A 101,960-nucleotide genomic window follows, 5' to 3' on the forward strand; every position below is an offset into this window, starting at 1 on the left:
ACTACCTTACTTGAAAATGAAATTCTAACGAACACAATTGCCCAACTTTCAATAGATATATTTCAGAAACCCCCTGTTTCCACACACTCATTCCACCTCACAGTGGTGGTTGATGACCCAAAGAATATTTCTGGCACAGTCCCAAGGCAATCTGATGGAAGATTTCAAAATAAAAGCCTTCTCAAATATGTTACAGTAACAACTCAACTGCCCAACTTTAAAATGAAATGATAAGGAACAAAGTTGCCCAACTTTAAAATGAAATATTTAAGAAACCCCCTGTTTCCACACACTCATTCCACCTCACAGTGGTATTTGAAGACCCAAACAATATATTTGTGGCACAGTAACAAGGCAATCTGATGGAAGATTTCAAAATAACAGCCATCTTTAATATGCTAGAGTAACAACACAGCTGCCTTTCTATACAATGAAATGATAAGGAAAATAATGCCGATTTCGAAATTGAAATATTTAAGAAACCCCCTGTTTCCACAAACTCATTCCACCTCACAGTGGTAGTTGAATAGTCATACAATATTTCTGGCACAGTCCCAAGGCAATCTGATGGAAGATTTCAAAATAAAAGCCTTCTCAAATATGCTACAGTAACAACTCAACTGCCTAACTTTACAATGATATACTAATGAACAAAATGCCCAACTTTACATTGAAATATTTAAGAAACCCCCTGTTTCCACGAACTCATTCAACCTCACAGTGTTAGTTGAAGAGCCAAACAATACTTCTGGCACAGTCCCAAGGCAATCTGATGGAAGATTTCAAAATAAAGCCTTCTCAAATATGCTACAGTAACAACTCAACTACCTTACTTTACAATCAAATTCTAAGGAACAAAATGCCCATCTTGAAATTGAAATATTTAAGAAACCCCTTGTTTCCACACACTTATTCAACCTCACAGTGGTAGTTGAAGACCCAAAGAATATTTCTGGCACCGTCCCAAGCCAATCTGATGGAATTTGTCAAAGAAAAAGCCTTCTCAAATATGCTACAGTAACAACTCAACTGCCTAACTTGACAATGAAATACTAAGGAAAAAATGCCCAACTTTACATTGAAATATTTCAGAAACCGCCAGTTTCCAAACACTCATTCCACCTCACAGTGGTAGTTGAAGACCCAAAGAATATTTCTGGCACCGTCCCAAGCCAATCTGATGGAATTTGTCAAAGAAAAAGCCTTCTCAAATATGCTACAGTAACAACTCAACTGCCTAACTTGACAATGAAATACTAAGGAAAAAAATGCCCAACTTTACATTGAAATATTTCAGAAACCGCCAGTTTCCAAACACTCATTCCACCTCACAGTGGTAGTTGAAGACCCAAAGAATATTTCTGGCACCGTCCCAAGCCAATCTGATGGAATTTGTCAAAGAAAAAACCTTCTCAAATATGCTACAGTAACAACTCAACTGCCTAACTTGACAATGAAATACTAAGGAAAAAATGCCCAACTTTACATTGAAATATTTCAGAAACCGCCAGTTTCCAAACACTCATTCCACCTCACAGTGGTAGTTGAAGACCCAAAGAATATTTCTGGCACCGTCCCAAGCCAATCTGATGGAATTTGTCAAAGAAAAAGCCTTCTCAAATATGCTACAGTAACAACTCAACTGCCTAACTTGACAATGAAATACTAAGGAAAAAATGCCCAACTTTACATTGAAATATTTCAGAAACCGCCAGTTTCCAAACACTCATTCCACCTCACAGTGGTAGCTGAAGACCCAAAGAATATTTCTGGCACCGTCCCAAGCCAATCTGATGGAATTTGTCAAAGAAAAAGCCTTCTCAAATATGCTACAGTAACAACTCAACTGCCTAACTTGACAATGAAATACTAAGGAAAAAATGCCCAACTTTACATTGAAATATTTCAGAAACCGCCAGTTTCCACACACTCATTCCACCTCACAATGATAGTTGAATCCCCAAACAATACATCTGGCACAGTCCCAAGCCAATCTGATGGAAGATTTCAAAATAAAGCCTTCTCAAATATGTTACGGTAAAAACTCAACTGCCTTACTTTACAATGAAATGATGGGGAACAAAATGCCCAATTTTCAATTGAAATATTTTAGACACCCCCTGTTTCCACACACTCATTCCACCTCACATTGGTAGTTGACGAGCCAAAAAATATTTCTGGCACAGTCCCAAGGCAAGTCTGATGGAAAAATTCAAAATTTAAGGCTGTCTCAAATATGCCACAGTAACAACTCAACTACCTTACTTGAAAATGAAATTCTAAGGAACAAATTTTCCCAACTTTAAATTGAAATATCTAAGAAACCCCTTGTTTCCACACACTCATTCCACCTCACAGTGGTAGTTGAAGACCCAAACAATATTTCTGGCACAGTCCCAAGGCAATCTGATGGAAGGTTTCAAAATAAAAGCCTTCTCAAATATGTTACAGTAACAACTCAACTGCCCAACTTTAAAATGAAATGATAAGGAACAAAGTTGCCCAACTTTAAAATGAAATATTTAAGAAACCCCCTGTTTCCACACACTCATTCCACCTCACAGTGGTATTTGAAGACCCAAACAATATATTTGTGGCACAGTAACAAGGCAATCTGATGGAAGATTTCAAAATAACAGCCATCTTTAATATGCTAGAGTAACAACACAGCTGCCTTTCTATACAATGAAATGATAAGGAAAATAATGCCGATTTCGAAATTGAAATATTTAAGAAACCCCCTGTTTCCACAAACTCATTCCACCTCACAGTGGTAGTTGAATAGTCATACAATATTTCTGGCACAGTCCCAAGGCAATCTGATGGAAGATTTCAAAATAAAAGCCTTCTCAAATATGCTACAGTAACAACTCAACTGCCTATCTTTACAATGACATGATAAGGAAAAAAATGCTTAACTTTAAATTGAAATATTTAAGAAACCCCCTGTTTCCACGAACTCATTCAACCTCACAGTGTTAGTTGAAGAGCCAAACAATACTTCTGGCACAGTCCCAAGGCAATCTGATGGAAGATTTCAAAATAAAGCCTTCTCAAATATGCTACAGTAACAACTCAACTACCTTACTTTACAATCAAATTCTAAGGAACAAAATGCCCATCTTGAAATTGAAATATTTAAGAAACCCCTTGTTTCCACACACTTATTCAACCTCACAGTGGTAGTTGAAGACCCAAACAATATTTCTGGCACCGTCCCAAGCCAATCTGATGAAAGATTTCAAAATAAAAGCCTTGTTTGATATGCTACAGTAACAACTCAACTGCCTAACTTTACAATGAAATACTGAGGAACAAAATGCCCAACTTTAAGTTGAAATTTTTAAGACACCCCCTGTTTCCACACACTCATTCCACCTCACAGTGGTAGTTGAAGACCCAAACAATATTTCTGGCACAGTCCCAAGGCAATCTGATGGAAAAAAAAAAAAAAGCCTTGTTTCAAATGCTACAATAACAACTCAACTGCAGAACTTTAAAATGAAATACTAATGAACAAAATGCCCAACTTTAAATTGAAGTATTTAAGACACCCCCTGTTTCCACAGACTCATTCCACCTCACAGTGGCTGTTGAAGAGCCAAACAACATTTCTGGCACAGTCCCAAGGCAATCTGATGAAAGATTTAAAAAAAAAAGCTATCTCAAATATGCTACAGTAACAACTCAACTGCCTAACTTTTCAATGAAATACTAATGAACAAAATGCCCAACTTTAAATTGAAATATTTAAGAAACCCCCTGTTTTCACAAACTCATTCCACCTCACAGTGGTAGTTGACGACCTCCCACAGTATATTTGGCCCAGTAACAAATCAATCTTATGTAAGATTTCAAAACAACAGCCGTCTCAAATATGCTACAGTAACAACTCTACTGCCTAACTTTAAAATAAAATAATAAGCAAAAAAAAAAAAAGCCCAACTTTAAATTGAAATATCTAAGAACCCCCCCTGATTCCACACACTCATTCCACCTTACAGTGGTAGTTGAAGACCCAAACAATATTTCTGGAACAGTAACAAGGCAATCTGATGGAAGATTTCAAAATGAAAGTCTTCTCAAATATGCTACAGTAACAACTCAACTGCATAACTTTACAATGATATGATAAGGACCAAATTTGTCCAACTTTACATTGAAATATTTAAGAAACCCCCTGTTACCACAGACTCATTTCGCCTTAGAGTTTTTGTTGGAGACCCCACTATATATCTGGTGCAGTAACAAGGCAATCTGATGGAAAATTTCAAAAGAAAAGTCTTCTCAAATATGCCAAATTCTTTATGCATTTGCCTGTCTTTAAAATGAAAATATTATGAAAATAACTGGCCAAATTTAATTTGAAATATTTGAGAAATCCCTTAAACCACAGACTTATTCCACCACCAGAAGGTCTGATGGTCTTGTGCTGACAGGTTCATGTCGTAATATGTCAGCGGTTCTCGGCCTGTCACCCATGTACACCGATTATATTCAGCTCCACAAAATAAATTCAGTGGATTTCTCCATACTTTACATTCGGACACACTTTGCCGATTGAAATATTTAAGAAACCCCCTGTATCCACTGAGTCATTCTACACAATATTTCTGGCGCAGTAACAAGGCAAGCTGATGTAAGATTTCAAAAGAAAAGCCTTCTCAAATATGCCATATTCATTGTGCATCTGCCTGTCTTTTAAATGAAATAATTGAGAAAATAACTGACCAAATTTAAATTGAAATATTCTAGAAACCTCTTTAACCACGGACTTATTCCACCTTAAAGTGACTGTTGGAAACCCCGCTATATTTCTGGTGCACATACAAGATAAGCTGATGTAAGATTTCGAAAGAAAAGCCTTCTCAAATATGCCTAATCATTTTGCATCTGCCTGTCTTTAACATGAAATAATTAAGAAAATAAATGGCCTAGTTTAAATTGAAATATTTAAGAAAACCCCTGTTACAACAGACTCATTTCACCTTAGAGTGATAGTTGGTAGACCCCACAACATATCTGGTGCAGTAACAAGGCAAGCTGATGTAAGATTTCAAAAGAAAAGCCTTCTCAAATATGCCATATTCATTGTGCATCTGCCTGTCTTTTAAATGAAATAATTGAGAAAATAACTGACCAAATTTAAATTGAAATATTCTAGAAACCTCTTTAACCACGGACTTATTCCACCTTAAAGTGACTGTTGGAAACCCCGCTATATTTCTGGTGCACATACAAGATAAGCTGATGTAAGATTTCGAAAGAAAAGCCTTCTCAAATATGCCTAATCATTTTGCATCTGCCTAGCTTTAAAATGAAACAATTAAGAAAATAACTGGCCAAGGTTAAACTGAAGTATTTGACAAACCCCCTGTTACCACAGACTCATTCCACCTTGAAGTGATAGTTGGTAGACCCCACAACATATCTGGCGCAGTAACAAGGCAATCTGACGTAAGATTTCAAAAGAAAATCCTTCTCAAATATGCCATATTCATTGTGCATCTGCCTGTCTTTTAAATGAAATAATTGAGAAAATAACTGACCAAATTTAAATTGAAATATTCTAGAAACCTCTTTAACCACGGACTTATTCCACCTTAAAGTGACTGTTGGAAACCCCGCTATATTTCTGGTGCACATACAAGATAAGCTGATGTAAGATTTCGAAAGAAAAGCCTTCTCAAATATGCCTAATCATTTTGCATCTGCCTGTCTTTAACATGAAATAATTAAGAAAATAAATGGCCTAGTTTAAATTGAAATATTTAAGAAAACCCCTGTTACAACAGACTCATTTCACCTTAGAGTGATAGTTGGTAGACCCCACAACATATCTGGTGCAGTAACAAGGCAAGCTGATGTAAGATTTCAAAAGAAAAGCCTTCTAAAATATGCTATATTCATTATGCATCTGCCTATCTTGTAAATCACATTATTAAGAAAATAACTGGCCAAATTTAATTTGAAATATTTAAGAAACCCCCTGTTACCACAGACCAAATCTACCTTAAAGTGATAGTTCGAGACCCCACAATATTTCTGGCGCAGTAACAAGGCAAGCTGATGTAAGATTTCAAAATGAAAGCCTTCTCAAATATGCTATATTCCTTGTGCATCTGCCTAACGTGAAAATAACTGTCCAACTTTAAATTGAAATATTTAAGAAACCCCCTGTTACCACAGACTCATTCCACCATAGAGTGATAGTTGGTAGACCCCACTATATATCTGCCACAGTAACAAGGCAATCTGACATAAGATTTCAAAATAAAAGCCTTCTCAAATATGTTTTCTATTAAAGACAGAAACCCATGTTATCAATAGACATTTTTGTTTCAGAATTTTTTTTTTTTTTTTTAAATTGGATCTTCACATAGCATCCACCGAAACATTTTGCTTTTTTCTTCACATACCAAAAAAGCTATCAAAGCCTGACATATTCAATGGAATCAATAAGTCCTTTCATCCTTGGTAGCAGGCAAAAAAGTCTTCTTATCTAGGTACAAAGTGAACAACAGAACAATAACAAACTGTTCTCATTCCTCAACCCACCCACGTTACCTGAACCTACACTATGTGCAAAGTTAAATGGATTATTCAGCTTTGCAAAAAGGAGATTAATGGGTGCCAAATCTTCTCAAATCTATCCAATTTGTCTTTGAGAATGAATCTAATTCTTTTTAAATGAAGTGTGTCCATCAATTCGGTCAACCATAATTCGATAGTAGGCACTTCTTTCTTCTTCCAAAATAAAACAAGGAGTTTCTTGGCAGTGATAATACGACATAATACGATAATACATAATACGACAGAAGGTTCTGTTGAGCAACTTTTAAATTTTTGTTGGTGAAATTTTTTGGTTCTTTCACTTCTCCCATGATAATCAATAGTGGATCGGGTTTATCTCCACCCCCAAAATCTTTGAAAAAATTTTAAAAATTCCAATCCAAAAATTCTGCAGCCTGGGGCACAGGGCATAGCTGTGTGTCAAAGTCACTTCTGTTAGGTTGCATTTATCACAGTCTGGAGAAATGTCAGGAATATTTTGTGTAGCTTCAACTTTGAGTAGTGCAGTCTGTGCAATATTTTAAATTGTTTTAGACAATGATGTGCGTTTATAGAACATGTACGCACGTATTTCAAACTTTTGTTCCAGGTATCCTCCGATAGCTGTTAGCTGGTAAATATGCTTTCTATGCTCCTAACCTGCAGATATTTTAAAAAGTCTTGGTGCAGTAGGTCATACCTGTGCTTTAGCTGTTAGAATTATGCAAAGACCCCTTCCAAGTACAAACCTCCAACCTTACACATTCCCAAGTCTCTCCATACAAGACAGGCACCATCCAAATTGGAAGGAGCAAAAAAAGGATTAGCTGCTATAGGGAGTAAGAACGACATGGCCCTCAGCTTAGAATATTTAGTGATTTGTTTCCATATACGTATGGTATTATGAATAACTGGATTGCTATGGTAACTGTGTTTACTTAATGTTATAGGTGGCAGGATAATTGCACTGTTGGTGAAAGGTAAGCAATCCTCCCTTTCCATCTCTAACCCACTGGGTAGCACTGCTGTATCATCAAGCCAGTATGCAATGGAACAAACATTGGCAGCCCAATAATAATGCAAAAAAATGGGCAAAGCTGAGTCTTAGGTTTACAAAAGTGTGTTTTGCCAATTCTATGCATTTTATATCCCCACACAAATTCGAGAACAATAGAATCAAACATCTGAAGAATGCTTTAGATATAAATACAGGAATATTCTGGAAGAGATACAGTAACTGTGGGAGGAAAATCATCTTAAAAGCATTTGTTCTTCCTATAAGAGAAATAGGGAGTGTCCTCCAGAATTGAATATTATATTTTGAAGCTTTCCTATTAGCTTGGGAGACTCTGCTTTGGGAAGGCAGCTGGCCCAGATGGTGTGTGTCCAAGGCTGCTCAAAGACTGTGCTGCGCAACTGTGTCAGCCTCTCCACAGGATCTTCAACCTGAGTCTACTGCTGGGGGGCTGCTCTGTGGAAAACATCCTGTATTGTACCAGTACCAAAAATAAAATGTCCGGCCTAACTAAATGACTACAGACCAATTGCCCTTTCTGCACACATCATGAAAACTCTGGAGCAGCTGATTCTACGCCTACTGAGGCTTGAGATCAAAGACAGACTCGATTCCCTGCAGTTTGCATACAAAGAACACATTGGAGTGGATGATGCCATACTCTACATGCTTCACCATGCCCTGTCTCATCTGGAGGAGCCTGGGATTTATGTGAGAATCATGTTCTTTGATTTTTCAAATGCATTTAACTCCATCCAACCCATCATACTCAAAGACAAGCTCACAGAGAGGAGAGTGGATCCTTCCTGTGTTTCTTGGATCACAGATTACCTGACAGGAAGGCCACAGTTTGTCAGGCTAGGGAACTGTGTTTCTGGTACATTAATGAGCAGTACAGGGGCTCCACAAGGGACAGTCCTGGCTCCATTCCTGTTCACACTGTATACATCAGACTTCAAATACAGCACTGAGTCCTGCCACATTCAGAAATACTCGGATGACACTGCTATCGTGGCATGTATCAGAAATGGACAAGAAGCCGAATACAGGGATCTGGTAAGTGCCTTTAGTGACTGGAGTCACAAAAACTGCCTCCTACTCAACACCTCAAAGACAAAGGAAATGATCATAGATTTCCACAGATCCAAACCCCCTCTTCAGCCAGTGAACACTTGTGGCGTGGACCAGAGCCATTGAGAGAGAGAGTTACGACACGCTTTGATCTCGCCGCCGCGCGGTCACGTGGTTCACGTAGTTCGAAATAGTTCCAAACATATCAGAGCTGTCAGTCTGTTTGAATAATTTCGAGCGGGAGAGACCGCAGCAACGAGAGATTTCAGTAAATATTAGCTTTTAATCCAAAGTGATTGTTATTTTGATTATCATATACTCATATTTATTGTATAAAATTACAACTTTAAGTAATAGATGCCATTTTAGCGATCAAAATACAGGATTGTTGAATTTGCCAATGATAAATTTTGGGGGGAAATAGGGATTACAATGACAGTAGCAACTATTTTTGTGGCTGTTAATATATAAGGGGCAATTTTCAGTGACTATATATGCACAATTTGTACTTATGATGAATTTGACCACATGTATAATAGTATTTTTTATGTGATATAGAGACAAGATTAAACATTTTGTCTGTTAACTTTTTGAGGAAACAGCAAATACATTCGTTGTCATAACTATATTGTTGCTGCTAATACAGTATATAAGAAGAAATTTTCTGTTATATGAACAGTTCATAATGTGCATTAATCATAATTATGCCTTCATGTATACTATTGGGGTTTGCTATAAGACAGGATTATTCATTTAGCTGCTTTTAAATTTTGGAGGTAAAATGGGATTCCTACTTCAATGTTGAAAATAGTGAAAGCACACACAAAAAACATCAACCTTTAATGAAACTTGGATAACATTTATTGCCTATTTATCACCTATCTAAAGTTTAAACCTCACTAAAACCATAACTAAGCCACATACACGCACAGTCCCACCTGAGCATTGCCTCTGTATCCACCTTTTTTTTTTTTTTACCTTAGCTTCACCCTTTTCTTCCATCTTTTTGAAATCCAATGGTAGTAAGCATTTATTTACTTTATTTTTACAATTACTTTTTTATGTTATTATTACACTGTAAATATATGGCTGTTGAATTTACAGTACGTCCCTGGCAAAAAGCTGCCAATAATGCCCTGGTAAACTGCTGTTTGTTACTGTAAGGCAAGTTTATTTGTATAGCACATTTCAGCAACAAGGTAATTTAAAGTGCTTCACACAGGATACTAAAATACAACGACAAAGGGATAAAGAAACACAAAATAAATCACAGTAATTTACAGCAATTTATTTTACAGTTTAATACTGTATTTATATTACAATGGTTTACTGTAGTTTTTTTTACAGGCAAAACATTGAACAATAATCCAGTTTACAGTATGTTCTTGTATCAAATTTAAGTTACAGAGTTTACCTTTCAACTCAAGTTGCCTGGTAAGCACTGTTAAATGTTCCCTTGATGGAATGTTGTTGTAGGAAATTTTGCAATGAAGTTTTAATATTAGCTTTACAAAGTTTACCTGTACATAGAGAGAATAGTACAAAGACAACTTTAAATCCTAAATGCATCAGCACTGCATTCTAAAGTCACTTTACCAGTAAAATAAAAACAGAGTCAAAGCTGCAGTAAAGACATTTATTAATACGTCATAGTTTTTCATTACATGTTAAAGTTTTTCAAACATGAGCTGTAACAGCAATAAAAATAGGATCTATTTATTACAAACTTGTTTTGACTTTAAAGATAACATCCACCTGCAGACTGGAGATTAAAAAAAACTACTGGCTGTGTAGTCAGGTGATAGGAACCCAGGTGTAGGAAGGCAGGTAGCCTGCTGGAAACCCCAGAGAAGAAGTACTGGTCATGTGACACCATCCCATCCAGTCTGCTAAAACTCGAACACTGAGGCGACTGTAAAAAAGAGAGAAGCAAAGTTAGTTTATACTTTTCATACAACAGTATTTATTTATTTATTTATTTATTTTTACCAAGAAATAAAATTTGTTTGTTTTATACTTTCTTGAATATTTTACTTTTTACAAAACATTTTCATTTCAGACGATGTGTGTTTTGGTTGTAATTGTTTCAATAAATAACCATATATTGTTTATCTGTACACATTCTTCTCAATTATTTGTTCTAAAATTATCCAAATATTTACAGAACAAACAGAGTCAGAGGTTGGGGTGGAATAATCATTCATTAATTGTAACTGAGGTAAAAAGTTAAATTAATCATGATTTTGATTTTTGCCATAATAACCCAGCCCTTACATAGAACCTCTGCTACATCTCCAAAACCACTCAATGACCTAACAATGCACTTAATAAGTGAATATACTTTAAAAACTGCCTGTATTACAGCCTTTCATTTATAGCAGCAACACAAAAAAACGCCCTTTCTGTCACTGGATCTGCCGTTCTTCAGGACAAGAATGACTCTGCAGCAGAGAGGGGAGACACTAACAGATCATCAGCATTCAGTCAAAGAATCAGAGTAAACTGCAGGAAGCTGTCCAACTTTGTAGGAGTGTTGGTGATGAAGATTATTGAGCAATATGTTTTGTTAAGTGGACAATGAGGTGGAGCTGGTAGTTGAGCAAATAAGTGCCATTCAGGCTGCGTTTGCTGCTGTTGTCTTTTAGAAATTTTATCTCAGTATTGGCTACAGTAAGTTTGTAATTATCAGCATATCCTGCATCCCTAGTCAAAACTAAGAGTATAATTATAATATAGATTAGAGTATAATTATAATATAGATTAGGCTTCATGTTCTAATGTGAGCCTTATTTCATTATATTTTATTACTTTACCATCAGGTAATTAAATCTGGACCACAGGCCACAGTTTGGACACCCCTGGTAAAATTTAATGATACCCAGGTAAACAGGGAAATATTTCTAAAACTGTAAGATATTTGATATGATCTGTAAGAGAGAACATGTATTCAGTATAATAAAACTGGGTCTATACTGTCACAATTGTTCCTCAGCTAAACAAAAAATCTAATAACTAAACTTTGTATGCTAAAGAGCACAGACGTCTGAAATTATTTTGAGGTTAAAGTGGACAAACTGACATCTGATTGTGCTAACTACGAACTAACTTATGTGCTGCTCATATTAGCTTACTGCATTTGGAAGTTAACTACGTATTATTTTTAGATTAACATTAACTAAAGCTGTCTTTATATATAATATCTATGTTGCCTAGGCTAACAAGATGTCAGCTCATGAGACAAAATGTAAAAATAAACCGTAATTTTGTGTACTTACTCGGTGAGTTGGCCTGAGGTACGCTGAAAACACGGGCTCTCGGCTGGAACTATTTGCTGTTTGGAACTATCGGGCTCCCCATGAGCCACGTGACTTCCGCATTCCTCAGTTTCTATTGGAGTATATGGGAGTGTCATAACTCTCTCTCTCAATGGCTCTGGCGTGGACATCGAGGTGGTGGCATCGTATAAATATTTAGGTGTACACCTGGATAATAAGTTGGACTGGTCTAAAAACGTAGACTTCATCTACAAAAAGGGGCAGAGCCGTCTCTTTTGCCTGAGAAGACTCCGATTAATAGACATCTGCAGTAAGATGCTGCAGATGTTTTATCAGTCTGTGGTGGCAAGTGTTCTGTTTTATGCTACAGTCTGCTGGGGAGGCAGTGTAAAACACAAGGATGCAAGGCGTCTGAACAAACTAGTGAAAAAAGCTTGCTCTGTGGTTGGAATCAAGTTAAACTCATTGGAGGATGTGGTAGAGAGATGCACGATGAAGAAGGTGGAGGCCATTCTGGGGAACATGGATCATCCACTTCATATCACCCTAAATGACCAAAGAAACAACAGTGGTGGACGGCTCCTCTCTCTTTGCTGCAGGACAGAAAGATATAGAACATCTTTCATACCATCAGCAATAAGACTATATAATTCTACAATAAACAGATGAGACTCCAGACAAATGAATTTCCCTTCCCTGTAATCCTCTCTTCTGTTATCCTAAAGGGAACCTGTTGGAGCCACTCAGGATCCACAAGATGAATGGGCATGAGCTCACTCTTAGCCCAATTCACTCTGTACCCAGAAAATGATCCAAACTGATTAATCACAGACAAAATTGAAGTAACAGAAATTTGTGGTTGAGATATGAAAAGGAGGATATCATCAGCATACAACATATTTCATTAACTGTGTATTTTGTGTTATATCCATGGATTTCAGGATGTAATTGGATTCTTTTGGCAAGAGGTTCTATTGCTAGCACAAAGAGTAGCGGGCTTAAAGCACAGCCTTGCCTTGTTCCCCTAAACAATTTAAAATTAGGAGAACAAGTCTGGTTGGTAAGTATTTTAGCCAAGGGATTTTTATATAATAATCTTATCCAAGAGATGAAATTATTGCCAGGTTGAAATTTATGAAGGACCACAAATAAATATGGCCATTTGACCTGGTCAAAGGCCTAAATAGACGTCGTAGGTTAAAATATGAAAGTCTTTGAGGTCTGTCTGGTTTGGATGCACCAGCTTTCCTATCATAGTACTAAGTCTTTTAGCCAAAGTCTTTGTGAGGATATTTTGATCTGTATTAAGCAAGGATACAGGTCTATAGGAGCCGTCTTCGTCTGGGTCCTCTCCTTTTTTTGGAATTAGAGTTAAAGTTGACTCACTTAGCATCTGGGGAAGCTCTCCACCTACAAACCCATGCCCATACATCCTGTTTAAATAAGGTACTAATAATTCGTTAAACTTCTTATAAAATTCATTACTAAAGCCATCTGGCCCTGGGCTCTTGCCATTTTTTAGTGATTTTGTTGTTTCTGTTATTTCCCCACAAGTCAATTCAGAGCCTAAGTAGTCACGATCTGTTTGAAATTTTATTAAATTTGGTTGAAGAAGGGCACTGTGCATTTTCTGCGTCAAGCTTGTGTATCTGGGCTTCTAAATCCAACTGTTCTGCCTTAGCATGCTTCCATTTCAATACTTGGAATGAAATAATAGACCCTAAGCTTTCAAAGTCTCCCACAATATTGACAGTGTAGTCTCAGGTTTTTCATTCGTTTCAAAAAACAAATTTATATGCCTTTCAATATAGTCACAGAATCCAACATCAGTTAAAAGTTGTGGATTAAACCTCCAACTTCCCTGATTAGGGGGTATATTACATAAATTTAAAGAGAATATAATGGGAGAGTGATCAGAGATAATGATATTATGATATCTGGCATTTCCAGAGTATGGCAACCGTTTTCCATCTACAAGAAAATAGTCTATTCTGGAATAACTATTATGGACGAGTGAATGAAAAGAATAGTCCCTGCCTGTTGGATTGAAAATCCTCCATAAATCACATAGATATATATTCCCAATGTACAAACTAAGAAATTGACTTGCATTGGAGGGGGCCATTGAATGCACAGATGATTTGTCCAGATGGTAATCTAGAACACAGTTAAAATCGCCCCCAGAAATCAAATTAGTGGTGGCCATGTCCGGAATTAGCCCAAACACCTTCCTATAGAACGCAGGATCATCCTGATTAGGCCCATAAATATTTAACAGTGTTATGGGTATAAAGTGCAACTCTCCTACCACCAAAACATATCATCCCTCCTTATCAGCAACGGTAAGTTGATGTCTCAAGGGAACCCCTTTCTTAATAATGATCGCTACACCTCTAGTTTTAAAAGGGAAAGATGAGTGAGAAACTTGGCTATTCCATTTACATGTGAGTCTCAGATGTGAGTCTCTCTTTAAATGGGTTTCCTGCATAAATATAATCTCTACCTTCAAAGACTTTAAATGTGCCAGCACCTTGCCCCTTTTAACAGGTTTCAAAAGACATTTTTATATTAAAGACAGAAACCCAGGTTATCAAAAGACATGTTTCTATTAAAGACAGAAACCCAGGTGATCAAAAGGGCTGTGGCGGGCTTTATCCCTGTCTGTGGTGCTGACAGGTATGGGGACACAGCAGCCTATTTTTCACTATGTGCGTGAAAAATACACAGATGTTTTTTACTTACCACTGTTTGTAGGGGAGTGACATTCTCCTGTCCTTCAGTGATTCTGTCATACAGCTCCCCATGGGACTTCAGCGCTTGTATTACTGAGGACTCCATCAATACCTTTGCCAAGTGTACACCGTCTCTCTGGCCACTCCTGCAGCTGGCTCCATCATAGGTATGGCAAATGAGCTTCATCTCAGGACTGTAGCTTGCTATGGTCCTCATCACCACAGCTTCAGCGTCTCTGTCAAGGCTAATGTCAAAGAAATCAAGCTCACACATTATGACGCTGTCATTCACATAACAGACTAGAACTGTCAATGATATGTCTGTGGTATCATCCACCTCGACTGTGCTGCATTTATTTCTTTGCCAAGTTCTTCCTGAATAACACGAGCAGTGCTTTCTATGCTGTCATGTTGAATGGTCTTTGACGTACCAGTAAATGTTGTAGCTGATACTACATGCTCCACCACTGTTGTGTCAACTTCAGCAAAAGCCTGTACAAGCTTCGAGACTTTGAATGCCTCTCCATGGCCTGAGCAGGGTTTGCAAGATCCACGGATCCTGCTGTGCTCCATGGGTTGGTCAAGGAGCTGGTAGACCGGTCAAATAGAAGGCAAGGCCAACAGCAAAGCCGGTTTAGCTTGGCGCTCCCCGTTAGCCACTCATTTCTAGCATAGTTGCCCTCACAAAACAACAGAGCTTTTCCCTCGGCTCTCCCCTGAGTTAGCTTAAGCTTTGGAGTCGGCCTACCATCCAGTTGGATTTTCAGTTGAACTTCAAAAGGAAGTTTGGTAAAGTCCTTTTTCATCAGAAACTCCAGATCCCTGTCTCCATAGTTCCAAACATATCAGCTGTCAGTCTGAATGATTTCAAGGGGAGAGACAGCAGCAACAAGAGATTTCAGTAAATATTAGCTTTCATACCATGTCTTGGTGAATACTCAATACTGATTGGCTCTGGAAATTCCATTAGTGTCAATTAACTATGGACACCTTTCGAACTTCTCAAGTAGTCTCGGTCAAAAAATCTTTTCACTGTTCCAAATTAATACGCAGCAGCCTTTAGCTGTTACTCTGTTAGGAGTAACTAAAGCAACCCGAGACAGTCATACTTTCTGAGCAGGGAGTACAGCACTGCCAGTCTAAGGAGCCTGCAGACCAGCATTGACTATCACTTTACTGACATAAATAAATTGACAGACTCCTATGGGGCACTGTTTGTAAAAAGTTTGTTGTAATTTTTAAACACATATATTTTCCACATTTTGCTCATTTTCTGCACATTTAGACTTTTTTCATATATAAGAGGCATAACTGATAGGAAAATAATCATTTTCAGGTGAGAAAATTGTTGGTAAAACTAACGTCAAACAAATCTAAATCTAAATGTTAAATATAAATCTAAATTTTAAATCTAAATCTAAATGTTAAATCTAAATCTAAATAATAAATCTAAATCTAAATGTTAAATATAAATCTAAATGTTAAATATAAATCTAAATTTTAAATCTAAATCTAAATGTTAAATATAAATCTAAATGTTAAATCTAAACCTAAATGTTAAATCTAAATCTAAATGTGAAATCCAAATGTTAAATCTAAATGTTAAATCTAAATCTTAACTTTAAATCTAAATCTAAATCTAAATGTCTCACCGTTTGTAAAGCTAAATATTTAGGAAAAATGCAAATCATGTCATTCCACGCCCCTTGAACATTGCTCCAACAGGCACAAAGCCACACCTCTACCACTGACCGGCGAGCAGACACAAACATGGCTGCTTCCCTCCCGATAGGGGACATCGAACGGGCGGTGAGAGGTGTGCAGGCTGCTCTTCAAACTGCGGTCAAGCCAGCCGCTCCCCTGATTTCCGTGGTCAACTCAGCCACTCCAGAATCTAAAGTGCCCACGTATTAGGAGCTTTACGGTAAATGCTCCGCTTGACAGGCTGAGAGGGGGTGAGAGGCAGGCTGTGGGATTGTTTTCCCTCTGCCAAAATGTGACATATAAAGAAGTCTTACCTTAACATTGGCAGTATTTTAGAGCCAATGTCTTAACACATTAACACACTAGATATGTTGGAATATGGTTGCTGTCAATATGTGAAAACACTGAGATTTACATGTGACTGAATTCTGGATTTAGCTCGTTAGAAAGTTTTCACCTGTTTCCTGGCTTGGTTTAATTTGGGGCGAGGCCAAGATGTGGCCCACAGTGTGGAATGACCCCGCCCCTCTAACACTACAATATAAACTCACAGAGCAGTTCATCTCAGTCCAGTCTGTTGTTAGCTGTTGTCACTGCCTTTATTGAAAGTTAACAGTCAGTTAAATTTAATTATTTTTTTTAATACATTGTGAGGTAAATTTGCCAAATCTATCAGCCACAGTGGTCTATGGATCATTTAAAGCATCATAGCTGAGATTTGAGCCAGAAAACTGACTTTGTCTCTTCTTCAAAGGTCAACAAAAGGCATGCTAAGGGTGTGAGTGCTTTCCTCAATTCAGATTGTGCCATTTTTTGTTAATTTGAGAGGACATTATTTCTCCTGAGTGCATGGCTTCAGATCTGCAAAAGACACACCCACACCATCCTGGAGCAGATTTTACTGCCTCATTTTTCATGATTTTGAGGCTTAATTTTATGAACTTAGATACGTTTTATTTGACTGAAATTTGACCTGGGGAGTCCTAACACAGTGACCTGTCAAACAACAAACCTAAATGCAGATTTATTTTCACTTTACAGGGTCTTCAATGAAGTTCCAGCAGTGTTCTTGCCAAGCTATATTTGCCAAGCTCACAGTAGCATGCGCACAAGACCGTTCTATTTGCTTTCAAAATAAAAGCTTCAAAGGCCAGAGCTGCCTTGTGCGCTCTTATTCTGTAAAATGATGGAGGAAGTCCAAACGATACTCCTGTACGCTTGACCGGTCCTCTTCACACATCCCTTAATTTCCTTTTTTTAGATTTGACTGCATGAGAAATAACTTGTGTGGCATGAGAGCACGTGCAAGGTGGGAATTGCGTGTGTCTCACGCTCATTGCATGAGAGTTGGCAGCTATGCGATTGAGGATATCCGTTTTTCCCTGGACGAGGTTTTCTGGTAAAGAGTGCATTTTTAGAAGATTTTAATCTTTTCCATAGCCCTGTAAAAAAATGGAGGGAAAGTAAATAATCCTGGTGAAAAACACATTTATTTAGGTCTGAGTGGCTTTATTTTTAACTCTTTAGAAAGGGTTAGCATAAATGGGACTTTTGAACAATGCTAAAAGTGGCTAAAATATACAGCCAGGCTCTCTGTATATACAGCCAGGAAGCTCTCTCTAAACAGCCAGGTTCTCTCTATATACAGCCAAGCTCTCTCTATATACAGCCAGGCCCTCTCTTTATACAGCCAGGCTCTCTATATATACAGTCAGGCTCTCTCTATATCCAGCCAATTTCTCTTTATCCAGCCAAGCTCTCGCTATATCCATCCAGGAAGCCAAGCTCTCTCTATATACAGCCAGGCTCTCTCTATATACAGCCAGGCCCCCCTCTATATACAGCCAGGAAGCTCTCCATATACAGCCAGGCTCTCTCTATATATAGCCAAGCCCTCTCTATATACAGCCAGGAAGCTCTCTCGATATACAGCCAGGCTCTCTCTTTATACAGCCTGGCCCTCACTATATACAGCCAGGCTCTCTCCATATACAGCAAGGCTCTCTCTACATAAAGCCAGGAAGCTCTCTATATACAGCCAGGCTCTCTCTATAAACAGCCAGGCCCCCCTCTATATACAGCCAGGAAGCTCTCCATATACAGCCAGGCTCTCTCTATATATAGCCTGGCCCTCACTATATACAGCCAGGCTCCCTCAATATACAGCTAGGCTCTCTCTATATACAGCCAGACTCCCTCCATATACAGCCAGGCTCTCTCAATATACAGCCAAGTTCTCTCTATAAACAGCCAGGCCCTCTACACTGAAAAAAATAAAGGAGAAGTAAAATTAACTTAATGGAATCAGTGAAATCAACAATAAAAAATCAAGTTAGTGTCTTTATACAAATATATCTAGTATTGAAGTCAAAAATATTTATTCAAAATACAAGACGTGATTTTTTTTTTTTTTTTTTTTTTTTTTTGGAACACAAATAATTTAAGTAATGTGAGCAAGTTTTTTTAAGGTTATCTACACAACAAAAATGATCTTGTTATCTTTAGTGTGTTTCCTTCAGGTATTTAAAAACACCAATAGGCAGTGGGCCAAGGCTGCCTATCTGCTTTAGTTTTTGAAAATAATGATCTGCACCGAGGGAGGAGCCAGATTTCTCAAATTATAAAGATTATTTTACTATTAATCAGATTCAGTTTGTTGTCACTCGAAATATTTGCACATTTTTTTACTATCTTAACCTAAAGTTTGTTATTTTTTCAGGCAAATGCCGCTGTGTACTGTAATGTTTGGCCAATAGCAGGCTACGAATCATACGGCATGGGCGCTATTGGCCAATCAGAGACCGAGTTACATTGAGAAGTGGTGTTCAACACTGGAGGACGGTGTCAGTACACCTATACCTGCAGAATCAGTGACCTAAAAGTTGTGCTGCTTCACTCAAAAAAACTAACATGGATGTCTGTTACATGGCCATGGTAAAAGGTGTGTCCCTCCCCCCTCCCTGGCAAAGTCGAGGAGCAGTCATCTTAAGATGAAACATCACGTGCGGAACAAGTTAAGCTTAATCCTTTCTCATCCATCAAACAGAAAAAAATAAGGGTGCTGAAATGTTATCAACAGTTAGTTATTGTCTTCGTCTGCATTTTGGATGATTTTTTTTGTTACTGAATGTTTTATTAGAGTTTATTGAATTGCTGAATATATAAACACTGTGTCAAAAACATTTTATTTTCTGAATAATTACTATTATGTTCATTTTCATATGATAAAAAGGTAATCTCTCAACCTAAGCATTAAATGAAGTAACTCATAATCATACTGTGGTGATCCAGGAAGCAGTCGCCAGGAGACGGGACTTCTGGGATTTTTTGTGCAAAAGAATTTGCTCATCTACTTTTCTATAATGTTCATGTTTCATTGCAAAGTTATAACTATGTATGTTTTGTTTATTGGTTCATGTTTTTAGGGGAAAATACTTTTCCAAGTATGACACCAAGAGTGAGGGGGTTAATGCTGCAGACTACCCTGTCTGTACGTGCCTGTATTTGTGTTTTAAATAAAGTGATAACCAGTGATAGCTGGTATAGCTGCAGGGGTCTGCATATCCCTATACAGCTTGAAATGTACTGCGGTCTCTTCCCTGATGCCAAGTCATTTCAAAGAAAAACAGAATTATAGATGCAGTAGGTAACTTTTTGTTAACATATGCTAATTTTTTTCTTTTCTATCTAGATCAAATGTTCGTACATCTATAGAGAGCTCTTAATGGTAGGAGTAAAATGGCACTGTTGCGAGATCTCTGTGTTTCCATATGCCTGAGTAATCAGCAGTCAAAAATTCTCCACCGCTCCAGGTATCACCGACCAATCAGATTCACCTCTGACTTCTCTACCCTGATTGGTTGAGGGGCAGGGCTTACTCCCTCGCCCTGATTCATCGAGGAGCTTTCCCTGCGTGAACGCGCTTGGAGGAGTAAACACCGCCGATAGCTGAAAATGGCTAACAGTAGCTACTCAAGGAACTGAGACAATATTCTAGTTTTTTCTTTTGCTAACACAGCTATCAGCATACCAGTAACAATGCGACTAACACACTGCAAACACTTGGTGAGAAGAGGACTGAGCAGGAAATAAAACGAGAGTAAATATCGGCGCAGCATGCTATCTGAGGAAGCCTGGGAGCTGAGAAGTTTCATTTCAGATCCAGGGCTGACTACTCTTCTCCTGGACAGGCAACTGGCCTTTTTTTATTATGCCATTTTGTCTCACAGCGAGAATTATAACTATTTGTATAAATATCACCTGCTGTATGATTTAGCTTTCTTGAGGCCTACTAGCCCGTGGCGTAGCGTAGCCTTGTTGACCGTGGAAATGTCACTGCTGTTGAGGGCTCATTACCCCAAGTTAGGGGGATTTATTGGGGAAATTCAGGACTTTCTGGACAGAAATTACACCCATTATGAAGCATTTTTCCAGAGCCCAGGAACACTTCTTCGTGAAAACTGGGACTTATTGTGTACACATTACACCGAGCAAAGTGGCGACATTGCTGGGGGGCTGCATTTAAACATAGCAGTGCTGCCCAGAGAGGCTTCTGGTAGAGTTTACAGGTCCTAGTTAACATTTTCTAATTGTTTTGCATTTGTAGGATGATTTACTCAGATCATATTTTAGTTTTACAGTCATTTTACCAGCTAATCAGAGAAGGTAAAATTCTCTTATGTAGCTTGCTTAGCACAGACGTGGTTTAAAGTCATGTGGAAACAACACTTACCAGAAAGAGGAGCCGGTTTTGTTTCCCTTTCCCTATCATGATTTTGTGCTATAGAATAAATAACAACAAATGTATGGCATCGTATTTGTTGTGTGTATGGTGATGTAGAACCCAGGATGTGGAAGCGGAGAAGCAGTTTTAACAGTTTTATTGGCACAGGTCAATAATCAGGGAATGTGAGTCCAAGAGTCCGGGGGGAAGAGAGTGCTGGAGCTGGCTGCAGTGAGCGGGGAGTGAGGCACTGGAAAAGAAAGGAGGAGGCACGTTAGAAACAGTTCACAAAACACAAGCACTGGAAATTACTCAAAGGTCCAATAGTAAATTCTGAAGACTTCTCTGAGGGTATCTCGAGAGAGCGTGTGAGCCTGGAGCAAGGTTTACCGCGAGGGAAGGTAGTCAAAACTCAGGCGCTGGTGGAGAGCTGCAGCTGATCTTAAGTAGTCCCTCTTGATGAGAACTCGCTGCAGGTGTGACCTCTCCACAGCAGCCGGGGGGGAGGGGAGAATGCCTCAGGGAACACAAAGTCAAGTTAGCAGCCAGCAGTAGTGACTCCGGAAACCGGAAGTTAACAAAATAATACAAAATGTACAACGTGAAACACCACAGTATTAGATATTGGTTTAGAGACACAATAGATTTTAATTTGCATAACGATTAAACTGTTGTCTTCATAGTATGCGTTCACTGGAGGTTAGAAGCCCCTTTGTTTTATTTACAGATCCATTGAGTTCACTCTTACTCCCAGGAAGTGATCAGAAAACACCTGTGACCCTGAATAGAAAAGAGGGCAGCTTCATCTATGTAAAAAATATGTCAGAGTGGTCAATACAACAGCAAGGCCATTGAAATACAGCACAGATAATCTACAGCCACACTGTTGAATTTACAGGCATTGGACTGTGGATCAGTGTATCCTGATTTCTTCTGTGCCTTTCATTTTTGTTTAATCAGGTCAGGTGGTGATCTTCAGAAGGAGCAATGGTGGAATGAACTTCCAGCTGTGAAACTGTATTAAACCATGGATGAAGACTAAACTCCTAGAGCTGTACTCCTACCTGCAGACCATGTCCCAGTCTGCTGCAGTGAAGATCTCATAGGACAAGCAGTCACTGTTTATTTCAACCATCTTAGACAGCTAGCTGAGAACCATATCTTATGCACAAAAATGCTGTTTATTTTACCTAATAAAATACTTTTGGACCACATTTTCTCATCTTTTATGCAGCATAGTACTTGGTGATGTATTAAACAAAGTGACAGTGATTTCTTACATAAAAGGATGATTTATTAGAAGAGTGGCTTGAAATGTATACATGGCACATTTATGATTTAATTTTACTCTAAAGTAAAAACGTTATAACTGCATATCTATGGGTAGTTTACAAGTCTAAGAGAACAAAGTAAAAGTATATCAAGTGTTGAAATTGCTCAAAGTAAAACTAAGGTAATAAGCAGAATCAAATTTTAAACTGGAAAAATATAATGTATACAGTTAAAAAAAAAATCGAATTAAACATGAAAACCTGGAACCTAAAAAGTGAAACATATGTAAATGTCCACAGGGTAATAAGTGTATTAAAAACAAACATGAATGATGATGACTGTGAACCCCTGGATGGTGATGAAGAGCTCAGTCACCCCTGCAGCTGCTCCAGGGTGAGGCCTCTAATTCTAACCTGGGGAAGTAAAATAAACAGCCTCATTACAAATTTTTATTAGAGGGGTCAACTACATTAGTTTACAACGTGGAAAGTATGTATTCAAAAGACACACTCACTCTTCTGCCATTATTTGAGCTTGTAAAGATCTCTGTGTATCGGACAGTAGGCTGTTGGTCCTCCATGTCCACGTCCAGCCACGGCCACTTCTCCCTCGGCTCCACAGCTTCGGTCGGGCCGGCCCGGCTCCCGCTACACCTCGCCTTCCAGCTGTGGATGGTCCTGACTTTTAGCCACCGCTGGAGTTGAGGCTTTCGTCTTTTTCATACTGAAAATAAAAGTGTGTTTCTTTATTCGGTGCTTGCTAGCGTTTGTAAACCTCTACTGTGTTAGTTCATTGCTAACTAGCCAGCTAGCTGCTAGCATCGTCCTTGTTTGGCTGGTATAAGCTATCTGAGCATCGTTTCTGACAAATATTCAAATGTGAAATAGCAGGATGTAAATCCTGCTATTTCACATTGAGCTAATATTTGAATTTTATTTAGACATCACAAGCTTTCTTACCTTAGAATCAGATATGGCCATATTCATCGCTCCATCTGTTGACAACTGTCCGACGACATGTTGGTTAAAACGAGATTGTGCGCAAGCTTGTGGGAGGGGCTAACAGGAGTGTGGGGAGTGAACTGAGAGAGAAACAGGTCGGGAGGAGCTGTGCTGGTTTTCAAATCTCAAACTAGCTGGCTGTGTGCCAAAATCTTACCAACAGCACCTTAAATACAATTTTCCCAGCCTGTGTCTGTGAATGAGGTGATGGGCCCATTAGTCTCCACTGTGTGCATACAACACTCCACATTGAAAAACTGTGGTAATTATTACCTCTGCCAAGGAGGTTATGTGATCGGGTGGGTTTGTTAGTTTGTTTGTTAGCAACATAACTCAAAAACTTATGGACAGATTTTCATGAAATTTACAGGAAATGTCAGAAATGGCATAAGGAAGAACTGATTGGATTTTGGGACTGATCCAGATCACCGTCTGGATCCAGAAATTTTTTAAAGGATTCTTTACTATTGGGAGATAGGGCTAATGGTGGAGGTATGCGCTGTTACTACTTTACACCAGGAGATGGTGGACATGAGTAACTTCAATCCCAGCAGCATTTTTGGCGTGTTTCTATTCAAAGTTTTGGAGTTTATAGAGTTTGAAAGATGCACACCTGGTCAAGGAGACAAGTCGGAGTGTGACAGAGAGAAAGAGAGAATTGTAGCGAGAATACTCACAGTGCTGGGAGGAATAGAGGAATATTCATCCTCTGCCATGAATTCCAGTTGTCCGGTGAGACCATGGGTGAGACTGTCAGTGCATCTGTTGGCACTGGCAGGCAATGCTTCCACCATGACAGTCCACCCGTTGCGAAGCCAATGCTTTACCTCATCATGTTTCCACCCCACTGGGGAGGGAGAAATCAGTGAATGCCATGGTGGGGGGCACATGGGGATGGATCCAGGAATTTATTAAAGGATTCTTCACTATTGGGAGATAGGGCTAATGATGGAGGTCTGCGCTCTCTGAGTGCTTTTCTAGTTAATACAAAGACTAGCTTTGTTTGATCTACATAATAAAATCAAGTTGGTTATACTTGCAAACTTCATTTACTACGTTGAAAAAATTGAGAGGCATCTGGCTGCAGCCCCCGGGCAAACCTCTACGCTGGGGCGTTCAGTTGGAGACCTCTACGCTGGGGCGAAACCTCTACGCTTCAGCGAAACCTCTACTCTGGGGCGTGACGTATATTGCCCGAGCCTGTGGACCTCTCCGCTGGGGCATGACGTATATTGCCCGAGCCGGCGAACCTCTACGCTGGGGCGTGACGTATATTACCCGCGACGAAATTTCAGCTCTATCCGCTTGCCGACAGGCTGACCCTAAACCTAACCAGTCGGATTTTAATGCCTAAACCTAACCAGTTGGATTTAAACGCCTAAACCGAACCAGTTGGGGTTTAATAGCGTAGATCCATATGCTGGGGCATAGGGGTAGGGGTGTGTTGCTGCATGACCAAATATAGCCCCGTACGGGGCTTGCCCCAGCATACGGGGCTATACTAATGTGTCATAAGCACAGCGTTGTAGTCATGCTAACAAGAGCTAGGTCATGCTAACAACAGCTAACACGCTGCACGCCCAAGCGTAGGTTTGGGCAATGACGTCATGCCCCACTGTAGAGGTCTCAAGCCGAACGCCCCAGCGTAGAGGTTTGCTCAAGGGCTGCAGCCAGACCCTCTTGAAAAAATTAAGTAAGTTATACAAAGACTATTTTTGTTTGATCTACATAATAAAATCAAGTTCACTTTACTTGGATTTTATTTTTCATGTAAAAAAATAAGTAAGTAGTTTAAACAAAAAAACAATCTTGCTTGTTCAACATAAATAAATAATGCAAAAAGTTTAAATTTTTTAAAGTAGATCAAGTAGAAAATTTTTATCAGTGCAGCCAGATTCCCAAGGCACACCTAGACTTGTCTCAAGACACACTAGTGTACCTTGCCACATTATCTGAGAACCACTGACTTAGAGTACAACAACACTACAGTATTACAATTTTCTACAGTATTTTAATTTTTTAATTAATAAATGTAATTAATTTAATAATTTAATTTTTAAATATTTTATTTATCAACATTTTTATTTTGTTTTATCTTTAATTATTTTAATTAATTAATTTAATAATACATTTAATTTAATTGATCATTTAAGTTGATTTTAATTTAAAAATATTTTAATATTTAATTACTTTTTTACAATATTACAGAGAATACGTACAAGTTGAGAATAATTTAAATCACCTGTATTTTATAAAATATTAAATTAAACAAAGATCAGTCTTTTTGAATCTACTTGAAAGTGTAGGTAAATTTCACTTTGATCTTTTTGTTCTTGAACTAAAACAGAGGAGTAGTTTTTTACAAAGATTTATCTGGATAATCAACAAAATAAATTGATGCAAGAGGTTGCCAGGTTTCCCTAAGTAAATTGGGCTGAATATTTTTATCAGTGTACCAGAGTTACTCTGGTTCAAACGGACTTATTTCATGAACTTCATTTGATCTTGATTGTGATTATCAATTACAGTGTAAATAGTTTGATTGAGTAATATGATTATTTTGTTTTGGCATCAATAGTTCTCACCATTCATGCTAATAAAGCATTTTTTAATCCTTTCTACTTAGTAAAAATAAGAGTACTGATATGGATTCAAAGTACCCAAAAACACACAGAGTAATTGTGCTCCTGTCTGTTCACCATCTACGTCATGAGGTTCTGAGATCAGAGCCAGTCCTTCAATCATTTCCATGGTGACAGAGATCAGAGCCACTATTAGCATTGTTCAAAAGTCCCATTTATGCTAACCCTTTCTAAAGAGTGAAAATAAAGCCATTCAAACCCAAATAAATGTGTTTTTAAATCACCACGGTTACTTTACTTTCCCTTCATTTTTTACCGGGATATGGAAAAGATTAAAATCTTCTGAAAATGTACTATTTACAGGAAAAACTGTCTGGGGAAAAATGGATATCCACACTTGTCTGAGCTCATAATTTAAAAAAAAACTGCTCATAATAAAGCTTTTCTATGGAAGCAGATTAGGGGCCATTTTTGATGGAGAAAATAATTTTGGGCAAGTCGAGATTAAAGTCGAAATGAAGAGAATAAAGTTGAAATTTCAAGAATAAAGCCCCAGGGGGGGCGCCTAAGCTCTTGGGGGGGGGGGGCTGTATGTGCTCTGAGGCTGCAAAAGGGGGGGGCTCCAAGGAAAAATGAAATGGAAACACTGCTGTAGAGAGTCAACTGATCTGAGCACACCCACTGCCATTTCAGATATTGGGGGAAGAGTTTCCATCACGCTTTTGGTGGGTTGTTTAGATGTGTTTTAGATGTATTTATATGTGTTTAGGGGTTGTGCGGTGATCTCTGTTGGGATTCCTTAGTGAATGTTTATGGTGAATTATTGTTGTTTCTTTAGTAAACCCTTTTGCACCGTGTGTGTAGTCGTCCAATAAGGTAGTCTCTTCCTGACAGTGGACAGATGCAGTGTAGATGGAGCAGAGTTAAAATTCTAAACTCTGTGTGCCTTCTTCCTCTGCATTTGTCTTTTAACACCACAGTTACTGTAAAACACCTTATTTTGCCCCTGGCTCTATTCTGGAGTTGATGATGTAAACACAGATGAAAATGTTAATGCCCTTCTGTTAAAGAAAGAAAAATCTACAAGGGTCACTGTAAGAACTTGAAACTGACTGAAGTAATAGTAAGTACAAATGTACTGAAAATTAACTTGTGAAAATCATTTAACAAAAAAACTAATGAAACTGGCCTGGGCAAAAATGATGGTACCCTTAATGTAATATTTTGTTGCACAACCTTTTCATGCAATCAAGCAATTTCTGTAACCCTCAATTAGACTTCTGCACCTGTTGACAGGTATTTTGGATGCTGTACCTCTGCCCATCTTTACCTCTGAGGCACTCTGCCTCTCTAAAATGCTCCTTTTATACCCTCCCGTGTTGCCAATCAATCTACCTAATTGCAAAATGCTCCTCCACCTATTTTTCATAGTACCATGTAATTTTCCAGCCTTTTGTTGCCCTGTCCCTAATTTTTTGGGATGTGTCAAATTCAAAATGAGAAATGAAATAGAAAAATGTATCTGTTTTAACATTTGATATGTTGTTTATGTTCTATTGTAAATACAAAATAGGTTATGAATTTCAAATTTTGCATTCTGTTTTTATTTGACAGTATATTTTCCACAGCATACCAACGTTTCTGGAATTTGGGCTGTACTTAGGTCTCTCTGTGGGCTCTAATAGTTCCCCACTACACAACAAAGCATCAGCATAAGGCATTTCTGTGAACTACTTTAACAAAAATGGCAAACCTATTCTTGTCAGTTTAATAAGCAACAAACATGGACCCCAATCACTGTCATTTGCAGTTCATAACAATCAAGTGGTTAATTTATGAATGAAAAAAAAAGTTAAATTTAGCTGCAAAGCAATTTTGGTCAAAACTCTTTTATTTTTCTCTCATATGAATAACGTTCCTTGATATATTTCTGAAAGCTCTGAAAATGATTAGGTATTGCTGATTTCAATGATATAGCTCCTTCTGTATTAGTATTCATTGAAGCACAAGTGAAACTCAATGTCACACCCTCATTTTCCCAATGGTATGCTGGATATTATATATTTTGTGTACATGAAGATCCATGCAGCAAGACATTTCTAGACATTTTGGAGCAACCAGTGTGGGGGTGAGATGCCCAACTGGGAAAAGTAGTTCCACCACCATGGTTTCTCCTGCTGCTCGATCCCTCCGTTGCGTACATCTTGGTTACTGTGGCGTTCAAACTGGTGATATGGGTCGAATCTATCCCATGTGTCTAATGCTGGGAAGAGGTGGTCACCAATATCAGGCTCCAAAGGAACCTAAAGGACAGGAATGGGGGAAAATGCTTATTTTTAGTGCAGGGATTCAAGAAAAATTTAAAATGAAACAAGTTCTTGCTTTAAGTTGTTTCCAGGGTCTGCATGATTAAGTTAAAAAAATATATATATACATTTTGCATAATGAAAATTCAGAAAAACAGCAGCAACAGCCAACCGCATCCGACTGTTGCCAAATTTGAGCACTTCAAAACAGAAGAAACTGGTTAACTGTCAAGGCAAGCAGCTACAAGGCAGAGGTGTCAAAAGTATTCACATTGATTACAAGAAGAAGTATAGTTACTAGGGTTTAACAAGACTTCTGTAGAAGTTGAAGTATCAACTCAAGCTTTTTACTCAAGTAAAAGTATAAAAGTACTGGTTTCAAAACTACTTAAAGTATGAAAGTAAAAGTAATGTAAGAGGGAAAAAAATGCCATTAAGGACAAAAGCTTAGACCATGCCATAGGGGCTTAAAGCGCACTACCCCACCTTCCCAAAAAAATATTTTTCTAAAGGCTATAATGACTATAATGTTATATTAAAATGTTAATGTTGAAAAATTTGGGATGCACCTGTTTCAGCCGTATTTATGCCCATTGAAAACGAACACATCTTAGTACAATGCAAATTCATTCAAGAACTATATATGTGTTTTAACGGATTTTGTTGGGGTGCCAGTCAGAGTCATGTCTGAGAATTTAAAAACAAATAAAACTTTTTTTTTTTTTTTTACCCACAAAAAAAAATAACTCACAAATCAGCAGCAGTGAAAATACAATGCAGTGCAGTCAAGCAATGTCAGCAAAACAATTCAGCAACACAATATAATCAAGCAAACCCAGGCAGATTTGTCAAATTATATTTCATTTAAGAGCAAGAAGGAAAAGGCACAAAAAATAAACTAAATCAAACAATGTGTGTGTAGATGCGTGTGTGTCAGTTCACTGTTCACAGTTCAGTTCATCAAAAGTAAGAGTCCGTTACGTTTTTTCCAAATTAAAAACAACACAGTTCAGTCCAGTTCTATACAATAGAATTCCACCATCCACAACAGAAATCCAGTCTGGGTATTACAGACCCCAAAGCTCTCCACAACCCAGGAAAACCAAAACACAAGCGTCTCTTCGCCACTCACAGCACCAGAAAGAACACAAAACAATCACTTGGGCACTCACGTTACCACTGCTTGTTGCTAGTCAGTCAGTCAGTCAGACTTAGGTTGCCACTCCAGCAAACCGGACCAGAGAAGATGAGGCGCTCCACCAGATGACCCTACATAGGAAACAACACACACTAATCCTTCTTCGTCCGACGTGGACCCAGGACTAAAAGTTACACGCACAATAATAAATGCGACACAGCATGAAACAATGGAGACGCAGACTTCACTCAATGCAACTATGGCTAGTTAGCCGGCGTGTTCCTCTCTCAGCCCAACCAGAGCAGCCTCAGGCAGACATGTTGAAATACTTCTGGAGGGAAAAGTGGGTGAGTGGTGATTGGTGGTGGATGGATCATGGGTGTGGAGGACTGAACACGTGATAGACTGTGCACAGGATGGTGGGGGCTGTGTGATGATGAACATGGATACAGGAACGCTACAGTGTACTACTGAGCATTAACGTGTGTTTCATGGAGTGGAAGATATGATGACTAGTTGCCTATAAGTACTGTGAGCCGAAATGAAAACAAGCTGAAATGAAATAGCAGTAATGAGACTATTTTTAAAATGTAAGGAGTAGAAAGTACAGATAATTGTGTGAAAATGTAAGGAGTAGAATTAAAAAGTCAGCTGAAAAATAATTACTCCAGTAAAGTATAGATACCCAAAATTTCACTCAAGTAAGGTAACGAAGTACTTTGTTACTTGACACCTCTGCTAAAAGGAATGGACTTCAGTCTGAATATCCAAAAGAAATCATGGACAGACAAAAAAACAACTCTTCCCAGTCCTCAAACAAATGATCAAAGAAGGATAAAAGGCAATCATTTCAGTGGAAAAACTTTTTTGATGGACAGTTATACTACAGTAAGGACTCCCTGGTTGTACTAGCCTCTAGAGCTGGACAATTAATCGAAAATAATTGAAACCGACATTTAGAGCCTATAACCGACATAAACCTGCTGTGTCAATGATTTCAATTTTTTCCCTTGTAATTCTCTCTCTACTAATATACCACCCCCTTGAAAAAAAAAAATTTGGTGGAGTGCAGATGATTGAGTGGTTTAAGGCGCTACCCATGAATGCAGGCGACCTAGGTTCAAATCCGGTCTGTGGCCCTTTAACGCATGTCTCTCCCCACTCTATTCCCTGTTTCCGAGTCTATCCACTGTCCTTGCTCTGTCAAATAAAGGCATGAAAAGGCCCAAAAACAATTCTTAAAAAAAAAAAGAAAAATTGGCTGTGTTGTCATGTGATCGACATGTAGCTTACTGTAAATGTAAGAGAAGAAGTACCAGTCATGCGCTCATCCCATCCAATCTACTAAAACTCAAACACAGAGCTGACTGTGCAATGTGAGCAGCAAAGTTATCTTCTTCTTGTTATACAAAAGTATAAAAACAATTTATTTTGTGAACAAGAAATACAAGTTATTTTCTACTTTTCTTGGAAAATTAGACTTTTAACAAAAAATTTTCAGAACAAACAGAGTAGGAGGTGGGGGTGGAATAATCATTCATTAATCATAATCGAGGTCAAGGGTTCAATTAATCATGATTTTGATTTTTGCCATAATCATCCAGCCCTACTTGCACCCCTTCTCATTGACACACACACACCCTCTCTCCTGCATACATGCTTCCCAACACTTTCTCCTTTCACTACAGCCCCCACAGCCGCCTTCCTTCTCCAGCATCTTCTTTTCATCCCACCATGGTTCACCATAACTAATATGGGCTATCATACATATCAATGCGACTGATTTATGTTTCTGTGTCGCGTCGACGGTGCAGCTACGCCTAGCCCTCTGCATTGACGCGGATCCCTACGCCATAGCCTGATGTACACCTCTAAAAAATCCTAACTACGCGTCGCAGCAACGTGGACTGCCACCTGTGGCCACCACTCTAGTCCACTTGCCAGGCTGCACCAATCCAGAATTGTCAGTGTCCACAAAATGTGGCGGGATGTATCTGTTCTCTGGGATGCTCGCCTCATCTGTGTAGGTGAGGTAGTTGTGTAGGACCAGGCAGGCTTTGACAACATACACAGCTTTGTCAGGCTGGAACTCTATTGGTCTCCTAAGAATTCTCCACCGCGCAGCCATGATGCCGAATGTGTTTTCAATCACCCGCCTGGCACTGGAGTGGCAGTAGTTGTAGACCTGTTTGTCCATGCTCATGCCCACTCCTGCTGAGGATAGCACAATATTACTGACCACATCACTATACCACAGATATTACAAACCCTTTTGAAGCCATAATGAACTGTGTTATATGCACACAGATACTAATAACAACAATGGGTAGCACTTTATAATGAGTACACACTATTAAGCATTAGTTAAGCGTCAATAAATACTGAATTCATCATTTATAAGGCATGTTTCTGACATGAATTTTCATTAGTACGTGGTTTACACTCACAGTTATAAATGTTTCACTCATTATTGGTAAGTGCATTAGTTATGATTAGTAAATGCTGAATTCCTCATTTAAAAGCATGTTTCTGACAAATACTCATCAGTATTACATCAGTAACAAACCAGTTATTTAGGATTAGTCAGTGGTTTGTTAGATCATATAGAAAGTGTATGTAAATGATGAACAAACTATGGAGATGTACATTTCTACATGCACTTACACATCCATGAAGTGTGAAAGTACAATAATTACCACGTTATAGATGAGCTTATTAATGAAGAATAAAACATTTATAAACCACATACCAATGAGAATTTATGTCAGAAACATACTTCATAAATGATGATTTTTTTCTTTTTTTAATTTTTTTTTTTTTTTTTTTTTTTTTACTGTGGATTTGTAAACAGGTATAACATGGACTCATAGATCAAACAAGTTCTAAATTATTTAGATAGGTTGAAATTACCTTGCATCGCACGTTACCATCAGCACAATGGAGTTAATCCCTTTGTAGTTAAAGTAGTCGCTCCCTGCATGTGTTGGTGCTTTCATGATGACGTGTTTGCCATCGAGACTTCCAATGCAGTTTGGGAAGTGCCACAACTGCCAGTAATCTGCTGCCATGGCTTCCCACTGGCTGGTTGAAGGACATGGCAAAAACTCTGGCTGAAGCGCTGTCCACAATGCTTTGCAGACCTCAGACATGATGGAGGACATAGTGCTTGACACCAGTTTGTAGCTAGCTGTCATAGCTTGCTGGCTTTCACCCGAGGCTAAAATTCTTAACGTCACCACCAGTCTCTGGGCAACATCAACTGGCATACTGTGCGTTGGCTGGTGCAAAATCAACAGCTGTATACGGCAAAGAAGATCGTCAAATCAGCCCGTTGACATTCGGAAGTAGCGAAAGTGCATTTCTTCATCCAGGGTCCTCAGTGGGTGAACCAGTGTGGTAAATTCACCCATTCTCAGCCACGACTCGTTTAGTGGTCGTACAGACCACCTCAGCAAACGTCTTCCCTGTCACCTGCGCTTCCACATTTGCAACAAAAGAATTTGTCTGTCGATATTGATGAGCTCCAACTCCAAACACAACCACTCCATCTAGGTTGCCATTGTTTACTGTGACCGGAAGATAAACGAGGATTCGGATGTGACCCCTCTGAAACCGCACATACACACAGCCACACCCCCTAGCGGCATGGTGGTGAATTGCAGAGCGACGCATTCACTCAACGCATGTCCGTGATTGCAGCAGTCTTAGCTGGGTCTGCTTTGAGGCCTCTACTTGTGAAGATGTGACCCACATAGCCAGTGTGATCCAGGCGAAACTTGCTCTTTGCTAGATTCAGTCTGGGGTTGACCTCTCTTGCTCGTTCAAGCACTTTCTTTTAGTTTGCATCATGTTCAGCAACATCACAGCCTCCGATGATGATGTCATCAACGATCACTGAACATGCATAACCTGCAAACAGCTGCTCCATTAAACGCTGAGATACTTCACTTGCAGAGTTTATGCAGGGCATGCAGAGAAATCTGTAGCATCTGAAGGGTGTGCTGAATGCTGTTAGCATTTAAGATTTCTTGTCAAGCTGTATTTGCCAGAAAGAGTTCTTAGCATCCAAAACAGAAAACACAGTCACACCTGCCATCTGTGCTGTGACTTCCTCCACATTTTGCATGGGATAGTGGGGTCATTTGAGAGCTGTGTTGAGATCTTTTGGGTCGATGCACAGTCTTATCTCTTCTGTGTCTTTTTGTGTGCAGAGACCATGGATGAGACCCAATAAGTAGGCTCTGTGACTGGTGTTATGAAACCTATGTTTTGCATTTGGTCAAGTTCAGCTTTAACTTTCTCTTGCATCGCGACTGGCATGCAGTGAGCTGGGTGGACTGCAGGCTGGATGTTGGGATCCAATGTCATGGAGTATGTGATGGGTAGTTCTCCAAGCTCCTTACTGAACAAGTCACTGTACTGTGTGTGGATTTGCTTTGCAAAGTCTGTGTTGGTGTCCATGGTGAGCTGGTGCTCATCTGGCCTCATTGTTACAACTCCCATGTTAACACAAGCACGAAATCCTAGTAGTGGTTGCACTTCTCTGTCCACGGTAAAGAAGGGTAAGGCATAGTGATGCTCCTTTAAGTTGCAGGACAGTGTGACAATGCCCTCGATTTCAATTTAACTGCTTCCATAAGCAATAAGGTTTGTGGCTTTCTGTTGCTTTACAGGTTGCTCTCCATTTACCACTTTATTAAATGTCTTCTGTGACATCACATTGCATTTTGCACCTGTATCCACTCGCATTTCAGTGGGCTTGTTGTTGATGTGAACTGTTACAAATCCTTCATCTTTATCGTCACTTTGAGGATTTATGCTATCAATGTTCTTATCGATGTCAATACCATCCACATAAAATGTTTCTTCGCTGCATGTAACAGGCTCTTCTACTGCTACTTTATGTACTGAGTGTCGTGTAGTCCTTTTATTAAAGCTGGACTGGCTACATGGTTCAGACTTGCAGCATTTCTTGAAATGATTCAATTTCTTGCAGTTGTGACACTGTTGTCTGATTGCTGGACACTTTTCCTGCTTAGCTGCATGGCTGCTCCCACAGTTATTGCAGTTAGAGATAGTTCTGGGCTGGGAGAGTGGTTGTGATTTAGGCTGATGCTTTCTGTGTGAAACTGACTTTACACTGTCAACACTGGCAGGTTGGATGGCTAATGTCTTGCTGCTTTCCTCTGTCATTTCATGGATGCGGCAGAAAAATATGGCTTTATAAAGATTCAGGTCACTGTCTCTTGAATGTGTCTTTCTCAAAGAATCACTGGTAATGCCACACACTACTCGGTCACAGATCAGCTCATCAGTCAAATCTTCAAAATGGCAGCTCTTGGCTTTAATCCTTAAGTCACTGATGAATGGCTCAATGCTCTCACCTTGTCTCTGATTTCTTGAATGAAATGTGTGCCTCTACATTGTTTTATGGTTTTGGGGGTTGTAGATTTCCCGAAATTTCTTCTTCAGACACTCTGGGTCCTCTCTGGACTCTGCAGGGCTGATTATTGCTCCATCTATGCCTGGTGCACACACTTCAGCTGCATAAACAAACGAGTGTTCCTGCTCTATGGCTTCTGGTCCTGCTGGATTGAGGAGGATATATGCCTTGGTTCTTGCAGGCTTATCGAAGTGTGCTGCAGCAATAAAGATGTCATACTCCCTCTCGAATATCTGCCAGCTCTCGGTGACATTCCCATCAAATACAACAGGGTCTGGACTGCGAAATCCCTATGCCATTTCATCAACACGACGTAGCTCCAGTTAGCTTTAGCTTTAGCTCTTATAACACAGAGAGTCTGGTGGAATGCAGAGAAGATACTCACAGCCGAGGAGTCCGTTCAGATTCTGACACCATGTAAATGGTTGGTTGAAACTATTAATAGCTGCCTGAGTATGAGTCGGAATAATAAGGCATTATAAAGTTCTCACTGGAGCATTTATTTTAACTATGACCGGATGAACACACTGTGCATCATGACAGTCATCTAACATGAAGAAGATCTAGTGCCGCGCTCTGCTGGCACAAACAGGAAACAGCACATACAAAGTACGGTGGCTCTTATAGGAAAAACATAATAATCATTTAGCAAAAGATCTACATGCACTATCTAATCAAAGGTCATAAAGACCCCTTCCTTGAAAAGGTTCCCAAGAGAAGATATACCCTGAGATTTCCAGTATTTAAAACCTGAATTTTGTCAAATTCGCCCATTGCCATAATTTCTATGGTCTTAGTAATAGGTTCGTTTCCTTTAGTTGTTGGTGCAAGCTGTTTCTAGATCTAGGGGTACCATTAAACCAGCTGCACAGCTACACTAAGTTAGCAGATGGAATTTTTGCTTTCCCTCATCAAACTCATCAAAAACACAATCCAACAACTCCAAAATGCTCTCGAGGACAAGTTGTGACCTGTACATTCACCAGGCTATGAAATAATCATGGAACATTACGAGACGGAGATGTTTTAAAGTTAAATGCAAAGCCGGAACTACACTCCAGACATTTCTGCTGCACTGTATCACTCCGCCCAGTGGTTCACTCAAGAAATAGTTCTGAGTATTTGCTTCATGTGTTGGAATGTTACATAATTATATGTTATTATTTCATAGCGTGGTGAATGTGCAGGTCAAACTTGTCTATGAGAGCGTTTTGGAGTTGTTGGATTGTGTTTTTGATGAGTTTGATGAGGGAAAGCAAAAATTCTGTGTAGCTGGTTTAACGGTACCCCCAGATCTAGAAACAGCTTGCACCGACAACTAAAGGAAACAAACGTATTACTAAGACTATAGGAATTATGGCAATGGGCGAATTTGCCAAAATGTTGAAGTATCCCTTTAACCATATTGAAAGCTATTGGATTGCTGCAACTATTTTTAACTGATTTAATGATATCTAGAAAGAGCAGATTTAAGAGGGGGGATTCTGAGAGGGAGGTCTCAATGTCCAGTCATATTGAGGAAGTACTATTTTGACCCATTCAATTATATATTGCAAAAGAGCACTTAATTGATTTTCTAAGGTCTGGTAACTCCAGACCTCCCATATTGACTGGGAGTTGTAAAGTAGATATTTTTATGAGAGGTCTTTGTTTATGCCATATAAATGAGCTAAACCATCCATTTAACTTACGGCAGACAATTTCCCAAGTCCCTCCGATCCGAGTCCCAAGCAAGCGTCAAGTCATTTGGTCCAAGTCTCAAGCAAGTCGCAAGTTTTTCCTGTTGTGGGCAAGTCAAGTAAAGTCGAGTCACAAGGTTATGTCAGGTCAAGTCAAGTCGAGTCACAGGTTATGTCAGGTCAAGTCCCTCACCATTGTTCCCCAGCCCACCCAAAAAGCACTCAGGTTTATATCTTGAAGAGAGAAACCTTATCTTCCTAAGGTCAATGTCAAAAAAGAGCATGCAGACTATTCCGACAATTCCAACACACGCACACACACTTTTACTAATGTTAGCTTAGCTAGCCTACATATTGGCCACAGGTCGGGCAGTTAAGGTAATGTTGGCTACCTGGCTAATGTTTGCAGGTTTCACTTACTTGGCTTCATTCGTCCTCAAGTGGCGGATAAAGTTGGACGTGGTGCCCTCTTTTTCGCTAATTGTAGCATTGCAAGTCGTGCATTTGGCTTGTCTACGTTTTCCATCAGAATGGAAGTCTTTTATAAGCAAAGTGAATAACTCTGGGCACTGAAGTTGAACTAGCAGCAGGCGCAGCAGTTGCCATTGTTACACCCACTTGACAGTGCCCACTGATCATCACTGTAACAGAAGCAGATGTGTTGTAGGAACCTATGTGTGTACCGTGTCAGGTGTGGGACAATAATAGGTGACGGACCGAGTGTACTGTGAATGGAGCGTCAATAAAGTGAACCTAAGAGGTAAGAGCTTCGTATGTCTCTTGTCTGGCTCTTCATACAATGCCTGAGCACGACATGTTACAATCACAGTGCATGCGTGCTGCCAGCCTGCCAGTGCTTCTCGCTTACATGAAAAAAAGGGAGCCAGCCTGAACCCGCTAGAGAGTGCGGCGTGCACACAGACCGCTCTGGTCATACTAGAATGATATCCACATGAAAAAACAAACAATGAAAAAAAAAACATGCTACAATTTTTCCGACTCATGTTGTCTCAAGTTTAGTCGAATCTGGAGTCATTGTCTCCCAAGTCCGAGTCGAGTCTCGAGTTTTTACCTCCCAAGTCCGAGTCAAGTTGCAAGTCGTCAAATTAGCGACTCAGGTCGACTCGAGCCCGAGTCCCTATGACTCGAGTCCAATTGTCTGACTTACGGGTTGTTTTATGAGTGAATAAGATGGGGACTATTCTCATTGAATAGAGCAAATGAAGGAGAACATTCATTTTCAAAAGTGATATTCTACCCAGCCAAGATATAGAGAGGGCTTTCCAGCATTCAAGTTCCTGTTTTATTTTGTCAAAAAAAGGAGTAAAATTAGTTTAGAACATCTGGTTGAACTCTGGCATAATGAATATTCCCAGATATGTAAATCCTTTGAGGGTCCATCTGAAAGGGAATGGGTGAGGAGCAGAGGTGTCAAGTAACGAAGTACAAATACTTTGTTACCTTACTTAAGAAGAAATGTGGGTATCTATACTTTACTGGAGTAATTATTTTTCAGCCGACTTTTTACTTCTACTCCTTACATTTTCACACAATTATCTGTACTTTCTACTCCTTACATTTTAAAAATAGCCTCATTACTCCTATTTCATTTCAGCTTGTTTTCATTTCGGCTTACAGTACTTATAGGCAACTAGTCATCGTATCTTCCACTCCATGACACACACGTTAATGCTCAGTAGTACACTGTAGCGTTCCTGTATCCATGTTCATCATCACACAGCCCCCACCATCCTGTGCACATTCTATAACGTATTCAGTCCTCCAGACCCAATCACCACTCACCCAATCACCGCTCACCCAGTTTTCCCCGCACTGTCCGAACTCTTCCTCCAGGAAGTATTTCAACATGTCTGCCTGAGGCTGCTCTGGTTGAGCTGAGAGTGAGGAAGACACCGGCTAACTAGCCATAGTCGTGTTGAGTGAAGTCCGTATCTCCTTTGTTTCATGCTGTGTCGCATTTATTATTGTGCGTGTAACTTTCAGTCCTGGGTCCACGTCGGACGAAGAAGGATTTCCTTGTGTGTTGTTTCCTATGTGGAGTCATCTGGTGGAGCGCCTCGTCCTCTCTGGTCCGGTTTGCTGGAGTGGCAACCTAAGTCTGACTGACTGACTGACTAGTGACAAAGCAGCGGTAACGTGAGTGCCCAAGTGATTGTTTTGTGTTCTTTCTGGTGCTGTGAATGGCGAAGAGATGCTGGTGTTTTGGTTTACCTGGGTTGTGGAGAGTTTTGGGGTCCAATTTCTGTTGTGGATGGTGGAATTCTATTGTACTGAACTGGACTGAACTGTGTTGTTTTTAATTTGGAAAAACCAGAACGGACTCTTATTTTTGATTAACTGAACTGAACTGAGAACAGTGAACTGACAGTGAACTGTGGTCTAAGCTTTTGTCCTTAATGGCATTTTTACCCCCTTACATTACTTTTACTTTCATACTTTAAGTAGTTTTTAAACCAGTACTTTTATACTTTTACTTGAGTAAAAAGCTTGAGTTGATACTTCAACTTCTACAGAAGTCTTTTTGAACCCTAGTAACTATACTTCTACTTAAGTAATCAATGTGAATACTTTTGACACCTCTGGTGAGGAGAACCAGGTACCTGGAGCCGACAACCCAGGGCATGGCGATAGACTTAGAAAAATGAATTTTATACCCTGAAAAGGCACTGAATGGAATGGTTAGTCATAAATATTAATACGTCATCCACATATAATGAAATTTTGTGCTGCCTTTGTCCAACAGCCAATGGATGAGAGGGTCACATCGGATTGCTTCAGCCAATGGTTCAATTGTGATTGCAAATAACAGAGGGGACAGTGGGCAACCCTGCCTACTCCCTCGTTGTATCTCAAAATTGCCCGACCTTACCCCATTTGTTATGACAGCTGCCATAGGATGACTATAAAGAATTTTGACCCATTTAATGGAATTGTTGCCCAGGTCATATTTCTCTAGAGTGAAGAACAGAGAAGGCCACTCGACCCAGTCGAAGGCCTTCTCTGCATCCAGAGAGACCACAAGACCATCAATTTTTTGCTGTTGACATAGTTGGATCACATTTAATAATCTTCTGATGTTATTGCTGGAGTTGCGTCCTTTAATGAATCCCATTTGATCTTCTTTGATTAAGCAAGATAGGTAATTTTCCAAACAGGTTGCCAGAACCTTGGACAGAACTTTGAAATAGACATTAAGTAATGAGATGGGTCTGTAAGATGTGCAGTTCTCAGGGCATTTATCCTTTTTTAGGTATCAGAGAAATACTTGCCTCCCTAATGTTGGAGGTAGAAGACCAGCGTAAAATGAATGGGTTAACATACTTAAAAATGGTTCAATCAATAAATCACTAAATTCTTCATAGAATTCACTACAAAGTCCATCAGGGCCTGGTGTTTTCCCATTTTGAAGTGATCTGATGGCTTCTTGTACTTCCTGCTTGGAAATCAGAGCGTTGGGGTGAGATTTCTTATTAGTTAGTTTAGGCATATCAATTTTAGAAAAAAATGTTTCCATGGATGTTTGTACATCTCCATTTTGCTCAGAGCTATATAAGGTACTACAAATCATAGAGAGCTTTATTTATCATTTCTGGGTCAGTCATGCGATTACCTGTACTATCCAAAACTGATGCAATTGTCTGAGAGGTTTTCCGATTCTTTGTTAGTGTCAAGGTTTGTATCCTCATCCAGCAGACGAAATAAGAGCAAATAAAAGCGACAACTTCAGCAACAGAAAAATTTCAGGCTGACAGTGCACCTTATGGTAATGTAAAATGCATCAGATCAGACAGTGGAACTGAGTTCATGAGTAGTGCCTTCTAATCTCTCTTAAGAGATAAAGGTATAAGACATGAGACATCATTACCATATTCCCCACACCAAAATTGCACAGCAGAAAGACAGTGGAGAACCCTCTTTAAAATGGGAAGGTGTATGTCAATAGAAAAGGGGTTACCAAAGATGTTGTGGCCTTATGCTGTTCAACATACAGCTCACATTCAAAACAGATGTTATAATGACAGAAGCAATAGTACCCCATACTGAATGATAACAAAGAGAAAACCAAATCTCTCAAAAATGTGGGTATTTGGATCAGACTGTTATGCATATAAACATGACCAAAAAGAAACTGGATCCCAGATGTGAGAAGGGAATATTTATGGGATACAGTAAAAACAGTCCAGCATACCTAGTTTACAAACCACAAACAGGAAAGGTATCAAAACACATACTGGTAAAATTTATTTAAAAAAAAAAACTGTGTTGAACAACAGACACAAACTAATGAGTGTGACTCAGATATCCAAACAAATGAAAACAGAAAACCTGAAAGTGAAAACCATAACGATGTGTCACAGGACAAAGAAAATACAGAAAGTCAGGTTAGATGCGAAAATATGGATAGTTCAAAAACAGATGATACAGGCATTTCAGAATGGCAAGAGAATGCAGATGAGGACAGAAAAGATGGTGAAAGTCAGGGCTATCTAAAGAGAGAAAGAAAAGCTCCCAAATATTTGGAAGATTACACATCAAACTGTAGAGACGATCTAACCCACCTGAGTGTTGACTATTGTTACAGGGCAGTGTGTGGAGTTCCACAGACTTATAGTGAAGCCATGAAATCACCAGTAGCAGGTGGATGGAAACAAGCCATGGAAGATGTGATCAACTCATTCAAAGAAAATGGCACGTTTAAATGAACAACAGTACCAAAAGGCAGAAATACAGTAGGAGGAAAGTTGGTTTATGCCTTCAAAGAAAATGCAGAAAATGGAAAAGTCCTTAAAGCTAGATATGTAGCAAAAGGATACAACCAGACAGAGGGCATAGAATATCATGAAACATTTGCTCCTACAGCAAACACTACCTCTGTTCGAGCTCTGATGCAAATAGCTGTCTAAGATAATTTCATCATACATCAAATGGATGATAAAGGAAGAGATCTTCTTAGAACAACCAGAAGGTTTTGAAGTAAAATCCAACACTGGAGAAAAACAAGTGTATAAATTAGGGCTGTCAAAGTTAACGTGTTAATATCGCGTTAACTCAAATTACTTTTATCACCACTATTTTTTTTGCCGCACGATTAACACATGCATGTTCTCTGTGACCCTTGACCCATTCCATAGTTTGTCACATCAGGAAGTGGCACTGTTGATACAGTGCAAGTAAGCAGAAATGGATAAAGGACAGAGACTTTTGAATGGCAGGTTCAGCTTTCAGGTCATGCCAGATAAGACTGAAGTTATTTTCTCTAACTGTTGACATGAACTGAGTTACCAGGAGTTCGTAGAGTCTTAAACACCCCATACTACTTGCTGGCCGAGCACACCACTAATGCAGAGAGCCGCCCCCCTCACCATGCTGGATTGTTTACGCTCAGACGACTCTGCAAGCAGGGATGGACTCGCTATCTGGCATACCGGGCATTTCCTGGTGGGTCGATGCACTTTTGGGCCAGCATAATTTATTCATTTATTGATATCTTATATGAACCGGCACTACAGCTGAGCTGTCCATTGACTGGCCCAATCACGTCTCATAAAGGTCCGTTTACCCCCTGTCCCATGCCCACTCAGCTCCTGCTTGAAAGTGAAAGTATTTGGACTAAATAAAACTTACCAAAACGATTGATTGGAGCTGTAAATAAACACCAAATTAAAAAAAAAAAAAAAAAAAAAACAATCAAGATGCTACAAAAGTGTCAAAGACTCTGCAGTCCCTATAGGAGAAGGTCTGATGCTGGTGAATATACAGCTACATCATGAGGAGGAGGAGGAGGAGGAGACAGCAGGAAAGGCTGGTGTGTGACAGGGGGGCAGAGGTGTTACAGGTGAGTCTCAGAGTGAATAAACTCTGTAGAGTATCATAATATAAGCTAAAAAGCATTGTTAGACTGTGGGTCCCCTTTATTTATGAAGAAAAAAATGTTTGAGTAATCTGTAGTGTAATTCTCTAACTGTATTTCATCTCTCTTTTTGTATTATCTGTTGTGAGTCCTCTTGGTGTAAAGGGATGATTGTGAGCCTTTATTTCCCCCATGTGAGACCAAAATTCTCTGCTTTAGTTTGAAGGATCCAGGAATGATCTTTAAGGGATTTTAACTTCACTGACCATGCTCTTAGTGTACATGTGTGATGATAAGATCTGTTATTCTGTGTTAAGCTGCTGAGAACAACAGAGGAGTTAACTTCTACAAGTCTGTGATATTATTCAGTAATGTTACATAAAGGTCAGTATCTCCATCTGTTGTGGTTTGGTGGGCTTGAGTTTACCATGTTATGCTCTCAGAAGATTTTTGGAGCATTCAGTAACTTTGAGCTTAGACTAGAGAATTTTCTGGACATTATCTGTTGTTGTTTTGGGTTGTTAACATGAAAAAACATTTGCATAAAAAAGTATTTTTGTTCACTTGTGTTGATGAGGGTATTTAAATCTTGAGAAATAGTCCTGTAAGGTGTATTTAGAACAGACAAAAAAGTGCAATTAGTTTGCGATTAATCTCGAGTCTTAAATTTAATCTATTGACAGCCCTAGTTTAAATTAAAGAAATACACAGCTTGTAAATGTTGAATTAGTGCCCCTGCTGCAGAAGGCCAATGTTCAAAGCAAAGCATGCCCAAAGGGAGCCAAAGGTGAGCCAAATCAGAGCCACAACAGGAATAAACAGAACCAACACCGGAGTGAGGAGGAGCCAGAACGTGGAAGAACCAGACAAAGTAGAACCAAAACAAGCTTTGGCCTAGATTAACCAAAACGTGGAAGAAGCAGACAAGGTAAACCAAAACAGCAATGGTCAGTGTAGGCGATGGCTGACCCAATTACCAGCACCTCTAAAAGAAAATGTATTTATATTAACCACAACTAAAGAATCAAACTAACATTAAATTGTGTTATTAGTGCTAAATAAATTACATTTAGGCACAGATACAGTGCTTCACAAATTTATTAGACCACCCTAACCCTAACCAAAGTAAGGTTTATGCCACAGCTGTCCTAAATTAACAGCATTGGTAATTACTAAAATCATTTTTTATGTTTCTGCAATGGTTAATACACCAATATGAGGAAGCGCTTTAACCCAAATCATATTTTTAATGTTAAAATAGAATTATTATTGTTATCCATTAATTTTCAAATTTACTGATTTACAAAAAACTGAAAAAATAGTAAAGCACATTATTATTTCTTGATTAATATGTCAAATTATAGTTATTTACTTGCATTCCTGAACAGAAAAATTAGTTTTAGTGGTTGAATGTTATGCTTGATTAACTAATTTCTGACTTCTCAGAGAAGCCCAGTGAGCTGGCTCAAATTTGGGTGAATTCAGTTTGAAATTCATCTTTCCTGTTCAAAATGGTAAAATGTGGAGAGCTCACTGAAAATGAAAGAGTCCACATTAAAGCACTTAATGATGCTAGATTGTCTCTGAGACAAATATGACAGGGGGTCTAATAAATTTGTTAAGCACTGTATGTTGAAAAAATGCTGAAAAGGTTTGGGATGTCACATTGCAAACCTATATCCACACCAAGTGAACAAAACCAGGAAAGCACCATAAATGATGAAGATACCACAAGTGAGATCACTAATCCCAGTGAGTATTGTGAGGTTGTAGGCAGTTTGATTTATGCCATGACTTGCACCAGACCAGATATTAGTTGGGTTGTTAGCAAACTATCACAAACACTGGCTAAACCAAAAGCAGAGAACTTGGTGGCATGTATTAAGGTACCTTAAAGGAACCATGGACTATGAACTTTGTTTTAAGAGAAGTGAAGAGGATCTGAATCTGATAGCATTCAGCGATTCAGACTGGGCATTGTCTGCAGCACAACAGGTTATTGTTTTAGCCTGACAGAGCAAGGACCAGTGATTTCATGGAAATCACAGAAACAGCCCACGGTGTGTGTGTGTCTGTGTGTGTCTGTGTGTGTGGGGGGGGGGGGTAAGTTTTGTGTCCTCATCCACAGATTATTTATTTAACATTTATTTTGGTAAGCACTATGAGAGATGTACATTCAGTTTTATTTTGAAATGTATATGACTTCCTGTCATAATGTTTTGATTTGCGACCCACTTTACGTCACCTTACGTTTCACGCTGAACTGCTGAAGTGGGAAAACCACGTTGTTGTTACCCATAGCCACTGAAGATGTACCAGTGACTATGATGTGAAGATATAAAAAGTCTTTTTTAATGACATGGCTGACGAAGCAGCAAACACAACAGTTAGGCTTGCCAAGAATTTGCCTGGTTTGTCTCCATGCTCAAACAGATTTTGTTATGCAAAATTTATCTTGTCTGTGGCAGTTTGTGTTAACAATGAGTTTAATGAGCAACAAATGGCCGTAATCTCCTTTTGTTTAGACTCTGTTGGTAATATACTCCTTCTCTGCTGTAACAAGCTTTCTTTCTAAAGTCTGTTGTTGCTCCCTAATTTTCCGTTTCTTGCTGGCTGTGTAGGATGTTATCACACCCCTAGCAAAGGCCTTGGAGGTTTCCCAGAGCAAAGATGGATTATTAGCTGTGGGGGAATTGATAGCAAGAAAGGATTTAAATTTTGATGTGAAATAATCTATACACTTTTTATCTTTTAAGATCCAAGGATTGAGCCTCCAGTGCATTGACTGGGTCCTAGCTGTTTTTGTTTCAAAATCCAAGTACACTGGAGCATGGTCAGATATGGTAATATTTCCCATCTTTGACGAGATAATAGAATTTGGCATAGTCTTTGGGATAAAGAAGTAGTCAATTCTTGAATTAGTCCATGGGCAAGACAAGATATCGGTACCACTCAAGGTGACAAAGGTTTGTAATAATTTTTGAAAAGGTCCATGTCTCTAGTTTATATTTTGGTATGATAACCTTTCCTGAGTGGCAGCTGAGTCATAGTTATCAGCTGATGAAGTCATCCATCCCCTACTGAAAATTGCCATTTTGATGCTGGTGCATATTCTGCTTTAGGCTCATGTTAAGGACATTTGTCAGTGTTTTGTGATATTGTGTTTGGTATCATTTTAAAGGGGACACTCTGAGTTTTCATTTAAGCCCAATTCTAATTCTTTCTGACAAATAATAAGATCACAGAAGCTTTTCAAACAGTCATTGACGCAATTTTTTTTCACAATTTCGTCTAAATTGTTTTCTATCTTTTAGGTCTGTGACAACTAGGAACATCATGGACACAAAACTCAGACACTGGCATATTCACATGGATGTAAGGATTCAGGAAATGCATCATACACCCATATTATTTCATTGTGAGCTGTTATTGTGAGCTGTAAATTAGACCAATACCAGGCAGAATTCTCTCAAATATATGCTCCTAGTCCAGGTAGATGGTGATTGGTATGTGAGACAGCTGAGAGAAATCAGTGTCATTTGTACCAATATACTTTGGTTTGGGTAATTTTGTATTTAAAAAAAAAAAAAATATATATATATATATTCCTTGTTTCATAAAAAAAACTGAAAATAAAAAATATATTAATAAACAGAGTGTTATTCTAATTAAACATAAAGAATATATCACTAAGTCCCACAGTGGTTCTGTAAGTAAAGTCGTACTTTATTGATCCCGGAGGGAAATTCATAGTTTACACTCTGTTGTTTTTTTTTTTACATGTTACACATACATAGAGCGATGGCCTTGCTGCTCTTGTTAAGCGCTGCCACGAGCTGTTGGGGGGTTCGGTGCCTTGCTCAAGGGCACTTCGACAGAGCTCGGGACATGATGGAACCTCTCCAGCTACCTGAGGACACATTACTCTCAGTTTTTCTGTTAGAACGTTTATTTTCTGATTGTTTCTTGTCAGAGAAGTGTGTCTGACTGCTAGCAGTAGCAGCTGAGGGAATCAGAATCAGTTTAAATGATCAGGTGTGTGAACACAAACAAGGGATGTGACTCTGGTTTACACTGTTCTCAGTGTTCAACATCTGAATAGACAAACAGAAGGACAATATGGAATAATTACTGACTATTTAAGTTGTCATTTTACCATCAGTATATATTTTTATTATAAGAGTTAAGATAATTACTCTAATTAATTGTTCAAGCCAGTTTTTTGATTGTTCATTTTACTGGAAAACGGTGCTCTGTCTGAGAGAGTGGCGGAGTGAAAACACCACCAACATGTCCACATCAGTACAGTATGAATAACTTTATTTTTCTCAATTTCAGACTTACTAGTTTGCATTTTTTTTTAACAATCTGCAGAGCATTTAACATGAACACTCCCAGCGTAATCCAAGGGCCTGATTTACTAAGATCCCACATAAAGAATACTAAATTGGGTGTACATACCTATGTTACCAATGTACACTGTTCTCAGTGGTCAACATCTGAATTTACTTTACTTACAGAACCACTGTGGGACTTAGTGATATATTCTTTATGTTTAATTAGAATAACACTCTGTTTATTAATATATTTTTTATTTTCAGTTTTTCTTTTATGAAACAAGGAATATATATATATATACATTTTTTTTTTTTTTTTTAATACAAAATTACCCAAACCAAAGTATATTGGTACAAATGACACTGATTTCTCTCAGCTGTCTCACATACCAATCACCATCTACCTGGACTAGGAGCATATATTTGAGAGAATTCTGCCTGGTATTGGTCTTATTTACGGCTCACAATAACAGCTCACAATGAAATAATATTGGTGTATGATGCATTTCCTGAATCCTTACATCCATGTGAATATTCCAGTGTCTGAGTTTTGTGTCCATGATGTTCCTAGTTGTCACGGACCTAAAAGATAGAAAACAATTTAGGTGAAAATTGTGGAAAAAAAAATTGTATCAATGACTGTTTGAAAAGCTTCTGGGACCTCATTATTTGTCAGAAAGAATTAGAATTGGGCTTAAATGAAAGCTCAGAGTGTCTCCTTTAAAATGATACCAAACACAATATCACAAAACACTGACAAATGTCCTTAACATGAGCCTAAAGCAGAACATGCACCAGCATCAAAATGGCAATTTTCAGTAGGGGATGGATGACTTCATCAGCTGATAACTATGACTCAGCTGCCACTCAGGAAAGGTTATCATACCAAAATATAAACTAGAGACATGGACCTTTTCAAAAATTATTACAAACCTTTGTCACCTTGAGTGGTACCGATATCTGAAATTTTGGGGTCTGGCCCATGGACTAAATAGCTTTTGTGTGGGTTGGAGAAAAAAAGACAATTTCTTATCAGCAGGGTGGAGCGCTCTCCACGCATCTATGAAACCCAGTTCTTCACACAACCCAGCAATGGCTTTCGTTCTTGATGAAGCAGAAAGAGTACTGGGAAATCTATCTATTAAAGGATTCATAGGACAGTTTAGGTAGCCACCTATAATGACATTCTCTATTGTGCAACTAGCCAGTTTATACATTACATCAGTAAGAAAGTCATGGGGATGGCCTAGAGGACAGTATACATTTAAGATAGAAAATTCTTTACCATAAATAGAAGCTTTTACAAGCACATATTGTCCGTTATTATCCTTAATGCAGTCAATCAGTTTAAATGGCAGATTCCTTCTTATTAAGATAGCCACTCCTCTTCTCTTAGTGGTGAAAGAGGAGAAATATACATGTTTGAACCCACATTGTTGCAATTTTAAGTGTTCTACACCATTTAAATGGGTCTCTTGCAAGAGTGCAATATCAGCATTATGTCTTTCAATGCCAAAAGCACTTTCTGTCTTTTAACAGGTGAGTGGCTCCCCTTAATGTTCCAAGCACACAATCTTACTGTATGACAACCATAGCATCAGATCACTGTAGTTAAATCTCCCTAAATATGAAACTGCATTTGATATTGTGCCTTTAAAAGTTAAAACTGAGCACCATGGAACAAACAAACGAAGATTCAGATAACAAATAAAGACAGACGCACAAACAGCGCTTTTTAAAGGGGCTTCCCCATTTCCCAAACAGGGGATTAGAACATCTCATGTTAACATTCCTTCCTCTGCCTCATCTTTAAGGAGGTAAACCATGGTAAATATAAAGAACAGAAAATTGAGGCACATCTTCTCTATTCCCTTACAAAACACTTCCTTCCTCCTTGTGCAAGCTGTGGCTGCAGCACCAAAGTAAAGGAGCATTTTCACTTATAAGCTGTGACTATGTATTACTCACACACAGCAGAGTCCCGCGGTCAGTCCGCTAAAATGAGAGAGAGAAACAAACTAGGCACAGGTGTGTTGGATTAAGATCTGTGATGAGGGCAGCATCATGACCCTGGCGTGTAGTGTCCTCACAGGCGGTCCACATAAGCCATGGCTGGATCAGGAGAGTTGAATACCTTCACAGTCCCGTTATGAGTGATCCTTAATGTTGCAGGATAAATCAGAGAGTCCTGGGCGCTGACCTCCCTCAGCCGCTTCTTGACCTCATCTAATTTTTTACGTTTGTGTATGATTGTAGTGGAGAAATCCTGGAAGAACATAATCTTAGATCCTTCATAAATTAGAGGCTGTTCACTGGTGCCGGTGTCATTGCATCTAGATGCCTCCAGTACCCTCTCTTTGTCCCCGTTATGAAATCTGATGAGGATGGGTCGGGGTTGCTGGTTCGGGCCGGGTTTGGGTGCTAGTGTGCAGAGAGCCCTCTCAATCTCTATCTGTCCAGCCTTAGCCTCCATCTTCAGAAATTTGGGTAGCCAAGCTTTCAAAAAAAGTGGTTGGCCGAGCTCCTGCACACCTTCAGGCAGGCCAATAACACGTAGGTTTTTCCTTCTGCCCCTATTTTCGAGGTTGTCAATGTGATCAGCCATACTTTTACAGCTCCTTCTCCAGGACTTGTATGCAGGCATTAGCTTGATCGGTAGCTTCTTCCACGCCTGAAATTCTTTCCTTGGCCTCATTGGCCCACTTTCCAAAGTTCTGAAGCTCCAGTACATGTGCCTGAAGTGTCTGGGATAGAGGACTCAGTTTTTCATCTATGACTTTTGTGATATTGTTCATGATTTCTTGAATAGCCTGTCTGAGGGCAGGGTCAAGTGTGCTGGTCTTGCTAGCAGCATCAGCTAGCACTGCGCTTCATAAAGCTTCAACCGTCTGGTTCATACTGCGTTGATCTTCTGCACTTCTTTATACAATAAATAACCCTCGTTTACATGTGTAGATACCAAAGATACCATAAACTTCAATCCTCGGTGGCTAAAGATTGAGTTGAGAGAAAATATAACCGTCGTGTTTTCTATAATCATTATGCCAAAAATATTTTTTAATTTATGCCTCTCCTTCATAGTCTGTTGTGCCATTTTGCAGTTGAATGCAGTGCATGGAGGGGAAATTCATGATACCCCTTGATAGCCCTTGGTCCTTAGCCCTACCCCTCGATTCAAAAGAGAATTGGGACACCACTTCATCTGACGTGAACACGCAAAACTTAGGGGTAGGGCTAAGATGAGGGCTAAGGGGAAGAGGGATTCACCCTAAATGTGAAATAGCATTCCTGCAATAAACCTACTTGACAGACACAGAACACGAAAAACTAAGGAAATCATGGGCTGATAAAGACTAATTTCCCCTCACCCTACTGGGAGGAAGAAGGGTGTAGCAATTCTAATATATGGAGGACTGAAAGTGCCAAAATGAAATATATAAATATATAATTAATTAAATAATTAAAGGTGTCATCAATTATTTAATATTGGAAATAAATAAATAAATATATAATTATTTAGTTAATTAAATGCATGTGTTTTTAAATAATTAATTAAATGTGTAATTAATTATTTAAAATTGGTAATAAATAAATAAATAATTTATCAAAGACATAAATAATTAAATGTTTAAATAATTATTTAAAATGTTCATTCATTCATTCTATAAAACCACATTTAATTATTTCACTATTTATTTAAACAGATATTTTACTATTTATTTAATTATTTCACTATTTATTTAATTATTTCATGGTTCCTACACCAGCAGTGCATCTGAAATAATTTTATCTGTCATCCTCTCCCATCAAACTCAGTGGGCAGGACTAACACTGATCGAATCACAAACCATTGCTTTGATCTGCAGGGTTACCAGACTAGGGCGTTTCCCACCAAACAAACAACCAAACACGGCAGCAATCACTGAGGATCTGCATGAGCTCTCCTGTGAGTCGATAACAGATATTCTAGTCCTGGCAGAGAATGTTAAGGCTGGAATTTCAGACCCTAAACATGTGGCTAGCTGCTGTCTCTAGCATGCGGCTGTGTGTGCTCTCTGCGCTCTCAAGCGGCTTCCTCTTGTTGTTACTTCATGTTACGTCACCTCTTGCGCTTGTGCTCCTTCATTTGCATCTGTGCCGTGCCTACGCCCACCTCATCCTTCCATGCCGGGACTGCGAAGCGTGCCGCACTGAAGCACGAAACGACTGCACTCACACTGGCCAAACTTACTGGACTTTAAGCTGAAACAGGCACAGACATGTTACGGATGGCCTAGTGTGAGTGCGCCCTTAGAAGAAGTTCTTCAGCGCTTCACTGCCTGTGTGTGTCCCATACTGGGCTTCAACACACACACGGACAAGGAGAAGCGCTGAAGAACTTCTTCTAAGTTTGCGAACACTCTTCAGTCAATATCTTGGTCAGAGAGAGTGGAAATAACTCCAAGAACTTAAATAAATCCCTCTGCTTTGCTAGCCACATGTTTAGGGTCTGAAATTCCAGCCTTAACATTCTCTTCCAGGACTAGAATATCTGTTATCGACTCACAGGAGAGCTCATGCAGATCCTCAGTGATTGCTGCCATGTTTGTGTGTTTGTTTGTTTGGTGGGGAATCTCCCTGTCTGGCAACCCTGCAGATCAAAGCAATGGTTTGTGACTCAATCAGCATTAGTCCCACCCACTGAGTTTGATGGGAGAGGATGACAGATAAAATTACTTCATGATGCACTGCTAGCGCAAGGAACCATGAAATAATTTTAAAAAATAGTGAAACAATTAAATAAATAGTGAAATAAGTAGATGTGTTTTTACATGGAATGAAAGAACATTTTAAATAATTATTTAAACATTTAATTAATTATTTATGTATTTCATAAATTATTTATTTATTACCAATTTTAAATAATTGATGACACATTTAATTGTTTAACGAATTATATTTATATATTTAATTTTGGCGCTTTCAGTACCGTAACTAATACACAGACAAGTCAATTTTACTTTATCAGCAATTCATAAGGATACAAAAGGAAGATTTATTTTACTAAATGGCCATATTGATGGTATGCAAGTTTCCCTTATGAATGTGTACGCACTTAATGAGGATGAGCCTGCGTTCATTAGAAAAGTTTTCAATGTTCTTGTACAACATAGCGTTGGAATATTACTCATGAGAGGAGAGTTTAATTGTATTATGTCACAGTGTGCAGATAGACGACCAAACTCTAGCATTCCACTCTCCCCTATGAGTAAAATGTTGAAGTATCAAACCTCTGAGATGGGTTTGTGGATGTGTGGAGGGAGCAAATATCCAAGTAGTAGAGATATTACATTTTATTCTCATAGACTTAGTATTCCAGAATAGATTACTTCTTTACTCCCAAGGATGGGTTGTACAGAATAGCTGACGTAAAAATTTTGCCAATGACCTTATCAGACCACTCACCTGTGGAAGTATAATGGGTTGTAGGGCATAGACCAACCTCAAAGCAGTGGTGTTTGAAATCCTCTCTTCTTAATGACAAGGAATTTACCACCTTTATTACAAATGAGCTTCAATTCTACTTGAATATAATGGTATTGCAGAAACCTCCCCCCTTATACTATGGGATTGTGCAAAAGCTTACGTCAGAGGTAGGATTATTTCATTTACAACTGACAGGAAGAAGAAAAGAGAAGCAAGATGGCTAGAACTTGAACGAAAAATTCAGAATTTGGAATGACAGGATAAGAAAAATCATAACCCCATATTGCTAACAAACATAAAAGATGCCCATAGAGAATATAACAATCTGATTGGTGAAAAGATTGAAGGTAATCTAAGATTTCTTAGAAATACTATGAACATGGTGACAGGGCTAGTTGACTTTTGGCAATAAAGCTTAGAAAGCAACGATCCTCAAATACTACACAGAAAATAAAATCTGAGAAAGCCACAAAATAACTTAGCAAGCCTGATGAAATCGTAGAATTATTTGCAGAATTTTATAAATCTCTTTACAAGAATTCAGACACTTGCACTGATGATACTGCCTTTCATCATTTTTGAGAGATATAAAACTGACTGAATTGACGCATTCAATGACAAAAGAATTGGATTGAATTAAAAAGCATGAGATTATGGAAACCATTTCAATGCTGAAAAACAATAAAAGTCCTGGAACAGCTATGCTAATGAGTTTATGAAGTTATAAAAGAAATAACATCACCACTCCTCTTAAAAGCATATCATCATTCATTAGAATCAGGTGTGATGGCTCCATCCTGGAGGGAAGCAACCACAGTGGGTCTTCATAAAGAAGGTAAAGACCCAACTAAATGCCAGTCCTATAGACCAATCTCATTACTGAAGAGTGATCTCCGTATATAAACTGCTATTTTGTCAAAAAGGGTAAACAGATTTATTGATCATATTATTCACCCAGATCAAACAGGGTTTATAACTGGGAAGTATTATGGGGACAACCTACGCAGAGTGCTAAATTGAATGAGCTTTATAAAATTAAAGGGAGAGAAGGCCATGCTTTTGTCACTGGATGCATATAAAGCATTTGATTTCGTTTCCTGGCAGCATCTGTTTCAGACTCTCAGACTTTTCAATTTTGGCCCTTGTTTCAAAAAATGGGTGCAAACACTCTACTCAGATCTGCTTGCCGCTATTAGAGTTCATGGATGTAGGTCTCAAAACTTCTCTTTGGAACGAGGGTGCAGACAAGGGTGCTCACTATCACCACTATTGTTTGTAATTAGTATTGAACCCCTTGCTCAGCTCATCAGAGACAACACATCAGTTAAAGGAATTAAAATTAATGATGAGGAACACAAATTATCACTATATGCTAATGATGTGCTATTCTTTTCACAGAACCAGAAACGACAATCTCAAACCTCAAACCCTAAAAAACTCATATCACTTTATGGATTCCTTTCAGGTTATAAAGTCAATATAGAAAAAACTGAAACGATGGACCTCAGCGGTCAAATTTCAGAGAAAATAAGGGTCAAACATGGGTTTAAGTGGCATAAGAGTATGGTATATTTAGGCATCACCATTTCATATTCACTAGATCAGTTATATGAGACAAACTATATGTGGCAGGAAGCCCTCTACCTCCCTGCCGCTGCACGGCACTGTGCTGGTTTCCAGCACTCTGAGTGCAGGGCGGCACCCTGCACGGTTACTAATACAGGTATGCCACACCTTGCGCACTCTCTTTTCCCTCCGCTCGTCTCCTGAGGTGGCCGCAGCATGGCGGAGCCCATTTGTTTGGCGTGGCAAGATCCTTGTGTGGCATGGCAGCCACAGGAGTGCACATCTTTACCTACAGGTAATGCGCACTGTCTATAGTCTCCTCTGTGCGCTTGTGCGCTTGTGCGCTATGTGCGCTTGGATAAACCGTTTCTCCATGTTTCAGCGCAGCTGACAGCTGCTGTGTGGCCAACTTGTTATTGGCACTGCGGGAAAGTATTGCTCTGATAGAGGCTCGTCGGGGCAGTGGTGCATCTGGATGTTAAGTCTGCATTTTCTGCCTTTTCTGCTTGCTTTTCACCTGGTTTTTGACTGACTGCTGTGCCTCTATGAGCAGCTGTGAAGTGGAGCTGCAGTCTGAGGCTCTCATCCTCTGTGTGCTCAGTGGTTGTGCTGCTCATTGCTCTTAGTATGTACAGTGCTAAACAAATTTATTAGACCCCCTGTCATATTTGTCTCAGAGACAATCTAGCATCATTAAGTGCTTTAATGTGGACTCTTTCATTTTCAGTGAGCTCTCCACATTTTACCATTTTGAACAGGAAAGATGAATTTCAAACTGAATTCACCCAAATTTGAGCCAGCTCACTGGGCTTCTCTGAGAAGTCAGAAATTAGTTAATCAAGCATAACATTCAACCACTAAAACTAATTTTTCTGTTCAGGAATGCAAGTAAATAACTATAATTTGACATATTAATCAAGAAATAATAATGTGCTTTACTATTTTTTCAGTTTTTTGTAAATCAGTAAATTTGAAAATTAATGGATAACAATAATAATTCTATTTTAGCATTAAAAATATGATTTGGGTTAAAGCGCTTCTTCATATTGGTGTATTAACCATTGCAGAAACATAAAAAATGATTTTAGTAATTACCAATGCTGTTAATTTAGGACAGCTGTGGCATAAACCTTACTTTGGTTAGGGTTAGGGTGGTCTAATAAATTTGTGAAGCACTGTATCTGTGCCTAAATGTAATTTATTTAGCACTAATAACACAATTTAATGTCAGTTTGATTCTTTAGTTGTGGTTAATATAAATACATTTTCTTTTAGAGGTGCTGGTAATTGGGTCAGCCATCGCCTACACTGACCATTGCTGTTTTGGTTTACCTTGTCTGCTTCTTCCACGTTTTGGTTAATCTAGGCTACAGCTTGTTTTGGTTCTACTTTGTCTGGTTCTTCCACGTTCTGGCTCCTCCTCACTCCGGTGTTGGTTCTGTTTATTCCTGTTGTGGCTCTGATTTGGCTCACCTTTGGCTCCCTTTGGGCGTGATTTGCTTTGAACATTGGCCTTCTGCAGCAGGGGCACTAATTCAACATTTACAAGCTGTGTATTATTGAGCTGAGGAGGATGCTGTATTTTAATATTGGTGCTTATTGAGTTAGTCAGTATAATTTTTGGTAATTTCTGTTTTTGATATTTTGTGGGAATTATTATTGTTTAGTTTTGTTCTTTCAGGTGCTGAGGACCCATAGCGGCAGACTGGTTCCCTGGTGGTGGTGCTTTTCACGATTCCCTTTTTTGTTGGTGTGCAGTGTCACGGGTGATTAGTTTGAGGACCCATTCCCCTATTAGACTCCCCCCTGCCGCATGGTAAGCCTCAGCCCTGTTTAAAAACTTCCCTGTGCTGAGTGCCAGATTTAGATCATATCAAAGATGTACCAGTCTACCAGTTTAACATTTAATTGTTGATTAAAGATCTGGGTTGTTTTGGGGAATTATTGTCTTGTTGATATAATTTTGTTATTAATTTGCTTTGTTAAATAAATTTGATTTTCTTGTTAAAACTAAAACTGTCTCTGCCAGTGGTGTTTACGAACCTGTGTGACCTTGTTTATACATTTTAAACTTAGCTTTAGGATTTCCTAGGGGTGAAATTCCCCTAGGTGGCGTTGTTGCAACAAAATTATTATTTCTAAACCAACCCTCATGCTACATATAGCAAAATCATTAAGAGTATTAACCAAGATCTGGAATGTTGGTCTGCTCTACCACTAACTTTGTTGGGCCGTATTGAATCAGTGCGCATGAATGTTTTACTAAGGTTACTTTATTTGTTCCAGATGTTTTCCATAGATGTCCGAAAAACAGCCTTTGATAAACTGAATAAAGCTGTATCAAAATTTATATGGCAGAGGAAACGTCCAACAATTCGATTCAGAATCTTACAATTATCCAAACTTCAGGGAGCTTTCAGGGAACAACAAAAATTTTAGTTATTACTTCTGGGCTGCACAATTGAGACCCTTGATTTCATTGATGAAGGATCACACACATACCCTGTGAAGTGTGTTGACTTATCTGCACTTTCTAGTAAAAGGAGAGCGGAGGCCATTCATTGTGTTTCCAGCGGTGCTTTATTGCTTCTGTCAACAAAGCCATAAAACAGTCTGTTGCCGTGACTACAATGCTGCGCATGCGTGTGTGAACTGCAAAGAAACATGCTCACGCCACATGCTTGATGGTGTCATGATCCAGGTTCTGATTTGTTATGTTTGAGTTTTTCAGTGGTTTTTTTTGTGTATTTTGTGTTTCTAGTTTTATTTTGTATTTAGGTTTTGTGTTTTATTGTCCCAGTTGCTTCCAGTGTTTTCTGTTATATATCCTCCTGTTTCCTTAGAGCTTTCCTAGGTTGTACTTGTGGTATTGTTTAGTTTAGTTTCTTAGGGGTTTCCTGTAGCCCTTGTGTTTCTGTGTATTTTGTGCTCTATGTTGTATCATGTTTCTAGTGCTTAGTTGATAACTACTTGTGTTTCATTATTTCTTGTATAGTTCTAGTGTGATTTGTTAATCCTTGTTCCTTCCTTTTGTTTGAGTTTCCCTCATTGTGTTGTGTTCATTGTATTCCTTTTGGTTGTTAGTTTGTTGCCTTTGTATCCTCCTATGTTTTCTGGGCTTCCTTAGTTGTAGTTCTAGTGTATCAATTTGTTGTCTTTCAGTCCTTGTGCATTTCTTGTTACTGTCTTGTGAAATGTTCCATGTTTCCTGTTTTATTTTGTAGTTGCCTTCCCTTGTGTGTGTTTCCAACACCTGACAGATGGGTCAATATCAAAAATAGTCTCAGCTCAATGGCAATTAAAGTAATACCCTTCTCAGATCTGTGTTTAAAGAAGAACCAAATGGGTTACTGGACAAGGATTACTATAATTATACAGGCCTTTTTTTAAAGAAACAAACAAAAAAAATCTATGGCTGATTCTAAATAAAACACAAGATACCCTTGCCCTATAAACAGGATCAGCGCTCAGTGAAGAAGTCCCTAACCCATAACTATTTGCCTCCACAAGTCAACCGTGCAGACTGATGGATAGTAAGAAACCTGCACTTCACCAGGGCTGTGAAGTGGGAACCCTCCTTTGTCAGTGTTTCGTCCAGTTAGTCCCATGACACCTCCAGAGGCCTGAACAGTGATCCTCAGCATTACAGAGCCACCCCCTCCATGCCAGCTCTCACCACCCACTATGCCTACACGGAGACATCATCTTAACTATCTTACCACATGGCCCATACAGCCTCAACAGCATGCCACCTTCAACAGACCCAGGCTCTGTGCATGCAAGCTCCAGGTAGTGACAATGCTGATACTACCTTCCTTAACACCACTCATGATTCTTACCTATCTTATCACATGGCCCACGCAGCCTCAACAGCATGCCACCTTCAACAGACCCAGGCTCCATACATGCAAGCTTCAGGTAGTGACAATGCCGATACTACCTTCCTTAACACCACTCATGATTACAGTGCAACAATTATAGTAAAAACATTACAAAGAGAAACAGAAATTTCAAAAAAAAAGAGGAAAAATGAGACCGATTAGAATAGAGAGAGAGAGAGAGAGAACAGGCTTAGCAATAGGCTGGGGTTTCGTCAACTTTCATTTTCCCCAGCTGGTATTACTCTTCCTCATCCAGATCCACTGACTGGCCTGAGCTGCTTCATCTGACATTTCCTTAACCGTCTTTCGCAAGTTCTGTCCCTGCACCCCCAGCTCTCTAAGTAATGAAACAGCTGACCTTGCTACAAACCCTTTACATCCCACTTCTACTGGATGAGTCCTAACATTCTGTCCTTGCTGTTCAGCTTCTGCTCCTAAATCTTCATATCTCAACTTCTTCCTTTCATAGGCTTCCTCCACAGAATCCTCCACGGAACCGTCAGCTCTATTAAATAAACTACACACTGACTGGCAGACCATAGCACTATGTCAGGCCTAAGATTGGTGCAAACTATCTCCTGTGGCACAACAAATTTCCCCCTTCTAAATCTACCTGCATCTCCCAGTCCTTAGCATCCTTTAACTGGCCTAACTGGTGCCTACATAAAAACCTGCCTGCTTTAACCTTCTCTCCCTCTCGGACAAACTGAACCATCCTTGTTCCCTGATTACATCCTGCATTCACCTGTCACCTTCTGTTTTCAATTCCTGCTGCTAGACTTTTCAAAACCCTGTCATGTCTCCATGTATATCTGCCTTGTGACTGACTGATCTTACATCCTGTCAAAATGTGCCTCAAGGTTGCTGTCTTGGAGCACAAAGGACAGGATGGGATGGGTCCCCATCAACCCAGCACTTCAGGTTCTAGGGTGATGGTAGGATGTCCCTAGGTAGACCCTAGCAGGAATTTGATCCGTCTATCTTCCATACTCCATACTCCAGGTCTCTCCAACTCAGCGTCATCTTCTCTACACCCTCCCAGTTCATCCACTGCCCCTGCTTAGCCTGAGCCACAGCCTTAGTACACCTTACTACTTCCTCCTGTCTACGTACCTGTTCCACTACCAGTCTCCTTCTATCTTTAGGACCTGCTTTGTTCCACTCCGGTCTACCTGAGCCACACCCCAGGCCTCCCCGGCTTATCTGGACATTGCTTACAATCTTAGCATGCCTAAGAGCTGCCTCTGCCTCCTCTACTGCCTGTCTTGGGTTCCATTTCCTTCCCCTAGTTGGATTTGGAACTACACTGCTAACTATTCTATCTTTACTCTCTGCTAACAGCACCTCTGTTCTAACTTCTGAGCACTTGAACTCTTCTGTCAAGCTAGTGATTCGGAGTTGGAGTATCCCTTTGCCATACAGTGCCACACTGCTAAGGCACCAAGGAATGCCCAACCACTTCCTTACATGTGAGTTGATTACTCTTTCCAGCCTTCTCTACCTTTGATATTGGGATCTCATAAACTGACATGGGCCATATCAGTCTAGGAAATAGCCCAAACTGCAAACACCATAACTTTAACCTCCCTGGGAGCCCTGATTTATCAATCCTCCCTAATCCCTCCACTACATCTTTTATAAACTGCTCCACCTGTTCACTGTCATTCAGGTCTTCATTATACCATCTCCCTAAGCTCTGGCTTCTCCCTGATGGATGCTATTTCTTCCTCATCTACAAAAAAAAAATCTTCCTGTCAACAATCTTCCCTCTGGATACTGAGATGCTCTTGGACTTACTAGGTTTGATCTTCGTGCTAGCCCACTTGAGATTCTTATTTAGCCTCTCCAGTAGCCTTCTTGTGCATGGCACTGTCGTGGTGACCAGCGTCATGTCATCCATGTAAGCCCTGATTGGTGGGCATCCCATCCTGCCATCTCTCCCCTCCTACCACCCACTTGGAAGCTCTAACAATGACTTCCATCGCCATTGTGAAGGCTAGAGGGGAAATCGTGCAACCTGCCATAATACCTACCTCTAGTTTCTGCCAGCCTGTCGTAAAGTTTGCAGAACTAATACACATCCTAGCATCTCTGAAATACATCTTCACTAAGTTTACCACTGTCTCTGGCACTCTAAAGAAATCAAATGCCCTCCAGATAAGACTATGAGGTACTGACCCAATTACATTTTGCTAGATCTAAAAATACTATGTGTAACTCCCTATTCTCTGCCTTAGCTGCCTGGATCTGATGCCAGATCATACTTGTGTGCTCTATGCATCCTGCAAAACCTGGGATCCCTGCTTTCTGCACTGTTGTGTCTATTAGTCTATTTACTTGTAAATAACCTGGATAACCATGATACTGAAGAAAATCTTCCCCTCCACATTCAGGAGTAAGGTGGTACGAAACTGGCTCAGATCAGAGGATTCCTTCTACTTGGAAGCAGGATCCCCACTGCTCTACACCAGGCCTTTGGGATTGACTTTGTCCCAGACTAACCTTAATAACCGCCACAGAAACCTAAGGAGATCAGGTGTGTTTTTGTAAACCCTGTAGGGAACTCTGTTAGGCCCTGGGGCCGAAGAAGCCTTTGCACTCCTTACTACATCTTGCATTTCCTTCCACCTTGGTGGTTTAACAACCATACTAAACTTTATCTCCCCAGTGGTGGAAAGTCAGGCGGGAGGCCCAACTCTCTATACTGTCCTGGAGCTAAACGTGTTCTTTTTAAATACTCCTCTACCTCTTGCTTTGATGCTCTAAGCTGCCCTCCTTTTTCCTGAATGAACAACCCTTTAGTACACTTAAAAGGATCCCTATAAAATGCTGTCCTAGTCCGCTCCTTCTGCTTCCTTTTCCTCCTTAGTTGTTCTGCCCTTCTAAGCGTTACCAGCCTATTTCTTGGCTTCTCCTGTAAAACATTAATTCCCTCTCTCTCCTCTTCTGTTGCCTTCCTCCATGGTTTCCTTAACTGTCTCCTCTCCTTTACTAACTTATCCATCTCTTTCTGTCTTCTAGATTTAGCTGGCTGCACCCTCTCAACCCTGTTTCTGTTATGCACTCCAAATCTTTCTACATCATATGTACAGTGCTTAACAAATTTATTAGACCACCTGCCATATTTGTCTCAAAGACCATCCAGCATTATGAAGTGCTTTAATGCGGACTCTTTCATTTTCAGTGAGCTCTCCACGTTTTACCATTTTGAATAGGAATGAGGGATTTCAAACTGAATTCAACCAAATTTGAGCCAGCCCACTGGGCTTCTCTGAGAATTCAGAAATTAATCAAGCCTAACATTCAACCACTGAAACTAATTTTTCTGTTCAGGAATGCAAGTAAATAACTTTTATTTGACATATTAATCAAGAAATATTAATGTGCTTTACTATTTTTTTCTTTTTTTTTGTAAATCAGTAAATTTGAAAATTGATCGATAACAATGATAATTCTATTTTAGCATTTAAAATGTCATTTGGGTTAAAGAGCTTCAACATATTGGTGTATTAACCATTGTAGAAACATAAAAAAAATGATTTTGGTAATTACCAATGCTGTTAATTTAGGGCAGCTGTGGCATAAACCTTACTTTGGTTAGGGTTAGGGTGGTCTAATAAATTTGTTAAGCACTGTATATATTATATCTCCTATCTTCTCTAGCTTGTTTACCACCATTCCCTTGATCCTTTCTAACAACGTTGTAAAGTCCCTATTAACTGTCTCCCACTCTTTCCTCTTGCTTGCCTTAGGCCATTTCACTTTGGCTTTATGCTCAAAGGTTTTCCCTCTGATTGGCAGGCTTTCCTCAGAGTCATCCACATCCCTTCCGCCCAGGCTATCCCCCTCCTCTGCAGTGCCAGAGTTGCTGATATCTTGCGAACTGTTTTTTTTTTTACCTGCCGCTGGACTTCAACCGACTGGCTCGATTGACTTCTCAGGAAGTACTGATCGATGCAGCGACCCTGCACTCCTTTTACTAAACACTTAATTCGCCCCTGATGCATTCTAAGGCGTTTGACTGATGTTACTTTCTGCCAACCACAAGGACAAATCTGGAGCTTTTTCCTGTCTAGAAGTCTACTCCTTTCCTCCACTGGTGCGTTCATCTACACTTAGCCCTAGTTCTGGGAGGATAGGCCCGTGCCCCGTCCTCCACTGAATCGCTCATCCAACGTATAGCCATGTCCGTTCCATTGTCTGATTGTCAGAAGGTACTAGAGTTATATGAAATGGTAAAAAATCACATATGCCTTACAGCTTCAGATGTCAAAATTTAGAAAGAGATGGGCACCTGTAATGCCCCTGCTACTGCAATAATTTGGCTGAGTGCTCACCTGATGTAATATAATCAAGGTCACTTACACTCGGTCTTTTGCTTTTGGTTAGACCTTTTTTGTTTGTTTGCTTGCTCTGTCCTCTGAAAATCTTTCTGTGTCAATTGTCTATTATTTATTTATTTTTATTTTTATTTGTGTGTGTGAAAAATTGTTTGTGTGTGCCAGGCACACTTAAAGAGACGTAATTGTTGCAGTTGGAATGTTGAGAAAAAAGAGTAACATGTCTAAAGGATATATCGTTGAAAAGAAAAGGATGTGAATATGACATATTTATGTTGTATGCTTGTTATTTTCAAATAAACAAAATTGTTGGCACCCACAACTTGGTTGCACACCCTTTGGAAAAAAATAACTAAAACCAATTTCTTCCTATAACCATCAACAAGCTTCTTACACCTCTCAATTGAATTTTTGGACCACTCTTCTTGTGCAAACTGCTCTAGGTCTCTCAAAAGGTGCCTTCTTGCAACAGCAATTTTGAGATGTGTCGATAGGTGTTCAATGGGATTTAGATCTGGACTCATTACCGGCCACTTCAGAATTCTCCAGCACGTTGTCTTTTACCATTTCTTGGTGCTTTTTGAGGTATGTTTCGGGTCATTGTCCTGCTGGAACACCCATGACCTCTGACACAGACCTAGCTTTCTGACACTACATTGCGGCACAAAATCTTTTGATAGTCTCCAGATTTCATGATTCCTTGCACACAGTCAAGGCACCCAGTGCCAGAGGCAGCAAAACAACCCCAAAACATCTTTGAACCTCCACCATGTTTGACTGTAGGTACTGTGTTCTTTGTAGGCCTCATTCCATTTTCTGTAAACAGGAGAATGACGTGCTTTTCCAAAAAGCTCTACCTTAGTCTCATTTGTCCACAAAATGTTCTCCCAGAGGGATTGAGGTTCACTCAGGTAAATTTTTGCAAACTCCACTCTGGCTTTTTTGTGTCTCTTTGTCAGCAGTGGGGTTCTCCTCGGTCTCCTGCCATAGCACTTAATTTCATTCAGATGATGACATATGGTCCAAGCTGACACTTATGCACCTTGAGTCTACAGAACAGCCTGAATTTGTGTGGAAGTTGACTAAGGATGTTTATCCATCATTCGAACTGTCCTGTGTTGCATTCTTTTGTCAATTTTTCTCTTCCGTTCACACCCAGGGAGATTAGCAACAGTTCCATGGGTTATAAACTTCTTGATTATATTACACACAGTGGACAAAGGAATTTCAAGATCTCTGGAGATGGTCTTGTAACCTTAGGTTGTTCATATTTTTTCACAATATTGCTTTTTTCCCCCAGACAATTCTCGGCCCTTCTTTCTCTTCTCCATGCTTGGTGTGACACATACAGGCACATAACACAAAGGTTAAGTCAACTTTTACATTCTAACTGGTTTCAGTTGTGATTTCTAGATTGCCAGCACCTGTTACTGCCACAGGTGAGTTTAAATAAGCATCACATGCTTGATATAAAATGATTTACCCACAGTTTTAAAAGGGTGCCAATAATTTTGTTGGGCTCATTTTTGAGTTTTGTGTAAAATTATGTCAATTTTGGCTTTTTTCTTCTGTTTTGTTGTGTTGTTCCAATGCACATAAATGAAATAAACGTGTATACCAAAAACATTTGTAATTGCAACAATTTCTGGGAGAAATGGTGTATTTACTGGAAAAAATTCCAGGGGAGCCAATACTTTCGTCCATGACTGTAATTGAAAATGTCTCACTTCATTGCTGGTCTGGATCAGGAACTCCAAGTAAAGTGCCATTAAAGAGGTGTAAAAACCTTCACAGAGGCGTTTGAAGTTGCCTCTCAAGCTGAAAGGGCTCGCCAAGCAGCTAGATTAGGATTGCCACTGTCCTCAGCTAATGTCTCCACCGGCATGCAGTTAATTAATTCTGTATGTGAAAATGACATTGAACTCAGAAAAGCAGTCCAGACCCTCACTGCTACTGTTAAAGGCTTAAGTAATGATCTGGATACACTGCAACTAAAACTGGATGAGAAAAGTAATGTGCACCACCATGAAAGATACATGCATGCATGTCCTCACGGATAGTTTTGTCCAAACGCAGAGCCAGAGCACAGGTAACAACCAATCTGCAGTGAAAGCTGTGCGCATGCGCAGTGCTTACACAGTGCTCAACATACGGTGCAGACTAGATGAGAAAAAGTTTTGCCGAGAGGAGATGCTCCAGAGAGCAGTTATATGTTTCGAGGGTAAGTTTAGGCAGCAGACACTCCCGAAATTGTAATAAACATCCCAGTCCTCTTCAAGTCACACATACTAGTAACGTTACTGTGAGCCCAATAATGTTATATAAACATAAGCGGCAGCTCTGCTTGCTAGCAGTCTCTCCAGACGTGTCTGTTTATCACTGGAAACAAGGTTGCTGATAATATCGATATGGAAATAGTCCGTAATAGTAGAAGTATGTGTGTGTGTGTGTGTGAGAAAGAGAGAGAGAGAGAGAGAGAGAGAGAGAGAGAGAGTAAAAACCTAATGAACTCAATTCAGTCCAGTTTTATTGCAGGAAAGCACGTTCAGGTGAAGGCTGATTAGTGTTTAGTGTGACGTTAGCCCACCGGCTAGCCCACTAGTCCGCTTTCTCCTCCTCTGGCTCTAGACGCTCAGCAGACTTTAGCAATTGGGAGAATATCTGTTATGGTACAGAATAGTGTGTGTTTGTGTGGAAGCCACATGAGAAACTCTACAACTCATGACTGCTAACGTTACTGTGAGGCCCAATCTACGTTAGCTGCAGCTGTCTGTTCCTTCTTCTTCTTCTTTGGTTTTACGGCAGTTGGCATCCATCACTCTGGTGCATTACCACCCCCTGTCTGTTCCTATGATAAACACTGATTATTAAAGTGAAGATGCTGTAGGCTATTTAGTGTTTTTATGGTTTAATCACTTGAAACAAGGTTGCTGGTAATATTGATAGGGAAATAATTAGTGATAATAGTAAGACTTGTGTTTGTGTGAGAGGGCAATAATGGCTGTTTAACTACCAAGTTATTTTACTTTACATTTTTCTGTGTTGATCGAGAGATCCCAAGCAGCAGAAAATGACATATTGTTAGATGAAGTGTGTCCTGAAGCTGTCTTTGATAGTTTATTGTAGAGAGGAGCACAATATTGCTGTTCAAGACTTAAGACATGATGTAACTGCATCATAAACCCAACATGAAATGCATGGTGTTTTTTCAGCTATAGTAACATTAATTGATAATAATGTAGCAGCCTAGTTTTGACGAAGTTTAGGTGATGGAGTTTGTATTATTCAAAATTTTGACTCCAGTGTTTTCATTTTTACTGCAAATGAATATCGGCTCCAAATATCGGTTATCAGCCTCCTTGACAACTAATAATCGGTATCGGTATCGGCCCTGAAAAACCATATCAGTCTATCTCTAGTCTTAAGGTACAGCCACTTTAAGTCCATTGAGTCCAATTGTTCCAATGGCCTCTGTTTCAGGGCCCATAGGACAACTGGCTCTGTCCTAAACGAGCCACCTTGATAGCCACAAACCTCCCCCTGAGGGTGGAGGGCGACTTCCCCGCCTCCAAGAGCCCCTGCAAGAACTGCAGGATCTTAGGGCCAAAGCATGTGAGAGGCATAGTGGATCCCTACTGCTGTCCATTGGGGACAAAGAGACATCACACTGGCAGCATTTGTGCTCTATGCAGAGGATCAGCACATTGGGCAGAGCCAGGTGACTTTGAGGTCTCCAATTTTAACATTTTTACTCTGGTAGCCCACTGCAGAAACTTAGCGATGACATTTTTATGTTGGGATTCTTTTACTCACAAGACTGCAGAGTGTTTTTCTGTTTTTGAGGACAGCTGGTACAACTATTGGCATGTTTTGATGTCAGAGCAAATAATCAAAGGATTAAAATGACTATTTAGGGTGAACTGTGATGGACCGAAATCAATATTTTGTCAGGTGGGTACTTTTTGATCACAAATTGAAGCAAATTTTCATACAGAAGTCCTAAGTATTTCCTGATTTGAATGATTAAATGTCTGTGCATTGCATAAGAGTCAGCAGCAAAAAAAAAAAAAAAAAAAAAAAAAAAAAAGGTTTTGGAAGCCACTGGATTTGAACCCAAAACCTCTAATTCAAAGCTTACAATGACTTACCACCTACATGTCATGCTCTCACTTACATGTTCTTCAAAGTGTCTAAATATTACTGAAACCTATCAACATTGGTTTAGTGCCATTTAGTGTATCTGTTCAAGAAGGGCTTTCTTTCCCTTTGTGACAGAGTTTATAGTGTCATTCCACTTGCACCTGGGTTTAAGCTGCCTTGTCATTTACGGCTCTAGGACGCCCTCTCTCAGGCTGTGTATTTAGTCACTGGGCAGCCGTAACATTTTTGCCAGTTCATGAGAGACTGCCTGGGTATGCTGTATGTGACCGTCGCCACAAGCCGATTGTATGACCAGTACTTATTCTGTTCCTGTCCAGATTAAACGGCCGCATGAAAAGACGTATGAGCCTCCTGTCCATCATTCATTCATCACAATGCAGAGTCAGGGGGTTTCTTGAACCGGCCAGCTGCAGAGACGCGCAGCTAGGAACGGTTACACTGGTGCCATGACCCGAGCTTCTTCTTCATCGCGGCAGGAGGGCTCGCACAGACAGGTGGCAACAATGTGGAGTGCCAGCGGCAGTTTAAATAACGTTTGGCCACGAGGCGAAGGTGTCGTACCAGGTTTGACGTTGACAATAATAATGTGGATGCTAGAGAACCATGAACTTTGTGAATCTTAACAAAGGCAAGGAAACAAAGTTAAATGACGAAAGCTGAGTAAATTTGAAAGATATTTTAAGTGTGTTTTCACATATTATGGACAATTTAAGCTATTGAGTGCATTTCTTTGTGACACTTTAGTCAAAGTAATATTTTGCTCTTAAATTTAAATTCACATCATTTGGTGTTAGCAGTGTTTTCATTCTGCCGTGAGTTATTTTGTTTTCACTCATTTTTTGAGTCATGGAGGGTGGTAGAGTGTTTGTTAGGGGGAGAGGGTCAGTGACATTTACTCCAATACCAACATTTGGAAGGGGTAGGCACAGGATTTTGTTTGCCCCAGGGTCCTCTACACCCAAGGCTAGTTTTGAGGACAATATTACTACTGATGATACTGTCAATGAACCCTCTAAGAATGATTCTCAAACTCAAAAGACAGAGGGGGAGCGCACAACTGAGAAACTGGTAGCAGGTATAGCTACCTAGATCGGACTTTCTATAGGTGAGAGTATGGCATCTTGCATTGAGTCACGCTTAGGCTGTGGGGTGAAATCTGGTTTAAGTGGGACTGTGGGAAATGCAATGACAGACTCCTCGTTACTAAATGTTATAGTCAGATCTGACATAAAAGAGCCTGCAAGTTTTAAAGGGGATGGTAATGACATTTACAACGGTTCATGAGTGGGAAGCTATTATGGTAACTTACATGAAGAAGAAGGGGATCCCAGTCACAGAACAGGATGAGGAAGTGCTGAGTAAGCTTGTTGGGAGGGCACGGGAGGTAGTGAAGGTAGGCATGCAAAGAGGGCCATCTTTGTCCTGGTCAGGGGGCCCCGACCCAGTGTTTGAAATACTCAAGCAGCACCTCAGTGACACTGTCTCTTCTGGTATGCCCCTTGCTGACTTCTATGCTACACTGCCCAACTCAGGTGAACGTCCCTTTGACTACTGGTTAAGGCTAAACAGAGCTATGGAGATGACTGAAGACTGTCTTAGGAGTCAAAATAAGATGTTTGATGATATGTCACGTGACCTGACTTCCATGTTTATCTGTCACTGTCCAGACCCAGAGTTGTCTCTGATGTTTAAGTGCAAACCAATGCAACAGTGGACTGTAGCTGAGGTCCATGAGAGACTAGTTGAACATAACAGAGATAAACAGACTCCACAGTCAAAAGTAACAGCTACCATTGCTGTCTTGCAGCAGGAAGTGAGCTCCAGTGTGCAACAAGTAAACCTAACTAATGTTAACACCCAAACTGTGCTTCAGCCCCATTTCCAGGATGGCAGGCTGAGGGCTCAGCTAACTGTCTTGACCGCCTCATAGCCATGCTGAAGTCTCAGCCGCAGCAAGGCAGGGTGTCTGAGAGAAATGATGAGCATCTTCGTTTGAATCAAAAACCAGAGCCAAACCTCTTTTGCCTTGTGATGCCTGTGCAGACGCGGAACATACTACCCACTACCATTGCAGAACCAATCAGCTGTGTTTCGTCTGCTACGCACCTGATCACACTCAAGCTGAATGTCCCAAGGATGGAGCTGCCAGGACAAAGCGGCCGAACACTACATCCAAGCAGGTGGGAAACTAGATGGCCTGCATGTGGAGGGGGCAAGTGTTAGGCCTGAATGTGATCTCCCAGAAACTGATGATGATAATTCAATTATCTGTGGGATACACACCCATCCTCCATTACAATCAAAGACTGAAACCACATGATGAACTGTTTTATGAGGATGTGACACGAGGAGGCAAAGACAGTCAAAGCTATGCTTGACAGTGGCTCAATGGCTTGTACTCTGAGTTTCAGTGTAGTGCCTCAACTTCTTCAGCAAGCTGTGTTGAAGACCCCTACCTTTCAGCCCACTGATGTTGTTTTGATAGGTTGTGGTGGCTCAAAGACAATACCAGCAGGCATATGTGATCTTGAGGTGGAGACTTATGGCTGTAAAGTGATCGTGCCAACACTGGTGGTTGATGGACAGAAGGATCACCTTATCATCGGCAGCAACCTGATGAGGTACCTTGCCCAGCACGTAAAGTTGGAGAGAGGCCTGCTCGACTTTAGCTCTGCAACTCCAAGCCATGACAATGACACAGAGAAACACCTCCTGAGTCTGATGTCTGAGGTGTCAGATGAGTCAACAGGTATTGCTGACAAGGTTGGAACAGTAAAACTGAAGAGGGCTATCACATTGGACCCAATGACTGAGCACCTTGTCTGGGGAAAGCTGCAACAAGTGAATGTGTCGACCACTGGGAGCACTGTAGTGTTGGAGCCTAAGAGTTCCAGAGCCAGGCCGAGATCGGTCATTGTGGGGCGAATTGTGGCAGTGCTGAGAGAAGATGGCTGGCTGCCTCTGAAAGTTATAAATCCATCTGATAAATCTGTGACACTGAAGCTAAGTTAGCTGATGTGTTTTCCTGTGTGGCGGTGGAGAATTTTGGCAGTACTGGGGACACCTCTGACAGTCAGTCCAACATACAGCAAAATGTCCAGCTGTCGCCTCCCAGCTCAGCCTACCGCTGTGAGGCCCAAAGTTTGACTACTGATGTTTCCAGTCTACCTGATCACCCCTCACCTAAGAAATCCAGTAATCCAACAAATCCACTACATGCAGTGTTGGATGACTTAGGGTTGTCTGACATAAACATCAACTCCTGTGAAGTGTTGCTTACCTGCAAAGAGAGATTAGTCAACCTCATCGCTGAGTTCGAGCCCATCTTCTCGAGAGCCAAGCTGGACTGCGGCAAAGTTTCAGGATATGTCCATCGCACACGTGTTGTTGATGACAAACCTTTTCGACTGCCTTGCAGGTGGGTGCCACCCACACAGTATGAGAAGCTCAGGAAAGTGTTGTATGAGATGGAGGAGCGAGAAATCATAAGAAATCCAGCAGTGAGTTCGCATCACCCTTGGTGCTTGTTTGGAAGAAGTCGGGTGGGATGCGAGTCTGTAATGATTTTTGTTGGCTCAACACTCGAACTATCAAAGACGCCCACCCTCTACCCCATCCAGCTGATGCCTTGGCAGCCTTTTTCTTAACCATGGACCTCACTTCCAGCTACTATAATGTGGAAGTAACATGAAAGTGACCGCAAGTACACAGATTTTACCTCACCCTTTAGATTGTGTAAATACAATAAAATGCCTCAAGGACTATGTCATAGTCCAGCAACCTTCATGAGAATTATGCTGGGGATTTTTGGAGACCAGAACTTTCTCAGTTTGGTGTGTTATCTGGATGATGTCTTGGTGTTTGCCCCCATGGAGGAGCTTGCATTGGAGCGGCTGGAGATGGTTTTTGGGCGTCTAAGAGCTCAGAACCTCAAGCTCCAAAGAAGAAATGTCACTTCTTGCAGAGATCTGTGAGATTCTTGGGGCATATTGTCAGTGCTGAGGGTATAAGATCTGACCCAGGTAAGGTAGCTGCCATCACTTCCTTGACAGAAGACGACCTTATGGAGCAGGGCACCAATACTACCTCTCAGAAAAAGATTTGGTCATTCCTTGGCATGGTGGTTTTCTACCAGCAGTTAATCGAAGGCTGTTCCTCAATAGCTAAACCTCTGTTCAGACTTACAACAGGAGACAGGAGTTTGTGTGGAGCGAGGAAGAAGCGTCAACCAGCTCAGAGGAAATTGCGTGCAGCTGATTGGACAGATGAGTGCAGGCTGGCTTTTCAACAGCTGAGGTTAACTGAGGTTAACCACCCAAACTTCACTGAGCCCTTTCTACTATCAGTGGATGCTTTAAGTGATGGTCTTGGTGCTGTGCTGTGGCAGGTTGCTGCTGGTGGGTCGACAGCCAGGCCAATCGCCTTTGCAAGTAAATTGCTCAGCTATGCTCAGTCCAGGTATCCTGCACACAGGCTTGAGTTTTTCGCCTTAAAGTGGGCAGTATGTGACAAGTTTCATCACTGGCTGCAAGGTCACCGGTTTACTGTTTGGACGGATGACAGTTTCTTGACTTACATACTGTCCAAGGCACGACTGGATGCATGTGAGCAATAGTGGATTGCCAAGCTAGCACCCTTTCAGTTTGACCTCAAGTACATACCTGGTCCCAAAAACGTGGTCGCTGATGCTAGAAGCAGAGAAGCCTTTGTGCAGCCAAGCACATCACGTTGGGTCACAAAGTGCCTTATAATGGCTTGCTAGAACATTCCACAACTGGTCAGGAGAAAGTTGTTCATCGAAATCTGATCATGCCTGTGAACTTCCTACCTTTGCCAGACGTTGCGCCTCAAGATGAGGTGGATGTGTCATCACTGTCTGATTCTGTGGATCCTTCTGGAGGGTGGGATGCTGATTCAGATGTTTCCGAGGATTCTACAGAGTAGAGGACTAGAATGAGGGTGTCCATCCTGCCTTTGGACACCTCAAGCAGGGCAGACAGCTTGAGGTGAGGAGGACGCTGGTCAGCAAGAGAATGTTGAGGATGAGCATGAGCCTGATGTTTCCCCTGTCTCTACTGCTTCCATCACTGAACCTGAGACTCATGGTGGAGAGTCTCCACACAGCCCCTTACAGACTGTTCCCACAGCTGATTCTGTTCCGGCACAAGATGAAAGTTTGACTAAGAGTGTGCCTGACCTGACTGATGAGCCTTTAGAAGCCCATACATGTACTGAGGCTCAGGGCTTAGCTGATGCAGCTTCACTCTACGTTGTAGCATCTGATAGAGATGAGAGAGTTAGTACCGGTGTACGGTCCAGAGCAGGGAGGTTGTTGAGACCTGTTTCCAGACTTATTGAGATGATGCATCAAAAATCAGTGATAATACATTAAAGGTACCCTATGTATAGGATGGGGATGGGGATGTCTTAAGGTTTTGGTAAATGTTTGTTCTTTCGTGTATTTGAGTAATCTGTAGAGTATGAGATCTCTTGTATTTTGGTCCTGTACTGAGGTGAACAGATTTTGCAGCCACTGTGTGCATGGAATATGTAACAGGCAGATTTTTTTCCCTATGTGTGTTGAGGAGGTCGGCCAACCTTTTTGCACACTGACTCTTTAAAGGAGTAGTTGGTTACTGGGTAATTTAGGCTGCAATTTTTATTTCTACAACCTCATGGTAGTACAAGAGTGACATATGTGAAAATGTAATAGTACCTGTGTTTATTTTGGTTATGATGTTTGTATCTTTTTTTTACTTATGGTCTTTTTTTTTTCCTTTCGTTTCTGTTATCAGCAAGTGGAATTTAGCAGGGGGAGTGTAATAGAGTTTATAGTGTCATTCCACTTGCACTTGGGTTTAAGCTGCCTTGTCATTTATAGCTCTAGGGCGCCCTCTCTCAGGCTGTGTATATAGTCACTGGGCAGCCGTAACATTTTTGCCAGTTCATGAGAGACTGCCTGAGTATGCTGTACATGACCGTCGCCACAAGCCGATTGTATGACCAGTACTTATTCTGTTCCTGTCCAGATTAAACGGCCGCATGAAAAGATGTATGAGCCTCCTGTCTATCATTCATTCATCACAATGCAGGGGGTTTCTTGAACCAGCCAGCTGCAGAGAGGCACAGCTAATAATGATTACACCTTCATCTGTTATAAATACAAAATATTTAAACTACAAACTGCTCTATATACAAACCGCTCTTGTCTTGTGCGCGTTATTGTAGTGATGTGTCCCCTCCCCACACAAAATGCACAGAGTAAAGTGAGGACATTTTCTCCTCACAGTTCTCAGGGCCAAACCTGGTGTTCAGCATGGACGCTTCAGGAGTGGTTACAGTAAAGTCCAAGCCCACTTTCAACTCTGCTGAGTCATGTGTGCATTTGTTTCTGTCTATGAATTAACCAATCAGATGCGATAAAACAAAAGCAGAAGGGGAGAGGCAATGATGTTGCTCAGAGCTCGTCTCCACATACACAGAGGGAGAGAGACAGAGAGACAGACAGAGAGGACAACATGTAGCTATATGCATTTAAGCAACCAGTTACAATAAATTTGGCTAACAAAAAAATAACAAAATTATTCTGCCAGTCAGGCATTTCAACAGGCATCCCAGATAGTTGCGGTCAGGCATATACTAGGTTTCAACCTAGTCTTGTTTGCTCACATCCTTGCTTTCATCCACTAAAACACCAAAGTATTCAGCATCCCTCACCCCATTACTTATGTCTCTATGAATCATTTCAGCTGTCACAGAAAAAAATTCATTCTGGATGTCGTGGTAAATGTATTTGGCATTTGATAGATTGTTGTCAAACACTCTCTTCACTACTGGATCAAAACAATCCAATTAAATTCTGTTTTCAACAATTAAAAGTGTAGCACAAGAGTGGGCCTGGCGTCATTCTTGGACATGTAACACTTGTGGTAGGTAATACAAGGTAAAGGGAACCAGGGAACTCAAGATGCTGGTTGGAGGAGCTGGTTGAGGACTGGTGGATGTAGAAAACTGATGACTGAAGTAAAGAGTCCCCAAAAGAACTCCATGTTGAGAGAAATGAGTAGGCATTACAGATATTGGTTGGATCATGCTGTATTTCCAGGCGTACACACCAAGCACGAACGATTGCTTAATTCCCGGAATTACTCACGCGAATAGAGGGAGTTCACTCCTGATATTTTTCAATTCACGAGAGACGCGCTAATGAACTCGCCCTGTTCGCACGAACTCTGCCAAAAAACGCGAGGAGGGAGGGGCCAGCTGGTGAGGTGGAGCCACTGCCAGGTCTGGGAAGGGTTGCCAGAGAAGCCATCCGGGTGAGGGAGACCTTCATGGCATACTTCTCTGCAGAAGGAGCAGTCCTATGGCAGCCCACCACATAGCGCACAAAGCAGCACACCACAATGGCTCTTTTAAGAGCCACCCACAGCACTAGAGAGCAAACTTCTTACATCTTCATCCTTCATATCAGCCCCTAAATAAATGGAGTTGTTTGAGTGTTTTTATTCTTTGACCTTGAATGCCAATACCAAAAAGTAACTTAGAGGTTTGATATTCTGTGTCCTGATTATAAGATATATTACTCACAGCACCACATAGAAGAGATGACATTTGGTATCCTATTTATTTACTTTAACTAGTTCCAGAAATAGCTAATCTATAAACAAACAGAGCATGACACAAATAACACACATAATGTATTGTGAAAGATCATGTAAAGATTACGGGCTTCAGAATTGGCAATTATTACTTCAATGACAGGTAGCTCATTACAGAAGATCAAACTACTTGAATCTAGGGCTAATCAGACAGAAACATATGTCAGGGCAGCTGACTCTGTGATTGATAGTCTGACCTAAGGGCTGCACTCAAATATTCTCTAATAACTTGGTAAGCAGCAAAGGATAGAAAATACAGCAATTATAAATAGTGTCCAGTTGGACAATGAGTTCACATGCTTATCTTTGGACTCTTCTAAGCTACTCCAGCAATCCCCCATGTATTGTAAGAGGACATCCTGGGCTTTCCAGTGATGTACCATGTGCCAATTTGGGATGCTGGGAACTTTCTCTTTCTTTTCCTCCAAAATGGCCGGCATAGTACATGTCATGAGTACATTTCATCGGAAAAGATCATGTAAGTCATATATATATTGCTATTTGTCTTTTTTTACCATGATAATCATAGATTTTCTTGTTTATTGATGTGTTGGGAATTGTTTATTTGATATTTAAAGTAATTTATGATTTTATTTTTTGAAATAGTTCCCTTTTTATGAATGTCAATTCTAGTGGACATCAGGACAATATTCATGTACTTTCTAACTACATAGTTGTAGTAGACAGAACTGAAGCAGCTAGGATCCTTTACAGCAGTTGTCCTCAAACTGGGGTCTAGGGATCCCCTTTACTGCGAAATAATTCAAAATAAATGATTAAAGTAATGCCATGTCATTAAAAAGCAAATAAATACATATAGAGACCACAGCGACATAAAACAAGCATATTAAACCAATGACTAACACATAAGGCAGCTTTGGGCCTGATAGAAACTCAGATACGATTGTGATACATCACGTAAAGCTATCACACATAAGGCATCAGTCACTTTGCTCAGGAAGCATTTGGTGTGAAGGTCCAGCTGGCAACAATAGATAAATATTTAAGTGCACTTCATCATGTGATGCCAGGCCCAAACCAGCTGAACCGAGCACATTTAGCATCCTTATTATTATACAATTTAAAACCCAAGATGCTATTTTTCTCCTTTTAGGTTAATATATTCCTTAAAAAAAAAAACACGGTTTTAATTTCTTTCTCTCAAAATATGTTGTTAATATCGCATTTAAGTTATTTTCTGTGAGGTTTTCAATTCTAGACAGGGCTGTGGTTTTAGCTGAAAATAGTCCCAATGTCCACTACAGTGGACATGCTGTAAAATTAAAATTAAAAACTTTCAAAAAGTCAAAATGGTAGGTTGTTTTTTCAGACCAAAACGACAGGAAACCACATCAAAACAGAAAATGAATGACACTTTTTCCCTCGGGTGCCAGGAGGATATAGAGCTGATACTGGTCTCAGTTTATGTTAATATCTACCATGACATTAAGAGAAGCACTTGAATTTGTGTCCTTAATAAGAAAGTGAAGCTTTGTTCAATATGACAGGGAATTTTAATTAAAATAATGTATGAAATTATATACAAAGGAGGGACAAAATAAATACCAGAAACAACAGGAACAAGAAGGAGCTCGCTTGGAGGAGGGAAACGGAAGAGTGAGGGACAAGAAGGAGAGGAGAAAGGAGATTAAAGTCTGGTTCGTTCCCTGCAGAGATTGTTGCCTCAGTTCCTACATTAAAAAACAAACTATAGCATGGGTTCCAATGGTTCCGAATTAGGCTGAGCTGTGCTTGCCTCATAAATTAATTTATGAATTTGAAATTTTACATATTCTTTGGTCTGAGGCAGCAATCTCTGCAGGGAAGGAAGCAGACTTCTAAGGAACATTTCATCCTCAGAAAGGGGAGGTGGAGGTGGAGCTGGAGCTGCTGGTGGTGGACGGCTCTGGAGGGCCTCCAGCAGAAGCCTCTCCACCTCCGTCGGCTGCTCTCTGGAGTGGAAAGGGGCTCTCCTCCTCCTTTGACTCACTGTATGTAATAGAAAAAAACATGGTGAGTGTTACTGTTGTACGTCATGAATACATTACTACTAAAAAAACGGCATCAATAGCTGTAGAAAAGATAAATACATGCATGTATTACAACCATAGAATATCAACACCACAGACCGCTTGGATCTGTTAATCCTCTCCTTCATTAAAACACTCAGGCCTCCTTTAAAGGAAATTACAATAAAGACCTTTTAGGACATTAGTAATGTTCAAAGATATTAAACATTAAAGTTAGAAATATTAATTGTATTTTTGGACCTTGACCCTTGTCCTCATCATCTTTAGCAAATGTGAATTGGGTAGTTCAAATCTGAACTCTGTAATTGTACATTTATGTACACAATGCCACCTTTGTGGAGGTGCACCGGCATGAACAGGTGGACGCACATGACTGTATTGTTTACACTCTGTTCTGCAGGGATTGGCTGCTTCTTTGAATTGAAAACTGTGATTCCTGATGCAGACATGGCTACAAAGGTCATGCTGATGAAAGGAGATTCCTATGCTTTGAATGTTAAGACATAAATCAAACAAAATGCCGTGTTAAGCTGAATAAACAGACCACATCACTATTGCATGCAAACACATGCACAAGCACACACGTGCACATACCTTTAAAGCTCAAAATCATGGGAATACAAAGAGGCCATTTACTAATGAATAATCAGTGTTTTTAACCCTTTCAACTTCATAACCCTTTAATTAGAATCTCACACAACATAATATAACCAACTGTATATACCATATAATGTCTCTGCACAACAGATACTTAAGGAATGAGGGAATCAGATGAAAAACACTAAAAACTACTACTTTGAAGGCATGAGTCAAGGATGTGTTCCTAACATGATTAAAATCATGTTTTTTTATGTACCATGGCTATGTGATGCAAAACTACTGTTTATCCGTTTATTTATCAGGGACAATACATACATACATACATTGTCCTGGTTTTCATCAATATGGTTTTTCAGCACACATTTCAGTGTGTGTTTTGCCTTCAAACAACCAGCCTTCCCAAGGCCGGTTTGTCTCTCCACTCTCCTGGCTGTTATGCGGACAAGATGCTCCGGCCCCATCTCGCTCACCCCCCCACTCCTGTGAACTTTGTTTCTGGATCAGAACTCTCGTTCGTCTCCACGGCATCGGCCGTGTCTCCGTCATCAGTAACCAGACGGCAGAGACAATGGGTGGGACTGAGTAAAGTACACAGGCTTACACACACGCACAAAAGGACACATATAACACGCACACCCCCTCCAACTCAATGCGTTTGTTGGCTCCCACCCCCCTCCCTCCCTTCGCCGCAGTATAGCCTGTGCTGCGACACCAGGGCTTTAAGGGGGAGTGTGATTTCTTTGAAGGAGGGCCCGATGGTTCAAGAATTTAATTTGTCTACCCAATGGTAATTCTGTCAACACAGTGTAGTAATGGAATACAAAACAATCATGACTAAATTAGCATCTTTGTCAAATGAAAACTGCCAAAGTGGGAGCATAACATACATTTACAAAGCCATTGAAGGGCTCTAGGAGATCCTGGGGGTTTAAGTGCATAGACTGATCAATGTATTAATTATTTGATACAATTTTGATTGTTGTAGCTGTGGTCATACCTCTGGGAACTGCAGCCGACGTAGATGGGCCAGGTGCTGGATCTGGAGGAGCAGGAGCTGCAGCAGCAGCAGCAGGGGCCTCTCCCTCATCAGCAGAGAGGGGCTGATGTTCTGACAAGAATCCAAAGTGTACACATTGAACACAGTATACAGGTTCAGCAATGTCACTGTTTATATCATTTCCACACAAACCTTCCACCTCATCTGCTGGCCCTGCTGCTGCTGGTTCTTTGTCCTCCTGGAGCTCCTCCGCGACCTGGCTGTCCTCCGCGGCCTGGCTGTCCTCGACCCCCTCCTACATGTTCCCACTGGTCTCCCTGGGGGTGACGAAGGGGTCGAGGAAAGACAGGACCGCGGAGTACTTCCATCGTTTAGTCGGCCCAGCACCCGACTCACTCCTCCTTTCTGTCTCCTTTCTCCTCTCCTTCAGATAGGTGTCCCTCAGGCTCTTCCACTTTTTACAGCATAAATCGTCTGCACAAACACACGAAGTACGAATTAGCTTGCCACGGGGTTATGCTAACGCGGGCAGTGTTAACTAACGTGGTGATAGATGGCTGACGGCAACACGTAACTGTTTTCAAAACTTACCAGGCAATCCAACTTCCTCACTCACTTTCCTCCAAGTGAGCTCCTTCTTGTTCCAGTGTCTGTAAAACATACAGGAGGTATCGTACAGCTCTGGGTGACCGCACACTGCCACAACCAACTTCTCCTCCATTTTCGATTTGAATGAGCCACTTCATCCCAGGCGGTCCTCCCTCGGAAACATCCGGTGAAGTCGCCAGAGGATCTCAGTGCTGATTGGCCATCGCGGCGCAAAAATTCAATTTTTTGAACTCGAGCGTAGACGCGATGAAGCGAATGGGCGGCGCGAATTCGCCTCATTCGCGCGAATCACTTGCGCGTATCGCGCGTCACGCACCGGGTATTCGCGCGATTCGCGCCGCCCCAGGCGAAGGGGCGTCAACTTGCATCTTTACATTGACTTTACATGGGATTCATTCGTACGAATAAATTTACTCGTGCTTGGTGTGAACGCACGGTTAGAGTGACATAACAGAGGGTCAGATCTGAAGGACCAGTATCCCTTGTTCTGTTTGTATTGCACTGATACTTTGGATAGGTGGTAATGAGTATTTTTGAAGACCAGGAGTAAAGTATACCTGACTTCATTAGCTTAGCAGAGTATACTGTGCTGAACGTATACCCTGCTATACACACAGACACACACACCCCTACACACCCACCCACACACACCTACACACACACACACACACATACACACCGCTCTGCTTTGTAATTGTTTGTTTGCAGTTTACTTGTATAACAGATATTTGTTTAAGTCATTGAATACTCAATTCTCTATTGTAATTCAAAGAGCAGTTGTATGTAATTATCTGCACATGTGCATTGTGATAACAGCTGTGTCTGAGCGCCACTGCTCAGATTTACATCTCTTGACTTTAGCATGCAGATATTTTAGTGATAAAACTTTGCTAATAAGCAGTTTTCTCTGTTTACATCCCTGTTTGTCACCCTGGCTTAAGATTGCAGACACAGGAAAATATAAGTACGATTTTAAAGAAGACATTTCAGAAAATTGCTGGACAGTATGATAAAGACAGTCAACCAACCTTCTCTAAGACAAAATCAACTCGTCCAGCCCTGTTCATGTGGTAAGGCAGATGAACCCTCTTACTGACCCTGGAATAGCCTTTAGCTGTAGCTGTAAGGATGTGAGTACCTGGGTTCAGCAGCCGCCAGTAATCTCCACCTTCAGCTGGGGGATGGAGGGGGGGGGTTATAGATGCTCTATGAATATGATATATAATGTATTGATATGTGTGCTTACCTGTGGTTACATCCTTTCTAATCCCCCTGACAGAGACAGTTGCATCTTTTATTCCATTTCCTTCAGCATCCCTAACTACACCCTTTATCCCCCGATGAACCTGATAAGAGGCAAAGACAACAGGACAAAAGAACAGTGAACACTTTGTACCATCGGCATTTCAATTTATATCTACTTCTACTCTGGTTTAAATGCTTGTGTCTACATCCTGCCGATGCACATGAGCACTGTTTGAATCAATTTCTTCAATGCAACACAGAAAAACACCTTTAAATTATAAATTGGCAATGAGTTTATCACTTTTATTCTCAATGATTTATTCTTCAGTTAGGGCTGTCAAAGTTAACGCATTAATAACACGTTGACTTAAATTCATTTTAATGCCACAATTTTTTTGGTCACACCATTGACACATGCACGTTCTGTATGATAAGAGATCAGGAAGTAGTGCCACAGTGATGCAGTGCACACAAGCAGAAATGGATGATGGTCCAAGACTTTTAAATGGCGAGTTCAGCTTTAAGATCATGCCAGATAAGTCTTACACCGCTTTCCACATTATGATGCAAATGGCATTTTTCTCTTATTTTCCTAAATACTAATGCAAATGACACAATATTTTTCAAGTCATCAGCCATTAGAGCATAATTACAATGTTTAAAACTTCATAATGATAACCTTTTTCGTTTTAAAAAATAAAACTCAAAATGCACTGTTCCATATTATTAAGCACAACAGAGTTTTAAATTATTTTTATAGGTCGTAAAAAACTAAAAATGGTCAGTTGTTGAATTTGCAGCATTAGGAGGTCATATTTATTAAAATCTAAAGCTATTTCAATCAAAAACATCCTAACAAGCCAAGTTACATGTTAACATAGGACCTCTTCTTTGATATCACCTTCAAAATTCTTGCATCCATTGAACTTGTGAGTTTTTGGGGATTTTCTGCTGGAATTTCTTTGCAGGATGTCAGAATAGCCTCCCAGAACTGCTGTTTTGATGTGAACTGCCTCCCACCCTCATTGATCTTTAGTTTGAGGATGCTCCAAAGGTTCTCATTAGGGTTAAGGTCAGGGAAGGATGGGGGCCACACCATGAGTTTCTCTCCTTTTATGCCCATAGCAGCCAATGACACAGAGGTATTCTTTGTAGCATGAGATGGTGCATTGTCATGCATGAAGAAAATTTTGCTACAGAAGGGACTGCTCTTCTTTTTGTACCATGGAAGAAAGTGGTCAGTCACTTTTTGTACCATGGAAGAAAGTGGTCAGTCAGAAACTCTATATACTTTGCCGAGGTCATTTGCACACCTTCGGGGACCCTAAGGGGCCTACCAGCTCTATCCTCATGAATCCAGCCCAGAACATGACTCCACCACATCCTTGCTGATGTCACAGCCTTGTTGGGACATGGTGGCCATCCACCAACCATCCACTACTCCTCCATCTGGACCATCCAGGGTTGATTTTCAGGGTGGCTAAATAGTAGATTAATGCACGACTGCAAGCCTCTGGAGGATCCTACACCTTGAGGTTGGTGGGAATCCAGAGGCACCAGCAGCTTCAAATACCTGTTTGCCGCTTTGTATTTGTATTTTAGCAGCTGCTCTCTTAGTCCGATGAAATTGTCCGTCAAAACCTTCCTCATTGTGACTTTATCTACACGAACCCATCGGTGCTCTGAATCGGCCACAAATTTCTTCACAGTACAATGATCATGATTTATTTTTCATGAGATATCTAATGTTTTCATTCTTTGTCCAAGGCATCACACTATTTGACACTTTCAGCAGCAGAGAGATCCTTTTTCTTTCCCATATTGCTTGAAACCTGTGGCCTGCTTAATAATGTGGAATAGTGCATTTTGAGTTTTTATTTTAAAAAAAGAAAGAAAGAAAGAATGGTTATCATTATGAAGTTTGTTCAAAAACATTTGAATTATGGTTTAACAGCTGATGACTTGAAAAATAATTTGTCATTTGCATTAATATTTAGGAAAATAAGAGAAAAATGTCATTTGCTTTATAATGTGGAAAGCAATGGAAGTTATTTGCTCTAATTGTCGCCGTGAATTGAGTTACCCGGAAGTCGTAGAGTCTTAAATACCCTGTATCACTTGCTGGCCAGGCACACTGCCAATGCAGAGAGCCACTCCCCATCAACAGGCAGACCATACTGGATTGTGGACAACCCTGCAAGCAACAAACTTTAAACGTGGTCACGATATGTGTGACTAAAAATTGCAGGCTGATAAATATTGTGGAGGGTGAGGTTCTGCTAAATATAATTTGCATCCAGCAACTGCAGTTATGAACCTTCTTTGAGAGCCATTGTTGTTAGTAAAATACTAAAAGGCTCTTTTGTCTTAACATATGCTCTCACCGGAGACGCAACTTCTCCCAGTAATCTATAGTGTAATTCTCTACCTGTATTATTTATCTTTTGTTTTTGTATCATGCTATTTTGAGCCCTCCATGAGAGGTTGAAATGATATGCTTAAGCGTGGATGATCCAGGTAATGTACCATGTACTTAATCTCAGGTGTGATGCATGACATCACTTGTTGTGTACTAAATTGCTGAGAACAACAGAGGAGGTAACTTCTAGAAGTCTAAAGTTGGAGACTACATTGTAGTTTTATTCAATCATAGTCCCATGAATTGTCAATTGCTGAGCTTGAGTTTACCATGTTAAAACCTCAGTGTATTTTTTAAGCATTCAGTATCTTTAAGCTTAGTCTAAAGAATTTTTTGGACATTGTCTGTCATTGTATGAAGTGTTGCCATGAACAAACATTTGCATTAAGAAAGTGTTTTGTGTGTAAATAAGGGTATTTAAATCTTGAGAACTATTCATGTATGGTAAATTTACAACAGATAAAAATGGTATGATTAATTTGAAATTAAGCACAAGTTAACTATGAAATTTGTGAGATTAATCGTGGTTACAAATTTTATTTCATTTTAGTGCATGAGCGATATAGTGCATCTTTTTTTCCAGGATTACAAAATTTTCCCAGGCATATCAAAACTTACAGACTCCAGAAAACTTAGCAGAGCTTCCTTATTTCTTTTCCATTCTGGGTAAAGCTCTGCCTCTGAAGGGAATTTGTCACAGCCAAGCTCCACAGTGACCTCTAGACAATTAGTGTGCAAGTAGTTGAAGTCTGACATGCCTGCAAGAAAGATGCATCAATTAATGGACAAAAGACATGGGATAGAAAATATCACGTTTTCAATGTGGTTGTTTCTGTTGTTTGCAAAGTGTAATAATCTTACCACCAGCAAAACTGTACCACATTGCACCATTAATGATACCCCTAGTCCGGTAGAAAGAGGCTCCACACCTCTCTGTGTCATTGTTTGACATGGTTGCATGGGCATCTGCATAGGTACGTGCCAGCTGCTTAAAGACCTATGGAAAGATTATTATGCAAAGTGTATGTCATTTTAAGCAGCTATTTTCTATCTCATACATCAATTTTTCCACTCTACCTGCTCATCAGGAGTGGGTGAGAACATCCTCTCCTCTTGCAGGTGTCTGGAGAAGTCAAAGGGATAGGAGACCACCAGCTCCCCTCCATGAAGTGCAGCTGACTGGACAAAAGGCAGGGACCTAATCCACTTCATTACTGCATAGGTCTCTGGTGCCACCTATAGTCCAAAGTCAGTGTTAAACTGTTCTTGAATCCAGGCTGAAGTATTACATCTTATGTTGATAATTTACCACAGATCAGATTAATAAAAAATATCATCTTGCCTTGCCAAACCAGTAGTGGTCAGGGATTGGTATGTGGTCAGTGCGGTAGTGCCTGCTGCGGCGATTCCGGTAAAGAATGGAGGTAAGGTCAGGAAAATTGCGGTTCAGATCAATATTCTGGGCATTGGTCCGTCCAGTGATCCAACCATTCCACAAGTGACCCTGAAACAATTAGATCCAAACAGCTAGCGGTATTAAAAAGGTTCAGAAAGTTTGACAGATTTCAATCAAAGACCCCAATGAAGGTAGGCATGCGAATGTCTACACTGATAACACAACGAAGGTACTGAACCTAATGATATGAATGAATATTGAAAAAAATATAGACTGGTAACCATGTTAACATGTAGACATGGCCATGTATCCATCTTGATAGAATGAGAGAGAAATAGGGAGAAAATTAATTTATATACTGTGCTTAACAAATTTATTAGACCACCCTAACCCTAACCAAAGTAAGGTTTATGCCACAGCTGCCCTAAATTAACAGCATTGGTAATTACCAAAATCATTTTTTATGTTTCTGCAATGGTTAATACACCAATATGTAGAAGCTCTTTAACCCAAATCATAATTTTAATGCTAAAATAGAATTATTATTGTTATCCATGAATTTTCAAATTTACTGATTTACAAAAAAAGCTGAAAAAATAGTAAAGCACAATAATATTTCTTGATTATTATTGAGCCAGCTCAAATTTGGGTGAATTCAGTTTGAAATCCCTCATTCCTGTTCAAAATGGTAAAACATGGAGAGCTCACTGAAAATGAAAGAGTCCGCATTAAAGCACTTCATAATGCTGGATGGTCTTTGAGACAAATATGACAGGTGGTCTAATAAATTTGTTAAGCACTGTATCTCCAAGGTTACAAATTTGTTTTACCATCAACCAAAAACAGCTTTCTGATGAAGAATGTGTTAAAACCTACATATTGAAGCACTCCATGTTTTTCAACATATACTTTATACCTCAAACAACACTACTGTGTTTAAGTTACAATACCATGCTATGAAATAACGTATAATTATGTAACATTACGACCACATGAAGCAAATACTCGGAACTACTTTTAGAGTAAACCACTGGGCAGAGTGACACAGTGCATGCCTGTGGCAGTGCCATAGTTACTTGATAGTTCTTGCTTTGCATTTACCTTTAAAACAACTCAATCTCGTAATTTTCAATGATTATTGCATAACGTGGTGAATGTGCAGGTCACAACTTGTCCACGAGAGTGTTTTGGAGTTGTTGGATTGTGTATTTGATGAGTTTGATGAGGGAAAGCCGGGATACCATAAGACTCCATAGAGTTGGAAGAGCAGATGGCATCTCAGCCCTGCTGATCTAAAAATAGCTTGCATGGACAACTAAAGGTAACGAACCTATTACTAAGACTATAGGAATTATGGCAATGGGCGAATTTGCCAAAATGTTGAAGTATCCCTTTAAAAGTAGTGTGGACTGCATATTAAATCTGAGTTTAGTGATAATTACAAAACTGAGATTACACTGCTCAATTTGGTTGATGTATTCTTTAAACACCTAATACCCATGCTGTCAGTCTATCAGGTTAAAAGTCATGCATAAAATCTTTCCATGAAACAAATTAAAACCAAATGGTGGGTTTGTGCTGGATTTTAAATTTTTCAAATTGCACAATAAAGACTTGAAAGAGTCTCTGGTGCATATGCATCTAGAGCTTGTTAGAGGAGTAGCAGCATAATGTTAGTGAATGCATTCTCAATATTTAAGCACAATGCTGTGTCAGTACTGCTATGTGCTGTGTCAAAAGGCTTGTTATGGGAAATCAGTGCTTTGAACATGTCTACTCTTTAGTACATTGCTCGATGGGCCTTTTGTTACTTCAAAAACTGCATTTGAAATTCCTTCAGCACAATACACCACCAATTCCACCATCTATAAAAATGATTGCAGAAGGCACAGACAGTGAATTGAAAATGGATAATGGCAGTTTGTCTCTCTTATAATGTTAACAGTATTTACTTCCTCATTGTTGAGCTCCGGGTCATTGTTATCCTCTACCTCTGAAGCAGCAAGCTCATAGCCATCTGGATTCATAGAGGCCAGAATATGGATCCGGGTGGTGTTGATAATGGTCTGAATTCGTTGGTTCCCGAGAATGTATTCTGAACAAAAGTACTGGGCCAGGTAGATGAGAAGTTGGCGTCCAAGAACTTCATTTCCATGAATATTGCCAACCAGCTTGATCTCTGGCTCCACTAGGATTTTGGACAGAAGCACACAGTCAAAGCAGCATTAATTGAATTAGAACAAAATTGAATTTATGGGCTTTTTTTTTCTTTTTTACAATTTAACCAAAGCCACCTAAGGAACAAACAGTAACCAAAAGACTAAAATAAATGCACATCTATTGGAAATTAATTTGAGCTGATATCAATACCAATATTTAAATGTAAATCACACCTAAAACTTCATTTCTTAAAACACACAATTTAAAGTTTAAGTATGAACAACTTAACACATTTTAGTCCTTGAAATGCACCTTAAGGTGCAAGGAATGTTGATGAATAAAGAAGAAAACTTAAACTGGCATAGGTTTGTTGGTCCAGCTTAAAATTCAGCGAACTTGTTTTGTTCAAGCTGCCAATATTTACTGCTGGTACAGCTGAAATTTTCATTTCTCCTGATAGTGAAAATTCATTTTTTAAGCAAATGTATGCTAATAGCGATATCATGCCTATTTTATTGTGCATCCCTTATCAAAAGTTTGGTTTTAAGCCAAATCCCTCCACTGAAGTAGCTTCTTTGCATCTGAATGAACAAATGAAACCTCAAATACAGGAAGGAAGGGTTGGTGCTGTATTTTTAAATTTGAGAAAAGCATTTGACAGTAAATCACAATGTTCTGATATCAAAATTTAGTTAATGGTGTATGGATAAGCCCTAAGGTTCTGTTTAAGCCCCCCTGTATAATTTAGTCTTTTTACACCTGCCTCAAGTGTGTCATGGCATAGCTCTGCAAATGTATGCTTTTGATACTGTTTTATATACAAATGCAAACACCTGAGCTAGCACCTTAGACACTGTCAGATGCTATGTAAAGGATGACAGCGTGGCTTGACTAGTCAAGTCTCAGCCTTAACATAAGCAAAAGAAAAGGTATGTTCTTCAAAACCAGTCTATCAGTACTGACATTTTAATCAAGACTGAGAGGATTGCAATTGTAAGTGAGTACGTTGATGTAGTGCTCCAATCAAATCTCAATTTTAAGTTGCATGTTGAAATAAATTACAAAACCGTTAGGTACAATCTGGCAAATTTCAGACAAAGTAGAGGCTGTCTTTCAATAGATGCTGCAAAGAAATATATGCACGCCATGATACTTTCTCAAATATCATACATCACATGTTGGGGTCAAGCTGGGAAAACAGTCTTTAAACCACTGGGGGTCTCTGTATACATAAACCTTACAAAGTCTAGGTAAAAAATCTATACAACATCATCAATGTAGGACTCTAGACAAGCATAAACTCCTAAGCTTTGAAATGTTAAAATAATTTTCAAATTTGTACCTTATGTTTCATGTATGAAATGATTTTGCTCCTTCCCACCCCACTTAATTAGCTTTGGCTTAGAGAAGTCCCTAAGATCGGCAAGATTATCTTTGACAGGAGTCTGTTCTGCACCCTTCCTTAACATTGCCTTTGGCCAGTCAGCTTTCTGTGTGAAAGCCATGATTCAGTGGAATGCCCTGAGTCTTCTGAAGACACTCAACTCTGTAATCACTGATATACTGCTGCTTTCTGCCTGAATGTGTGGGTGTGTGTGTGTTTGTGTGGGTGTGTGCGTGGGTGTCTGTGTGTGTGTGGGGGGGGGGGGATTTGCAGCTATGTGCTATGTGAAGCCTTTGTATCAAGGCTTTTCCATTACATGGGGCAGCTTGGCTTAACTCAGCACGGTAGCTCAGTGCCACAGGGGCTCTGCTTTTCAACCACTACAGAGCTACCAGTTTGAGGGCACACCTACAGTGCTTAACAAATTTATTAGACCACCCTAACCCTAACCAAAGTAAGGTTTATGCCACAGCTGTCCTAAATTAACAGCATTGGTAATTACCAAAATCATTTTTTTATGTTTCTGCAATGGTTAATACACCAATATGTAGAAGCTCTTTAACCCAAATCATAATTTTAATGCTAAAATAGAATTATTATTGTTATCCATGAATTTTCAAATTTACTGATTTACAAAAAAAGTTGAAAAAATAGTAAAGCACATTAATATTTCTTGATTAATATGTCAAATTATTGTTATTTACTTGCATTCCTAAACAGAAAAATTAGTTTTAGTGGTTGAATGTTATGCTTGATTAATTTCTGACTTCTCAGAGAAGCCCAGTGAGCTGGCTCAAATTTGGGTGAATTCAGTTTGAAATCCCTCATTCCTGTTCAAAATGGTAAAACGTGGAGAGCTCACTGAAAATGAAAGAGTCCGCATTAAAGCACTTCATGATGGATGGTCTTTGAGACAAATATGGCAGGTGGTCTAATAAATTTGTTAAGCACTGTATATTCATTTTTATTTCTTTGTTATAATTTTTTAACCATGCACATTGTTGCTTGTTTCGGTTCATTCTCCCTGCTCTGATATGTGAAATTCCCAGGGTTAAACTAATGTCAGTAAAAATGTGCTACAGTATTCACTACACCAAACAACTAAATTTATCATTAATAATGAAGTTAGGGGAATTAGCAGAAGAAACTACAAAGAGCTGAAAGAACATTAAATTCACCTAAAATCAAAGTTTACAGTACATTTACTAGACCTCATTAACTACCAAGTGTCTCAGTGTATGCTGAATGTATAAGGGACTGCCAAAAATAATTGTTCATCATATCAACACAATAAGGTTATGTAATGTTTATCTTGGGTTACACCTTGTTTCCACTGCCAAAATCTGTGAATGAGTAGTAATTAAAACAATAATGTAATCACAGAGGTCTCATACAACAGTGCTCAAAATATCACAAAGGCTTGATCTTTACTTACAGAGCTCGTGCTTTCCTGGGTTGTCAGTGAACTCAATAACCAGCAGATCCCTGCCTTCTGTGCTACGCCCAATACTGTAGACATTAGAGATATGGGAACACTTGGAAGCCGTTCTCTTCAATAAACTAGCCATTTGAGCATTGGAGGTGTAAGTGAACTGTATTATTGTGCTGGGTTCTTCAGGGGAGAGGCTAGACATAGCCTGCTCCTGTCTGGCTGGAGAACAACAAGAACAACAGATCGGGAAATATGCTTTTTTCTTCTCCAAGGAACACAACTTAGCATGCATTGATCCGATGGTGCAAAAATGTAGCATGACTTTTACCTTTTAGTCCTATTAATGGATCAAAGCAACCCTCCTGGTCACTGGCAAAAAAGCGGTCACAGTCTAGAAAGTAGGGCCAAGCCATTTCAATGGCTTCAAAGGCATGGAGACAATCCTTCCTTAATGCTTCACAGGTACTACGGCAGGGTTTTATCATCTTGTCATCCTGGCAGGGTGAGGCCAGTACCGAGCAGCCTACGAGACGAATTTCAGGTGAGCACTCCCCATTGAGCAGGCCATGGATGACACTTAAAAGGAGGTATTCTGTTCCTGACTCTGCCTCAGAAACACTCCTGTGGCCAAGGATGTTGGGGAAAATGGTTCTGGGGTGGCAGCAATTTTGTAAAATATGTTACAAATTCAGATTAAAAACTAGGCAATTTAGAAAATCTATCAAAGACCTAGAGAAATAGCTTGAAATGGAATTATGTTGAAAGGTTTTAGTTGGCACTGAATGCCTTCTCCACCATAGAACCAACTTCTTTAACCCACCTAGAGTATTCCACATCATTACAGTAGCCCAGATTCAGTTCGGTACAGGTAGCTGTGGAAACAAAGGAAAGAGTAACTGGATTGGGGAAAAATCTGTAACAGTGGAATATGTATGAGTACACAGAGTGTCATTAAAGGACTAAACCAAGCTCCAATAGCAGCCACCTGGTGTTAATTGAGTCTGAGACTTGATATGTGCTGAAGTGGGCTGTATTGTCCTGCAGAAGGCTACTTAAAAGCTATGAGGTCAAATCATGGCTTTAAAAAAATCTTCTCTCTCTTTATCATCAAAGATATGGCTACATGCTGAAGAATCAGAAGTTACTTAGCCACCCACATTTTTCCTCAAAAACACTGTTGCGGCATCTTCCTGTGAGAACACACAAAAGCAAAAACAATAAACAGGACACATTTAAGTATCAAATTCAACAACTTCAGATGCCAAAGACAGAAGAATTTAGGCCTAGGCATGCAAAACCACACACATATCTAACTATCTAATATATATATATATATATATATGTGTGTGTGTGTGTGTGTGTGTAAAATATAAAAGCAAAAACCGGAGTGTTGAATTATCAGTGTCAACAGTTTGGAGTTAAATGGCCTCAGGAGTTACCTGACAGTGTTGATTCATTCAGTGTTAATCTAACTCTGTACAGTCAACTTAGCCAAGCTCTGCCCACTGCCTTTACAAACATGGGGGGCATAGTTTTCCCATCATTGCTTTGTGCACGGTGTTTAGATGTGTTTTAGACATTCTAGATGCTCAGCTGTATTTAGATGTTGCATGTTGTAAAGTGATCACTGTTAGGATTCACTTCCACATATTTGAGGGGGGTCTCAGTGTCAGACAGACAGTGGTGACAGGTGTATGGCACTCCTGAGGCCTGTATAACGAAGCTGGATTTTCTCTTATCGAGATAACTTCAGGATTAACCCTGGATTGTCTGTACAACGACACTGGTTCACTTCTTACCGGGATAAATCACCACGGTAACTTATGCTGAACGGCTAACCTGCTCCGGAGCAGGTTATGTTCTGAATATGAGATCAGCGAATACAGGTACATCTCAAAAAATCAGAATATCATGAAAAAGTATATTTTTTGTCACTCATTTCAAAAAGTGAAACCCATATATTATATAGACCCATTACTCATAGAGTGAAATATTTCAAGCCTTTATTTCTTGAAATTTTGGTGGTTATGGCTCACAGATAATGAAAACCCAAAATTCAGTGTCTCAGAAAATTAGAATATTACATAAGATCAATAAAAAAGGACGTTTTAAACAGAAACGTCAGGCTTCTGAAAAGTATGTTCATTTCTATGCCTTTAATACTTGGCTGGGCCTCCTTTTGCATGAATTACTTGCATCATTGTGGCGTGACATGGAGATCAGCCTGTGGCACAGCTCAGGTGTAATGGAGGCCCAGGTTGCTTTAATAGTGGCCTTCAGGTCATCTGCATTGTTGGGTCTGGTGTCTCTCATCTTCCTCTTGACAATACCCCATACATTCTCTATGGGGTTCAGGTCAGGCCAGTTTGCTGGCCAATCAGGGGCAGTAACACCATGGTCATTGAACCAGCTTTTGGTACCTTTGGCAGTGTGGGCAGGTGCCAAGCCCTGCTGGAAAATCAAATCAGCCTCTCCATAAAGCTTGTCAGTAGAGGGAAGCATGAAGTGCTCTAAAATTTCCTGCTAGATTGCTGCATTGACTGTGGACTTCAGAAAACACAGTGGACCAACACCAGCAGATGCCATGGCAGCCCAAATCATCACTGACTGTGAAAACTTCACACTGGACTTCAAGCGACATGGATTTTGTGCCTCTCCACTCTTCCTCCAGACTCTGGGATCTTGATTCCAAAATGACATGCAAAATGTACTTTCATCTGAAAAGAGGACTTTGAACCACTGAGCAACAGTCTAGTTCTTTTTCTCCACAGCCCAGGTAAGATGCTTCTGATGTTGTCTCTGGTCCAGGAGTGGCTTGACACAAGGAATGCCACATTTGTAGCCAATGTCTAGGATTGGTCTGTGCATAGTGGCTCTTGATGCGCTGACTCCAGCCTCAGTCCACTCCTTGTGAAGCTCCCCCAAATTCTTGAATGGATTTTGCTTGACAGTTCTCTCAAGGCTGCAGTTATCCTTATGCTGGTGCACCTTTTCCTACCACACATTTTCCTTCCACTGAACTTTCTATGAATATGTTTGGATACAGCACTCTGTGAACAACCAGCTTCTTTGGCAATGACCTTTTGTGGCTTTCCCTCCTTGTGGAGGGTGTTAGTGACTGTTTTCTGGACATCTGTCAAGTCTGCAGTCTTCCACATGATTGTGTAGCCTACTGACCCAGACTTAGAGACCATTTAAAAGCTCAGGAAACATTTGCAGGTGTTTGGAGTTCATTAACTGATTAGGGGGTGACACCATGACTTTCCAATATTGAACTTTTTCACAATATTCTAATTCTCTGAGACACTGAATTTTAAGTTTTTATTATCTGTAAGCCATAACCATCAAAATTTCAAGAAAAAAAGGCTTGAAATATTTCACTCTATGTGTAACGAGTCTGTATAATATATGGGATTCATTTTCTGAAATAGTGACAAAAAATATTTAACTTTTTCATGATATTCTAATTTTTTGAGATGTACCTGTATAAAAGTGCCGCCTCCTGACCAATCAGTTCTCTTGAAAAATGGCCTGCACATTCTTGGAAGATCCTGTAGACACTGGTGCATGGATTGTGAGAAGAGCGCTTAGGAGAGAAAGAATATTTAGGGATAGATGATAGATAAATTCCGGTGATTTTATCCATACAACAGAGTGTGTGGAGAAATGAAGCCTTCACTCGCCGCTCTAATGTATGTTTTAATATTTGATCTTCACTTGTTCCCACGTCCTTTTGGCTCCACTAGGGTTGCATCTGAAATAATGGGGTTAATAATAATGGTCACACATGGCATAACTGCAGAAACATGGATTAATGGAACACACAACTACTCATGCCGTCATGGTGAGGAATTAATATTACAACACAAAATTTGCTGAGGAAGCTCTGCCCCAAACATCTGTGCCATAATAAAGTCAAACTGAGTGGTAAGAGTGCTGTTTATATTGTCCGATGAATTAATATTTGTATAATCTGTCGAATTTATGCATTAACAGAGTCGGGCAATTTTCTGCCAGCATTCCTTCCAGGCTTTTGCTGCGGCGACAGTGTTGCTTCTGGCCTGGATGATTGCTTTCAATTCCTCATATTTTTTAATAATGATAACTCTGCAGGGTTTTAAAATGTTACAACTTGCCCCAAGCAAGTTTGTTACAGCTGTCCCTGAGTGCATTAGCGATGAGCTAGCTTAGCTTACAGCTAACAGCTGAAACATTACCACAAACAATCTGAATGAAAGATAGCTTAACAGACACATAATCAACATGATAAAGGTTTGATGAGTTCAACTACACAGCAGGCTATGTAATCACAAAAATACCTCAAAATTATGTTTTCCCTCATAAATTTTGCTGTGTCTACTTTAGGGCAGTACTTCTTCACATGTGGACTTAGGACTAAACTGAGCATATGCAGAGTGAATCAGGTGATTCCTAACTTGTTTCTGATTGAAGCAATTGCAAGTGTTACAACTGTCCCCTGTCTCCCCTACCTCAGATTTACACATTGAAAGGAAAAAAAATTCTACTCTAATTTGTGGAAATAAAAAAAACAATGAGGGATAAAAATGACCACTGAGAGAGAAATTTTAATCAACAGGGAGAAGTTTTGCACTCAATAGTTGAATAAGAGTAGATCCAGACAAACACGTAGCCTAAAAACGTCAAATATGTCAAATAGAGCGTTTTTATTCCTCATGGAGTTAAACATGATGGATTTACTCCGGAAATTCAACACTCAGTTGAGTGTAACTTTTACCCTAGGTAGGACTATATGTTAACTTACAGTGATAGATAGATAGATAGATAGATAGATAGATAGATAGATAGATAGATGCCGTTTTTCAAAACGCTGATCTTACCTGAAAACTCGTCTCTTGACTGACAAGTCTGCTGGGGGGCGCACCAACAGTTATACATGAAAAAAAGAAAAAGCACAGAAGTTCCGAAACCGGTGTCCATACTTGAGGTTAGCTAACGGCAGTGTGTGATGTGGCACTTTTCGGTCAAACCGCAATTATTCTGTTCTAGCTCCAGGATGAATATTACAACGACAAATACAATCCTTTGTCAACGTGGAGTAGGTGCTGAACTGAAAAAAAATGCGACGCGACATAAATACAGTTCAACAGCTTCAGGAACGAGCGCCCATCATGCCCAAAAGCGATTGTGTGTCTCTGTGTTTGGGCGTCCTTGTGTGTGTTTTCCAAACCTAAAGAAAAAACGTTGCTTGTAGGGGGTTGGACTTCGAGAGGTTTATGCCTGTTTGGACATAAAATGGCTGCGGAGCCGGTTTGAAATTTCTGAGCTCAGTCATTATTGGATGTGTTAAAAAAGCTTGAAACCTAAAACCTTCACATGTTCAAGCATCCTTAAATGTGGTGGTTCCTGTATCATCTCAAAATTTGATCTAGTTCTGCCACATGACATTTAAACAGGAATCTGTCACATCTGTAGCCCAACGTGGGACTTGTAGTGTGGTTGCAGAGAATTAATACCCTTTTAGCGGATTCTGACAATAGTAGCCTACGTATGAGAAGAGCTGATATAAATATTACTGAGGCAGCGTTTCTTCATTGCATCATTGGCGCAATAAATGCGCAATAACGTGATTACTTTCACTTATTCAGACAGCAACAGATGATGAGGAAAATGATGACGGTAAATGGTTTAGGCCCACAAATCACCCGGTGCTTACTGGAAGCATTTTGTAGTAGGACTAGGTCTTAGTGTCATGATGTTAACGTATGCACTCTTCTCACCTAGAGGTGGTTTACAGGCAAGGGAATGGTCTTCATGTGGCAGACTTCCTGTCAAGGACAGCACAAACAAGCACACAGCACACACAAATACAAACGTCAGCCACTGTCTATTCCCCGGGCCTCACTACAGAGGCCTTACAACACATTAGCCACTCCACTGACAGCAATCTCAACAGCCCCATTGGAGTTTATCACAGCAGCCACAATCAAAGACTCTCTGTACTGTGCTTTAAAGACCCACATAAAAAGGGGGTGGCCTCAGACACCACAAGCAGTGACACCACATTAAACCTTTCTGGTCATTTAGAGAAGAGCTCACCATAGATGGGGAATTAATATTCAAGGGTGACAGGGTTTTCCTTTGCTTGCAGTAACTCAAGCCTGTGACCCACTGACTTCAACAAACGTTTGCCTTCTTCTTCTGTGAGGCTTTTCCAGGCTTTTACCACAGCTTCTTTCAGTTGTTTGTTTTGGGGGTTACTCCCTTCAGTCTCCTCTTTATCTGGTAAAATGCATGCTCTAAAGGGTTTAAGTCTGGAGACTGACTTGGCCAGACTTGGCCAGTCTTGGCCAACCTTCTACTTCTTGCCCCTGATGAACTTCTTTGTGGTTTTGGCAGTGTGTTATGGGTAATTATCTTGCTGCATGATTAAGGATCTCACAATCAGTTTGGTTGCATCTTTCCTTAAATTGGCAGACAAAATGTTACTGTAGGCTTCTGAGTTCATTTTGCTGATGCTATCAAGTGTTACATCATCAACGAAGATTAATGAGCCCGTCCCAGAAGAGGTCATACAAGCCCAAGCCATGACATTACCTCCTCTGTGTTTTACAGATGAGCTTGTATGTTTGGGATTATGAGCAGATTCTTTCTTTCTCCAAACTTTAAGAAGAACAGGTAAATGAGTCCGCACACCAGAAGCTGCTCCAAGGGCTATTTAATAAAGATTATCATCACATGTGACGTTTCGGGCCTAAGCCCTTCATCAGACAATGAGATACATGGGATACACCTCCATATATGTATGGTCTGGATCACCTGACAAGTCATGTGACAAAATAATGTCGGTGAAAGGATAAGACATACCAAGAAATATATATACATCGTAAGTCACATATTAAATTCTGTAAGACATTTTTCAAGTCACATATTTTTTAGACAATTGTACACTATTAGATCACAGTCTATGATCCAAGCTTTTGAAGTGAGTCCAAAATACCTCAAAATAGGTGAGAACCATCTTCATCATAGTGACATGCAAAGGATATATAGAAAAAGTAGTAGTAAATTACCCCTGTCAATTAAAGACAAGTGATAATCTTATATCGCAATAACCATATAAAAATATTCATACTACAGGTAGTGACTAAATGTAAATATCTATCCCACAGTAAATGGAAAACAGACAATGTACACATTTCAGTCATTGACTGTTCTTCTTGACTCACTCTTTTGGTCCAGCACCCAGTACTCAACTTTATGGGATGTGCATGCTATCGAATTTTTTTCTCCAAACTTTAGCCTTTCCATCACTGTGGTAAAGGTTTATCTTTGTATCAACAGTCCATATAATTTTGTCCCTGAATTTTTTTTAATTTAAGAGACAAAACTGACAAAAAGAGGAGACCATAAAAGACAGAAGACAACATCACAAAAAAGCAGTTCTACCAAAATAAGTTTGAAGGAGGGATTTAAAAGATGTCACTGATTCTGCATGCCTTATTTCCTTGGGCAGGCTGTTCCAACATTGAAGGGCCCTGACAGAGACGGCCCTGTCACCTTTAGTTTTAAGTTTCTACTTTAGAATGACCAGGAGGCCCCCTCCAGAAGATCTAAGGCATAGGGAGTTAAAAGTTCTGTTAAGTAGCTTGGAACCAGGCCCTTAAGTTTATCTTTTTTATTAATATACATTTATTGTTCCAAATTGGTGTGTTGTGGAAAGAGAAATTGTGTTTAAAGGTAAGTTTCCAATAATGAAGGACCTGTGGGTGGAATTTTGATAATTTGATTGGCAGTTTACTAATTTCAAAATCACATTTTAGTAAAAATTCTATACCCACAAAATCCAAAAAGATTTTAGTGGGGAGTTTAAACCAAAAACATGTTGTTTAATGAAATTCTGCAATCATTTAAACAAGTTATGGCAGGTTCAGTTCGACTGCAGATTCAGGACCATAAAACCAGGACCCATGGTTTTCGCCATAGCACCAACTGGTGAAATCAATGAGCACTGCAATTAAGTTGCTTGAGTCAACACGACTTTGATAGGCAGGAATTTAAAGTCAGCTTGAAGTAATTTCTAGGGATAAGTGTTTTTTCCCCATTTTATATAACTTTTTTATACGTGATAAGCCATTGTTTCCCAAAAGTCTTTGACCCCCCCCCCCAATTAAATTCACAAACTCTTTTTCAAAACTTTCATTATTTTCCGCCAAATACAACATGAAAATAAGTGAACAAACAGAACATTTAGAACAGAACCAGGGGATAAATGGGGCACTACAGGGCTTGCTGAAGGCTTCAGGGACAGCTGAGGGAAGGAGAAATGCAAGGAGATATAAATATAATATTTAGGGTAATGTTTCTAATGACCTGTGTAACTTTATTGATAACATTAATGATAAGACAACATTAGTTCCCTTACTATCAGTAGAGTTGTCTTACCAATAAAGTTACACAATCCCATGCTGCAACATGTTGTTTGTTTTGCTTGGATGAAATTTATATCTTATTTCAAACAGATCAAACTTAACTAATCAAATACTTATGCTCTGTCCATTGCTGCCATTAATGGAAGCAGTACTAAGCAATCTGTTTTCAAACAAATGCTCATCAACAACGGGCAGGGTCCCACATTTCTAGCCTGAATCTGCGGTCCTGAAGCTGCTGCCTGTGAGTCTGCAGATACCCCCTTCTCTGAAAATGGGATTTGGAAGACAATGAAAATGATGATATAGAAATAACTGTAAGCATAAGCTTAAATGTTATATTATCAGACATAAGTTAGGTATATTGTCATTGATATTTTGTTTACACTTATGTGGAGTTCACAGTAATAGTAAGTTCATATTCAGGTTTACACGTTATGGGAATCTTCATGGCTTCTTTCACTATGTCAAAAGAGATGTTTACAAGAGTCAACCAGTAGGTGGCAGTCTGGTTCTATGCATGTTGCAGAAGTAGGAAATGAGACTGGCAAGTAGACTAAAAGAATAAGCACATACTGCAGTATGGGCTGACATTTGTCCCACTAGGAACTGAATTTGAATAATGATATTGAATTTGTATAGCATGATTTGAATTTATTGTTTTGAAACTGAACTTAATGTTTTGAAACTGAATTAATTTGCTTTGAAACGGAATTCATTTGCTTTGAAATTTTTTTTTTTTTTTTGCTTTGAAACTGAATTTATGTGCTGTGAAGTTGAACTTTATTTGCTTTGAAATTGAATTTGTTTGCTTTGAAACTGTATTTTATTCACTTGAGCATTCAACTCTATATATTCCTTAAATTCAATAATATAAAATTCAATTTCAGTTCATTCAATTCAAATTCAATTCTACAATTCAAGACCAGGGACGCAATAATCAGGTTTGTATTAAACTTAAAATTATTCATATTTATCATCGTTTACAGCAGGGCTGTCCAATTTGGGGCCTGCGGGCCAACTTTGGCCCACGAGCTATTATTTTTGCCCCGCTGCCCATGTTCGAATTTTTTTTTTCAACTATTATTAATTTCCCACTGCCAGCAGTCTAAATATTTCTTTCAATATTTATTTATTGTTGCACTTCCGCTCCTGACCACAAAATAACATTGTGTTACATTGGGGGTAGGGTGGTGCTGTTGAGTAATTTCATACTGTGAAACACAATAAAGAATAGTGTTAATCATTTTCAAAATTACTTTGTATGAGTTATTATTTTGTGCAATTATGCTATAGGCATATTTAACATGAATGTTTAGTTTTGGCCAGCGACCCTCCACGCCGATTCATTTTTGGCTCGTCCCTGAAAAGAATTTGGGCACCCCTTGTTTACAGGAAGAAAAACGCAATGTAAGTCCTAACGTTACTGTAGCTATTGGAGCTAGCTACTAATATGGTTCAGCATAGCTTCAGTCACTATGACAGGGATAGCTGGCTTGCAGTATTTTCCTCCAGTGCATGTAATGTCCAGCTCATTGGTACTCAACCTTATTCTACAAAAGAGCCACATTGTCTTGAATATATTTTAGCAGGAACCACAATTCAAATCGGGGATGTAAGGTAGATTATAGGTCAGTTAATCCATACTTGAAATGAAATGAAACCGTAAATTGTTGGATAATTGTGAGCTTCAATGTGATGCAGTAGGGTACAAAAATGCCCGTATAGTGTCAGAAGAAACAATATGTCACTGATAATGAGAATACAGGCTATTGATTTTTTTTATCAGTGATATCGGGCCACAACCTTGTATCTCAATTTCTTATGATTTTGTTTTTATAAATCAGTGCTATTGGTCACCCTTCTTACAGCTGTCAGTGGGTTTAAACCAATTTGACAGCACTAAAGCAATTTAAAAAATGTCAAAAGGTGTGCTTTTTATTCCCTGAAGTTTGGTGATTTTGAAGTCTTTGGCCAGTCACCCAGTTGTGTAAGTTCCATCTGGCCTATACATTTTTTAAGATATCAGAATGAGCTATGTTTGAGCTCTGTGATGCTTTTCAAAGAGCTGATGAATTATGTTTGGCTATTTGGGTATTTATTTCTCACACTGGGACATTTACTGTTGTTCTGTGGCTTTATTCACATAAAAAAGATATGGTCTCATTTTTTTCTGATTCATTATTAATTCTTTAATTAAAGGGGGAGGGGCCTCACATTGGTCTTTACCCTGGGCCTCCAAATGACTAAATCCAGCCCTGCCTCACACCTGCAGCTCTACCAGACCCATCGTTCAGCCCTTCCTCATTTTGGAGCGTTAGTGTGGCGATTCTCAGTTTCCAGTTTTATTGTGATAACTTCCTGTGCAACCGCTTCCGGTATGGAAGCTCTTCTGTGCACTTTACAGAGATTGGGCGTCTCTGCTGGCTCTGTCTCTCTCGGCTCTTGCACACCTGCAGCGCATCAGCCTAATCACCGCGCTGCACTTAAGCTCTGCTCTGAGTCTTCTCCGACGCCAGATGATTCCGCTCTCTCCGTGGTGTCGGCCGACTCTCGAAACGCTAAGTTTTGCACCTGAGTAATCCTGAGTAATTCCTTCGCGTGTCCTTACCTGTATCTAACCCTGTCTTATCCTCCATTCCTTCCAGTGCCTCCACGAGCCTCCCGCCAAGCCCAATCTCTGCCACGCTGCCGCACTCTCTCTCTGGAAAACACTCTCCGCCATCCAGCCTCACGGAGACACTCACCTCTTGTCTGGAGCCACTCACAGTCGCCCGCTGCACGCATCACTGGCACCTCTCGTCTGGAGACCTCTCACTTGAGCACATTCCCCCTCAAACTCCCCACTGCCTGTACCTTCCCCAATAAACCTGTTAAACTGTTGCTGCCTTGTCCGGTTCTGCATTCTGGGTCCAAATCTCAACACCACGATCATCACAGTTAGTTTTAAATCTCTGGTCTTTTGACAGTATTTGTTATCAGTAGTACATTAAAAATCAAACAAAACCCCCACGTTTGGACAAGTTTTACTAGATATTACAATATCTCAACATGTGATCTGTGTGTGTTATGCTCTTTGATGATGATGTGCATCGGCATTATCGTCATAAAATATGAGTTTGAGAGAGCATCGGGAGAAGTGACTGGAGAAAAACGTTTAAACGAGGACATAGGAAGCTTCAATATAAACACAAGATAGCACAGCTCAATGAAAGACCTTCCTGAAGAGACACACCGCCAGCGGACTTCATCTGCCCTCTTCTCTTATGCACGCTCCTCCGTCGAGCGCGACTGACTGTAAAAAAAATACAGATTGAAAAAAATAAAGGTTTCAATTTGGTAGTTTAAGCCTGTCTTCTTTGTGTGGGTAACAGATTCACTGATGTGACTTACAATGAATCTTTACTGATGACAGTGTTTACCTTCATAAAGATTTTTAGGAGCCCCCCCCCCCCCAAGTAAGCCTTTGAAGAGCCGCAGTTTGTCACTAAAGAGCCACATGCGGCTCGAGAGCCACGGGTTGAGTATCACTGGTCCAGCTAAATTGAAGTAGAAGCCGGCTGGGGGAGGGTGGTGGAAATTGTTCTTCTCAAACAGCCAAGTTATTTTGCTATTCTGTGCTCAGTGTATGAATGAGACTTTTACATAATGACGGAGTGTAATAGCGCCCCGCCAGAGGAGACTGTTGGGTAGTTTATTGAACACGGAGAGAAAACTTTTATGAAATTAAGTAAAGTGCCCAGATGGTCGGCAAAAATCCCTCTCAGGTATAATCGGTCACTGACGTGAAACCCTGCGCTGTCAGACAGCCATTCCCCCTGTTCATGCTTACCTGTTCAGTAACAGGTGCACGGCTGTCAGACAGCCTGTCTGCCCCGTTTCCTTGCGTGCAAAAATCACTAATAGTGATTAATGGAGATTAAAAAATATTTCAGATATATTTTAGTAAGTGTATCTGCACTGATCCTAGGTCAGTTGAAATAATATCAGGGTCAGATCAAATATTGTGGACGACAGGTTGCTGTTTTGAAATCTTTATGAAGGTAAACACTGTCATCAGTAAAACAGGCTTAAACTACCAAATTGAAACCTTTATTTTTTCAATCTGTATTTTTTTACGGTCAGTCGCGCTCGACGGAGGAGCGTGCATAAGAGAAGAGGGCAGATGAAGTCCGCTGGCGGTGCGTCTCTTCAGGAAGGTCTTTCATTGAGCTGTGCTATCTTGTGTTTATATTGAAGCTTCCTATGTCCTCGTTTAAACGTTTTTCTCCAGTCACTTCTCCCGATGCTCTCTCAAACTCATATTTTATGACGATAATGCCGATGCACATCATCATCAAAGAGCATAACACACACAGATCACATGTTGAGATATTGTAATATCTAGTAAAACTTGTCCAAACGTGGGGGTTTTGTTTGATTTTTAATGTACTATTGATAATAAATACTGTCAAAAGACCAGAGATTTAAAACTAACGCTCCAAAATGAGGAAGGGCTGAACGATGGGTCTGGCAGAGCTGCAGATGTAAGGTAGGGCTGGATTTAGTCATTTGGAGGCCCAGGGCAAAGGCCAATGTGAGGCCCCTCCCCCTTTAATTAAAGAATTAATAATGAATCGGAAAAAAATGAGACCGTATCTTTTTTATGTGAATAAAGCCACAGAACAACAGTAAATGTCAAAGACTTTAAAATCACCACACTTCGGGGAATAAAAAGCACATCTTTTGACATTTTTTAAATTGCTTTAGTGCTGTCAAATTGGTTTAAACCCACTGACAGCTGTAAGAAGGGTGACCAATAGCACTGATTTATAAAAACAAAATCATAAAAAATTGAGATACAAGGTTGTGGACCGATGTCAGTGATAAACAAAATCAATAGCCTGTATTCTCATTATCAGTGACATATTGTTTCTTCTGACACTATACAGCCATTTTTGTACCCTATTGCATCACATTGAAGCTCACGATTATCCAACAATTTACGGTTTCATTTCATTTCAAGTATGGATTAACTGACCTATAATCTACCTTACATCCCCGATTTGAATTGTGGCTCTGGCTAAAATGTTATCTACTCCCGCCTGTGCATGCGCATGAGCGGTAGATGACAGGTAGAGGGAGTCTTCAGCCATGGACAAAGAGTCATCACGCTGTCGCCGTTTGTGCTGCAGGTGCAGGATCAGCAGCACCACATTGGACAGAGCCAGGTGACTCTGAGGTCTCTAATTTCAGATTTTTTCTGGTGGCCACAGCAGAACTTTAGCTTTTACATTTTTATGTTGGGATTCATTTACTCACGGGACTGCAGAGCGATTTTCTATTTTAAGGGCAGCTGACTGAACTATCGGCGTGATGTCAGAGCAAATGATCAAAGTATTGAAATGACTGTTTAGTGCAAACTGTAATGGACTGAAATGAATATTTCGTCAGGCCGATCGTTTTGATCACACATTAAAGCAAATTTTCAAGTCCAATATGTTTCCTGGCCAGGTAATAAGAA

General features: G+C 39.9%; 2 protein-coding genes across 3 annotated transcripts; both read right to left on the minus strand.

Annotated features, from left to right (window-relative positions):
• Positions 1–27,523: 27,523 nt before the first annotated feature.
• Positions 27,524–93,238, minus strand: cpz (carboxypeptidase Z). 2 transcript variants are annotated; one of them, XM_041786218.1, is made up of 13 exons: positions 92,909–93,238; positions 89,207–89,239; positions 88,870–88,921; positions 88,378–88,700; positions 88,053–88,268; positions 85,065–85,261; positions 83,020–83,181; positions 82,755–82,913; positions 82,539–82,674; positions 82,296–82,435; positions 79,260–79,359; positions 79,042–79,187; positions 27,524–28,230 (listed from the first exon to the last, which is right to left on the minus strand). In XM_041786218.1, exons 1-13 carry the CDS (start codon positions 93,006–93,008, stop codon positions 28,027–28,029), a joined length of 1,968 nt encoding a protein of 655 aa, XP_041642152.1. In that variant the 5' UTR covers positions 93,009–93,238; the 3' UTR covers positions 27,524–28,026. The 2 variants fall into 2 exon arrangements, with proteins under 2 accessions (XP_041642152.1, XP_041642150.1); XM_041786216.1 differs by having other exon boundaries at positions 85,026–85,261.
• On the minus strand, positions 31,395–33,298 carry LOC121509029 (putative nuclease HARBI1). Its single transcript, XM_041786219.1, has 2 exons — positions 32,282–33,298; positions 31,395–31,582 (listed from the first exon to the last, which is right to left on the minus strand). Exons 1-2 carry the CDS (start codon positions 32,635–32,637, stop codon positions 31,516–31,518), a joined length of 423 nt encoding a protein of 140 aa, XP_041642153.1. The 5' UTR covers positions 32,638–33,298; the 3' UTR covers positions 31,395–31,515.
• Positions 93,239–101,960: the final 8,722 nt, after the last annotated feature.

This window comes from Cheilinus undulatus, linkage group 4, assembly GCF_018320785.1.
Source record: "Cheilinus undulatus linkage group 4, ASM1832078v1, whole genome shotgun sequence".
NCBI lineage: Eukaryota > Metazoa > Chordata > Actinopteri > Labriformes > Labridae > Cheilinus > Cheilinus undulatus.

Excerpts from the sequence above, each read along its gene's own strand:
- LOC121509029 (XM_041786219.1), bottom strand. The coding sequence starts at position 32,637 with ATGCCAGTTGATGTTGCCCAGAGACTGGTGGTGACGTTAAGAATTTTA. Across the intron at positions 31,583-32,281 it reads ATGGTAACGTGCGATGCAAG|GAGTGGGCATGAGCATGGAC; the intron begins GTAATTTCAACC and ends TATCCTCAGCAG.
- cpz (XM_041786216.1), bottom strand. The coding sequence starts at position 93,008 with ATGGACACCGGTTTCGGAACTTCTGTGCTTTTTCTTTTTTTCATGTAT. Across the intron at positions 89,240-92,908 it reads GTCAAGAGACGAGTTTTCAG|GAAGATGCCGCAACAGTGTT; the intron begins GTAAGATCAGCG and ends GTGTTCTCACAG. Across the intron at positions 82,675-82,754 it reads CACCCACTCCTGATGAGCAG|GTCTTTAAGCAGCTGGCACG; the intron begins GTAGAGTGGAAA and ends ATCTTTCCATAG.